Source organism: Coregonus clupeaformis, chromosome 22, assembly GCF_020615455.1.
Source record: "Coregonus clupeaformis isolate EN_2021a chromosome 22, ASM2061545v1, whole genome shotgun sequence".
Lineage (NCBI taxonomy): Eukaryota > Metazoa > Chordata > Actinopteri > Salmoniformes > Salmonidae > Coregonus > Coregonus clupeaformis.
Genome location: NC_059213.1, coordinates 1,727,588 through 1,856,984, shown reverse-complemented (window position 1 = coordinate 1,856,984; position 129,397 = coordinate 1,727,588). Strand labels below are relative to the sequence as shown.

At 44.3% G+C, this 129,397-nt stretch overlaps 10 protein-coding genes and 2 non-coding genes across 19 annotated transcripts in view; 5 read left to right on the top strand and 7 right to left on the bottom strand.

The window, feature by feature from the left end:
- Nucleotides 1-8,036: 8,036 nt before the first annotated feature.
- Nucleotides 8,037-19,424, bottom strand: LOC121534226 (NACHT, LRR and PYD domains-containing protein 3-like). The gene is given in 9 exon segments (XM_045206361.1): nucleotides 8,037-8,826; nucleotides 9,758-9,804; nucleotides 10,017-10,190; nucleotides 10,622-10,789; nucleotides 10,962-11,326; nucleotides 11,328-12,703; nucleotides 17,872-17,904; nucleotides 18,122-18,422; nucleotides 18,754-19,424. Coding segments are annotated over 8 exon segments (2,991 nt in total). The 5' UTR covers nucleotides 18,414-18,422; nucleotides 18,754-19,424; the 3' UTR covers nucleotides 8,037-8,290.
- An 849-nt stretch (nucleotides 19,425-20,273) lies between these two features.
- On the top strand, nucleotides 20,274-36,550 carry mrps9 (mitochondrial ribosomal protein S9). Its single transcript, XM_041840819.2, has 11 exons — nucleotides 20,274-20,411; nucleotides 21,027-21,209; nucleotides 26,759-26,821; nucleotides 26,933-26,963; nucleotides 27,195-27,274; nucleotides 30,075-30,160; nucleotides 30,247-30,322; nucleotides 33,901-34,069; nucleotides 34,347-34,455; nucleotides 35,676-35,845; nucleotides 36,039-36,550. Exons 1-11 carry the CDS (start codon nucleotides 20,313-20,315, stop codon nucleotides 36,128-36,130), a joined length of 1,158 nt encoding a protein of 385 aa, XP_041696753.1. The 5' UTR covers nucleotides 20,274-20,312; the 3' UTR covers nucleotides 36,131-36,550.
- An 867-nt stretch (nucleotides 36,551-37,417) lies between these two features.
- Nucleotides 37,418-48,589, top strand: LOC121534228 (SLAIN motif-containing protein 1). The gene is given in 9 exon segments (XM_041840823.2): nucleotides 37,418-37,924; nucleotides 38,802-38,935; nucleotides 43,277-43,408; nucleotides 44,742-44,891; nucleotides 45,413-45,781; nucleotides 46,646-46,764; nucleotides 46,766-46,808; nucleotides 47,007-47,304; nucleotides 47,420-48,589. Coding segments are annotated over 9 exon segments (1,743 nt in total). The 5' UTR covers nucleotides 37,418-37,502; the 3' UTR covers nucleotides 47,496-48,589.
- A 465-nt stretch (nucleotides 48,590-49,054) lies between these two features.
- trnae-uuc lies at nucleotides 49,055-49,126 on the bottom strand. Its single transcript has one exon. It is a non-coding gene; the product is annotated as a tRNA-Glu (tRNA).
- Nucleotides 49,127-49,336: 210 nt separating this feature from the next.
- On the bottom strand, nucleotides 49,337-49,408 carry trnae-uuc. The gene has a single exon. It is a non-coding gene; the product is annotated as a tRNA-Glu (tRNA).
- A 235-nt stretch (nucleotides 49,409-49,643) lies between these two features.
- On the top strand, nucleotides 49,644-55,684 carry wbp4 (WW domain binding protein 4). The gene is made up of 10 exons (XM_045206360.1): nucleotides 49,644-49,758; nucleotides 50,830-50,902; nucleotides 51,179-51,241; nucleotides 51,624-51,750; nucleotides 52,075-52,272; nucleotides 53,536-53,606; nucleotides 53,765-53,840; nucleotides 53,917-54,107; nucleotides 54,229-54,428; nucleotides 54,635-55,684. Coding segments are annotated over exons 1-10 (1,224 nt in total). The 5' UTR covers nucleotides 49,644-49,756; the 3' UTR covers nucleotides 54,858-55,684.
- Nucleotides 55,685-55,735: 51 nt separating this feature from the next.
- Nucleotides 55,736-58,796, bottom strand: mtrf1 (mitochondrial translational release factor 1). Of its 2 annotated transcripts, XM_041840825.2 has the most exons (9): nucleotides 58,322-58,796; nucleotides 58,011-58,108; nucleotides 57,838-57,919; nucleotides 57,601-57,708; nucleotides 57,292-57,464; nucleotides 57,085-57,202; nucleotides 56,775-56,911; nucleotides 56,590-56,688; nucleotides 55,736-56,460 (listed from the first exon to the last, which is right to left on the bottom strand). In XM_041840825.2, exons 1-9 carry the CDS (start codon nucleotides 58,674-58,676, stop codon nucleotides 56,356-56,358), a joined length of 1,275 nt encoding a protein of 424 aa, XP_041696759.2. In that variant the 5' UTR covers nucleotides 58,677-58,796; the 3' UTR covers nucleotides 55,736-56,355. The 2 variants fall into 2 exon arrangements, with proteins under 2 accessions (XP_041696759.2, XP_041696760.1); XM_041840826.2 differs by lacking the exons at nucleotides 58,011-58,108; nucleotides 58,322-58,796 and having other exon boundaries at nucleotides 57,815-57,903.
- Nucleotides 58,797-58,972: 176 nt separating this feature from the next.
- On the top strand, nucleotides 58,973-67,235 carry LOC121532870 (tumor necrosis factor ligand superfamily member 11-like). The gene is made up of 2 exons (XM_041838662.2): nucleotides 58,973-59,222; nucleotides 65,499-67,235. The coding sequence occupies exons 1-2, from the start codon at nucleotides 59,073-59,075 to the stop codon at nucleotides 66,159-66,161; spliced, it is 813 nt and encodes a 270-aa protein (XP_041694596.2). The 5' UTR covers nucleotides 58,973-59,072; the 3' UTR covers nucleotides 66,162-67,235.
- Nucleotides 67,236-69,930: 2,695 nt separating this feature from the next.
- On the top strand, nucleotides 69,931-72,166 carry LOC121534231 (coiled-coil domain-containing protein 122). Of its 3 annotated transcripts, none has more exons than XM_041840828.2 (5): nucleotides 69,931-70,019; nucleotides 70,260-70,375; nucleotides 70,460-70,858; nucleotides 71,023-71,139; nucleotides 71,375-72,166. In XM_041840828.2, the coding sequence occupies exons 1-5, from the start codon at nucleotides 69,986-69,988 to the stop codon at nucleotides 71,519-71,521; spliced, it is 813 nt and encodes a 270-aa protein (XP_041696762.1). In that variant the 5' UTR covers nucleotides 69,931-69,985; the 3' UTR covers nucleotides 71,522-72,166. The 3 variants fall into 3 exon arrangements, with proteins under 3 accessions (XP_041696762.1, XP_041696761.1, XP_041696763.1); XM_041840827.2 differs by having other exon boundaries at nucleotides 70,227-70,375; XM_041840829.2 differs by lacking the exon at nucleotides 71,023-71,139 and having other exon boundaries at nucleotides 70,227-70,375.
- A 94-nt stretch (nucleotides 72,167-72,260) lies between these two features.
- LOC121534233 (ephrin-A2) lies at nucleotides 72,261-104,530 on the bottom strand. The gene is made up of 4 exons (XM_041840830.2): nucleotides 102,772-104,530; nucleotides 74,777-75,069; nucleotides 74,086-74,151; nucleotides 72,261-73,093 (listed from the first exon to the last, which is right to left on the bottom strand). Exons 1-4 carry the CDS (start codon nucleotides 102,960-102,962, stop codon nucleotides 72,960-72,962), a joined length of 684 nt encoding a protein of 227 aa, XP_041696764.2. The 5' UTR covers nucleotides 102,963-104,530; the 3' UTR covers nucleotides 72,261-72,959.
- Nucleotides 104,531-109,498: 4,968 nt separating this feature from the next.
- LOC121534234 (polypyrimidine tract-binding protein 1) lies at nucleotides 109,499-118,457 on the bottom strand. 5 transcript variants are annotated; one of them, XM_041840832.2, is made up of 17 exons: nucleotides 118,371-118,457; nucleotides 117,653-117,709; nucleotides 117,472-117,556; nucleotides 116,861-116,903; nucleotides 116,407-116,579; nucleotides 115,031-115,177; nucleotides 114,612-114,821; nucleotides 114,386-114,496; nucleotides 114,040-114,226; nucleotides 113,811-113,885; nucleotides 113,484-113,620; nucleotides 112,773-112,806; nucleotides 112,066-112,158; nucleotides 111,884-111,973; nucleotides 111,636-111,762; nucleotides 111,466-111,543; nucleotides 109,499-111,249 (listed from the first exon to the last, which is right to left on the bottom strand). In XM_041840832.2, exons 1-17 carry the CDS (start codon nucleotides 118,376-118,378, stop codon nucleotides 111,117-111,119), a joined length of 1,788 nt encoding a protein of 595 aa, XP_041696766.2. In that variant the 5' UTR covers nucleotides 118,379-118,457; the 3' UTR covers nucleotides 109,499-111,116. The 5 variants fall into 5 exon arrangements, with proteins under 5 accessions (XP_041696766.2, XP_041696769.1, XP_041696765.2 ...); XM_041840835.2 differs by having other exon boundaries at nucleotides 117,472-117,490; XM_041840831.2 differs by having other exon boundaries at nucleotides 117,653-117,712; nucleotides 118,371-118,432.
- A 1,336-nt stretch (nucleotides 118,458-119,793) lies between these two features.
- LOC121533041 (paralemmin-1) overlaps nucleotides 119,794-129,397 on the bottom strand; it is a 13,710-nt gene continuing 4,106 nt past the window's right edge. The window contains exons 2-7 of the mRNA XM_041838808.2: nucleotides 125,422-125,464; nucleotides 124,246-124,326; nucleotides 122,111-122,226; nucleotides 121,859-121,917; nucleotides 121,347-121,504; nucleotides 119,794-119,802 (exon numbers count right to left, since the gene is read on the bottom strand). Coding sequence (XP_041694742.1) covers nucleotides 119,794-119,802; nucleotides 121,347-121,504; nucleotides 121,859-121,917; nucleotides 122,111-122,226; nucleotides 124,246-124,326; nucleotides 125,422-125,463 — 465 coding nt within the window. The 5' untranslated portion in view covers nucleotide 125,464. The remainder of the gene's footprint in view (nucleotides 119,803-121,346; nucleotides 121,505-121,858; nucleotides 121,918-122,110; nucleotides 122,227-124,245; nucleotides 124,327-125,421; nucleotides 125,465-129,397) is intronic.

Here is a 129,397-nt window from a genome sequence, read left to right as displayed (position 1 = left end):
ACCGAAAGTGGCGGCAGTCAAAATGTTACAATCAACCCCGTAGGCGGGGTTAATTGTAACAGGCTGCAGGGTTAAATGTAACACTGTCTTCAATGGTAAAAATGAGGGGTAATTGAAAAATGTTTGATTCATCTTTTAGGCATATCATATTGACCAAAAACAGAGTAGCAAAAATGTATATATTTTATATAAGATACTTTTAGCATTCAAAAGTATGAATATGTATATATTTTAAGGTATTATCTTAGTTGTACTGGGAAACATGATGTAAAGAAGTGAAATGTTATATCATTATGTGAATGTATCTAAATACCATATAAAATACCATCACATTTTAGCTAAGGGGTTTAATAGTAACACATGTTACAATTTGCTCCCACTACAAATCTGAGTCTAATCTGAGTCTTGTGAGAAAATACAAGAATAATTGTCATCAACTACACCAATGAAAATACCTCTTCTTACTGATAAAAATGATATATGATTAGAAACATAGAGGATGTTCCACATATCAATAATCAAAAAAAGACCCCCAAAAATTGTCAATACAATCAAAAACAATAACTTCATAGACATGTAGATACACTAACCAATCATTAGCACATTGAATAACAGCTTTCTAACTGGTTTCTAATTTGAGTTATTTAGTTGTTACTTTGTGCCCCAGTCTCCCCTACATACATGTAGTACATCCACATATAGACCTACTCCTGGTCCACATGTCTTTGTTTCCAGTCCTTAGGCTCAATACCCATCCTCCACCATAGGTGTTAATGCCAGCCAGATTGGGAAACAGTAATTTAAGACCCCTCTTCTACCACAAAGGGCACCGATACTGATTAACAGGACTTTCAGTGAAGTGTGGTCCCATTTAAAAGTGTCAGGAGCTAAACGTACCTGCTGGGCTGATGGGAGGAGGAGGGGGGGGCAACTCAGGCCCTTGAACATGAGAACAGGGTTTAATAAGTAAACAGAGACCGGGGAGAAAAGGAGAACAGTGCTTCTGATCAGGGCTTATTTGCCCAGCCCAGCCCCCCTGTACGCTGCAGTAGCTGATTAGCCCTGCCGATTGTACCTTGTAATTGCACTGCCTTGACCCCCTCTAGGCAAATATTACATTTTAGTGGTTTAACCTTTGCAGGCTACAGTGTGGTGAAATTGCCAGAGCAGATGTCTATGGAGCACAGCAGTAGTTCCCAGGTCCCTCTGATCAACAGGGAAAATGCCTCCCAGATTGGACCCTTGACTATAGTCTCAATTTGCAGCCAAAGCCTTTCAGTCAGACAGCTGATTTTTTACAGTGATTTCCCCAAAACGATTTCACTAGGACTACCTACCCTGGCTGTGATTTGAGGTTGTAAGTGTGGCGTGTCATTTTGTGTCTGTGCAATCACTGTAATTATAGAGGGAGAGAGGGGGAGGGGGATCGATCAAAGGAAAGATTGTCAATCAACTCATCAATCAAACTAGTCTAGCCATCAATCTATCTATTTAATTCAAATATCAATCCTAAGACTCTATTCGACATAGGCCTACAATATTGTTAACTCTAGTCCTTCTTATTGTGTTAATGGCAACCATTTCCCCTAATGAAAAAAGGAATACTTGTAATGGTTCAACCAAGGACAACTCAAAGGTTTCTCTCTCTAACTGAAAGCTCTAGTCTACATGAAAGACTTGGCGATGTACAATTTTAGTTATTGACAATAAAACAACCAAATCCATTATGTGGTGAAAGACTGGTAACCAACTGGTCGCATCGTGTTGAAAGATCCATGAAGACTGAAGAAAACAACTAATTCTCACTGACTGTCATTGCTGAAAAATTCCATCCATCCACAGATGACTTGAGGAGAATGTGGAGTCCAACTCCTGCCACCCAGTCGGACAAAAGCATTATTTTCAGACAAATCCTTTTTTTGTAATAAACCATGATTGATTTGCGACTACATGCTAGGTTTCTCTCCAAACCTCCATCCAACTGCAGGCAAAATGAAAACAATATGACTATAGTCGCAAAACGCTCACACAACCACATTGCACACAGACTGGAATTTCCCTGACTTTCAACTTCCATGTTCATAGATCTGAATATTTCTTTGCCCAGATAGGTCTTCATTCCAACTAGCACCAGTCTGATTCACCTCAGCCATAAAGTAGGCATGCTTTTGATTTGTTGGTGAAATCCTGCAGGTGTTACAATAAGAACACCACAGTAAGTAAGATGAGCTCTCTATGAAAACAAGTTGTTCCAACTTGAAAAAGAAAAGTTGTCCCACTGCTTTAAAAGTTGACCAAATGTCATATTAGTGATATTTGTGTATACGTATGTGTGTATGTGTATGAATCCTATCTCTCTAAGTGCCTCTGGTGTAGGGTAGGGGGAAACCTGTGGGGAGACCCCTATTCATCCTATTTGCAGGCTGAGACCATTATGGGAAATGTTGATGGGACGAGGCGGCCGGAAGTTTTTTTTGGGGCATTCTCAGTTATTTCCAGGGGCTCAGGTTTCTCCCCGTCCCGTCTGGGGTCCCCCACTCCCGCGCACCTCTTCCTCCCAAACCGCCGCCAGCTGGCTCCCAGGGCCCCTCTCCACACAGCGCTGTAATGACTTCCTTCCTGCTGCTCCCTCTCTCCGGTGCAGGGACTCCCTGCCTCTGCCTCCTCCGCCTCTACACTCACCTGAAATAAATAAAAACTGTCCTGTGGAAGAGGGAGCAGGAAAAAAAGAGACTAGGCTTCTTTTTTTCATCCTGGGAAAGGACTGAAGTAACCCCTTCAGTTTGTTTCAGGGGGGAAACCTAATACAGAGAGAGAGAGAAAGCGAAAGTGAAAGAGAGAGAAAGAGAGAGAGAACGAGAGCGGGGGGGGTCTCCAAAGTGGTTCCATGTGACAGACGGAAACCAATCTTGGTCTGGGAGCCACTGGGCAACACTAGTCCACTCCAGGGACCTATATAGACACCTGATGGCCACACCCAGACCCATACAGACAGACACATCCAATAACTAAGACAGAAAGACCAACAAAAAAAGAGAAGCAGAACGACAGCATAGGAGCTAAAAGGACAAATATCATGTGTTATCTTAGAGAATGGTAAACCGTGTGATGTTATACTGTTTTATATAGTAGCTTATTTTATTACATTATATCAAATCAAATCAAATTGTATACAACAGGTGTAGACCTTACAGTGAAATGCTTACTTACAAGCCCTTAACCAACAATGCAGTTTTAAGAAAGAATACCTAAAAAAAGAAAAAAAAAGAAAGAAAAAAAAAGTAACAAATAATTAAAGAGCAGCAGTAAAATAACAATAGCGAGGCTATATACAGGGGGTACCGGTACCGAGTCAATGTGCGGGGGCACCGGTCATATCTTGTCATACTATATCATGTTTACTATTTCATTGTCAAGATCTCTAGAAAAACCTCCAGGGCTGAAGCCCCAATAAGACATTAGATGTGAATTCCTGTGTTCAGTCTGAAGGTAGCTAGCCTAGCTCACCCAGCCAGCTCTCCTCTCCTCAGCAGGCCAGCCAGGCTCCCCATCTCCGAATAGGCCCTTGCTAAAAAGACTAATATCTGTGGACATCTATAGCCGCCGCGGTCCAATCTGTCGCAGTGGTCGATTCGTTTCACGGCCTGCCAGGAGTGTTTTGTAATTAGCCTGATATTGATGAAGGCTGATTCCAGCAGGTAATCGCTGACAGTTCAGCTTTGTGTCTCCGCTCCGCAGAATGTCTCTATTCATTAAAAGGTTTCACGAGTGTGAATTAATTTCCACTTCATGCTTTTGCTCTTTGACCATCTGTGAGGGGGGATTTCATGGCCATCAGAGATAGGATATCTAGCTAAACAGTCTTCACGGTAGAAGACTGTGTGGCTCAGCGGGTGGGGTGGGAAAATGGCCGTAGCCACAGCAGAGTGATCGGGGATATCTGATCTCATACTAGAATCACTGTGGGAATCAGTGATCACTGATGATCAGTTTGTGGGATTAGTCAAAGACCACAGGCACACTGATAGTAATACCAATACTGTTGATGGAAGGTCTAATAATAGACCAGAGGTTTACTGCAGAGTAGTCTGGATGCTTAATAATATCCACTATAGCAGGGGTATTCAACTCTTACCCTACGAGGTCGGGAGCCTGCTGGTTTTCTGCTGGTTTAATTGCACACACCTGGTGTCCCAGTTCTAAATCAGTCCCTGATTAGAGGGGAACAATGAAAAAAGGCAGTGGAACTGGCTTCGAGGTCTACAGTTGAGTTTGATGGTACTGTAGCACAGGAGGTTGGTGGCACCTTAATTGGGGAGGATGGGCTTGTGGTAAATGCTGGAGCGGAATCAGTGGAATGGTATCAAATACATCAAACATGGTTTCCATGTGTTTGATGCCATTCCATTTGCTCCGTTCCGCCCATTATTATGAGCCGTCCTCCCCTCACCAGCCTCCACTGTACTATAGGGTTGATAGAAAACCATTTTGCCATGAGAGAATGAATAAAGTGACAAAGGGATGAAGATAAGTGTTGGTTAGGAGTGGAATAGACATCCATTATTATAACCACTACTCCCTCTGGCCACCCACCACCACCCTCCTCATCTTGGCACTGCTGCCTATATCCTGAGGCTGGCTAAGGTGGTGGTGGGCGAAATAGGCTTTTTAACCCCAGGCATTATAGAATGACAACAATTACCTCAGCTCGTCTATTTACCGTTTTGGTCAAGACAACCGGGCTGCAGTCTGACTGGCCCCAGGCCTAGCTAGGCTATTAGTGCCTGGCCACATTAGAGATGCATTAGGTCAGAGCCTAAACTGTCCTGCACCCCAGCTGCTAACTGAGGCCCTCAGTGAGGGGGCATGGCGGAGCCAGGACCGGGATGGCTGCTCTCTGGGCTCAGATTGTACTATGGGGTTTTACACACAAACACACACACACATGCACACACACACGCGCACACACACATACTACTGCCTCTTTATCACAGCAAGGTAACTCCATGCTGGCTTATGTGTTAATATTGTATGAAAACTTATATTGGACAAAATGGTCAACAGCCCAAATAAAGAAAATCTCCTATACACAGTCCTTTTTACCTTTCAGTATGTGTGTAATAATACACTAGTTGTTCAGGTGTGGCACAGTGTGTGCATCTGTGTGTGTGTGTTGTTCTGAATGTGTGTGTGTGTGTTGTTCTGAATGTGTGTGTGTGTGTGTGTGTGTGTGTTGCAGGCTGCTCGCTGGGCCGGCTCCCTCTGGGTTACAGTGCCCCTGGACCCTCTGTACTGGGCTCTGGTGCTGTGAAACCATGTGGTCGCGTCATATCCCTAGGCTGCCTTTTCCAATCACTGCCTGACTCTCTCCCTCCCTCCCTCCGCTCACAACAGATAAGAGGCCAATCAGTGTTGGCTTGGGTACACATGCTTGTTCCTGAATGAGGGAGAAGGGGGTGGGGGTTGTTGAAGAAGGCCTGGGGATATGTATGGTGCGCTGGCATCCATGACAAAAGCATACGCCTGTTTCCACAAGGGGGGGGGCAACTCTCTCTCTCTCTCTACTCACCTCACGTCTGCCTCTCCTCTGAGATTAGTTATTAACCAGTTTAGGTTGATACACACACACACACACACCCTCACACACATATACACACACACTAAGAGGAGACAAGCTGTTTACACTATGCAAAGCATTCTCTATGAAGGATGAATTGGGGGAACTCTTGACACAGAATCGCAGGGTCTTGAATAAATATTCAGATCTATGAACATGGAAGTTGAACGAGGAACGAGAGAGCCAAGGAGAGGAATAGGAAACACTATTAATAAATACAGTAGGCAGGCAGGCAGGCAGGTAGGCAGGCAGGCAGGCAGGCAGGCAGGCAGGCAGGCAGGTAGGTAGGTATTTAAGTACACATGTAGAGGGGGAGATCATGTCTTTGATGTATTGACGCTGTCTGCTGCTGCAGCGTGTTAGGCTTTGGTTAGAGAGGAGAGGAGAGGAGAGGGGCATCACCCAGCTTATCTTAGAGGACATCAGTACAGGCTGGGGGAGGATGTCCTTGGACACGTTTCTTATTCCCACAACACTGTATGACTACCTCTCTAACGGTCTATGTCTAACTTGGTGGAATCTTTACTAATATACATACTGTAGATACATATAGATTCTAGGTAATAATATAGTTACTACAAGGTATACTCCAAGGGAACCCATTGATAATTTACCGGCCATACACCAATGTGTTGCAACAGCCCCTGTAGTCCATTGTGATGTATAGGAGGTTCTCTGTTACATATCAGTGGGGTAAATACCAGGGAAAATGAGCTTGTGCAGACTGGCCCTCTGAGTCCATGTTTGTGGATGGACCATAATGGATTCTTAAAGCGATGAATCGCTTATAAGCATGACAGCCATGTTTCAGCGGGATGGGCTTATCCACGGCACAAGGCGCTAAGGATATTAGGGAATCAGCGTAAAGCGCAGAGGAGACGACGACGGGAATAAAGCCTTGGCTCGCTAGTAAGCCCTCTCCCTCCTCCCTCCCTCGCCAGCCAGACCAGCCTGGAAACGTACGTGGTGGAGATGATGAAGCAAGAAGAGTTGGCACACAGCCATATTGTGTGTGCATATCCCCATTACTTGTGTCTTTCATTTTGTGGGCCATAGCCTCCAATTAATCAGTGTCACTCAATCTGCTGCCATAGTGACTGGAGGCCATCGTTGTCTGTGGTGTCTTTCAGGATGAATGTCTGCTGGAATGCCTTGGTAGTCCATATGGAACAATGACTGGATTGGATGGAAGCCAATTTCCTAATGACTGAGTGAGGTAGCCTATCATAGATGTGCCACACGGTAAATGCCAACAAGCAACCAGGCATCCATAATATAGGCCCAATATATTAATTTACTTCTCCTTATACAGTATATCTCTTTCAGTCTAATAGTTGGGAAGGTATTTGTTATCTATTTATATATATTTTTAACTAAGCGCAGAAATCCTGATTAATAAATGGTGTCACTTGATAACACACATTACAAATACGAAACACTAACATTGTCTTGTTTGAAGTAATTTAATTACAACCTAGTGTCATGTTTCACAGTTTACACATGAAGAACTCTCTCCTCGGCACACACACACACACACACACACACACACACACACACACACACACACAATAATATCTTCACAACCCAATCTGCTGAGGCTCCCCTGTTCTGTCAGAGTGGGACTGAGGCAGAGGTATGATTTATGTGCCACCTCTCACCCCCCACTGTGAATTAGAGACCACGGGTCGAAACTATTTTTCTTTGCGAGCAGGAGCATGCTCGTGGCTAAAACCAGGGCAAACACCGTTTATCATTAGCTTGACGACAGCATTCCTTAGGCGAATTAACCACGCGACCATATCGACTGGCACGAGCCGGGAGTCTGCGCCCCTTCACTTTGATTAATCTCCCAGAATTCCCATTCCAACTCTATCAAAGTAATCTCAGTGAAGACACAGCATTGATCTCTAAACACTACACACACGCACACCACACAACAAGTCAAACCAGGTCTGCAGTGTACTTCTTTCCTCTTCTTCTAGATGCAGAAATTATCAGGACTTGCATACTACTTAATTAGCCTATGAAGTGATGTTTACCCTTGCCCATTCATGTACTGTAATGCTAGCACCTTACGGTCCATTCACAAACCTATTGCTGCTCACTGCCTTGTGCCTCAGTCTCTCAATAATATAAAATAAGTGTATGTACCAGTGGAGGCTGCTGAGGGGAGGACGGCTGATAATAATGGCTGGAACGGAGTAAATGGAATGGCATCAAACACATGGAAACAATGTGTTTAAGTTATTTGATACCATTCCACTGATTCCGCTCCAGTCATTACCACGAGCCTGTTCTCCCCAATTAATGTGCCACCAGCCTCCTGTGGTATGTACTACGTATCCTACTTTAGTAAAATATTGAAAGACGTCAACAGCACTTATGCTTATTGTATCTAAAAGTAGAAAGTAAAAAAACGAACATTCAAGAGACATTTTATTACAAACAATAAGGAAAAGCAATAACTAGATTAATGATTATAAATTAGAGGTTTTTACAGCAGTGTGGAGATTCTAGTTACAAGGTCAGTCAACTTTAGAGATGTACATATATGGTTACTTACTCATTCATGTCATGATTAGAGTGAAACACATCCCATCAAGTCACCCAGTTGTGATTGAACAGGAGTATGACTTCCTTGAAGACTCGGGTGTTCCTCCAGGACACAGGAGGCTATTCTACCTGACACAGGGTCACAGTCCCTGTGTCACCCCTTACATAAAACCCTGGGTAGAGGGGCTCAGTGAATGTAGAGTGGAATGTGTACAAGTGGGTCAGTGTGTCAGATGAGACGCTGTAGAAGGACAGAGTGCCGGCCGGCCAGTCCAGATACACTCCTACTCTGTTGGAGCGTGATGAGGGGACAGGTATGTCAGTTCTCTTATAATTGTGCCTGGCAGAGTAATTGTCATAAAAGCTGTTCAGATTCCAGGACTTGTCATTGGCTCCAAGCCGACTGTCAGGACCCTTTCCTCTCCTGCTGATTCCTTTATATGTCACTGCTATACAAGCCCTCCCACTGAACTTTACCTCCCAGTAACAGCACCCAGTCAGACCCTCTCTACACAGCACCTGTTCATAGTCCTCAAATCTCTCTGGGTGATTAGGATACGGTTGTGCCATCCAGGTCCATGCCACCTTCCTGTTCTCCTCAGACAGAGAGAGGCTTGTGTGTGCTGTGTTTGGGTCCAGCGTGAGATCACAGGCATCTAATGGGGAGACCAGATTGGAATATATTTGGGGGAAAAAACACTGGGAAAGCATGTATTTGAAAATACTCAAATACAAAGTATTTACAGTGGCTTGCGAAAGTATTCACCCCCCTTGGCATTTTTCCTATTTTGTTGCCTTACAACCTGGAATTAAAATTGATTTTTTGGGGGTTTGTATCATTTGGTGTTTGCCAAAACCCATGTGGGAGACTCCCCAAACATATGGAAGAAGGTACTCTGGTCAGATGAGACTAAAATTGAGCTTTTTGGCCATCAAGGAAAACGCTATGTCTGGCGCAAACCCAACACCTCTCATCACCCCGAGAACACCATCCCCACAGTGAAGCATGGTGGTGGCAGCATCATGCTGTGGGGATGTTTTTCATCGGCAGGGACTGGGAAACTGGTCAGAATTGAAGGAATGATGGATGGCGCTAAATACAGGGAAATTCTTGAGGGAAACCTGTTTCAGTCTTCCAGAGATTTGAGACTGGGATGGAGGTTCACCTTCCAGCAGGACAATGACCCTAAGCATACTGCTAAAGCAACACTTTAGTGGTTTAAGGGGAAACATTTAAATGTCTTGGAATGGCCTAGTCAAAGCCCAGACCTCAATCCAATTGAGAATCTGTGGTTTGACTTAAAGATTGCTGTACACCAGCGGAACCCATCCAACTTGAAGGAGCTGGAGCAGTTTTGCCTTGAAGAATGGGCAAAAATCTCAGTGGCTAGATGTGCCAAGCTTATAGAGACATACCCCAAGAGACCTGCAGCTGTAATTGCTGCAAAAGGTGGCTCCAGGTTGTAAGGCAACAAAATAGGAAGAATGCCAAGGGGGGTGAATACTTTCGCAAGCCACTGTATGTCCATGTCCATTCCAACCCAGGTCCGACACACACACACAGTCTATGTCCATAAAATAACTCACATTTTTGGGGCCCTGATTTCAACCTGCACCCTCTACCATGGGCCACACTGTAGGAAAAGCAGAGGAGCAGACAGTCATTTAGTCTCTCTCACACACACACACTTTACTGTAGACACACTAAGAGGAAGAATAAATACTGGGGAATCAGTGATTAGTCTGTTATACCAGATCAAATAGTATTTGGTTACCAAAACAAACACAAGAACTACAGTATATATATGTTACACTGATTACTGATTGATCCGAAACCTCTACATACTTGAGTTTCTCCAGTTTACAGTGTGGATCCTCCAGCCCAGCATAGAGCAGCTTCACTCCTGACTCTCCTGGGTCATTGTAGCTCAGGTCCAGCTCTCTCAGGTGGGAGGGGTTTGACCTCAGAGCTGAAGCCAGAGCAGCACATCCTTCCTCTGTCACCTGACAGCCTGACAGCCTGCATCATGATTTCACATGAATATCAAAAATGACAGATGCATTTTGCTTCTTCTCTCAAACTTGATATGGATTAAACTAGTGTCTAAAAGGTGATGTTCACATTGACTTTTGGATTATGATATGGTACTGTACATAGTACTAAACTATTTCAGACACTTCTAAACCATGTTGCTCACAAACAATGAGGAAAACAAAAGTATTGCTAAATAGTTATATTCCTATCAGCATGGCTACAATATTGCTAAAAAATAATAGCTAAATTAATTATTGGATACAAAAATTATGTAGATTTAAAATGTTTGTTTTACATTACTTTTGTTTTGTTTTGCAGTATTGAAACTGAAAGTTAACTAAACTGAAATTGGCCTCTAAACACATGTGGATCTAATGAACAATTATTACTTGTTGAACAAGTACAAGAATATTCACTTCAGTGTCTCCAGTTTACATTGTGGACTCTGCAGTCCAGCAGAGAGCAGCTTCACTCCTAAATCCTGCAGGTCATTGCCACTCAGGTCCAGCTCTTTCAAGTGTGAGGAGATGAGGGCTGTGCCCAGCGCTTTGCAGCATCGTTTTGAGAGGTTACATTGATTCAGCCTACATTTTAAATGAGATGTTTAAAATAGACAATTTGAGGTTATCCAGCATGTTATTTGAGAAGTAGAATAGCAGTATACAAAAAAAAAATATTAATTGAAATATTTCTTCCTGATGATCAGTATTTAAAATGTCCTAACATTTACATGTTCTGTCTCTTCAATGTACTCACAGAGCTGTTCTGGAGGCTTTGACTACTGGCAGCATCCTCAGAAGACACTCCTCTGATCTAAAGTATTTCTTCAGGTCAAACACATCCAGCTCCTCTTCTGAAGACAGCAACACAAACACCAGAGCTGAAAACAGTGCAGGTGACAGTTTGGCTCCTGAGAGACTTCCTGAGCTCAGGTAGCTTTGGATCTCCTTCACTAGAGAATGGTCATTCAGCTCACTCAAACAGTGAAACAGATTGATGCATCTCTCCGGAGAGGGATTCTTCCTGATCTTCATCTTGATGTACTCGACTATTTCCTCATTGGTCTGTGAGCTGCTTCCTGTCTGTGTCAGTAGGCCTTGTAGGAGAGTCTGATTGGACTCCAGTTGAGAGGCCCAGAAGGAAACGGAGGAACAGGTCCAGGTGTCCATTCTTACTCTTTAGGGCCTTGTCCACTGCACTCTTGTGTAAGTTCATCATAGGTTGGTGTTTCCGCAATATCCACAAAAATGAGTTCTGTTGGACCAGTGGGTTTTTACTGCGGTTTATGAATGTGAGAAACACATAAACAGCAGCAAGACATTCCTGGATGCTCAGATGCACAAAGCTGAACACTGTCTTCTGACTTGTCCTCCCCTCCACCTTAAAGATCTCGGTGCACAAACCTGAGTACACGGATGCTTTTCTGACACCAATGCCACACTCTATCAGGTCTTTCGCATAGAAGATCAGATATCCCTTCTCCAGCTGACGGAATGCCAGCTCTCCAAGTTTGAGGACTATGTTGTCACTTCCTACGAAATTCGCTTTTGCTCTCATCCTGTCTGTCTGAAAGATCAGGAAGTGTAAGTACGTCTCAGTCAGGGTTTTGGGCAACTCTCCACTCCCTGTTTCACCCAACAGTTTCTCTAGAACAGTGGCTAAAATCCAACAGAACACTGGTATGTGGCACATGATGTGGAGGCTCCTTGATGCCTTGACATGGTTGATGATTCTGCTGGCCAGGTTCTCATCACTAATTTTCTTCCTGAAGTACTCCTCTTTCTGTGGGTCATTGAAGCCTTGTACCTCTGTCCACTGGTGGATGTGTTGACGAGGGATCTGATTGGCTGCAGCAGGTCGGGAGGTTATCCAGATGAGAGCAGAGGGGAGGAGCTCTCCTGTGATGAGGTTTGTGATAAGTTTGTCCAGCGAGGCTGGCTTTGTGTCGTCTGTCAGAACCTTATTGTTGAAGTTCAGAGGAAATCGACTCTCATCCAGACCATCAAAGATGAATAGAACTTTAGAACCTTCCCCCAGTGTCTTTACTGGTTCCATGAAAGTGAAGAATTGATGAAGCAGTTCAATCAGACTGCAGTCCTTTTCCCCTATATTAGAATTAATTTGGCGAAAAGGAAGTGGAAAGATGAAATCAATGTCTTGGTTCTCCTTTCCTTCTGCCCAGTCGTGAATAAACTTCTGAACAGAGACAGTCTTTCCCACGCCAGCGATGCCCAGTGTAAGCCCTGTTCTGATTGGCTTCTTTTGATCAGGTCGGGGTTTGAAAATGTTGTTGGCTTCAATAGTGGTCTCTCCTGTGGCTGGTGTTCTGGATTCCAGATGTATGACCTCGTGCTCATCTCTGACCCCACCCCAGGCCCCCTCGATCACATGGAGCTCAGTGTAGATCTGGTCTAGGTAGATGAAATCACCTTCTCTTGACGTCCCCTCATATATACAGCCGTACTTCTTCTTAAGGTAGGATTTCAGTTTGTCTTGGACTGCAAGAAAAAACAAGGATCCAGTGAGTTTACTCTTTATATTACTGCCATGATAACTGTATGTGTTTGTGTGTGTACTGACGTCATTATGACGTGTTTTGGTCAGGTTCTTTTGTCAAACGTCTTTTTAGCAACGATAAATGATCTGGTTAACTCACCAGATAACAACCAAAATATGACGTATTTCACACGATGTCTCGATGTCGTCATGAAAGAAAACGTCTTTACCTGGTTGTTATCTGGTTGTTACCTGGTTATATCTGGTATACAGTGCATTCGAAAGTATTCAGACCCCTTCCCTTTTTCCACATTTTGTTACGTTACAGCCTTATTATAAAATTGATTAAATAAAAAATGTTCCTCATCAATCTACACACAATACCCCATAATGACAAAGTGAAAACAGGTTTTTAGAAATCTTTGCAAATTTATAAAAAATAAAACACATAACAACCTTACTTACATAAGTATTCAGGCCCTTTGCTATGAGACTCAAAATTGAGCAAGGCACACATCTGTCTATATAAGGTCCCACAGTTGACAGTGCATGTCAGAGCAAAAACCAAGCCATGAGGACAAAGGAATTGTCCGTAGAGCTCCGAGACAGGATTGTGTCGAGGCACAGATCTGGGGAAGGGTACTGAAACATTTCTGCAGCTTTGAAGGTCCCCAAGAACACAGTGGCCTCCATCATTCTTAAATGGAAGAAGTTTGGAACCACCAAGACTCTTCCTAGAGCTGGATGCCCGGCCAAACTGAGCAATCGGGGGAAAAGGGCCTTGTTCAGGGCGGTGACCAAGAACCCGATGGTCACTCTGACGGAGCTCCAGAGTTCCTCTGTGGAGATGGGAGGACCTTCCAGAAGGACAACCATATCTGCAGCATTCCACCAATCAGGCCTTTATGGTAAAGTGGCCAGGCGGAAGCCACTCCTCAGTAAAAGGCATATGACAGCCCGCTTGGAGTTTGCCAAAAGGCACCAAAAGGACTCTCAGACCATGAGAAACAAGATTTTCTGGGTCTGATGAAACCAAGATTGAACTCTATGGCCTGAATGCCAAGCGTCACGTCTGGAGGAAACCTGGCACCATCCCTACGGTGAAGCATGGTGGTTGCAGCATCATGCTGTGGGGATGTTTTTCAGCAGCAGCGACTGGGAGACTAGTCAGGATATAGGGAAAGATGAACGGAGCAAAGTACAGAGAGATCCTTGATGAAAACCTGCTCCAGAGCGCTCAGGACCCTAGACTGGGGGCGAAGGTTCACCTTCCAACAGGACAACGACCCTAAGCACACAGCCAAGACAATGCAGGAGTGGCTTCGGGACAAGTCTCTGAATGTCCTTGAGGGGCCCAGCCAGAACCTGGACTAGAACCCGATCTAACATCTCTGGAGAGACCTGAAAATATCTGTGCAGCGAGGCTCCCCATCCAACCTCACAGAGCTTGAGAGGATCTGCAGAGAAGAATGGGAGAAACTCCCCAAATACAGGTGTGCCAAGCTTGTAGCGTCATACCCAAGAAGAGTCGAGGCAGTAATCGCTGCCAAAGGTGCTTGAACAAAAGTACTGAGTAAAGGGTCTGAATACTTACAGTACCAGTCAAAAGTTTGGACACACCTACTCATTCAAGGGTTTTTCTTTATTTGTACTATTTTCTACATTGTAGAATAATAGTGTAGACATCAAAACTATGAAATAACACATATGGAATCATGTAGTAACCAAAAAAGTGTTAAACAAATCAAAATATATTTTATATTTGAGATTCTTCAAATAGCCACCCTTTGCCTTTATGACAGCTTTGCACACTCTTGGCATTCTCTCAACCAGCTTCACCTGGAATGCTTCCAACAGTCTTGAAGGAGTTCCTACATATGCGGCAGGTAGCTTAGTGGTTAAGAGCGTTGTGCCAGTAACCGAAAGGTCGCTGGTTCTAATCCCCCACTATATCTTCATGTGCCCTTGAGCAACATTAACCCTAATTGCTCCTGTAATGCTCTGGATAAGAGCGTCTCTAATACAAAAAATAAAAATATGTGAGCACTTGTTGGCTGCTTTTCCTTCACTCTGCCAGCCGACTCATCCCAAACCATCTCAATTGGGTTGAGGTCAGGGGATTGTGGAGGCCAGGTCATCTGATAAAGCACTCCATCACTCTCTTCTTGGTAAAATAGCCCTTACACAGCCTGGAGGTTTGTTGGGTCATTGTCCTGTTGAAAAACAAATGATAGTCCCACTAAGCCCAAACCAGATGGGATGGCGTATCACTGCAGATTGCTGTGGTAGCCATGCTGGTTAACTGTGCCTTGAAATCTAAATAAATCACAGACAGTGTCACCAGCAAAGCACCCCCACACCATAACACCACCTCCTCCACGCTTTTACGGTTGGGAACTACACATGCGGAGATCATCTGTTCACCCACACTGCGTCTCACAAAGACACGGCAGTTGGAACCAAAAATCTCAAATTTAGACTCCAGACCAAAGGACAAATTTCCACCGGTCTAATGTCCATTGCTCGTGTTTCTTGGCCAAAGCAGGTCTCTTCTTATTATTGGTGTCCTTTATTAGTGGTTTCTTTGCAGCAATTTGACCATGAAGTCCTGATTCACACAGTCCCCTCTGAACAGTTGATGTTGAGATGTGTCTGTGACTTGAACTCTGTGAAGCATTTATTTGGGCTGCAATTTCTGAGGCTGGTAACTCTAATGAACATCCTCTGCAGCAGAGTTAACTCTGTGTCTTCCATTCCTGTGGCGGTCCTCATGAGAGCCAGTTTCATCATAGCGCTTGATGGTTTTTGCGACTGCACTTGAAGAAACTTTCAAAGTTCTTGACATTTTCCGGATTGACTGACCTTCATGTCTTAAAAGTAATGATGGACTGTCATTTCTCTTTGCTTATTTGAGCTGTTCTTGCCATAATATGGACTTGGTCTTTTACCAAATAGGGCTATCTTCTGTATACCCCCCCTACCTTGTCACAACACAACTGATTGGCTCAAACGCATTAGGAAGGAAAGCAATTCAACAAATTAACTTTTAAGAAGGCACACCTGTTAATTGAAATACATTCCAGGTGACTACCTCATGAAGCTGGTTGAGAGAATGCCAAGAGTGTGCAAAGCTGTCATAAAGGCAAAGGGTGGCTATTTAAAGAATCTCAAATATAAAATATAATATAATCATAATTATGATGTCTTCACTATTATTCTACAATGTACAAAATAATAAAAATAAAGAAAAACCCTTGAATGAGTAGGTGTGTCCAAACTTTTGACTGGTAGTGTATGTAAATGTGATATCAGCTTTTTATTTTTAATACATTTGCAAACAGTTCTAAAAACCTGTTTTTGCTTTATCATTACGGGGTGTTGTGTGTAAATCGATGAGGGGAAAAAACTATTTAATCCTATTTAGAATAAGGCTGTAGCGTAACAAAATGTGGACAAGGTCAAGGGGTCTGAATACTTTCCGAAAGCACTGTATCTTCTCTGGCCTTCTCAACCAGAACCATTTTACTACCAGAATATGACACCATAATGAAGTCACCTGTCCATAGCCATGGGAATTAGGGGTGCTGGAGGTGCTGCAGCTAATACATTTAAATACATTTGGCAAATGTATATAATTATGCCTGTACAGAAATAAATCAACAAAATACTAGGCTACACGAGAGAGCATAATCTAGCCACCAAGGAGCAATAGCTTCTTTTTTTAAATGTGGCTATTGGTTGCAATCAAGAAAAGGCCATTGTTATTGATCTCAGTTTGTCAGTGTCAGAGTGTAGCCTGTGATTTCATGTATAGTCATGTAAAACGATGTAGAATTGCATGAATTGCATTTATTAAAGCTCCCCCCACCCCTCGGTCAGCACCTCCAACTCAAAACATTATCCTACTGCTATTACCGCGTTCACGTGCTCGTCGGAACTTCCTTTTCCTAGTTGTGACGTCGGAAATACGACTGTTTCATTCATGTACTTTTTGGTCGGAACAATTCTTCAACCAATACGATTTTAGCTAGCTTGATAAGCTAGCTAACATTGCTAATAATAAAGTTAGTAAGCTTGCTTAACCTCTAACGGGATCGGTGTCCCTATATCGGGACGGTTGCTACTCAATATGCGATTTGTAAACAACGCCAACTTTCCAGGACATAGACATGTCTTATATGGGCAGAAAGCTTAAATTCTTGTTCATCTAACTGCAGTGTCTAATTTACAGTCGCTATTACAGCAACAACAACAAAAAAACATGCTATTGTTTGAGGATAGTGCACAACAACAAAACACTTTTGTCATGGCAACTGGTTTGATACATTCACCTCTGAAGGTAAATAATGTACTTACATTCAGTAATCTTGCTCTGATTTGTCATCCTGAGGATCCCAGAGAGAAAATGTAGCATAGTTTTGTTTGATAAAATCAATTTTTATATTCAAATGTAGGAACTGGGTTCTACAGTTTGACCCCCTGCTGTCACCAATTCGGGAAATTTGGGAAAATTCCTGGCAGACTTGATACAAAGTATTGTGTAGTAATGTAATTCTTCACTGGATCAGTCTGAAACTTTGCACACACAATGCTGCCATCTTCTGGACAAAATCTAAATGACACCTAGATTCCTACATCACTGTCTGGCATTTCTCTTGCATTTCAAAGATGATGCAAAACAAAATATCTAACGTGTTATATTCTCCTACATTAATTTCTCATTTCCACAAACTTCAAAATGTTTCCTTTCAAATGGTACCAAGAATATGCAAATCCTTGCTTCAGGTCCTCAGCTACAGGCAGTTAGATTTGGGTATGTCATTTTAGGCAAAACATTGAAAAAAAGGGTAGGATCCTTAAGAGGTTTAACATTGACAATATGGTCAAACATTCTCCATTTGATAAGGTTGTAATTGTCAAAAACAGATTTGTTGTCATCTTTTGTCTGAAAAGGTCAAAGGTCAGTGGTGAAACGTCACAACCCGGCAACTCAAGCAACGACCTTTTCTCTGAGTTTCCCACTTGTAATACCGACTGGGAGGGTCGTTCAAGTGAAACTTCCCAGTCGGGAACTAGGAATTTCCGATAACTCCGATACTATGTGAACGCGGCATATGCACGATTCAAATTCTGCCCGCTGGGTGCTGTTGCGTTGATTCATACGGCTTACCTCTGACTTCTAAAACCACTGGAGCACTCTGGGCTGAGAGGGAGAGAACGAGAGAGACAGACAGACAGCGAGAGAGAGAAAGCGAAAGAGAGAGCGAGAGAGTGAGAGAAAGAGAGAGAAAGAGAGGGAGATAGAAACAGAAAGCTATTTTAGTACATCAACTTTGTCTGGGATTTTCTGCAGCTTGCCATGTATCACTCCTTGTTATGCAAAAATAACAATAATCTTAAACGTTGTATAATTGTCTAACCTGCTGGTTCTGTTGTCTCACCCTCATTGTACTCGTTCTTTAACGTTTCAGCCAGTTGGTTCTGCTTCATCTTCCTCAGGATTTTCAGTGAGATCTTCACAGCTCCCTCAGGACCGTAGGTCTCCACCATCTTCTTTATAGTGTCCAGTCTGTCAGCATTCTCCAGTTGGCTCACTGGGATGTGAGGAAAGCCTTCCAGCACGTCCTTGGTCAGGCGCCATTTAAACATCCTCAGATCTGCTTCGAGCAGGTCCTCCAGAGTGGCCAGCAGTAGCTCAGGAACAGGAGCCATTTTGGATCACTGAGGATAAGACATGAGGAAATGATCTGTAATAGACTTTAGATACACATGACTCATCTGCCATGGTAGTCACGTAGCATTCTTAAAAGTCGAATGCATCCAAGCCAAGCTCTCTACTGGGGAAAAACATTACAGTCTCACTGTTGTAGCTGGTCAGGTGTATTAGTACTGGGCTGGAACTAAAGCCTGCACACCTAGCTTTCCAGGACCAGGATTGGTATTTTGTTGCGACTCAAGCTATAAAGTGTCTATAACCGGCATTCCTGGCTAAGTGAAAAACAACACTTTGAATATATCACTATCATATTACACACACGACCCAGCAACTTACAGTAGTGATCAGTAGTAATCGATTTCTCCCCTCTGTGTTGAGCTCTGCTCTCCATCCTGCTGTCTGGTGAACTGAAGGGAGAGTCGAGGTACAAAGTGCTTCACTGATCCACCTCCTCCCTGTAGGAACCAGTTGGTCCCCAACATTGTATCACCACTGTAAGCCTAAACATGTTCTAACAGAGAGAAGAATGTTGGTGGAATATGTTTGTACATCAAACAGAATTCAAGTGTACACATACCCAAATATACTCACAGTTCACAACCCATTTCCTCATCATGTCCATCCATAAACCCTTCCTCTCTGCCAAGTACAAGTTAATTAACTACACAAACACTTCATATAGAGCTAATAAACTTGTTAGATAAAAAGTCAATTTAAAGAAAAACAATGTGAGAAGCACTACCTCCTTTTAACAGAGTCTGTACTGATCCACTTCCTCTTTGAAGACGTTAGACTGACACAAATAACATTAAGTCAATGTTCTCTTACTCAGTCCAGGCGTTACTACTCTCACTTACACTATATAACCCTTTCTCCATCCACTCACTCTGCCCTGTCGTGTGGATTCCTTTCTGAAATATTTACTTTATGTACTCATCTCCGTATTGAAGATGATATTATATTCTGTGGTCTCATAATAGATCCTGTGCAACAAATCGTTTTTTACTCTGTTTACTTCCTTCCCATTTCGGAGGAACTTACACAATACCAGGATGCTGCAGTGGAGGGAAGAGTTTCTTAAAGGAAAAGTTCAGTATTTTAACATTTGGAAACTACCAATGGTGGAAACTCTCTCCAGCCAATGCCTACAACAATCCTATATGGTTTTAAATCAATGACGGGGAGTGTGCAAGTGTCCAACACTTCTGTTACAGCTAAAGCATAGTGAAGATTTGTATTATAGTATACTTCTGTATAGTTGTACAGTTGTTTGTATAGTTTTATAGTTGTTTAGTTGTATGGTTGTAAAGTTGTATGGTGGTTTGCATAGTTTTACAGTTGTACAGTTTTATAGTTGTAGAGCTGTATGCTATTTAACAACAAAAAAATCCCTCACCATGTCAACAAATCGTTCTACAGTCTATGTGGTTAGATAGCTCAGAGTGTCTGCTCTTTACTATAGCTTTCAGCTTGGATTAATTGTTGTGGCTCATCTGAACAGATGTAGTAGGGTTGGGTGATTTCATACCATTTTAAATGTTCCCTACTAATTAGGGTCCCACAGGAAACGTTGACCAAAATTATGATTCCTTCCCGCATATTGCTTAATTATGAATAATAATAAAATCACATATTTGGTATAATACCTATCCTTTCAACTAATTGTAGAATACAACAAAGGGACTGAACAACCTATACATTTTTTACAGTTATTCTATGGATTTATCAAATGTGGTTATTGTTTTGTATAATCAAATACTTTGTATCCGAATCTGGACAGATATACTGTCAGAAATGAAATGTAGTGACATTGTAACAGTTACATTGTAACACAAACGCAAATACATTTGCAATCGACGTACTTCCTGTTTTCACGAGAGCGTCGTTCAGCAAACATGGCGGCCTCCAATGGGAGAACCGTGGGATCTTTTCTCTGGAAATGCGGCAATTGCTGCTACAATTTTAACACAGTCTCGTCAAATTTAACACGCCAGGTAAAGCCAAGAGTTTCATTCGGCATGTTTTCACTTTTTCACGTTAATGACAACGGGGCTGCACGAGTTGCACTGCAGAGAAGGGCTGAGTCGTCCTTGAATTAGCTAAGCGCTAGCAGCAATGCACTGCCTTGTCAGCTGGCTCACATGTAAACTGTCATTGAAGTTAGACAGTCAGCTAGTTGACGTTCTAGATATTGTTCTTCTTGTCTCAACATGCATGCATAATGGACATAGCTAGCTACATGAACATAGTGGTCATACAAGTCGCAATATTTTGGTTTAGTAGAACGTTAGTTAGCTAAGCCTCCAGAACTTGTTTATATAGCTAGCTCGCTAGCTATACTATGTTAGCCCAATGTGAGTCCCATTTACTAGTGGATACCTTGCTGTCAAATGCACATCAGTTGGTCTATTTGTCAATGCCAAATCTCACCCTTTCAGACTAATTTAATGCACCTAAAATACCAGAGCCACCTGCAGAGATTGTCTATTAGCCAAGATAACTGACATTAGTCTATCCCTGTCAAAACCAAGGCCCAGGGTTATAAAAGCACCAGTTCTATACTACAGTATGTATCCTAACATAAGAACCTCCTCTCTCCCCCACCCCAGGTGCTGTCCAGACAGCTATGTGTGAGCTCTGTGCTCCACAGGAAGAACCTGGCTGCAGCAGGCCCAGAGAAGTTCTCAGAGGAGTTCATCAAGAAGCAGGTGGAGGAGTTCAACATCGGGAAGAGACATCTAGCCAACATGATGGGAGAGGACCCTGAGACCTTCACTCAGGGGGACATTGATGTAAGAAAGACTGCACTGATGTGTAACGAGGGGTGTACAACTCCTATCTTTTGCTGGAGGGATGCAGTGTAAACGCTAGAGGAATGCAGTGTAATGCTGTTTTTTGTCCTTACCCTACAATCAGAGACTGATTCATACCTCAATAAGTCTATGGTGTCCACCCTCAAAACTCAATTGAGATATGCTTGGCACCTTATTTAGAGTAGATAAATTATGCTTTCTTTCACAGAGGAGATGTCGCATGCATTTAAGGTGGTTTTCCAGCTATATTAGCCTAATTCCCCAACAGTAGTTGAGAACCCACTCTGGTCTGTCTCCACATGCCATCAGCAGCATCTGGTGGAGCCGATCACACAGACAGACACTCTAACAGTCACCAGCAGGGGCCAGCACTGTGTAATGTGGTGTGTCCACTCTATTAGCAACGCCTAATACACACACACACACACAGACATCTCATGTTTTATTCATTATGAAGGGAGAATGCATTAGCTTCATTTGCCCCACTCATTTAGTTTGATTTCCATGATTCTTCACTTCCTGGCGGTCTCTAAACCTCATTCTATGTAATGAACAGAACTGTTAGCACTTAGCTGTGTAAAACAGTTTGTGGTCATACGCACATCCTTAAAACACCTAGGTGCTGGGCTAAGGAAGTATAATTGAAATGAACAGAAAGTCCCTCACACTGAATTTTCCCCCAATTACTACCTTTAATGACAACGTTTCGATCCAACACGGATCTTCGTCAGGTCAAGCAGACTGCGTGATCCCATCCCCAAATATATCCACATTTCACCCCACATAGTCATTCGTGGGTTTGTACGCTATACAAAACATGGCTGTACAAAAAGCAACACTTTATGCATATTCAATAATCAGTGAGGTAGGTACATCAATAATTAAATTAATATGTCCAATCAGGCCGGGTTTGAACCTAGACAGCAGTAAGGGAAGATTACGTTAAAAACTCAAACACCCACCCACTTTACCATTATGTGTGGGACGCACCGTGGTCGTGCATATAATTAGAGTGACCTACAGTACCAGTCAAAAGTTTGGACATACCTACTCATTCCAGGGTTTTTATTTATTTTTACTATTTTGTACATTGTAGAATAATAGTGAAGACATCAAAACTATGAAAAAACACAAATGGAATCATGTAGTAACCAAAAAAGTGTTAAACAAATCAAAATATATTTTATATTTGAGATTCTTCAAATAGCCACCCTTTGCCTTGATGACAGCTTTGCACATTCTTGGCATTCTCCCAAACAGCTTCATGAGGTAGTCACCTGGAATGCATTTCAATTAACAGGTGTGCCTTCTTAAAAGTTAATTTGTGGAATTTCTTTCCTTCTGAATGCATTTGAGCCAATCAGTTTTGTTGTGACAAGGTATGGGGGTATACAGAAGATAGCCCTATTTGGTAAAAGACCAAGTCCATATTATGGCAAGAATAGCTCAAATAAGCAAAGAGAAACGACAGTCCATTATTACTTTAAAACATGAAGGTCAGTCAATCCGTAACATTTCAAGGATGTCATACGCACATCCTTAAAACACCTAGGTGCTGGGCTAAGGAAGTATAATTGAAATGAACAGAAAGTCCCTCACACTGAATTTTCCCCCAATTACTACCTTTAATGACAACGTTTCGATCCAACACGGATCTTCGTCAGGTCAAGCAGACTGCGTGATCCCATCCCCAAATATATCCACATTTCACCCCACATAGTCATTCGTGGGTTTGTATGCTATACAACACATGGCTGTACAAAAAGCAACACTTTATGCATATTAAATAATCAGTGAGGTAGGTACATCAATAATTAAATTAATATGTACAATCAGGCCGGGTTTGAACCTAGACAGCAGTAAGGGAAGATTACGTTAAAAACTCAAACACCCACCCACTTTACCATTATGCGTGGGACGCACCGTGGTCGTGCATATAATTAGAGTGACCTACAGTACCAGTCAAAAGTTTGGACATACCTACTCATTCCAGGGTTTTTCTTTATTTTTACTATTTTGTACATTGTAGAATAATAGTGAAGACATCAAAACTATGAAAAAACACAAATGGAATCATGTAGTAACCAAAAAAGTGTTAAACAAATCAAAATATATTTTATATTTGAGATTCTTCAAATAGCCACCCTTTGCCTTGATGACAGCTTTGCACATTCTTGGCATTCTCTCAAACAGCTTCATGAGGTAGTCACCTGGAATGCATTTCAATTAACAGGTGTGCCTTCTTAAAAGTTAATTTGTGGAATTTCTTTCCTTCTGAATGCATTTGAGCCAATCAGTTTTGTTGTGACAAGGTATGGGGGTATACAGAAGATAGCCCTATTTGGTAAAAGACCAAGTCCATATTATGGCAAGAATAGCTCAAATAAGCAAAGAGAAACGACAGTCCATTATTACTTTAAAACATGAAGGTCAGTCAATCCGTAACATTTCAAGAACATTGAAAGTTTCTTCAAGTGCAGTCACAAAAACCATCAAGCGCTATGATGAAACTGGCTCTCATGAGGACCTCCACAGGAATGGAAGACCCAGAGTTAACTCTGCTGCAGAGGATAAGTTAATTAGAGTTGCCACCCTCAGAAATTGCAGCCCAAATAAATGCTTCACAGAGTTTAAGTAACAGACACATCTCAACATCAACTGTTCAGAGGGGACTGTGTGAATCAGGCCTTCATGGTCGAATTGCTGCAAAGAAACCACTACTAAAGGACACCAATAAGAAGAAGAGACCTGCTTGGGCCAAGAAACACGAGCAATATACATTAGACCAGTGGAAATTGGTCCTTTGGTCTGGAGTCAAAATTTGAGATTTTTGGTTCCAACCGCCGTGTCTTTGTGAGATGCGGTGTGGGTGAACGGATGATCTCCGCATGTGTATTTCCCACTGTAAAGCATGGAGGAGGAGGTGTTATGGTGTGGGGGTGCTTTGCTGGTGACACTGTCTGATTTATTTAGAATTCAAGGCACAGTTAACCAACATGGCTACCACAGCATTCTACAGCGATACGCCATCCCATCTGGTTTGGGCTTAGTGGGACGATTATTTGTTTTTCAACAGGACAATGACCCAACACACCTCCAGGCTGTGTACAGGCTATTTTACCAAGAAGGAGAGTGATGGAGTGCTGCATCAGATTACCTGGCCTCCACAATCCCCCGACCTCAACCCAATGGAGATGGTTTGGGATGAGTCAGACCGCAGAGTGAAAGAAAAGCAGCCAAGAAGTGCTCAGCATATGTGGGAACTCCTTCAAGACTGTTGGAAAAGCATTCCAGGTGAAGCTGGTTGAGAGAATGCCAAGAGTGTGCAAAGCTGTCATCAAGGCAATGGGTGGCTATTTGAAGATTCTCAAATATAAAATATACTTTGATTTGTTTAACACTTTTTTTGGTTACTACATGATTCCATATGTGTTAATTCATAATTTTGATGTCTTCACTATTATTCTACAATGTAAAAAATAGTAAAGATAAAGAAAAACCCTTGAATGAGTAGGTGTGTCCAAACTTTTGACTGGTCGTGCACTTCAAAACAACTTGTGTACCTCTAATATTCTGGTATACATAAGATGTGCACATATAGTCATTATGAAAATATACAATAACACCTGGATCTGATCACACAGACAGACTCTAAGTCACCAGCAGGGCCCAGCACTGTGTAATGTGGTGTGTCCACTGTATTAGCAACGCCTAACACACATCCCATGTTTTATTCATTACAAAGAGGGAATGAATTAGCTTCGTTTGCCCCACTCATTTAGTTTGATTTCCCATGATTCTTCACTTCCTGGCGGTCTCTAACCCTCATCCTATCTAATGAATAGAGCTGTTAGCAGTGGGCTGTCTAACAGGAAGGGACATGGAGCATTCCGTCCTCAGATGAGTGGAGGAGAGGGAGAGAGGTGGAGACTGGAGGGGGAATGGGGGAGACTGGAGAGGGTATGGGGGAGACTGGAGAGGGAATGGATAAGACTTGAGGGGGAGGGGGGAGACTGGAGGGGGAATGGGGAAACTGGAGGGGGGGAATGGGGGAGACTGTAGGGGGAATTAGGGGAGACTCGAGGGGAAATGGGGAGACTTGCACCTGTGTGTTGTTGTTGACTCTGGTTCAGTTGACTCTGGTTCAGTTGACTGTGGTTCAGTTGACTGTGGTTCAGTTGACTCTGATTCAGTTGACGTGACATCCCTATTAGTGCAAACAATGGAGGTGTTAGCAGTTGAGATAAGAAAAGTGAAACTTAGTTTCTAAAGTAACCACTGTGCAGAAACTATTGTGTACCAGTACTCTCTTTCCGCTCTCGCTCTCTCTCTCTCTCTCTCTCTCTCTCTCTCTCTCTCTCTCTCTCGTTTATTGACATCGATGGAGTTTAGACAGAGTGGAGGAATCTAGAGTACTGTGAACAACACTGTGAAATGTGTGGCAGGGAGAAGGTCTCTCCTTTCCCCCCTCTCTGTCTCTCCCTAGGGGACTCTGCCATATTGCAGCCTAGGGTATGAAATGAACAGGTGCTGCCTTCATCTGGCATAGTGTTCCACTCTCCTCCTCCCCTGTCTTCTTTTTTTATACCTCCCACTCACCTGGCTCTCTCTCTTCCACCTCTCACTCTCCTTCCCGCCCCCCCTCTCTCTCTCTTTGATTCCCCTCGTGTTGACAGCCCAAAAGGCTGCAGCATGATTTCTCCTTCTAGCAGCTGTTCCCTCTCTTAATTGAGCAGACAGAGTGAAGGAGGAAAATAAGTTAAAGATGAGGGAGAGGAAGGATGAACAGCCTGGCTGGAGAAGAGTGGCAGGGTGGACACTACCTGTCTGTCCCCCTCTCCTGCCACACAGAAACGCACACATACACCTTCAGACTCACTCTCCCACACACACCCTTCCCTGTCAAGAGTAGGACCATCTGTAGCAGCACTAATGACCTGGCTCCACTCTGCTGCCTTCACAAGGAGACTGGCTGTGAGTGTGTGAACTTAGGGTGAACTGGTGACTCTAGTCTGTCCTCTGGTTCCTGTCACCTAGCTGTTAGTTTGTTCTCTCTCTCTCCCCTCTAACCTTCACTGCCTCTCTCTAGGAACTTCCCTCTAGCCTTTATCTGAACTCTTACAAGACTTGAGCGACTCCTCTCTAACCTGTTAGCTAGCCTGCTACTGTCATTTCTCCCTGTTCAGATCTAGCTGTTTAAACTAAAGGTTTCTCCCTGTTCAGATCTAGCTGTTTAAACTAAAGGTTTCTCCCTGTTCAGATCTAGCTGTTTAAACTAAAGGTTTCTCCCTGTTCAGATCTAGCTGTTTAAACTAAAGGTTTCTCCCTGTTCAGATCTAGCTGTTTAAACTAAAGGTTTCTCCCTGTTCAGATCTAGCTGTTTAAACTAAAGGTTTCTCCCTGTTCAGATCTAGCTGTTTAAACTAAAGGTTTCTCCCTGTTCAGATCTAGCTGTTTAAACTAAAGGTTCTCCCTCAATCTTTGGGATATGTTAATGACATTTGACTTCTCTCCTCTTTCTGTCCCAGAGAAGCATTGCATACCTGTTCCCCTCCGGCCTGTTTGACAACAAAGCCAAACCACTAATGAAGGTAAGACTAGACTTCCTCCAAATCTCCTGTTCTGTCTCATGTAGAAGTGGATTAACTCATCAACTTCAAATTCATTAGTGATTCAAAATCTTCATCCATCTTTTCTTCCAGCATCCGGATGAAGTGTTTCCAAAACAGAGAGGTAGGTCCTTCTTAAATAGATTTACAACTGAGACTGATTGTTCTACTCCTATGGTCATTTTCACTGTGTGTGATAGCTGCACTTATACAACATCACCAGCAGGGGGACCACTCTTGAGTTTTTGCTCAATCTCTAATAGTGATTGGGCCTGATAGAGTAAAGCAGTTTACACCAATGGCCTAAATATCTCTCTCTCTCTCTCTCTCTCTCTCTCTCTCTCTCATCCTCTAGCTGTCCAATGGGGTGCAGATGGACGACCATTCCACTTTCTGTTCTACACAGGAAAGCAGTCCTACTACTCTCTAATGCACGTGAGTACTGGATGTGTGTGTGTGTGTGTGTGTGTGTGTGTGTGTGTGTGTGTGTGTGTGTGTGTGTGAGAGAAAGAGACAGGGAGGAGAAAGACTGATGGTGGATGTTTTTCTGGAGGTAGAATGCCCCCAGCCTTAGCCTCCAGGGCCCTATTTATGGGAGAGAGAGGCTTCTGATCCCCAGGGAAAGGTGCTCCTGTCACATCCCATTTCACACACACAGCCAGAGCTATAGCAGCAGGAGGGCTGGGGTGGGGTAGGTGGGAGGAGGGAGAGAGAGAGGGTGGGGGATGGAGAGAGATGTGGATAGAGGTAAGGAGGGATGGAGAGAGGAGGAGCAGTGGAGAGGAAGGGGGGGAGAGTATTTGGGAGAGGTGGGTTGAGGAAGGTAGGGAGGGGTGCAGACAGGGAGGGGGGGTGACTGTGTCTGTGACGGGCCCCTCTGTCCCTGTCCTAAATCGTGTTTCAGGCCTGGCTCGGTGACTACCATGGCTGATAGTCAGGCTTTGTGCCTGGATGAGAGCTGCTCTGCCCTGGGGATTTACCCAGAGAGGTAGAGGGTCCCTGGAGACTGGTGCTGTAGACTAGCTACCTACCCACCCAGCTTACCCTCCATCTTTTGTCTTTTTCCTTCACTCTCCCTCTTTACCTTCCTCTTGTTTATATGGTTGATTTGACCTTGGACAGAGGTGTGTTTCACCGGTAGATAAGAGGTGTGTTTCTCCAGTAGATAAGAGGTGTGTTTCTCCGGTAGATAAGAGGTGTGTTTCTCCGGTAGATAAGAGGTGTGTTTCTCCGGTAGATAAGAGGTGTGTTTCTCCGGTAGATAAGAGGTGTGTTTCTCCGGTAGATAAGAGGTGTGTTTCTCCGGTAGATAAGAGGTGTGTTTCTCCGGTAGATCAGAGGTGTGTTTCTCCGGTAGATAAGAGGTGTGTGTATCCTGGCAGTATTTTGTCCTCTTGTCAAACCCCCCCCACCCCTTGCCCTGCAGCAAACCCTGGCTCCCTGCTGTTAGTTTAAATAAGGATGTCAGACCAGACGTGTCTGAGAGGGAGGGAGGGAGGGCTGTCTGTCTCTCTGAGGGAAAACTCTCTCTTTTTCTCTCTATTGCTCTCTCTCTTCCCCCCCAGTCCTTTTGATTTTCTCCCTCTTTCTCTCTGTTCTCTCTCTCCATCTCTCCCCTCCCCCTCTCAGCCCAGACCCCTGCAGAGCAGCCCGACCATGTACAACAAACACCCCAGTGTGCCTTGCAGGGGAGAATTGAGTCTGGGATGAAAAGGGGGACGGGTCACTACTCTCTCTGTTTCCCCTCTTTCTATCCGTCTCTCTCACTACACAGCATATTGTTTGATACCTTTGGAATAATCACAATCCCAAGATTTTAGTGCTAATTAACTCCGTAAACACACATCTACTTACATGTGCACAGTACTTTATTTACAGCCACAACACCTCCTCTCACCCCCATAATACATCACACACACACACAGCTCTGCCAAGTCAGTGGAGTGTAAAGCTGACTGTGTGAATGAGGAAGAGGCTTCCAGGTTGAGTGCTCTGTGGCTCTGGTGGGTTTAGCCAGCGTGGCACATTAGCCCCCTCACTGCTCCACTGCCCTCTCTATCTTATCTACCCCCTACCCTACCCACTGCTGAGGGGAACCAGGGGTACCCCCCCTTCATATCTAAACCCCCTCTTACTACCTCAACGTGATCATGTTAGAGCGGGGTCTGTAGCCTCTGAAGCCAGAGGAGTTCATTCTCATATTCCTCAGAGCTTTGCTATATAAGGACACACCGGTGAAGCCATGCCAAAACCATGCTAACAGGGTGCTTCACACTGCTTATTGAATTTGAAGAACTAGGAGTGAGTCAAGAGAGAGTTGAGTATAAAATATTCAAGTATAGGAGGCATTCATTTCTCTTCCATATTGCTTTCTCTCTATGATCGGCTTCTCGCAAATGTGTAGATCATTGCGCCCACTATCCTCCTCTCTTTCATCCAGGCCTCTATATTTATACCTGAATCATTTTCCAGCCATTGTAGGGCCCAGTATTCACAAATGTGTAACGCAAAACCCCCTCACACCAACCCCTACCCTCCCTTTTTATAAAGATTTTTGTATTACTTATTTTTTTGTGACACAAATTGGTTTTTGCTTGATGTTTGCTTCCCCCCCTCTGTCTGTCTGTCTCGCTCTCTGTGGCGGAGTGTTGGCGGATTAGACTCCACTCTATCAAGAAGGAATTAAACAAACATCTGCTGAATAATGGACAGGGAAAGGAGTTCTCGCCCAGTCGCGTGGAGGAGGGGGGTGCAAGGGGGGTTGAGGCTGCTTCGGGACGTGACCAGAATACCAGCCTGCCTGCCCGGCTCGGGTCTGGGCCCGCTACCGCCAGCCCCAACGTACCGTACCGCTTGATGGGCTAACGCCAAGCTTGTGGGCGCGATGCCAATTTAGACAAGCGTGCCCGCGGACGGCGACTAGCTAGGGCTCTCGCTTCTCGGGGAGAAAGGAGGAGTCGGCTATAGCCCAAGTGCTCCCCAATTCAATTTCCCCACCCAATTAAATCCAGCCAAGGATGGGGAGAGAGATGGGATCTGCTTTCATAATGGAGAATTCTCTCTCTTTCTCTATCTCAAGGGTTTGTGTGTGTGTGTGTGTGTGTGTCAGAATATACAATGCACTCCATACTGGTCTTTTCTTGATACAATGCAAATACAGATTGTTAATATTGAGTGAAAGGTTCATAGACCATATGGAGTTAGATGTTGTTTTGTGTCCTCCTGGCCCATTCAGGACACCTCCACTAAAGCCCTGGCAGTAGAGAAGCAACAGGACCGTCTGAGAGGAAAGGGTCTCTTCACCCAGGACACCAAGCAGATGTGAGGGTGTTGTTTTCACTGAGCAGTGAAATACTTTCACCAGTTAATGTTGATGCGTGTGTGTATCTAACTGTGTCTGTCTTCAGTTCTCTGGTGGGTAGTCGGTGGTTGCTGAAAGAAGAGCTGGAGGAGTTGTTGGTGGAGACCATCTCAGATCACGATGTAAGAAGGTGCTCTTTTAATGTCATCACATCCAGATATCTGCTGCTTTCCCTCATTCCTCCTCCTTCCCAGTTCTGCTGTGATAGTATTTACTGAGAAAAAATACCTTAGATATCACTAGCTAGGTTTCCATCCAATTGGCGACAGATTTTACATTTACATTACATTTACATTTTAGTCATTTAGCAGACGCTCTTATCCAGAGCGACTTACAGGAACAATTAGGGTTAAGTGCCTTGCTCAAGGGCACATTTACGTCATTTAGCAGACAGGGGGGTAGAAGGATTACTTCATCCTATCCCAGGTATTCCTTAAAGAGGTGGGGTTTCAAATGTCTCCGGAAGGTGGTGAGTGACTCCGCTGTCCTGGCGTCGTGAGGGAGCTTGTTCCACCATTGGGGTGCCAGAGCAGCGAACAGTTTTGACTGGGCTGAGCGGGAACTATGCTTCCGCAGAGGAAGGGAGCCAGCAGGCCAGAGGTGGATGAACGCAATGCCCTCGTTTGGGTGTAGGGACTGATCAGAGCCCGAAGGTACAGAGGTGCCGTTCCCCTCACTGCTCCATAGGCAAGCACCATGGTCTTGTAACGGATGCGAGCTTCAACTGGAAGCCAGTGGAGTGTGCGGAGGAGGGGGGTGACGTGAGAGAACTTGGGAAGGTTGAACACCAGACGGGCTGCGGCATTCTGGATGAGTTGTAGGGGTTTAATGGCACAGGCAGGGAGGCCAGCCAACAGCGAGTTGCAGTAATCCAGACGGGAGATGACAAGTGCCTGGATTAGGACCTGTGCCGCTTCCTGTGTAAGGCAGGGTCGTACTCTCCGAATGTTGTAGAGCATGAACCTGCAGGAGCGGGTCACCGCCTTGATGTTAGCGGAGAACGACAGGGTGTTGTCCAGGGTCACGCCAAGGCTCTTCGCACTCTGGGAGGAGGACACAACGGAGTTGTCAACCGTGATGGCGAGATCATGGAACGGGCAGTCCTTCCCCGGGAGGAAGAGCAGCTCCGTCTTGCCAGGGTTCAGCTTGAGGTGGTGATCCGTCATCCATACTGATATGTCTGCCAGACATGCAGAGATGCGATTCGCCACCTGGTTATCAGAAGGGGGAAAGGAGAAGATTAGTTGTGTATCGTCAGCGTAGCAATGATAGGAGAGGCCATGTGAGGATATGACAGAGCCAAGTGACTTGGTGTATAGGGAGAAAAGGAGAGGGCCTAGAACTGAGCCCTGGGGACACCAGTGGTGAGAGCACGTGGTGCGGGAGACAGCTTCTCGCCACGCCACTTGGTAGGAGCGACCGGTCAGGTAGGACGCAATCCAGGAGTGAGCCGCGCCGGAGATGCCCAGCTCGGAGAGGGTGGAGAGGAGGATCTGATGGTTCACAGTATCAAAGGCAGCAGACAGGTCTAGAAGGACAAGAGCAGAGGAGAGAGAGTTAGCTTTAGCAGTGCGGAGAGCCTCCGTGACACAGAGAAGAGCAGTCTCAGTTGAATGACCAGTCCTGAAACCTGACTGGTTTGGATCAAGAAGGTCATTCTGAGAGAGATAGCAAGAGAGTTGGCTAAAGACGGCACGCTCAATAGTTTTGGAAAGAAAAGAAAGAAGGGATACTGGTCTGTAGTTGTTGACATCAGTGGGATCGAGTGTTGGTTTTTTGAGAAGGGGAGCAACTCTCGCTCTCTTGAAGACGGAAGGGACATGGCCAGCGGTCAAGGATGAGTTGATCAGCGAGGTGAGGTAGGGGAGAAGGTCACCGGAGATGGTCTGGAGAAGAGAGGAGGGGATGGGGTCAAGCGGGCAGGTTGTTGGGCGGCCTGCAGTCACAAGTCGCAGGATTTTATCTGGAGAGAGAGGGGAGAAAGAAGTCAAAGCATAGGGTAGGGCAGTGTGAGTAGGACCAGCAGTGTCATTAGACTTAACAAACGAGGATCGGATGTCGTCAACCTTCTTTTTCAAAGTGGTTGACGAAGTCATCCACAGAGAGAGAGGGGGGGGATTCAGGAGGGAGGAAAATGTGGCAAAGAGCTTCCTAGGGTTAGAGGCAGATGCTTGGAATTTAGAGTGGTAGAAAGTGGCCTTAGCAGCAGAAACAGATGAAGAAAATGTAGAGAGGAGGGAGTGAAAAGATGCCAGGTTGGCAGGGAGTTTAGTTTTCTTCCATTTCCGCTGCCCGAATGAGTCATCAAGCCACGGAGCTGGAGGGGAGGACCGAGCCGGCCGGGAGGATAGGGGACACAGAGAGTCAAAGGATGCAGAAAGGGAGGAGAGGAGGGTTGAGGAGGCAGAATCAGGAGATTGGAGGGAGAAGGATTGAGCAGAGGGAAGAGATGATAGGATGGAAGAGGAGAGAGTAGTGGGAGAGAGAGAGCGACGGTTGCGGCGGCGCATTACCATCTGTGTAGGGGCAGAGTGAGTAGTGTTGGAGGAGAGCGAGAGAGAAAAGGAAACAAAGTAGTGGTTGGAGACATGGAGGGGAGTTGCAGTGAGATTAGTAGAAGAGCAGCATCTAGTAAAGATGAGGTCAAGCGTATTGCCTGCCTTGTGAGTAGGGGGGGACGGTGAGAGAAATTTTCATGTGAATATTAAAAAATCAGCATAAATAAAATATGCACATGTCCCACCAGAGAAGAATTGAATTGTTCCAGATAAAAGTATGTGGGTGATGAGGTAGTGCACATAAAAATAAAGTTTGAATAAAAAATACAAGTTAAATGGATTTCTCGCATTTTCAACTCTGATAGTTTTGTCACAAATGTTGCGTTATATAGCGAATGTGCCCACTGGTATTGGTACGTGCGCTCTAGCCAACAGCTAGCAGATATATTATGGACAAAAGAGCGTATTCTTTTAATTTGTCAAATGGCAGCCAAGCATCGATCATCATGTCACCAGAATAAGACCCTCGATATTTATTGGAAAGGAGCATCAAGCTCATCACCTTGCACTTTCACCACCCTGTGAAGTTCATAACTTATTTAATCTGCTGCCTAATAAATTCCATGCTTTCCCGAGTCGAAGTGGGAGGACCACGCAACATATCATCGCCTGACTCCAGATTTACTTCGATATGGTTATTATATCAATATTTGCGCATAAAAACGTTTCCACCGCCATTTCTCGACATCATTAATTTTACCGACACAAACAGATCCCGACTTGTCTAGCGTATTTTGTTTGTCAACATTTGGAAAGTTTACCGATAAATTTACTGTTTCCATCATGCCTTCCAATATTTTAAATGTATTTGTAATTTTTATGTACTTTACTCACATAAAATGTTGGATGGAAACCTGGTTATTGGCATCCTAGATACTGTATCACTGGTATGATGCAGTTCTCCTAGTCACCACAAGAGGCTGTTGTTTAGACACTGAACAGAGCCATACAACGCCAATAGAAAGAATGCCTGTGTGCTTATGTTCTTACGCTCTGGGGTGAGGTTTCCCCTACAGATCCAGGATCAGCTTCCCCTCCCCCAATCCTAACCTTTGCCATTAGTGGGGGAAATGCTAAACTGACCCAAGATGAGCGTCTAAGGGAAACTCCTATTCTTACATGTTGTGTGTTTCACTCCTCAGTATGCACGGTTCATCCAGCTGATGGAGAGGTTGCTGTCTCTGCCCTACTGCTCTGTGGAGGAGGACTTTGTCCAGCGGTACCGCAGACAGCTGGAGATCCAGTCCTCCAAGCAGCAGGTCCAGCCACTACAGAACGACCAGCACGGAGTGGCATACAGCACCGGAGATGGTAAAACAGCAATCAATCAATTAATACGATTGGGCTTTTATCAATCAATTAATCAATAACATAGCATTTATTTACATTTGTCTCAAAGCAGTTGACAGCAACCCGGGTCTAAATTTCACGACAGTTTCAGTAATCTCTTCCTTTCAAAGAATCAACTACAGTCATTGGTTGGCCAGGGCTTCATGGTAAAAGAGAGAGATCTATCTCAATGGGACTCACCTGGAGAAATAAAGGATAATTCGTTTTGTGTCTGTGTGTGTGAATGTGTGGTTCCCAGGCAGGAGGAAGACTGCTACAGCTACTGTCCTGCTGAGAGATAGTGGCTCAGGATCCATCAGCATCAACGGAACAAACTATGTCCACTACTTCCCTGTCCTGCAAGACCGGTCTGTATTCCTTCCCATTAGACATCCATCTTATTGTATAAAATAGCCTGTGCTTTCAGACCAGTACTGATGAAGTAGGAGACCGATCGGAGAGGAACCTTTAGAGGATTTACATGCCCCCCTTAGTGTTGCCTCACCCCCCAAATACATCAAAAGTCCCTGCTGCTTTCCACACGACACTCCTCTCCCAATCCCTCCTTCACGTGCACGCCGTGCCACGTGCACTCTCAAACAAAACGCTGTTGAACAGTAGCTTTATGTTGCACTTCACTGTGTTATAGCTTCTTATTTATCTGGGATATAGCAGAGATAATTACACAACTGTGTGTGTGTGTGTTGGGGTGTTATCTCCTGGGCTGAGGACAGACTGAGACAGGAATAATAGGACCTGAAGGATGACGGTGGTTTGACTGTGTCAGCAATACGCCTTTCATTTAGCCTGTTGGGACGTGGGCCAGAACACTCAGATACACACACCCCTCATCTGTCTTTTTCATGCTGAGTCAGAAGAGTGACTGCTGTAGTGTCTAAATATGACCGTGTGGTTCTAGCAGAGGTTAACAGGACTCTATACACACAACACTGCTCTTTACAATCATCTGGTATCTCACTGTCCAGTGTCCACTCCATTGACTGGCTTACCCTTTTTGCTCTCTCTCGCTCTCTCTCCCTCCCTCTATCCTGTTCTCCCTCCCTCTCTCTCTCTCTCTCTCTCTCTCTCTCCCTCCCTCTCTCTCTCTCTCTCTTGTGCTCTCTCTCTCTCTCTCTCTCTCTCTCTCTCTCTCTCTCTCTCTCTCTCTCTCTCTCTCTCTCTCTATATCCTGTTCTCTCTCCCTCCCTCTCTCTCTCCCTCTCTCTCTCCCTCTCTTTCTCTCTCTCTCTCGTGCTCTCTCTCTTTATCCTGTTCTCTCTCTCTCTCTCACTTTATCCTGTTCTCTCTCCCTCTCTCTCTCTCTCTTTATCCTGTTCTCTCTCTCTCCCTCCCCCCTCCTCTCTCTCTCTCTCTCTCTCTCTCTCTCTATCCTGTTCTCTCTCTCTCTTTTTTGTGCTCTCTCTCATTCTCTCCCTCGTAACCAACCCCTCTTTCTCCCTCCCTCCTTTCCACCTCTCTCCCTCCCTCACTCTCCCTCCCTCAATCATTTTATCCCTCCCCTCTCCTTCATTTCTCCTCCCTCCCCTCCCTTCTCTCCATCCCCATCCCTCCCCTCTCCCCCTGACAGGGAGCAGTTGATGTTCCCCCTCCACTTCATGGGGGTGCTGGGGAGGTTTGACATGCAGTGCAGTGTGAGTGGCGGGGGCCATTCCAGCCAGGCGGGGGCGCTACGCCTCGCCATCTCCCGCGCCATGCTCAGCTTCCTGTCTGAGGGACAGGTGGAGACCATGAGACAAGGTGGATAGTGGTACTACACACACACACACAACCAATGAGACACACACACACACACATCATTCAGAAAGCTTCATTATCTATTAAATGTACATCAAATTAACAACATTGGCTGCTGTTCCTCTGTTGCGTTGTCGTTGATGTATTGTACTGTTTTTGGTTTGACCTTTGACCTGCATCTCTGCCTCCCTCTCAGCTGGGCTGCTGACCCCTGACCCCAGAATAAAGGAGAGGAAGAAGCCGGGCCAGGAGGGAGCGAGGAGGAAGTTCACCTGGAAGAAACGCTGAGGTAGAGGAGAGAATGGAACTGGACAGTGAGAATGGTCCTGGCTCACAGAGCTCTGTCTATTTTAGGACAAGCTGTCAGACTGCCAGAACACAGGGAAATCACAGCAACATCTTAATCAACATTATCTTCCTCTGAGGGCAGAACTGTTATTAGTAAGTGGACAAATTGTTCATCCAACCCCTATTTTAGCTTTTTGTATGTCCCCTAAAGGTGTTTTAGATCTGGGAAATAGCCATCAAGTAGATGACTCAAATACCTGTACAAATGCAAAGGGGTTCTGTCCATGTGAGGGCGGAATTCCCAACTCCATATAGGCTGTAATGTGTTTTCTCAGCCACCAGAGGGCCATCTCTGACAACACACCTGTCCATTGACTGTCTTTGTCTGTATATTGGAAATAAAATGTTGTTTTTCATATACCTTGCTATAATATGCTGTTTTTATTCCTTATAAAATAAGTAAATGGCCAGTAACGTTGCAGCTGCGAAAAAACAGGCGCTGTCCACTGTCATGGAGTGCTGAAAGACCACTTTAGGGATTCCGCCTCAGTCGCTGTCCATGGTGCTGAAATCTGCGGTCGCAGATACTGTATTTATATTTCGTGCTTTCAGAACTTTCACTCCTGCGTTAAAAGGGAAAAAGTCACCACAGTTCCATCATGTGCCGTCTCAATTCACACCACAGGATGGCGATAAATGCACATAAAATGCCCTGGCAGAACCAGCGGAGTGTTCAAGATGCTTGGCGCTCTGAGCATGCGGTTGTAGAGTATGTCAGTACAGTGGCTGGTGAGATTATTATTCAATTCAATAGATCTTTATGTGTATATCAATGAAGTCAATAGTGTATGCTGGTATATAATCAAATATTGTGTTATCAAAAGGTAGGCTATTAAAAAATTATGTATTTTCACTTTGGAAGGAATCTCTCATTCTCATGTATTAATAAACATATTTGAAACAAAAATGTTGCACTTTCTTTACGGACAAAGGCAATGTGTTGTGCATTTTCTTTATGGTCAAAGAAATTGTTAGGCCTATACTGTAAAAATGGCACATGATTGTCACTAATGAATGTCACAACTGTTAAGTTTGAGGATTGCTTGCGCCTGTCCTGAAATCTCTAATTAGGCAACAGTTCCGGTGGTGGACTCACCACGCTGGGGGTGGAGACAATCTGTAGCACGCCACCATCCCTCATTTGGTGAAATGGGCGGCATCTGAATGCTCTAGTATTGATGGGCACTGGAGCAAGGAAGATACAACCAATACCCAAATCACAGTGAGGGCAACGGATGGGCTGAGACTGATTGTAGCTTACCCCGTCCACCATTTAATTAAAATATATCGGGTATTTGTACTTTTCCATCCAATGGATGCAGCGGTGATGAACCCCCAGATAATGACGGATGTCAACGGCAACAGCAATGCCGTGAACGCCGAACTGGAGGTGAAAAAGCTCCAAGAGCTGGTTCGGAAATTGGAGCGGCAAAATGAGCAACTGAGGACGCGGGCGAACGGCTGCACTGGCAGCCCCCACATTCTACCTCCCTCCCCGGCCTATATGGCCGGGAGCTACTGCACACCTAGTCCGTTACCGACACTACTGTGCCAGTCTTCCTTGGGGTCATTTTTCCCGTCGGACGAACCGTTCGAATATTTACATTCGCATTATGCCGCTGCTGATGCTGCTCTAGAGGCGGAGGTTGATTATACGGAACCCACGGTTCTGGATGAGGTGGACATTCTGGACCTAGATTCTATATTCTCTCATGAGGAATCTGAAGATACCTGGTAACTATTTCACATTGTCCAATGGTTTGTATAATGTGGTTGACAGGTGGCACATTTAATCTGACAGATTTCTTTGAAACTTGCAGTCCATATTTGCATATGACAGTTGATATGTCATATACGATGGTGATGCAGTGTTTTGTTTATGTTATAGGATATATGACTGTGTTACTCGAGTAGAAGTAGGCCTATGGAATATAATTCTGCACCTGCAAATGAGAACCAAATCGTAGTAGGAATGATATACGACAACAAAGCCACACCTTCGAAGCTAATTGGATAGAAAGATCGAGCGGACACTTGTTACAATGTCATTCGATTTTTCTTTAGCAAACACAAAATATCGATTTGTTGCAATGATCATCGTCAACGATTACGATTGAGCAGGCAGCCACTGTGCTCTATGAACATGTGCCTGTTGAAATGGAGGCTAGACTGCATCAGTCTGAGACATGTTGACTTGGGGGGAGGACTGGACACAAAGTGCTATTGTTTTCGTGGTAAAACGTATGCATAAGAATACCCGCAGATAAAAGGCGACATTCTACTTTTGACTCATTCTTTATTATCTCATATCCAGTATAGTGCCCAAAACCAATTTTGAACTGGAGTCAGAATTGGCTGCTCCACACTGTGCGCTCCACTATTTTAGCGCCACAGTTTGCACTTGTTGGCTACAATCAATATGATTCTATTCTCAGGTCCTAAGTGAGGTTTTGGCTTGATGTCAATTTTTGGGATCACAGTAAAACGGGTAAACGTATCTCTGAACCGAAACAAATGTCTTCCCTGTAGACGGTAGGGGTTGATATGGGACTATAGGGCAGTGAAATTCTCTTCTTTCTCCTCTGGCTCTCTCATCCTGTCTTCCCTGCAGGCTGTATGTGTCAGCCAAGGCCCGGCTGTGGGGGGAGAGCCCTGTTACCACCCTCCAGTGGAGCAGACAGGTCCTGGACAGTCCCAGAGCAGAGGTGGAGTCTGCCCGCTCACTGTGCCTCAGGTTGGACCAAGGTATGAGGAGGGGTGGAACCTAGGGACCAAAAAAGAATGGATGGATGGATGGCTATATAATGGACCATGGTTTTCTGTCAACCTGACAAAATGTCTGGTTTTCAAAGACTTTCTTTCAACAGATGGTTATGATTGTACTTTACTGTGTGGGTGGGTACGTGTGTGTATACGTGTGTGCGCGCTTGCATGTGTGTGTGTGCATTGGTCTCATCAAGTTTAATAATTATAAACAGATCATTATAATCCACGTGAGATCACACCTCTATCTCGTTACCATAATGAGGAAACTGCTGAGTGTGCAGAACAGATAAGATTAGTGCGTACAACAAATCTAACGTTGGGCCTTTTGCACAAACACAATAGCACATCAGTTTGACAACTGAGAAAAGCAGTAGTGATTGTTGTAAGTAAAGTGAGTTACTCAGCCTTCATGTTATGAGTTCAATAGTTATGAGACAATTCCTCTGCATGTGTGTGATTGAAGCATGTTGTTGAATTCACTGGAGGTGAGGGGGGAGGTTAGCACTCTGAGGCATAGAGCTCAGTATGAAACAGGTCCTCAAATCTCTCAGGATTAGGTAACCAGGCTACTCCAGACTATTTTGGACTCGGAGGTAAAAGTACATCACCTTGCCAGACAGTCACTAGTCACATACAGTACTGGCTACATTAAACTACACACAGTACTGGCTACATTAAACTATATACAGTACTGGCTACATTAAACTACACACAGTAATGGCTACATTAAACTATATACAGTACTGGCTACATTAAACTACACACAGTAATGGCTACATTAATCTACATACAGTGGTCACGCACAAGCAGAGTCACTCCTGAAAAGACAGCAGTATACAAACCTACAGACTCACACATTGGTACCATGGTTATGACAGTGCAGGGGCGCAACTTTCACGGGGGACAGGGGGGGGGACGGGACATGAAATTGCATTTTTGTCCGTCCCCCCAGTTTTATCATTGGAATGTGATACAAAACGAGGCAAAGGTGTGCTTTAGGACCATGCGGACGCCTCCGAGTGGTCGGGTAGGCTGTTTGGTGTGTTTATCCGACTGGATAAAAAAATATATACAGTTGAAGTCGGAAGTTTACATACACCTTAGCCAAATACATTTAAACTCATTTTTTCACAATTGCTGACATTTAATCCTAGTAAAAATTCCCTGTCTTAGGTCAGTTAGGATCACCACTTTATTTTAAGAATGTGAAATGTCAGAATAATTGTAGAGAGAGATTTATTTCAGCTTTTATTTCTTTCATCACATTCCCAGTGGGTCAGAAGTTTACATACACTCAATTAGTATTTGGTAGCATTGCCTTTAAATTGTTTCACTTGGGTCAAACGTTTCGTGTAGCCTTCCACAAGCTTCCCACAATAAGTTGGGTGAGTGAATTTTGGCCCATGTCTCCTGACAGAGTTGGTGTAACTGAGTCAGGATTGTAGGCCTTCTTGCTCGCACACGCTTTTTCAGTTCTGCCCACACATTTTCTATAGGATTGAGGTCAGGGCTTTGTGATGGCCACTCCAATACCTTGACTTTGTTGTCCTTAAGCCATTTTGCCACAACTTTGGAAGTATGCTTGGGGTCATTGTCCATTTGGAAGACCCATTTGCGACCAAGCTTTAACTTCCTGACTGATGTCTTGAGATGTTGCTTCAATATATCCACATAATTTTCCTTCCTCATGATGCCATCTATTTAGTGAAGGGCACCAATCCCTCCTGCAGCAAAGCACCCCCACAGCATGATGCTGCCACCCCCGTGCTTCACGGTTGGGATGGTGTTCTTCGGCTTGCAAGCCACCTCCTTTTTCCTCCAAACATAACGATGGTCATTATGGCCAAACAGTTCTATTTTTGTTTCATCAGACCAGAGGACATTTCTCCAAAAAGTACGATCTTTGTCCCTATGTGCAGTTGCAAACTGTAGTCTGGCTTTTTTATTGCGGTTTTGGAGCAGTGGCTTCTTCCTTGCTGAGCGGCCTTTCAGGTTATGTCGATATAGGACTCGTTTTACTGTGGATATAGATACTTTTGTACCTGTTTCCTCCAGCGTCTTCACAAGGTCCTTTGCTGTTATTCTGGGATTGATTTGCACTTTTCGCACCAAAGTACGTTCATCTCTAGGAGACAGAACGCGTCTCCTTCCTGAGCGGTATGACAGAGGCGTGGTCCCATGGTGTTTATACTTGCGTACTATTGTTTGTACAGATGAACGTGGTACCTTCAGGTGTTTGGAAATTGCTCCCAAGGATGAACCAGACTTGTGGAGGTCTACAATTGTTTTTCTGAGGTCTTGGCTGATTTCTTTTGATTTTCCCATGATGTCAAGGCACTGAGTTTGAAGGTAGGCCTTGAAATACATCCACAGGTACACCTCCAATTGACTCAAATTATGTCAGTTAGCCTATCAGAAGCTTCTAAAGCCATGTCTGGAATTTTCTAAGCTGTTTAAAGGCACAGTCAACTTAGTGTATGTAAACGTCTGACACACTGGAATTGTGATACAGTGAATTATAAGTGAAATAATCTGTCTGTAAACAAATGTTAGAAAAATGTCCTAACCGACTTGCCAAAACTATAGTTTGTTAAAAATAAATTTGTGGAGTGGTTGAAAAATGAGTTTTAATGACTCCAGCCTAAGTGTATGTAAACTTCCGACTTCAACTGTATATATTATGTCCCCCCCCACTTCTAAAACCAAAGTTGCGCCCCTGTGACAGTGAGTGCATTAATTTCACCTGGTTAGGTGATGGAGATCACATTCTAATTCACAGCATCTACCTGGAGAAGGGTTGCAGTGGAGAGGTGACAGGGTTGAATGGTAATGAATGGGTGGCCGTGAAGTGAAGGTATGCGTGGCCAACTGGGGGAATTTAGCCTTCACACCAGGGTTAAGGCCTCTACTCTTGTGAGACATTCCATGGTGTCTAATGACCACTGAGAGTGGTGAGTGGACCTTAGGTTAATGTCTGAGAAGAGGCTGTCGTGTGAAACAGGACAGTGGAAGAGTGAATGGATGTGATGTGACGGCTCCCACGGTCTTAGCTGAAGGTAATGTATTAATACAGCTTAAGACCACTAAGCTCTTAATGAGAGGTGAAGCACTGGCCGCAACTGTCTCCCAGTGTGTGTTGTGCCATGCGTCACTTTCAACAGCTGAGAATAAGCACACACGTCAGCTTAATTGTATTTCTTTTTACTATCATCTATTTGAAAAGTATCAAATGTATTATGTTTTTACACATTAGATCCAATTTGACTTGGCGTTCATATTATATACTTGTCATGCAACAGCTTATCGTTGCATCAGTGAAGCTGCCTTTGCATCAGTGTATTACAGGTAACTGACAAAATAAAGGGAACAACAACATAGTGTAATACTTAACAAATATACTTTGTATCCCTCAAATACTCAAGTGTTTCCTTTATTCTGGCAGTTACACGTATCTTAATACAATGTATTGCTGTAAGGATCTCTACTAGAAGCCCATGTATTAATTCCACAGTAGCTGTAACTGCAGGAAAAGCCTTCCACTGCTTTCACACTTGGCCTACTATCTGCCTGTTGCTACGTTCACAGGGCCTCCCTCGGCAACCAGAGGGGTAACCATGGTTACCGTGTTTACATGAAAGGCACCTTCCCTCGATGCTGCTAAGTGGTTTATATTCTCAGTGACCGGTATAGCATAACCCCATTCTATCTGTGGTGCAGGGATATATGCAGCGCTGCGTTGAGCAGCTCACAGTCGCACCCACCACACAGAGGGAAAGAGAGAGACACTTTTATTTCTCAGCTCTGCAACATTTACTATCATTCTTCTGTCTGTCTTTGTTCTTTGATCCACCATGTGTCCTCTAGATGGATTGCTGGGATATTTACTTAGCGAATGTTCATTCCTGTAGGTCTCCTCTCTATGAATATATATCAGATGGTGTGTATGTGTGCGTGCAGTGTGTGTGGTCGCTGCTCTGTCCCTGGTCCTGGCCTGTGCTGAATGGGTGTGTTGAGCAGTGTGTGTGTGTGTGTGTGAGGGTTGTGAATGCAGCTTTGTCTCCTGGGCATTGGACAGCAGATGTGTTCCCTGGCTGCTGCTGAATAGTGGTTCTGTGACAGTCACAGCAGTGTGACGCGCTGGCTATGAGGTAAACAACCGCTTCACACTGCTGACCTCTGTTCCTTGTGAGGGGCCCGGAAAGCACTGACAGCTGTGTGTGTGTTTGTGTGTGTTTGGGGGTGGTCTGATACAATACAGTATGACATTGCCTTACTTTATCCCTCCCTTATCCTCCTCCTCCTCCTCCCTCCCATGCGTAGTCCATAGGTGGCGGGGGGTCTTCTCCAGCCCCTCGTCCCCTGCCCTCCCCCTGAGACGTGTAGCTGGAGTGTCCCCCCTCAGTGCCTCGTTCTCCAGGTCCTGCTCCACCCCTCCGTCCGCTGACAGACCTGGTAAATACACACACAGATTACTATGTGATATGGGGACAGATTACCATAATATTACCATATGACATTAGTAGGACTAGGAGTTTTTCAACCTTGCAACCTGATCAGGAAAAACTCTTGTCCCTATTGAGGAGGAAACCTTTGGGCCCTATTGAGCAGAAAATCTCAGGGCCCTATTGAGCAGAACAATTCTGGGCCCTACTGAGCAGAAACTCAACTTTTCCTGATCAGTTCACCAGCCGAGGAAAAACCCTGGTCCTTAGACATGAGGGATACTCTATCCATGATTACTTCTCGAACATGGTATTTCACAATTGAAAAAATACCACAGTCTTGATTGGAATAGTTTAGTCTTTTTTTCTCCATTAAAACAACTCTCCATGATTCTCTCTTTCTCTCCCCGTTATCCTGTCTCCTTCCCCTCCCTTTCTTTCTCCCGCCGTCAGCCTCATTCTCCTCACCCCTCCATCCTCTCCTCCACCTGTCTCTGTCTCCTGTTGGGAAGGCTGAGAGAATTCCCACATTCCTCCCAGCCAATCACTCAGCCAATCGCAGTAAGCCTTGCTCGCTCCCCCGCTGGCCCATGTTGTCTCAGTCTCTCTCATAGTGTCATGTCAAGGTTTGCATCTCAATAGTCTGTCTGAAAGAGCTTCCTCTCCTTGTCTCCTCTCCTTCATTCTTGCTGATGTTAGAGATATGGACAGGTGAAAGCACTTACATTTCACCTACCTTGGCTATCTTGTCAGATCAGAACAGAGGCGGACACAAGTGGAGGAGAGGAAGCCACTATAGACTATTGAGAAGCCCCCACGGTCATCATTCATCATTTATCATGGCAAGATAAGGAGTGTTTCAGTGTGTGTTCAGTTTCTGCTGCTTCAGGTGTTTGCCATGTGAAGTTCAACATAGTGGGATGGTGAGGGGACAGACTTGAGTGGAATGGTCCCTTTGGTGATGGAAGCACTAAATATCACACAGCTAGGGCGAGCCTGTGGGACCTGTCTGGCGGCCATAATGGAAAATGGCCATGGGGGCTTGGTGTGGCCATAAACACAATATGGCCTATTCTAGCTTTGTCTGTGAGTTGTGGTGCTTCTATCACCAAAGGCACAATTCCATGACGTGGCCTCCCCACTAACAGTGACTCGGCAATGTTTCTTAAAGGGAGAGTGATGTTTTTGTGGCTTTTTTTGCTGCCAGTGTACCTCTATCTAAACAAATCTTGCTTTTCATCATGTCAGTGTTCTTTGTGTTCATTGTTAATGTAAAATCTCTGCAGTGTCATTTGTCTCTGATCTAACCTCTGACCCCCGAACTGTGTTGTTGTGTCCTGAAGGCCGCAGCCTCCGGCGATTCCTCCTCAGCCCCCAGTCTTCCGTAGACAGTGAGCTCAGTGCCTCGGAGCTGGAGGATGACTCCATCACCCAGGGATACAAGCTACAGGACCTTGTTGACGTCCAAGTCATGGCTCGTCTGCAGGAGGACAGTGAGTCCCTCACCCTTATAATAACTGCTTTGGTGTTGTCACATAGCTGTCACTATATGGTGTTTTACACAGTAAGAGGTGAATTCCCCTCCTTACTATGTAAAAGGGTTTGAGCATCTATAGGTGGAAAATGCTTTATAAATCAGAACTATTATTATTAACTATTGAGCAGGTGACCTGAAAGGGAATAACTCTGGGCCCCAAGGTTAAAAGTAGGACCCAGAGTTGTTCATGGTCAGGTCATGTGGTTTTGGATTCCTGGCCCTATTCTTGCCCTTTATTGTTCCTCTTTCTCAATGTCTCTCTTTGTCTCTCTTTGTGTCTCTCTCTCTCTCTCTCTGTCTCTCTTTACTTATCTTCTTCTGTCCTTCTCTCCCTTCTAACACTGTAACATGTGATACTAGACCTCAGACTTCATCCAGGCTTTATTAACCTTAACCTCAGGCACAGAAGGTGACGACTGATTGTGTGTGTGATTGTTTGTGTGTTTGTGCGCTTGTCCGTATTTCCCCCTCCTTCAGGTCTTCGTCAGGACTATGCCACCAACTCCATCAACCGCCGCAGCGCCAGCTTCTCCTTCCTCTCCCTTCAGCACAGCGGCGAGGCCGACCTGGACGAGGAAGAGGAGGAGGAAGAGTACGGGCAGCTACCTCCTCCCCAGCCCCGCTTGACCCGTGTGGGACCCACCCTGCAGCGAGGCCTCCCCCACTCCCACACCTTCTCCAGCATACGGGACTGGAGGAGGAGCACCACCAGTCTCTCCAGCCCTTCCACCCCTCAGTACCCCTCTGGAGGATTCTCCTATCAGCCACCACCCCAACCCCAGGCCCTGGCCAGCCCCACACTCAGCACCTACACACCCGACCAGCAGGGCTTCAGACCAGGATCAGGTGAGCAGGCCTGGCCCATGCAGGTACTTGGGTTGCGTTCATTAGGGAAAATCACAATGAAGACGTTTTTATTGGACAGCTTCAGGTTGTACTGGACTCCTCCATTTTGTTTCAAACGTTTTCTCCTGTTCGGTGTCTATTGCACGCAACCCTGGCCCTCTGCTTAAAGTTATGAAATCTCACACTTTCTAATAAGAATTATTGCTTTGCAAGACTCTCCTCTAATAATAATGTTTATGTTCGCTATGTATTTTGGGGATCACATTTGGAATGCAGATGAATATGAGAGTACGTTTTTCAAACAAGCCTTTTTGTGTTGTCTTGGTGGCACATTTGCATAACAACAAAGTACAATATTAGTAGGGCTACAAACGGAGCACTATGACAAGAATTATGACACACGGCATGATGGCCCTCTTATGAAATAATTATACTAATCTATTTATAGGTTTGTGTTCAACTTGTCATCGTTTATGTTAATGGAGAAACAGGTCATTTTAAGGTAACCCACTAATTAATCACTAGGTAGTTCCTTGCCTGTTGACCGTACTGGCAGACTACCAGTGACGTGCTAACTGTAAGCCTCTTGTGACACTGACTGTTCCCTAAGCTCTTGGAGGGTATTCTGTTTCTGTTCTGGGAGCTAAACAGGAGTGGGACACTGAGGTGGTGAGATTACAGGAGATGTTTATCTTTGGGGGCTTTTAAAGAGAGTAGTGAGAGTGACACTTATTCTTCTTAAAGAGAGAGGACTCTATGTAGAATGTGAGATGATACAATCTTAGTCATCTGGATCTGTGGCCTTGAATTCATAGAGGAATTGGTGTGTGCGTGTGTGTGTGTGCGTGTGTGCATTCTATTTAGATAAGCTGCGGAGGAGCATGCCCAACCTGTTCAGGGCTCCCAGCATGCCTAGCGTGCCTAGCCCACTGAGCCCAGCCAATCACATCAGCTCCCCTTCCACTCTTCGGAACAGTCTGAGTTTTCGACTCGTCCAATGGGCTGGCCAGCAGGCTACAGTCCTCCAGTGAGATACCCTCCTCTTCTTTGTTTTAGCTCTGACCACACACATACTATAAAACTGCAGGGCTTGATTGACTTGCCAGAATTCATCAAATTGAAAATGATAATTCTAAGTAGGTAGTCCATAGATTATACAGTAGATCTGAGGAAAACATGAATATTATATTAATCCATTAATAATCCATGTTCCTCTCCCCACTAGTCCCTTCACCCGGTCAGCTGCAGAACAGAGTCCAGAGTGTGGGGAACTTCCAGTCGTTGTCGCGGCAACCCCTCAAAGCCACAGCCTACGTCAGCCCCACTGTGAAAGGGCCAGTTACCATGCCGACCTCCACCAGTCTGCAGTCCCTCAGCGGCATCAGTGGGATCCCCCTCCCTAGTAAACCAGCCGGGGGGGTTGGGGGCACACCTACACCCCCCCGGAGTAGCCTGCCCCGCCCCGCCTCCTTTATCGGGACCAGCTCCACCCCTCGAAGCAAGATCGCCCAACCCGCACGCAGGTAGGCTACTGTTGGACACTAGGGGAGCACCAACAAGCTCAAAACTAGGTTCTTATTGTCTGGGATCGTCATTTATTCCTTATTTTTCATCTCAATCTGATCTTCTTTCCCCCAGTTTATTGACGCCTCCTAAGAGCTTGTCCACCCTGAGTGCCCTACAAGACAGGAGCTGGAGAGATGGCTGCTACTGAGAGATGGATGAATGGAGACATGAATGGAGAGATGGGATCCAGAGAAGAAGAAGAGCTGGCAATGTAGAAAGACCCTGCTGGTTGGGGTCACTCACTGCCACACAAAGTGTTCTTGGGGAATTGAGAAGGCAGGTCAACCAAACTATAGGGAATAACAACCTTGTGTAGAACACCCTCATGATTGGGTATGTGAGGTGTGCTCAGCGCTCAAAAAGTAAAACATGCATTCTCCACCTGTCCAATTTGGTCTGTGCCAAGGGGAATCCCCCCGTTGATATTATGCACTAACAAGTTTTAACCACAGGCTCTATGGTTACATTGATGTCCTAAAGAAAGAGCTGCCACTTTATGCTAATTAAGCCACAGAATTAGTTTTTTTTACTTTGGAACTGATAAATAAAAGGTGTATTTTCTCTTAATGGAGATACTGCTAAAACAAAATCAAAATCACTCCCTATTGTCTGGGTGTATTTGGTCTAATTTTTACATGGCAAGGTATATTAAAATAAATATATATGTAGTATTTATTATCTTATGATTAGTGTACAGACTAAAGTTAACTTTCAGTGTGCATTGTTGGGATGCTGATCGTATTGATGCAATATTCTTCTTGAATTTTTTTATGTGAAGCATATTAACCAAATTAAAGCTAATGTCTGAATTTGTTTACAAAATGTCTCACCACGACAGGGAAATGACTTCAAGTTGTGTTTTGGACACTTTTTAAACTATAAAGATTCACTGGTGTATCTATGAAATATTTGTAATTGTTGCACTGATTGTACAAGTGTGAATTGAAATCTAAGTGTTTTTGTTCATTTTATTTGTGATATTGCACTTTTATGGTTAATTATACTTTTGTTGATGAGGAGCACGGTAGATGTTTTGTCTTTTGGGATGAAGGATTTCTTTTAAAATATCATTTATGTAAAATTCTCTCACATTCTGTTTTTGTTTCAGTTTAAAAAAGCAGGTTAGTATTCACAGCACGTCTCACCAACTCTTTCTCCAAAACACTTTTTTTTACTGAATTTAATTGAATGAGTGTATTTGTTTTAAAAACCGAACTAAAATAAAAGATTTTTAAATTATTACATTTTTTGTTGATTATTTGAACCTCTTCTACTGTTATTCTGATATTCAACATTCTGTCTCTAGAGTTAGTAGGCTACTGGCTATTTCCACAGGTGAAGTTCTTACATTTTCGCTAGGTTTGTCAGATTGATTGTATTTAGGTTCATTATCAAAGGACATGTAATGCTTTCTGTTTTAAGCCTATCCCAAACATTAACCATTCACAGTTAATGCCTAACCTTAAAAATGTGGAGTTAATGCCTAAACATAACCTTAATCACTTTGAAATGTGAAGTTCGAGAAACCTGGATGAACGTCTAATTCTAATGTGAGACCGAGAGCTAGTTGCAGCATTACTAGAGTAGAGTAGCCTACATCTGATAGAGTATTCTATTTGGCAGTTCGCATTAGTGAACAGTCAAAGCCACAGGCATGTATATACGGTACCTGTAGGCCTACTGTTCAAGGTTTTAATAAAACAAGCGTTCCCATACCGGGAGTCGAACCCGGGCCGCCTGGGTGAAAACCAGGAATCCTAACCGCTAGACCATATGGGAGGTCTGCAAAGCTGTAGGTCGAAAGATCTAGCGGTAATACAAGTGAAATCCACAGCAGCGTTTCCAAACCCTCGAGTACCCCCAACAGTACACATTTTTGTTTTAGCCCTGGACAATAAAAAATATGTACGGAGGGGAGTATTCGAGAAGCAGGGTTGGGAAACTGCTGTAGAGAACATAATGTTCAATGATGTTTTAACAAAACAGTCGTTCCCATACCGGGAGTCGAACCCGGGCCGCCTGGGTGAAAACCAGGAATCCTAACCGCTAGACCATATGGGATGTCTTAAGCGTTAGTAGGACTATTGACTATTTGTTCCGTCTGCACACGACGGATGACATGTTTATACTTTCTTTCATCATTCAATCCATTCTTCTCATATTTTAATAATAAACAGCGATTAAAACAACACTTTTAAACGACTGTGTTGTCAAAATACAGCCAATAAAAGCGATAACAGTAGCGGCTACAACCAGTTTTGACCCTCAAAGACATCCGTATCTACGTCATCAGAAACGGACGTCGTGTTGTTGATGGGCGAGAAATGTTCAACATTTTCTGCTTTTGTGTGTAGCTAGCTAGGTTGTTTAACCTTCCCTTAATTATATTATATTGGATCAGAAGACATAATGTGAGTATTTTCTTTCACGTCACACCCATTGCAATTTCGTTTAAGATTTACTAAAGCGAACTATTTAACGTTAACGTTATTGGTATGAAAATGTATGCACTCACTAACTGTAAGTCGCTCTGGATAAGAGCGTCTGCTAAATGACTAAAATGTAAATGTACATTTGTACCGGAGAGCCAAGTCTGTCCCCAAGCCATAAGACTGCTGAACAGTTAATCAAATGGCTATCCAGACAATTTCCATTGACCCCCTTTATTATTTATTTATCTTAATTGTTTTGCACTGACTCCCTTGCACTGGCTCTATGCACACTCACTAGACTCTACCCACACACTCACAGATACTACACTGACTGACACTCCAGCACACACACACACAACACACACTTTCACACGTCACATACGCTGCTGCTACTCTGTTTATTATATATCCTGATTGCCAAGTCATTTTTAACCCTACCCACATATACATACTGTATTACCTCAACTACCTCGTACCCCAGCACATTGACTCGTTACTGGTAGCTACTCCTTGTATGTAGCCTCGTTACTGGTAGCTACTCCTTGTATATAGCCTCGTTACTGGTAGCTACTCCTTGTATATAGCCTCGTTACTGGTAGCTACTCCTTGTATATAGCCTCGTTACTGGTAGCTACTCCTTGTATGTAGCCTCGTTACTGGTAGCTACTCCTTGTATATAGCCTCGTTACTGGTAGCTACTCCTTGTATATAGCCTCGTTACTGGTAGCTACTCCTTGTATATAGCCTCGCTATGGTTTGTATTGTTATTATTTACTTTTTTAAATATAGGAAATATTTGTCTTACTTATTAACTCTGCACTGTTGGGAATGGGCTCGTAAACAAGCATTTCACTGTAAAGTCTACACCTGTTGTATAACATGACCAATAACATTTGATTTAATATTGTTGCATATATTCATAAGTTAACATTAGCTAGCTAGTTCAGTTTGTACGACCATGGTTGCTTTTTATTCACTGTCCAAATGTCTATTCTGATCAGCTTTCAAACACATGTTTATGAAGTTGTTTATTTTGTTTGTATTACTCAGGTCGGAATATTGGAAGTCCCAGCCAAAGAAATTCTGCCAGTACTGCAAGTGTTGGATAGCCGACAATAAACCTGTGAGTGTTGAGTAAATTGTCATGTAATTTGTACCAGTATGTGAAGTTAGTGTACTTAGCTGACTAGCTACCCATTCAGGCATGATCATCATGCTAGCTATTCAGTCTCTTTGACTAGGCCCTTCTCATGTTGCTAACATTGAATGAATGCTTACTTGTTCTTGGTGATGTGTGTCAAAGAGAGAGTAGTCTGTTATGTTATGACTGCAAGAGGTTGTGGCTGAGGACAAGATTGTATCGTGTATTAACCGCTGTGCTTGTTTGTTTCTCATGCAGAGTGTTGAGTTTCATGAAAGGGGGAAGAATCACAAAGAAAATGTTGCTGCCAAAATTGCTGAGGTGAGTTGTCATCATTGTGTTTTGCCTTCACTTGTGAAACATAGAATGATGGGTGCCTACCATGGGGTTGTAGCTACCATACTGCATAAGATGTGGCACAAATACAGATGCCATACATGTTGTCAATCACCCAAGACCTTACTCTTTTCTCTCTGGGCTCTATGTAGTCTGCTGATAACACGTTATTACACAGAGGTATCAACAGGGGTCACTGTTGCAAGGGAAACTATTGATGCGTTGTAAACGCAGCTTGGCATGCATAACCCTCCTGGCTGGCATAGTGGTGTATTTCAGCAGAGATAAGGTCCAGATATGGCACTCTCACCCCATGCTGTCATCTCATTGGTGACTTGGCTGATACTTCGGCCCCTCCTCTGTATAGATGCAAAAGAAGAGCATTGACAAGGCGAAGCAGGAGGATCGTCAGTCTAAAGAGTTTGCAACGATGGAGGCGGCTGCACTGAAAGCATATGAGGAGGATATGAAAAGGTTGGGGATAAAACCATCAGGTAACTACTTAATGAAATGTTTTATTGATTTACTAACTTAATAACTTGCCAGTCTGTTTTTATTTGTACTATCAAATAAGTGAATGTAACTTATTACCATTGTTTTTATAGTTTTTTGTATTCTTATATTTTATTATTTCTTATTGTTGTTGTATTGTCGAGAAGGAACCTGTCAAGCATTTTGTTCGACAATGTATACCATGCATATACCGTACATACGACTAATGAAACTTTAAGCATTTAAAAAGTTGTTAGAACACACTCTGGATAAGAGTGTCTGCTCAAATGGCTAATATATCAATGTGATTTTGTGTGTTTGCTTAGATTCCCCATCTCAAACCAAAGCCCAAACGCCAAGCCCAGTTCCATCTCATTCTCCATCTCAACCTTCACCTCAATCTCGAAAACAAGAAAAGAAGCAAAAGCCTGGAAAGGAGAGGATGCCCCGAAACGAATCAGAGAACTGGGTGGAGGGAAAGACAAGCGAAGGACTCTCATACTACTTCAACTCTATGACAGGAGGTAGGCAGGCAGGCTTCACACAAGGTGCTTGAGGTGCTTAAAGTACTTGTAATTCAAGTACCGGAATACCTTGAAAATCTGACATTTTCTCAAGTTGGTACTTGAAAAGTACTTGAATTAAAATGAGAGGAGAATAGAAAATGATCAAATATGTTAATGTTAAAAATATTAGAAAAATGTATTTCTCTTACGAATTCATTTCCAGGCAGACTACCGAGTTTTATTTCCTCATGTGTTTCGCGCTCTGGTTGCCAGGCGAGTTCTCTCATTCCACCCACACTGCCACTCAGCCAGGCAGGTACAGAACCGACAGATTAGGCTCCACCAAACGTCACATCGATAGCTAAAATGCTGGGCAAATATAGATTTAAACCTGCCTTTTGTGCGTATGGAAAATGTATGGGATCTTTTATTTCACCTCATGAAACATGGGACCAACACTTTACATGTTGCATTTTATATTTTTGTTCAGTACAGTTTACCCACCTTTTTTTACCACTACACCACTGGACCCAACCGACCTACACTGTAAGGTGCAAATAAATGGGTCAGACTTTGACATTGCGAGCATCAGCCCTGGAGGGGGAAAAACAAAATGCTGCATCCTGCGCTGGCGCAAGTTCTACATTGTGACTTTTTGCCTCATTCAAGGTGATATTCCACTTTATCAAGCGGCAGCCGTTCACGTGCCATTTTCCTCACACAGCCCACCCGCCCTTCTCCCGACCAGCGACTCTAAAGCTGCCAGTCAGAAGCAAGACGCTTTTTTGTAGCTATTAAGTAGTAGATTCCCAAATGCCCAATAAAAATACAAAACAGTCATAAAGCTGAAATTGTGTAGTAATGCGAATAGGAAATGCTCATCACTACTCAAATTACATCATCAGTCCTGACTTACCACTTAGTAAATAAGTGGTGAAACACATATCATTGAGTAGAACTTGTAAGGTAGTGATGAATAGTAAGTTAGTTGAGGTTTTGGCGATATACTGCCATCTGGTGGCGAATAGAAACAATTGCATAATAACAACTATTACAAATTGATGATCCTTGAAAATAAATATTAGAGCTTAAAAAAGTGTTTTAATTTGACTTACCACTGTCTGTACAAACCCTGGGTGGGCTGAAGACCACAACACCTCCCCAGGTATCAGAGGTGACGGGTTAAAAGTCACAGACTGTGACTTTAAGAAATGAGTTTGGAACATACACCTAGGACCATTCACCTTTCTCCTGAAGCATTGTGTTTTTATGTCTTTTCAGAATCTCGGTGGGACAAACCATATGGGTTGCAGGGAAAGAGCCCACCCTCTCCACAGCCTGGTCAAACTGAGGTACACAGAACTTTTTACTTAATTTTTCATAATACCTTTCATTTCACCAGGAAGTCTCTTGTATTTTGTTACCCATTTGATATGTTTACAGTCAGTGTACTGTACAGAGGTAAATCCTTCAAGTCCTGGAGTGAACACACTGTTTTTTTTTTCTGTAGATCTCCTTAGGTTGTGCCTGGATGGAGGCCGTCAGTCCTGATGGATTTACCTACTACTACAACACAGAGACTGGAGGTCAGTCTATAAAGACCACTGATGACAAGAATTATGTATGTTTGACATAGTTTTGATGTTTCCCCCTCTCTTACAGAGTCCAGCTGGGAAAGACCTGCAGATCTCCCTGCCGGTGGTGAGTCTGGGTCTGGGCCCAGTGGAGAGACAGTGGGCCCCCCAGGGGTAGATGACCCATCTGCCCCCCAGCCAGAACCCCTCTCTGGGGAGGACAGCTCAAACAGTGCCAAAGGAGCCGGGGAGGGAGAGGATTCCAAACAAGTCACCAAGGTTCAGTTCTCAATACAACAACCCCATTGGTAGTGAATGGGCACAGACAATACTAGGTATTAGTTTAGGATCTGAGTCATGGTGACTGACGATCATTTTATTGATCATTTGCTCTCCTCAGAAAAATAATACACCGCCTTCAGACAAGGAGGGAGAGGATGAAGATGGTGATGATGGTAATGATGATGGGGGGAAGGGAGAAGGGGCCAAAGACACACCGGCAGCTGTGCCTGAAGAGAAAGAGAGGCCTACTGTTAAGAAGACCAGGAAGACCAACCCTTACGGAGCCTGGGAGCAGATACAGGAAGAAGAAGAGCCTTAGTAAGAGACTGTTATACTGTCAATGTCTTCATTTGGATTTAACTATGCAATTGTTTAGATTTCCACAACATTTTGTTACGGTTCGCCTTGATGAACAGGACCCTGGTGCTAGTCTGTCTCTACTTTAGCCAACTTATTATTGTGTGCCTTACTGAATGCTAAGCTAATAACTCACCTGTCTGCTCTATAACCACCCCCCCCTCAAGTGAGAACGTGGACCTGCAGCTGCCCCAGGTGGAAGGTGCAGCAAGCGCCCCCGCCCCCACGGAGCTGCCGCCTGAGCCCAAACCCAAGTTTAGGGAGCGTATCATCACCTCTCTGGGGGACGAGGGCGGTCCCGCGTCGGGAGCCGGGGCCACGTTCAGGAAGAGGAAAGCAGAGAACGGGAAATCCTCCAGGAGCCTGAGGCAACGAGGAGATGATGACTAATACCCAGGCTAACTCAAATATTAACTCTCTGTTAAACAGACACAAGGCTTCAGAAACTGGGGGATGTTGTTGGAGACTGTTATTGTGTAAGGGGACAATTCTAGCAATGTCATATAAATACCTGGATACACAGGTCGGGTCCCTGAGGGCTACAGAGAACCCAATTTATCACCAAGATGCCATAATTTCATAAATAATTGTTCAGGTTGAATTTTACCCATCCAACTCACAGTATATAAGCAGCTTTTGGGGTGGAGCAATAGCCCCCACAGGACAAGCAGACGTCTGAAAGAAGCTTGATCAGTGGCTTTGGCTGTCCTAGCTTGAAGTGTTTTCAGCTTACTCTTTACAATTTCATTTTTCAATGCCTGAAGCCCCACCCCCCCTGCTTTTTTATTTTAGTTGAACAACATACAGCCGTGACAGACATGGACAATATCATTTCCAGAGATATTTTCTTATGCGTCTGTGATGTATTTTTAACTGGATAATTTATGGATGGCTCGTGAAGGACCGCTGTGATGTTCTTATATTGTGGTGGTGGTTGTCATTTTCCACATCATCACAAGTAAATGCTCAGGGCTGCGTTTCCCAAAAGGATCGTAGCACTAAAGTCATCTTTTGTCCATTTACTTTCAATGGAATGAACATGATCCTAGTGCTACGGTGCTTTGGGGAAACCCAGCCCGGAACCATACTTCAGCATTGTTGGAGTATTCGAGAAGGAGCATGCAGAGCAAGTTTTCTACATTATGATTGATGAAATATTGTACAAATTATGTACTTTTTTAATGCGAGCACTTGAATAAATATTCTGCTGGTGTGGACATTCTCTCTATGCTTCTTCCTTTAGTCCTCCATCAGCCTTTAGTCATCAATAGTCTACCACAGATTTATTTTGCAGACTTCCGTCAGAGCAACTCAAACATTTCACAATAAACGTTGCACAGGGGCTTGAGTAGCCTCGAAGGTAATTCTTAATTGGTGCCGATACACACACATTGCTATGGCTGTGTAGGAGAGATACTGATGCCATGACTGGCCAGCTGCCAGACAGCCTGGGTGCTAGAGATTAGAGCGTGTGTGTTGGGCTGAATCATAGCTCTGACACACCCAATAGGAGCAGGGATCATCAGCAACTATTTCCAGTAACGTTTTATGTCTTTATTAATTTTAATTTAATTTAAATTCTTTTCACATAAACTGAACCAGGATCAGTGTTCGCACCACTGCTTCCATATCTTTATTAAGATGCTAGGGTGTAATTCTGCATATGTTTGAGACTGGTCAAAGAGCTGGGTTGTCTGCAGCCAGGCTCTCTCTGCTCTCTATTTTCTCCACACACGCCATTCTTTTCACATAAACTGAACCAGGATCAGTGTTCGCACCACTGCTTCCATATCTGCTCTGACTCCACCAGTCTGACTGTTCTCCTGTCAGTGCTGCAGCGGTGGGTCACGTTAGCTAGCTCCCAGAACTAAGGCGTCACACTGTCGAGTCAGTGTCTCGGACTGAAGGTCAGTTCCAGCAGAGCCTCCTTCTCTCCGTGTTCCAACAGCTCTGAGATCAGATCATCCAGTGGCTCCCCGCCCCTCATGAACTCCTGCCAAGAGAATAGACAAGACACAAAGAACAAAACTGTTACCACTACATGTAAAGCATGACATGACACACATTACAGAAGAAATCAACTTCCATTATAGACTGCTTGTTTGCATAGTTAGGAGCCCACCTTGATATCTCTGGTCACATAGCCAGTCCGGTGGTCTGTCACGCGGTCCTGGCTGAAGTTGTAGGTGCGAATCCTCTCCGACTGGGAGCGAGTTCCCACCTGGAGAGGGAACAACATGAGTGGGGAAGGGGGAGAGAGGAGGGGGACAGTAAAGTGTTAGGATGGGACTGTGTGTCGCGGATCACCTGCTGTTTGCGTGCCGTAAGTCTCTGCTCCGTCTCTCTGCCCTTCATTCTCTGGTAGAGGCGGGCCTTCAGCACGTGCAGGGCCGTGTCACGATTCTGTAGCTGAGAGCGGCTCGTCTGACACTCTGCCACCGTACCTAGGGCCAGAGAGCATGGGTCAGTCAGTAATTCCATTTTAATTCAGTCAATATCAGGAGATCAATTGAAATTCCAAATCAAGAAGTGCCATTGGTTTTCAATAAAGATATAAACAAATTCTTAAAGTGAATTTTCAATACATTTCCTGTTTCCCCGAACTGTAAGCTCTTACCTGTTGGCAGGTGTACTATTCGGACAGCACTGTCTGTTGTGTTGACACTTTGACCTCCCGCCCCTCTCGATCTGAACGTATCAACCCGCAGGTCCTTAGGGTCAATGCTGATGTCCAGCTACAAAACAGAATGCCAATCTATTATCATTCTAACAGATAGACAGAAAGGCAGATAGACAGGGGGTTCAGACAGACAGACAGGTGTACCTCGTTGGGTTGTGGCAGGACGATGACGGTCATGGTTCCTGTGTGAATGCGTTGCATCCTGGAGGACAGGCCCACCTCGGGGATCCTCTGGACCCGGTGTGTCCCTCCCTCATGCTTCAGAAGCCGGTACACACTCTCCCCCGCTACCCTTACTGCCGCATGGTGCAGCCCACCTGAGTGATAATCAATCAGACAATAAATACACCAACCAATCATACATAAAAACAGACACTTTCATCCAGTGACCCACAATTCCACAAAACACAGACAGAAGGACGGTAGGACCGACAGACAGAATAGAAGCAATACCATATTCAGCAGGTGTGTAGTTGAAGACCTCAAAGTCCCAGTTCTTGTAGCTGGCAAGGCCTTGGTACATGTCAAACATCTCTCTGGTGAACTGTTGACAGATGTCACCTGGATGAAAACATGTGTACCAGAGAGGGGACATACATTATCATTAGGACCAGGAGTGTAATGGAGAGCCATTGTCCATGGCCTATGATGTTCATTGAGTAATTACCTTGAACTGATTCACTGACTCACCTCCTGTTGTCCGCCCTGTTACCACCTCCAGAAGGACATTACTGGTGTCGTGTGGGTCACTGGGTACTAGTGCCTGGATCAACTGGGGAAATATGAATTCAGATTTTCTCATTTAGTTCCAGACTGACTAAGGCAGACATTTAAAATGTTCTGTGTCTAATGTCTGTTCTTACATCTTTTCTCAGTGATTCGATTTTTTGGGTGATCTGTGCTTGTTCCTCTTTCAGTAACTGGACCATGTGTTGGTCTTCCTCTTTGGAACCGACTGTACCTGTAAAAATAGAATATGGATGTAAATGTATAACATTTTCAGATCCATGACACATATTGCACAGTTAGCACATTGTTATTGAAGCATGGGCGACCCCTTCTGGTCAGTTGCGGCACAGCAGGCATTACAGACACTTATGAATACAAGATACAGAAAAAACACTAACTAGTTAGCAATTAACAAAATACACAAAATAGAACACAGCTTACTTACTCTGAAGCAGAGTGTCGACCTCCTCAAGGTCTTTCACGGCATGTTCAACGCTCTGAAACGCATTGGCCACTGGTGAAAGTCCCACCTGTCTCTTGTTCAACTCTTTCCTGTCGGAGTCGTTGAGAAACACATGTTGTAATGTCTTGGTGACATCTCTGTACTCTTCCACAAGCTGCCGAAGATATCGTTGTACAGACTCATTCCGATATAAATCTCCCAAATTATTGTTACAATAACGTCTTGATGATACGAGTGATCGATTTGCTAGTTCCTTCCATATTCTGTTGTGCATGTGGCGGGGCGAGATGAGGCGTGCGCACGAGCCGCACACTCCAATACATTTATGCATAAGCATCTGGCTACAATGTATACGAAATAAGTGTCAACTGGTTACATGAGTTTATCATCTCATATTTAGTAACATCGTAGAGAAGAAGATAATCATGCTTCCAGCAAGGTCAAAGAGTGATGTTGAATGCTGGGATATGTAGTCATAAATAATGTTTTTTTGCCCCGTATTTTACAACAGCACCCCCTGGCGGTGTTAACAGCTATTTAAATTAATCTGTAATCTGATTGGTCCTCAAAGAGGGGGTACTAAACCAAGAAACCCACCTCCTAAAACTTATATTGGTAATGAGAGTACGCTGAAATACTAACACATTTTAGGGAAAACATAGCCTAACATTGGGTCTGTTTTTATGAAACACAGTGGATATTTAACGTACAGTAATAAACGGATCTTTATGAAATGGAAAGCACTCTGCCAAGATTTCAGCAGCTCAGGAGAACAGAGCCAACTTCAAACAGAACTCTTATTGGTACCGTCGTTATCATGGGTTTACTTCAAGTGGTATCAAGTGTTGCTGTTGTACTTCACATGACAGGGCATCTTCAACAGGTAAGGTAATCATAATAATACAAATCATAATGCATAAATCTATTAATCTTAGATTGGATTATACCAAAAGTATCCTCTAATGTAGACAATAGAAACACATTATCATAAAATCTATGTAAGTCTATAGCACAAAGTTGTATTTAGTAAGAAAAAATGTATTGTAGTAAAGTTATAGCAATCATAACAGTTTGCATGTGCTGCAAGAAAACATTGGACAAAAAATGAATTATACACAATGATCACCACAAATACATATTGCACTAAATGTAATCCATTTCAAGTGGTTGCTCCCTCACCACAACATTTATAACACATTAAACTTCAGACAGAGGCAAAGTGTTTCATATTGTCTGGACGGTTTTACTGGCTATTGCATCTTATGGCTTACAAAGTAGTCTTATTTATTACAAGACCGCAACAAATCAAATCAAAGTCTATTGGTTTACACAGATTTGCAGATGTTATCGCAGGTGCAGTGAAATGCTTGTGTTTCTAGCTCCAACAGTGCAGTAATACCTAGCAATACAAAACAATACACACATAATCCAAAAAGTAAAAAGTAAGAAATTAAGAAATATCAGAATGAGCAATGTCAGAGTCTGTAATATAAATATACATATATACAGTGCATTCGGAAAGTATTCAGACACCTTGACCTTTTCCACATTTTGTTACGTTACAGCCTCTAAAATGGATTAAATAAAACATCTTCCTCTACACACAATACCCCATAATGACAAAGCGAAAACAGGTTTTTAGAAATTGTTGCAAATTTATAAAAAATACAAAACAGAAATATCTTATCTACATAAGTATTCAGACCCTTTGCTATGAGACTTGAAATTGAGCTGAGGTGCATCCTGTTTCCATTGATCATCATTGAGATGTTTCTACAACATGATTGGAGTCCACCTGTGGTAAATTCAATTGATTGGACATGACTTGGAAAGGCACACACCTGTCTATATAAGGCCCCACAGTTGACAGTGCATGTCAGAGCAAAAACCAAGCCATGAGGTAGAAGGAATTGTCCATACAGCTCTGAGACAGGATTGTGTCGAGGCACAGATCTGGAGAAGGGTACCAAAACGTTTCTGCAGCATTGCAGGTCCCCAAAAACACAGTGGCCTCCATCATTCTTAAATGGAAGAAGTTTGGAACCACCAAGACTCTTCCTAGAGCTGGTCGCCCGGCCAAACTGAGCAATCGGGGGAGAAGGGCATTGGTCAGGGAGGTGACCAAGAACCCGATGGTCACTGACAGAGCTCCAGAGTTCTTCTGTGGAGATGGTAGAAACCTTCCAGAAGGACAACCATCTCTGCAGCACTCCACCAATCAGGCCTTTATGGTAGAGTGGCCAGACTGAAGCCACTCCTCATAAAAAGCACATGACAGCCCACTTGGTGTTTGCCAAAAGGTCACTAAAGACTCTCAGATTCTCTGGTCTGATGAAACCAAGATTGAACTCTTTGGCCTGAATGCCAAGCATCACGTCTGGAGGAAACCTGGCACCATCCCTACGGTGAAGCATGGTGGTGGCAGCATCATGCTGTGGGGATGTTTTTCAGCGGCAGGGACTGGGAGACTAGTCAGGATCAAGGGAAAGATGAACGGAGCAAAGTACAGAGAGCTCCTTGATGAAAACCTGCTCCAGAGCGCTCAGGATCTCAGACTGGGGCGAAGGTTCACCTTCCAACAGGACAACGACCCTAAGCACACAGCCAAGACAATGCAGGAGTGGCTTCGGGACAAATCTCTGAATGTCCTTGAGTGGCCCAGCCAGAGCCCGGACTTGAACCCGATCAAACATCTTGGGAGAGACCTGAAAATAGCTGTGCAGCGACGCTCCCCATCCAACCTGACAGAGCTTGAGAGGATCTGCAGAGAAGAATGGGAGAAACTCCCCAAGTACAGATGTGCCAAGCTTGTGGCATCATACCCAAGAAGACTCAAAGGCTGTAATCGCTGCCAAATGTGCTTCAACAAAGTACTGAGTAAAGGATCTGAATACTTATGTAAATGTATTATTCCAGTTTTTAATTTTTTATAAATTAGCAAAATTTAAAAAACATCTGTTTTTGCTTTGTCATTATGGGGTATTGTGTGTAGATTGATGAGGGGAAAAAACAATGTAATAACTTTTAGAATAAGGCTGCAAACGAACAAAATGTAGAAAAAGTCAAGGGGTCTGAATACTTTCCGAATGCACTGTATATGAATAGAAAATGTGTGTACAGAGGTAGTTATATAGGATGAGCCATGACTACAATATAGTATATACTGTACATATAAAGTAGTTATAACAGTATGTAAACATTAGTAGACCCCTTTCCTGCAGTCAAATGACCTAGTGGCCTAATGGGTGGAATGTTATTAATATTTTTTATAATTTCATAATTCATAAACATTATTTCAGAAACCCGCCGAAAATCCGGTGTTTCTATGTCAAACGGTTTTGTTATATTTCAGTCTTCTGTCATGTACAGTACCAGTCGAAAGTTTGGACACACCTACTCATTCAAGGGTTTTTCTTTATTTTTACTATTTTCTACATTGTAGAATAATAGTGAAGACATCAAAACTATGAAATAACACAAATGGAATCATGTAGTAACCAAAAAAGTGTTAAACAAATCAAAATATTTTACATTTTAGATTCTTCAAAGTAACCACCCTTTGCCTTGATGACAGCTTTGCACACTCTTGGCATTCTCTCAACCAGCTTCATGAGGTAGTCACCTGGAATGCATTTCAATTAACAGGTGTGCCTTCTTAAAAGTTCATTTGTGGAATTTGTTTCCTAAATGCGTTTGACCCAATCAGTTGTGTTGTGACAAGGTAGGGGTGGTATACAGAAGATATCCCTATTTGTTAAAAGACCAAGTCCATATTATGGCAAGAACAGCTCAAATAAGCAAAGAGAAACGACAGTCCATCATTACTTTAAGACATGAAGGTCAGTCAATCCGGAACATTTCAAGAACTTTGAAAGTTTCTTCAAGTGCTCGTCGGCTTGAAAACTATTACAGACTACAAAGGGAAGCACAGCCGCGAGCTGCCCAGTGACACAAGCCTACCAGACGAGCTAAACCACTTCTATGCTCGCTTCGAGGCAAGCAACACTGAAGCATGCATGAGAGCACCAGCTGTTCCGGATGACTATGTGATCACGCTCTCCGTAGCCGATGTGAGTAAGACTTTTAAGCAGGTCAACATTCACAAGGCCGCAGGGCCAGACGGATTACCAGGACGTGTACTCCGAGCATGTGCTGACCAACTGGCAAGTGTCTTCACTGACATTTTCAACATGTCCCTGACTGAGTCTGTAATACCAACATGTTTCAAGCAGACCACCATAGTCCCCGTGCCCAAGGACTCTAAGATAACCTGCCTAAATGACTACTGACCCGTAGCACTGACGTCTGTAGCCATGAAGTGCTTTGAAAGGCTGGTCATGGCTCACATCAACAGCATTATCCCAGAAACCCTAGACCCACTCCAATTTGCATACCGCCCCAACAGATCCACAGATGATGCAATCTCTATTGCACTCCACACTGCCCTTTCCCACCTGGACAAGAGGAACACCTACGTGAGAATGCTATTCATTGACTACAGCTCAGCATTCAACACCATAGTGCCCTCTAAGCTCATCACTAAGCTAAGGATCCTGGGACTAAACACCTCCCTCTGCAACTGGATCCTGGACTTCCTGACGGGCCGCCCCCAGGTGGTAAGGGTAGGTAAAAACACATCTGCCACACTGATCCTCAACACGGGGGCCCCTCAGGGGTGCGTGCTCAGTCCCCTCCTGTACTCTCTGTTCACCCATGACTGCATGGCCAGGCACGACTCCAACACCATCATTAAGTTTGCCGACGACACAACAGTGGTAGGCCTGATCACCGACAACGATGAGACAGCCTATAGGGAGGAGGTCAGAGATCTGGCCGTGTGGTGCCAGGACAACAACCTCTCCCTCAACGTGACCAAGACAAAGGAGATGATTGTGGACTACAGGAAAAAAAAGAGGACTGAGCACGCCCCCATTCTCATCGACGGGGCTGTAGTGGAACAGGTTGAGAGCTTCAAGTTCCTTGGTGTCCACATCACCAACGAACTATCATGGTCCAAACACACCAAGACAGTCGTGAAGAGGGCACGACAAAGCCTATTCCCCCTCAGGAGACTAAAAAGATTTGGCATGGGTCCTCAAAAAATTCTACAGCTGCACCATCGAGAGCATCCTGACTGGTTGCATCACCGCCTGGTATGGCAACTGCTTGGCCTCCGACCGCAAGGCACTACAGAGGGTAGTGCGTACGGCCCAGTACATCACTGGGGCAAAGCTTCCTGCCATCCAGGACCTCTATACCAGGCGGTGTCAGAGGAAGGCCCTCAAAATTGTCAAAGACTCCAGCCACCCTAGTCATAGACTGTTCTCTCTGCTACCGCACGGCAAGCAGTACCGGAGTGCCAAGTCTAGGTCCAAAAGACTTCTCAACAGCTTCTACCCCCAAGCCATAAGACTCCTGAACAGCTAATCATGGCTACCCGGACTATTTGCACTGCCCCCCCCACCCCATCCTTTTTACGCTGCTGCTACTCTGTTAAGTATTTATGCATAGTCACTTTAACTCTACCCGCATGTACATATTACCTCAACTACCTCAACTAGCCGGTGCCCCCGCACATTGACTCTGCAACGGTACCCCCCTGTATATATAGCCTCCCTACTGTCACTTTATTTTACTTCTGCTCTTTTTTTCTCAACACTTATTTTTGTTGTTGTTTTATTTTTACTTTTTTTTGTTTAAAATAAATGCACTGTTGGTTAAGGGCTGTAAGTAAGCATTTCACTGTAATGTCTGCACCTGTTGTATTCGGCGCATGTGACCAATACAATTTGATTTGATTTGATTTGATTTGAAAAACCATCAAGCGCTATGATGAAACTGGCTCTCATGAGGACCACCACAGGAATGGAAGACCCAGAGTTCCTCTGCTGCAGAGGATAAATTCATTAGAGTTAACTGCACCTCAGATTGCAGCACAAATAAATGCTTCACAGAGTTCAAGTCACAGACACATCTCAACATCAACTGTTCAGAGGGGACTGCGTGAATCAGGCCTTCATGGTCGAATTGCTGCAAAGAAACCACTACTGAAGGACACCAATAAGAAGAAGAGACTTGCTTGGGCCAAGAAACACAAGCAGTGGACATTAGACCGGTGGAAATCTGTCCTTTGGTCTGATGAATCCAAATTTGAGATTTTTGGTTCCAACCGCCGTGTCTTTGTGAGACGCAGAGTAGGTGAACGGATGATCTCCGCATGTGTAGTTCCCACCGTGAAGCATGGAGGAGGAGGTGTGATGGTGTGGGGGTGCTATGCTGGTGACACTGTATGTGATTTATTTAGAATTCAAGGCACACTTAACCAACATGGATACCACAGCATTCTGAAGCGATACGCCATCCCATCATTTGTTTTTCAACAGGACAATGACCCAACACACCTCCAGGCTATGTAAGGGCTATTTAACCAAGAAGGAGAGTGATGGCGTGCTGCATCAGATGACCTGGCCTCCCCAATCACCTGACCTCAACCCAATTGAGATGGTTTGGGATGAGTTGGACCGCAGAGTGAAGGAAAAGCAGCCAACAAGTGCTCAGCATATGTGGGAACTCCTTCAAGACTGTTGGAAAAGCATTCCAGGTGAAGCTGGTTGAGAGATTGCCAAGAGTGTGCAAAGCTATCATCAAGGCAAAGGGTGGCTACTTTGAAGAATTTAAAATGTAAAATATATTTTGATTTGTTTAACTCTTTTTTGGTTACTACATGATTCCATTTGTGTTATTTCATCGTTCTGATGTCTTCGCCATTATTCTACAATGTAGAAAATAGTAAAAATAAAGAAAAACCCTTGAATGAGTAGGTGTGTCCAAACATTTGACTGGTACTGTATATAAAGGGTAATATTGGGATGCAAACTCAAAATGTAATACATTTCAACTCTATATCTGACATGATGTGTCTTCTTTTTTTAAGCCCATAACCATGTGTGTGAGGTGTATACTTTTGTTTCAAAGTAGATTTGTTTACGACTACCAAGAAATACTCTGTGTGACCCTGATTTAGCCTACTGCAGTAAAAGGTTAAAGTGGTCAATAACTCAATAAATGCTTCTAACAGCAGTGTATCGATGCCCAATGAGGGATTTGGGCTTCTGTGACCTCTAACCTCTCTTGCCGCTGTCTCCATTGGCAACTTCAGGTCACCCAGGCCGGACCAGCTCTAGTTGAGACTTCGGACAACCTCCAGAGAGGGGAGTCACAGAGGTGCCCAAAAACACCCAGGGAGGTCACACCATCAGCCCACCTGCCCATTCAGCCACCCAGTGGGCACATCCAGAGAGACATCCAGACCACCACCATGATCCACTGGGACCACACCCAGGGACACCTGTCCAAGATCGGGTACCATGACGGCAGGATCCTGGTCCGCGAGGGAGGCCTGTACTACATCTACGCCAAAACCTGCTTCAGGTACTACGACCAGGTAGAGGAGTCACTGTTGGAGTCTGAGTCTCATGCTCCAGGGAGAAGAGGGGTTTCAGCAGAGTCTGGCATTCACAGAGAAGATGGAGCTGGGGCTGGGGCTGGTGCTGGGGCTGGGGCCGGGGCTGGTGCCCTTCTTATACAATACGTGTTCCACGAGCGTCACAGTCACAGTGCCCCCCTCAGGCCAGCTGTGTTGATGAAAAGCGGCAGCACCAGGCGCTGGCAGAGGGGCCACTACCACATGTGTTGCCAGCAGCAGGGAGGGGCTTTCCCCCTGAGGCCCGGCGACGGTATCTACGTCAGCGTGTCCAACTCCTGGCTGCTGGACCCAGAGGCTGAGGGAAGCTACTTCGGGGCCTTCAGAATCAGCAGCTGATGACTGAGGAAGGAGACCCAGGGCACTTCATTGACTAATTAGTAACTGATATCTCTTTAATCCCATTCCCAGCTTAGGGCTGTAGATGAGGTGGAATTCATATCTGTTAGATAGCTGGACTGTCTGCATGTGGAATTTATTTTTGTATTTTTATACTGCAAAAACAAACTGAATTTGGCTCACTTTTAATTTAGTTTTATGCAGTTTTCAATATTTATGTATTTTTTGTGATCATGTCTCAGTGACTGCTCATTAAGAAGCTTTTAGATGTCTCTCGTATTCAATTCTGTGTTCAGTTTTGTGTGTGTTTATAGAACATTACAATAAAGCCGTATACAATTGGAATAATACCGGAGAGAGATTCTAAATGCTCTGTTATTATCACCAATATCGTCATGCTTCAACCCATCTTATAGGAAAACAGGGATACCATTAGACCATTACGTTTCACCCTGAGACTGTTTACCTCAGCAGATCTCTGAAAACTTGACACTCTCTCAGGCATGCGAGCGCAGGGCGCCTCGATTTTATGTGCTGTCTGTGGTTAGGAGGGAATAACTCCAGTTATATTAGTGTTGCATGCTGGGAGTGCTGTGTCATGCACATTTAGAGGCCCCCTATGCTCCTTACTCATTCTCTGATTTCACTGATCCCTTCCCCCACCCCGTCTCATGTTTCTGATTTAAAATGAAATGAGATACTCTTTTGTTGACGTCTAACATCATTACTGTGCTCAGTTTGCCTTCTTCACATGAAAACCATTTGCAAAGTGAGGCATCGATCCGTCCATGCTTGGATTAGAGCACAATTCAACACACACACACCATGTTTCCCTTGAACTATTTCTTCAGTCCTATGTCATTTCCATGTCAAAACATGCATTAACGCCACATAACCACACCATCTCAGCTCTACAGTTGCACTGTTTAGAGAGCATTAAAGTCGTCTACTGAAACAAGACTGTTTCATTTGTTTTCAGTCTGGCATATACAGTAGCTGGCACCATTCTATAGCCTTTCAGAAAATGGGCAACAATAGCACACGAATCAGCTCGGCATTCAATAAAGGTTTAAATTGTAAAACTGCTGACGCAAGCACTCAAATTACTATACTTCAAATCAGTAGAGGCTGCCGAGTGGGAGGACGGCTCATAATAATGGCTGGAACGGAGCAAATGGAATGGCATCAAACACATGGAAACCATGTTTGATGTATTTGATACCATTCCACCTATTCCGCCCCAAGCCATTACCACAATCTTGTCCTCCCCAATTAAGGTGCCACCAACCTCCTGTGCTTCAAATCCAATTTTCAAGCCTCAGTATCAGTATTAGGTTCACCTCAAAACACAGGTAGCCCAAATAACAGCAGGTGAGATGAATAATAGGGTATTCATGTAGTTGACCACCCATAGCCAACTACCCCTGTTCTAGTTCATGGTATTTAAACATAGCTACGTTCTATCTCCATCCATCCCCTCTTCATTGTCTCTCTTCCTATTTTGAGGAAGGATGGAGTGGACAAAATAATAGCAACACATACTTTTAGTCCATGTTTTGTTGTTGTGTTGACACAATGCAGACTAGGGTGAAAACAGGAACACCTGGTCAAAACCGGTTCTTTGGCACACATGTTTTAGTGCTGATGAAACTCAGAGAATGAGAGACAATGTCAGGGAACCAGACAGGAAATAGTTGTGGTTATATTGAGTCACAGATGGAGGGAGGGAGGGAGAGCACCCTGTTGAGTCATACATACAGCTTATCCTGTTGTGTCTATGGGACTGAGACTGAGACTGACTCAAACACACATGAGAAATTCAAATGCATAAAAAGTCCATAGGATGTAATGGAACAATAGCCTATATGATCATGATGTTCACTGCCACACAGCTGTTTTGTTTTCGTAATAGGTTATGGGGCACCGGCGCACACCTGCACCTATTGTGTACACTGTAAACTTGTCTCAATAAAGCCACAAGACACAGAAACCACAGCAGCTAATTACTCAGAATTTCAGCATCTGGATGCAAACATGTTAATAATAATAGCCCAGTGTTTTCCCTATACCTAAGCATTCAACCACACCTGGGGAACTGCAACAGTCATTTACATTTTAGTCATTTAGCAGACGCTCTTATCCAGAGCAACTTACAGTTAGTGAGTGCATATATTTTCATACTGGCCCCCTGTGGGAAACAAACCCACAACCCTGGCATTGCAAGCGCCATGCTCTACCAACTGAGCTACAGGGGACATCACATTCAAACAATTTGCTATTTTCAGTGTGCAAACAAACCAAAACAACAAATCAAATATTTACATCCACCAGCAGAAATGACTATCAGGTCCTGTGCTAGTAATTAAAATCTATGGCTAATGTTTCCCAAATGGTGAGGCCCAGCCTTCAGCCCAGGCAGCCCATCACAGCCAAATCCTACTGGGTCATGGCTTTATAGGCTGCATATTAAGGAAGTCTCAAGGTTTTGCTTTCCTGAGGTTGAGAATCTCATGATAAGCTGTAGATCACATTATTTATTTTTCGTAGCTGTCTATTTACCACCACAAACCAATGCTGGCACTAAGACCACACTCAATGAGCTGTATAAGGCCATAAGCAAACAGGAAAACGCTCATCCAAAGGCGCCGCTCCTAGTGGACGGGGACTTTAATGCAGGGAAACTAAAATCCGTTTTACCTCATTTCTACCAGCATGTTAAATATGCAACCAGAGGGAAAAAAAACTCTAGACCACCTTTACTCCACACACAGAGACGTACAAAGCTCTCCCACGCCCTCCATTTGGCAAATCTGACCATTATTCATACAATTTGATTTTATTTGATTTTCATGGGCCTGGGAATGAAACATTGTTTTGTTCATCTGGGTGGTCGCAATACATTTCCAGTAGGCTACACAAAAACTGAAAGCACTTGACACACACATGCACACACACTTACAGGAAGTGTGCGTGGAAGCGTAATGGGGGTGTATCAGAACTGACTTATATCCTTCCTATATTCTGGTTTTAGTAAGGAAACGAAATGAGTGACTGAGTATATATCCTGGAGGGCTGCTGTGTGCAATCAAATAGCCTACAGACACATTCTCTCCATAACTGCCGTCTTTTCATATCATAAATTAGATGTATAATGGTAATACCCACCCATGGATAGAGAGAGAGAGAGAGAGAGAGAGAGAGAGAGAGAGCAAGAGAGAGAGAATGGTCCCTACTTTATTCGCTAAACATAAAACACCACTTGTGGCTATGGCCTCACCCAGGGATCAAAGAAACATGTAAATACACATAACTGACATTTATACTGTATCATAGCACCAGAAACCGTAGTAACCAGTCCCTGTCATTTATCACATAAAAATAATGAATAGAATCAAATCCAGACATCTGACAATCCATTGTAAAATAAATAAATTAATAAGAAAACTAGGCCTACATTTCCTTTAGTTTACTTCACTGACCATTGGATTTTTAATAACAATCACTATTTATTTTCCCTACATTTTGAGTGGAAAGGGCACAAATGAACGTTTCTCCAATATCTGGAAAAATGAAGATGAGCCTCTCAATTCAATACAACTCTTTGGGTGTGTCCGAACTTGTGGTTTCTTTAATTGTTTAATTCTTAACATAAGTATATTGTTTTACTCGACAAATGTTTTAGAGGTGATGTCAGTCAATATGGGGCGCATTGTGCGAATCACAACGGGAAACCCCCATGAGCGTCAGTCAGGCCAAGAGAGCGCACGTGCTGAGCTGAGCGCGAAAATCAACTATTTTTCGCGCACAACAACAAACGTGTCAACATGGCCAACTCTGCTGAGTTGACGATGGAATATGGTAAAAAATCATATAGCAAATTCCTTATAAAATGTTGGACTACCTGTATTCTCTCGGGATGCTTTGCTAAAACAGCAGCAAAGTAGGGCTAAAGTTGTTGGGGGTCGAGCTGCTAAAGAGCTAAAGTGTCTAGGAGGCTACAACAAGCTAATGTAGGTAGCTAGCTAGTTTAGCTAATAACAAACCACCTTATGTGTCTTTCTTCAGATGTGACAGCCCCCCTTCCATTTATTGCTGCAGAGACACACGGAGGGCCTGACTTCTCACTAACTCAAGCTTTAGAAGATGTCTCTCAACAAGGATATGCCCAGATTGTGGCCCTCCAGGAGAAACAACAAGTGCTCAGCTCTCTCCAGGTGAATCTCTCCTTACCTGCTAACACACTGACCAGTAAAATGTAAAAACTCCATAAACCATTTTTTGTTTTCATCTGCTACCAGGCCATACTATCAGACATTGAGAAGAAAGGCAAAGAAGCTGAAGTGGAGTTAAAATCCAAAGTGAGGCAGATTCTCATCCTGGAGGGTGAGATGGAACACCTGCAGCGACACATGCAAGACCTGGGCTTGCGTTCCATCACCGCCTACAACGAAAACACAGAGCTCCGACTGCTGATTGAGGAAGAGGAGGACAACTCCCGCTGCATGCTGGCCGGTTACAACACCTACCGGAACAAGATGGAGGGCCACCGGGCAGCCGTCTTGCAAGCGGAGAGCCAGACGAGGGCTCACAGGGAGCTAGTGGAGAAGAGGGCTCTGGTCAGAGTGCTCACAGAGAGGAGAGAAGAGCTGAGGGCGGACCTGGAGAACCCAGAGGGGAATGCTGTGAAGCAGGCACAGGTCAGAGCAGCTGAGGAACCAGGGTAGAAGTTGACAGATTACAGTCATATGGGATTTTTTATTTTTTTTACTTTAATTTGGTCCAGTGATCCCTGTCTTATCCACTTCAACCGTTCCGCAAGTCGTTGTCGTGAATCAATAATAAAACTGCGATCTCTTGACAGAAAGAGATGGATGACCTGAGGGGGCAGATCTCAGCCCGGAGGAAGATGGTGACTGAGAGAAGAGAGCTGATCCTGAAGGAGTTTGAGAGTCACACACTGATCAAGAAGCATATCGAGGTACGGTAGTGAATCCCTATTGTCTGACGCTCAGTCACCCCATTTTTCCCTCTCATCCAACAGAAAATAACTGACTCCAGACAGTTTATGTTAGGAGATAAAGACCCACCATGTACACTATTCATAATAAGAATAACTATTTATATGGCACCTTTCATACATGCAGCTCAAAGTGCTGTATATACAAAAAGGAAAGAAATATCTCTGTTTAAAACCCAAAGTGTGTTGTTCTCAGATCCAGAACAGACGGTACGATGCCATCGTGAAGCGTCTCCACTGCCAACTGATGAAGGCCCAGTCCGGCCACAGGCAGCTGTCTGATGATATCTACCACATGGAGAGAGAGATCCAGGACCTCAAGAGACACCTTGAGGTGCCATAAGGTTCATAAAACTGTATGTTTTGTAGTATGACCTAAGGCTAGGAGTTTTCCCAGACGAAGACATACTCCATGCCCTAGTAAACAGTGTAGGTCTGTGCATAACTGTTTTGTTGCTGTTCATTTTACATTTTTTATTCTTCTCTCTCTTTGTTTTTTTCAGTGAAAGTAATGAATTGGAAAGCCATTAAACAAAAACATGTTTTTACAGAAAACTCCCTTTCCCTCCCAATTACAAATAACTTGGGTTTCCCCCTGAATTTAGAAAACAACTGTGACACTCACTGGCCAGCAGAGGGCAATGGTGTCAACCAACTAAGAAATAGCAACTATTCCTGCCTCACTGTAGAAGACAATAATCACTGTCAGTCACTTTGTAGACAAAACAATCTTTATTGGTGTGTTTTTCTCCTGTCTCTCATCATCTTGACAAAAACAACAGAACAGAACAGGAGACAAACTGATGAGATTGAGACATGAAGGAAACCTTTTATACATTAAACCATGGCAGGGATTGCCTTAGCGTAAATGCTGTACATGATAGAACCAACTACCGGCAGATAATGCACACTAAAACACGCAAAATCAGAAGAACAGAATATCATCATCTCTCTCTCTCGCTCTCTCACTCTCTCGCTCTCTCTCTCTACTCTCTCTCTCTCTCTCTCACATATGAATAATTGATGGTGCTTTTAAACGGAACAAAAATAAGATGAAACAGAGTAGAAACATGTCAGTGTTCTTGTTTGTTTGTGTGTTGTGTGTGTGTGTGTGTGTGTGTGTGTGTGATCACAGTGCTTTCTCATTATGTTCCCTTCCCGACATTAAAGAAGTCTCGGTCACCAGACACTCTCTTTCTTTCTCTCTCCTTCTCTTTGTTTATTTCTCTCTCTCACACTGCATGTTTCCCTCTCCCCCTTCTCCTCTTCTCCTCTTCCCTCTGTGGGCTGGGGGTTGCAGCAGTAAATATAAATGGTTTCTCTGTCCATCAGAAGGCTTCTTAGTGTCAGATCTGCACTTTGGAAGTCTAATTAACTGCCATTTCAAATATAACCATGACATCATCTGTAGAACCATATTCAGTTAAATGACATGTGATCATGTAAGCATAACAGAAACACCATCAGTTTAGTCAGTTCAGTCCAGATTCACAGTGGTCATGCATATGTGTGTCCAGCCAACGACCCCCACCCCCCAGCCATGTCCCTTCAGACTCCCCAGGGGGGTTAGGGTTAAGTTTAGACCAGGGGCTCTTCATCCATGAATTAACCCAGGGGCTGTAAATGCTTGTCCTGGGGACCCACAGTGGTTTTTAATCCAGGACTGAAAGAGAGTTTCTCCCTGAGCGTGTGGGGGTTTGAGGGACAGTCAGCCAGGCAGTCCTACAGGCAGTCTTCTAGCAAAGACTCTGGTCTAGGTGTTGCTCTAGGGGAAGGGGGGGTCACAGCGATGAGAGGAAGCCCAGTAGCAGTGAGGCTAGGCTGGGTATTAGGGCTGGGGCTAGCAGGGACTCTGGGACCCAGTCTGGACCTCCATCAGTCAGAAAGGGCTCTGGAGATTCAAACCCTGAACTGCCTGGAACAGACAGAGAGAATGACAGCATGACTCAACAGAGAGCGAAAACATTGAAGTCTGAACCGACAGAGAGAAAGAAAACGACAGAACGGACAGGGAGAGAGAGGACAGAAAACATCTGAAAGGAGAGATAGGACAGAATAGAACAGAGAGAAAGTGGACAGAACGATCTGAAAGCAGAGAGAAAATGGTAGAAGCATTTGAAAGTAGAGAGAAAGGAAACTAAACAACCAACTGATTGGAGAGAGAGAACAACAGAATGGAGAGAAAATGACTAAAATAGACAGAAAATAACACAGGAATAACAAGAAGAAAGTGTTGGAGTTACAGACCCAGTAAGAGAGAAAGAGAATGGGAGAAAGAGTGTAAGATGAGAAAGAGAGAGAGGAGACGAATGTCGCCAAGACCTCAGCAGGGGGTTAAAGCAACCTAATTACAGTTTAATACAGTTACACACACACACACACACACACACACCCACACTCAGTCACAGTGCTAATTGTAGAAAGTCTTTAGAAGAAGATGAGGTTTCTATTTCAGAGTCAGAAAAAAATGGTAATTACAGAGGAGAGGAATCATGTCTCTATTAGGAACTACATTTAAAGAAGAGGAGTCATGTCTCTATTAGGAACTACATTTAAAGGAGAGGAGTCATGTCTCTATTAGGAACAAAATGTAAAGGAGAGTAGTCATGTCTCTATTAGGAACTTAACTTAAAGGAGATGATTTCTGTCTGTCTTTCTACTCTCCTCTGTCTTCTCTCTCTGTGTGTGTGTGTATATGTGTGTGTATATGTGTGTGTGTGTGTGTATGTGTGTGTGTGTGTGTGTGTGTGTGTGTGTGTGTGTGTGTGTGTGTGTGTGTGTGTGTGTGTGTGTGTGTGTGTGTGTGTGTGTGTGTGTGTGTGTGTGTGTGTGTGTGTGTGTGTGTGTGTGTGTGTGTGTGTGTGTGTGTGTGTGTGTGTGTGTGTGTGTAGTTAGAGCGTGACTTACCCGGGGGTCTGACATACACCTTCAGCCTCAGACACGGCCTCCCTACATGGTTGGGATGAGGAGAAGCTGACAAGGGAGAAAGAGGGAGGGAAATAAAATGAGATGGAGAGAGTTTGTAGTTTGCTATGTCTGTTACGCCACTGTGAATGGGGTCCAGGTTAGACCTGGGTGATCCCACTACATCTGGTGTCCATGAGATTGAAAGGGAGACACACACAAACGCATACACACACACACACACACACACAGTGAGAGGATAAGAAGAGCCAAGTCTGACCTCAGAGCAACATCATAAAAATCTGCTGCTCAGAGGAAATAACCATGACCCTTCATCTGCCCTCCCTCCCACTACATTTCTCTCATTCCTCCTCTTCTCTCTCTCCTCATGGCAGTAGTAATACATATACTAGTAGTTGTACTGTAGTAGTAGGAGGAGTAAATCCTAACTTATATTGAAGTCAAAAATTGTACTTAGTCATGCATTCATGTCAAATTCGACTTAAATGGAAGTTACGATTCACCCCATAATATGTTGTTGTTGTACTGCAGTAGTAAGACATATTTCTCACATTTATAGTGGTAGTACTGTAGTAGTACAAGATATTACTCACAATTATAGTGGTAGTACTGTAGTAGTACAATATTTTATTCACATATTAGTTATATTGTAGTGGTGTGAGATATTACTCACAGATATAGTAGTATTCGTGCCCCGGCCTGAACTCAAAGCCCAGGGAGAAAGGCGTAAACAGCTGGAACTTTTCTGAGAAGCGCAGGGGTCCGTCATGACCGGTAGGACGGTTGCACTCCCAGCGTTTGAACCCCCTCATCCTGTGTTGACAGGAAGTGTACCCCTCGTGGTTGACCATGAACAGGATATAGCGTTCCATTCGACCGTGAGCCGGGGGGCCGTTGGTGTAGAATGGACAGTAGATGTCCAGGTAGTCATTTATACTGACCGCAACCCTGTAGTCATGGTGGAACCTAGACCGCAACACAACAACATGGTTAAAACACTGCCAAAACACAACCACATTGTTAAAACACTGCCACAACACAACCTCATGGTTAAAACACTGCCACAACACAACCCCATGGTTAAAACACTGCCACAACACAACCACAGCATTATCACAGGGTTAGGATGGATTTACATTACTTTCTCTTTCCAGCTTTCTGTCTCTCTCTCTCTCTCTCTCTCTCTCTCTCGCTCTCTCTCTCTCTCTCTCTCTCTCTCTCTCTCTCTCTCTCTCTCTCTCTCTCTCTCTCTCTCTCTCTCTCTCTCTCTCTCTCTCTCTCTCTCTGTCTCTCTCTCTCTCTCTGTCTCGCTCTGATTCTGTTTCTCCCTCTCTCCCACTCCTCATATCTCTCTCCAACTCCCTGTCCTCCACCATCTATATCCTCTCTCCCCTCATATCTCCCCTCTCTCCCCCATCTGTTGTCTCTCTGTAAGCATTAATCAGAGTGCTCAACCACCGTGACCAAGCAGACACACACACACACTCACACATTACACAAAGAGGCACACGCATGCGCACAACTCTACTTTCTGTTGAAAATGTATGTGGGGCTTTCTATAAATAATGAGGCCAGTGTGACATTGGGATAAACATTTCTAAATGGTTTGAAACTAAAATATAAAAGATTTTTTTGCAATTCCAGATATGTACTTAGAGGAATAAAAGTGAATATATGCAAATTGGCCCATAACTCCACAGCATAGGCCTAGGACTATACATCCTTTAAGCAGGGTTCATACAGACATTGGCTAGTCAAATTCAGGGAGTTTCAAGGACTTTTGTCATTGTCAAGGACCTCAACAATGTTATACATTTGTATAATTTATATAATTGTACATACAGGGCCTAATATAGAATCCCCCTCCCCCCAAAAAGCATGCAAAAAGTGCAAATGGAAAAAGTAGGTCATTATCACTTTAAGAATAATTAATTATTTAGGCCTTGATATTCTAATTATTATTACATTCTAAAATATGTGAGAAAAATGTGGACGTTGCCTGACTAAATAGATTGGATGCATGCATGGCGATTTTTCTGTAGCATATGTGGTCGACGCAGGTACACATAATTAAGCCATGAATAGTGGTAGAATTAATCCCACCATAGCTGGTTTTCTAATGAGAAAGTCAACAAAAACAAGGTTCCTTTTTAATGTAAGGATTTGTATGGAAAGCCAAGTCGAAGCCAACATTAGATGTTGTCGTCCTCATAACAACCGCACGTGGTTTTACAGCACCATAGTTGCGCAACACCCTTCAATTGCAGCCGCGGGACTTTTCAAGCACCACATTTACGAAATGTCTGATTTACAACTCAAGGTAGGCATATTCTAGTACTTCAATTTCTGAGCTCCAAATTCATGTTCAAGTGGGCTACTTCAAGCCCCTTGTTGTTTAAAATTACAGGTGTAACATGGAAAACAACATGTATTTGTCATGTTATTTAGTTGACAGATCATATTGTGAATAAACCCACTAGGCTATGTAATTTGTTGTCATTATATCCAGAATAATTAAGAGCGTTGGGTGTTGCGCAATAGTCTATCCTACACCATTTCTCACAGCTAGACTCCGTGTCCAATCCGAGGCCCAAACACATATTAAAATATGAACTCATTACCTTGCTGCTTTCTCTGTTAAATCTAACGAGACCCTGCTGTAAATCAACCAGACAACAACATATTATCAACGTCATGTCGCTAGTGATATCAGATCCAACGGGGATCCAGGCACAACTGTCTCCACCAGCCTAAGGAATGAGACGCCAAAGTATTCTGGACATTCATCGCAAACACCTTTTTTCCAGTACTTGGGCTGTTGTTGCATTGCATGCGCTATCAGAACAGCTGTTCATCACTTGGCAGTCATTCGAAAATTCCTTTCTGTATCAGATGGTGATGTGTGAATTTATCACAACGTAATTAAACAGCTCGACACCAAATCCGAATCCAACAAGTATTATGCATAATTATTGAAGAACCACGTTAACGACAGTATCAATTTAGGTTTTAAGTATGCAAGTAAGGTGACTCGGTTAGAAGCATTCGATTTTTCAATGGCATTTATTATTTTGGATTTGTGTGCCCATTAAAACTGTTTTCACCATGTAACAAAAGGAGACACAAAATGTTACATAGTTACACTGCATTTCTGAGATATCTATTCAAAAAACGGTCTGCTAGCTAGACCCAGGATTCTTACATGGTTCAAGTTCAATGTCTAATTTAACAGAGTAATGCTTAATATATGATATAATGACAACGTACACTGCCATAAATGTAAGGACAGAAAAGTAATGTTTTATGTAACACGATTTTGGACAAATCAGTCAAGAGACCAACCATGATAAAGGGTTAAACATAGGTTTTAAATCAACTCGTGAATTGTATTGAATATAAAGTGCATTCGGAAAGTATTCAGACCCCTTCACTTTTTCCACATTTTGTTACATTACAGCCTTATTCTAAAATATATATATATTTTTTATAATCTCATCAATCTACACACAATAGCCCATAATGTCAAAGTGAAAACAGGTTTTTAGAAATGTTTGCAAATGTATTAAAAATAAAAAACAGAAATACCTTGTTTACATACCTATTCAGACCCTTTGTTATAAGACTCGAAATTGAGCTCAGGTGCATCCTGTTTCCACTGATAATCCTTGAGATGTTTCGACAACTTGATTGGATTCCACCTGAGGTAAATTCAATTAATTGGACATGATTTGGAAAGGCACACACCTGTCTATATAAGGTCCCACAGTTGTCAGAGCATGTCAGAGCAAAAACCAAGCCATGAGGTTGAAGGAATTGTCCGTAGAGCTCCGAAACAGGATTGTGTCGAGGCCCAGATCTGGGGAAGGGTACCAAAAAATGTCTGCTGCATTGAAGGTCCCCAAAAACACAGTGGCCTCCATCATTCTTAAACAGAAGAAGTTTGGAACCACCAAGACTCTTCCTAGAGCTGGACGCCCGGCCAAACTGAGCAATCGGGGGAGAAGGGCCTTGGTCAGGGAGGTGACCAAGAACCCGATGGTCACTCTGACAGCGCTCCAGAGTTCCTCTGTGGAGATGGGAGAACCTTCCTGAAGGACAACCATCTCTACAGCACTCCACCAATCAGGCCTTTATGGTAGAGTGGCCAGACTGAAGCCACTTCTCAATAAAAGGCACATGACAGCCCGCTTGGAGTTTGCCAAAAGGCACCCAAAGGACTCTCAGACCATGAGAAACAAGATTCTCTGGTGTGATTAAACCAAGATTGAACTCTTTGGCCTGAATGCCAAGCGTCACGTCTGGAGGAAACCAGTTACCACTCATCACCAGAGCACTCAGGACCTCAGACTGGGGCGGAGGTTCACCTTCCAACAGGACAACGACCCTAAGCACACAGCCAAGACAACGCAGTTCAAGGTTCAAGTCCAGCCAGAGCCCAGACTTGAACCCGAACGAACATCTCTGGAGAGACCTGAAAATAGCTGTGCAGCAGCGCTCCCCATCCAACCTGACAGAGCTTGAGAGGATCTGCAGAGAAGAATGGGAGAAACTCCCCAAATACAGGTGTGTCAAGCTTGTAGCGTCATACCCAAGAAGACTAGAGGCTGTAATCGCTGCCAAAGGTGCTTCAACAAAATACTGAGTAAAGGGTCTGAATACTTATGTAATGTGATATTTCAGTTTTTTATTTTTTATAAATTTGCGAAAATGTATAATAACCTGTTTTTGCTTTGTCATTATGGGGTATTATTGTGTAGATTGATGAGGAAAAAGTACAATTTAATCAATTTTAGAATAAGGCTGTAACGTAAATGTGGAAAATGTGAAGGGGTCTGAATACTTTCAGATTGCACTGTAGATATACTACATGGCTACAAGTATGTGGACACCCCTTCAAATTAGTGGATTCGGCTATTTCAGCCACACCTGTTGCTGACAGGTGTATAAAATGAAGCACACAGTCATGCAATCTCCATAGACAAACATTGTCAGTAGAATGGCCCGTACTGAAGAGCTCAGTGACTTTCAACGTGGCACTGTCATAGGATGCCACCTTTCCAACAAGTCAGTTTGTAAAATGTCTGCCCTGCTAGAGCTGCCTGGGTCAACTGTAAGTGCTGTTATTGTGAAGTGGAAACGTCTAGGAGCAACAACGGCTCAGCCGCAAAGTGGTAGGCCACACAAGTTTACAGAATGGCGCCGGCGCGTAGCGCGTAAAAATCATCTGTCCCCGGTTGCAACACTCACTACCGAGTTCCAAACTGCCTCTGGAAGCAATATCAGTACAATAACTGTTCGTTGGGAGCTTCATTAAATGGTTTTCCATGGCCGAGCAGCCGCACACAAGCCTAAAATCACCATGCGCAATGCCAAGCTATGTCTGGAGTGGTGTAAAGCTCACTGCCATTGGACTCTGGAGCAGTGGAAATTCACTCTCTGGAGTGATCAATCACGCTTCACCATCTGGCAGTCCGACAGACGAATCTGGGTTTGACGGATGCCTGGAGGACGCTACCTGCCCATATGCTTAGTGCTAACTGTAAAGTTGAGTGGAGGAGGAATAATGGTCTGGGGCTGTTTCTCATGGTTCGGGCTAGGCCCCTTAGTTCCAGTGAATGGAAATCTTAACGCTACAGGATACAATGACATTCTAGACGATTCTGTGCTTCCAACTTTGTGGCAACAGTTTGGGGGAGGCCCTTTCCTGTTTCAGCTTGACAATGCCCCCGTGCACAAAGTGAGGGCCATACAGAAATGGTTTGTCAAGATCGGTGTGGATGAACTTGACTGGCCTGCACAGAACTCTGATCTCAACCCCATCGAAACACCTTTAGGATGAATTGGAACGCTGACTGCGAGCCAGGCCTAATCGCCCAACATCAATGCCCGACCTCACTAATGCTCTTCTGGCTGAATGGAAGCAAGTCCCCACAGCAATGTTCCAACATCTAGTGGAAAGCCTTCCCAGAAGAGTGGAGGCTGTTATAGCAGCAAAGGGGGGACCAACTCCATATTAATGCCCATGATTTTGGAATGAGATGTTCGACGAGCATGGCCATGTAGTGCATGACCCCCTCCCCCTTATATCTTCATGTAATGACATGAAAAAAATTGGCAGATTATTATCAATGACTTATCAACATCTGTAACAAGTTGTCCAGTATAGGAAATCCTCGCTGGTACCATAGTTTATATAAAGACGTGTGTGTTTGTGTGCTTCTTTGTGTGTGTGAAGGGTTTAGGTTGTGAGGATTTCTTCTCTAAAACAGAAATGCAGCTTTTCTCCTCCAGTGGCCAAACCTTGCCCCCCACCGATCTAGAAATAGGCATCCGCTCAGGGGGAAACACACACAGACATCAAGCGACGCCCATAGTGTAGCAGCTCTGTTCTACTCTTTCCGTTTTCAACCTTGAGAATGAAAACCAATAGTGAAATGGGAAGATGTACACACATAGCTGGCCGGTAAAACAAATGCAACACTCGAGCCACAAGGGGCATTAAAATAATAATATTTTTTATTTTGTTAATTTACCACCATTTATGTTGTTGACATTGCGGCCTATTCACAGGTGAAGATGTAAAAGTACTGATTGAGATAGTAACAGGACTGACTGAGATAGTAACAGGACTGACTGAGATAGTAGCAGGACTGATTGAGATAGTAACAGGACTGCCTGAGATAGTAGCAGGACTGATTGAGATAGTAACAGGACTGACTGAGATAGTAACAGGACTGATTGAGATAGTAACAGGACTGACTGAGATAGTAACAGGACTGACTGAGATAGTAGCAGGACTGATTGAGATAGTAACAGGACTGACTGAGATAGTAACATGACTGCCTGAGATAGTAACAGGACTGACTGAGATAGTAACAGGGCTGACTGAAATAGTAACATGACTGATAGTAACAGGACTCATTGAGATAGTAACAGGACTGATTGAGATAGGAACAGAACTGACTGAGATAGGAACAGAACTGATAGAGATAGGAACAGAACTGATAGAGATAGTAACAGGACTGACTGAGATATAACAGGGCTGATAGAGATAGTAACAGGACTGACTGAGATAGTAACAGGACTGACTGAGATGGTAACAGGACTGATAGAGATAGTAACAGGACTGACTGAGCTATACCAGGGATGATGTCACGTCTACTCCCGCTCCCCCTCTCCGGTGCTCGAGGTCGCCAGTTTACGGTTCATTACGCACACCTGCCACCATCGTTACGTGCACCAGCGCGGTATTATGAGACTAACCTGGACTCCATCACCTTCCTGATTACCTCCTCCTCTATATCTGACATTCCCTTTGGTTCCTTCCCCAGGCGTTATTGACTCTGTTCCTGTGTCTCATGTCTGTACGCTACTCGTGTTTCTTGTTTTGTTCCATGTTTCATTTATTATTAAATTCACTCCTTGTACTTGCTTCCGGACTCCCAGCGTACACGTTACAGATGATTGGATAAGTAACATGATTGATAGAGATATTGACAGCACTAATAGAGATAGTAACATGATTGATAGAGATATTGACAGCACTAATAGAGATAGTAACATGATTGATAGAGATATTGACAGCACTAATAGAGATAGCAACATGATTGATAGAGATATTGACAGCACTAATAGAGTTAGTAACATGATTGATAGAGATATTGACAGCACTAATAGAGATAGTAACACGATTGATAGAGATATTGACAGCACTAATAGTGTTAGTAACATAATTGATAGAGATATTGACAGCACAATAGAGATAGTAATATGATTAATATAGATATTGACAGCACTAATAGAGATAGTAGCTTTATCTTGGCCAGGTCGCAGTTGTAAATGAGAACTTGTTCTCAACTGGCTTACCTGGTTAAATAAAGGTGAAATAAAAAATAAAATAAAAAGATAGTAACATGATTGATAGAGATATTGACAGCACTAATAGAGTTAGTAACATGATTGATAGAGATATTGACAGCACTAATAGAGATAGTAACATGATTGATAGAGATATTGACAGCACTAATAGAGATAGTAACATGATTGATAGAGATATTGACAGCACTAATAGAGATAGTAACATGATTGATAGAGATATTGACAGCACAAATAGAGAAAGTAACATGATTGATAGAGATATTGACAGCACTAATAGAGATAGTAACATGATTGATAGAGATATTGACAGCACTAATAGAGTTAGTAACATGATTGATAGAGATATTGACAGCACTAATAGAGATAGTAACATGATTGATAGAGATATTGACAGCACTAATAGAGATAGTAATATGATTGATAGAGATATTGACAGCACTAATAGAGATAGTAACATGATTGATAGAGATATTGACAGCACTAATAGAGATAGTAACATGATTGATAGAGATATTGACAGCACTAATAGAGATAGTAATATGATTGATAGAGATATTGACAGCACTAATAGAGATAGTAACATGATTGATAGAGATATTGACAGCACTAATAGAGATAGTAACATGATTGATAGAGATATTGACAGCACTAATAGAGATAGTAACATGATTGATAGAGATATTGACAGCACTAATAGAGATAGAGATATAAAGGTAAAGAGTAAAAGAGGTCAGAGTATAAATACATATTTTTCTTGTTAACAAAGTAGAGTGTTGGGCAGAAGCGTAAGCAATATTCTGAATAATTCACACTAAACACACACACACACACGCAAACACGCACACACACACACACACACATACACATACACACACACACACACACACACACACACACACACACACACACACACACACACAGGGTAAGCTCTTGTGTGAATTATTCAGGTCAGCCAAACTGTTGCTGCTGTTGGCTATGCTGTGTAGCTGTTTCATATTTAATGGTCCTTTTGATGTGTATTAATTACCTACTGCTAGCTCTGCTGTTTCTCTTCCTTTAAACACACACACACACACACACACACACACAAAGACACACACACACACACCTCCTTAGCCTGGGGGCCTAATGGCGAGATGAAAGAGAGGAAAGAGGAGGAAGAGAGATACCCCTCAACTAACTGATGCAGGAGTAGCTAGGAGAGGCTGTGTCGTTACGAAGCGATGTGTGTGTGTTCCTCTGGCGCTCTCCTTTTAATCCTTGTATAGGGGTTGTGGTGGGAATCTGCACACCATGCTAAATCGATACACACCCTTTCGCTTTAAAGAGAGTGTGTGTCTGTGTGTGTGTGTGTGTCTGTGTCCGCCTTAGTATGCAGCTCAGACACAGACATAGCGGGGGGAATGTTTGGACTGGAGGGGGTGGGGGAGTTACGTAAAACAGACACTTAAGTGGTTTTGACCTTGGGTACAACCCACTCATACACACACACACACAGTCAGGCACACACACACACACACAGCCACACACACTCGCACACACACACACCCAGAAACACACAGTCACACACAGTCACGCACTCGCACACACAGTCACACACACACACTCGCACACCCACACACTAAACTCTATTTTAGGCACTGAGTGTGGACATGAAGGCAGTATGTGTGTTGATGTAGATTAAGGACATATTGAACTGAGGGGAACAGGGGACTCCATATCCTTTATCCCCCCCCTTTCACTCTATTATTGCCTTCCCCCCCTTTTCCTCTAGGTCTTACCATTCCCTTTCTCTTTCCATTACCCTCTCCACTTTCCCTCCATCTCCTTCTCTTCCCTCATCTCCTTCTCTTCTCTTCCCTCCATCTCCTTCTCTTCCCTCCATCTCCATCTCCGTCTCTTCCCTCCATCTCCTTCTCTTCCCTCCATCTCCTTCTCTTCCCTCCATCTCCTTCTCTTCTCTTCCCTCCATCTCCTTCTCTTCCCTCCATCTCCTTCTCCTTCTCTTCCAACCATCTCCTTCTCCTTCTCTTCCCTCCATTTCCTTCTCTTCTCTTCCCTCCAACTCCTTCTCTTCTCTTCCTTCCATCTCCTTATCTTCTCTTCCCTCATCTCCTTCTCTTCCCTCCATCTCCTTCTCTTCTCTTCCCTCCATCTCCTTCTCTTCTCTTCCTTCCATCTCCTTATCTTCTCTCCCTCATCTCATTCTCTTCCTTCCATCTCCTTCTCTTCCCTCATCTCCTTCTCTTCCTTCCTTCCATCTCCTTCTCTTCCCTCCATCTCCTTCTCTTCCCTCCATCTCGTTCTCTTCCTTCCTTCATCTCCTTCTCTTCCTTCCTTAATCTCCTTCTCTTCCTTCCTTCATCTCCTTCTCTTCCCTCCATCTTCTTCTCTTCCTTCCATCTCCTTCTCTTCCCTCCATCTCCTTCTCTTCCCCTCCATCTCCTCTTCCCTTCTCTTCCCTTCATCTCCTTCTCTTCCCTCCATCTCCTCCTCTTCCCTCCATCTCCTCCTCTTCCCCTCCATCTCCTTCTCTTCTCCTCTCTTCCCTTCATCTCCTTCTCCACCTTCCATCTCCTTCTCTTCCCTCCATCTCCATCTCCTTCTCTTCTCTTCCCTCCATCTCCTTCTCTTCCTTCCATCTCCTTCTCTTCCCTCCATCTCCTTCTCTTCTCTCCATCTCCTCCTCTTCCCTCCATCTCCTTTTCTTCCCTCCATCTCCTCCTCTTCCCTCCAACTTCTCCTCTTCCCTCCATTTCCTTCTCTTCCTCCCTTCTCCATCTTCTGTTTTCTTTTTCTTACCAGTTGTCCTTCCTCTTCTGTCTAAACAGTTCCTTCTCACCATCTCTCACTCCATCCATCCCTCAGTAAAAAGATCAGACATGCTGTTTGCTCTCTCTCTCCCTCTCACTCCCGCTCTCTCGCTCTCTCTCTCTCTCTCTCTCTCTCTCTCTCTCTCTCTCTCTCTCTCTCTCTCTCTCTCTCTCTCTCTCTCTCTCTCTCTCTCTCTCTCTCTCTCTCTCTCTCTCTCTCTCTCTCTCTCTCTCTCTCTCTCTCTCTCTCTCTCTCTCTCTCTCTCTCTCTCTCTCTCTCTCTCTCTCTCTCTCTCTCTCTCTCTCTCTCTCTGGCAGGATGACAGCTCTCACTCGTCCCAGGGCAGACCCTTATGTAAACAGCCCCATCGCACTCAGGCTGTGTGTGTGTATGTGTGTGTATAAACCCCCTCATTACCATATCAAAGCCTGTGATCGCTCCTCTCCTCCCAGTGTTAGAGTGGCATATTAATAGTTGTGTAGGTTAAACTTTCAGATAAAGCAGACTGATGAAGGTTAGTTCTCTCTGTTTGAAAGAGTTCACTTACTCGCATTTCCCTGCGGTGTGTGTGTGTGTGTGTTTGTCGATTGAAGAAAATGATACAGGACTGGGCTTTGATTGGCTGACAGATTTGATTGGCTGACAGATTTGTCTTTTGATTGGTCCTACCCCGAGGCTCTCAGATGACCTTCAGCAACTTTCTCAACTTTCTTCCCTCATCCACAACTTCTCTCCTCTCATATCCCTCTATACTCTCCTCCTTTATCCCCCTCTCCTCTCCTCTACTAGTTTCGTACGGTACTACGCCTCCCGGGTATGAGAGGGTTGGGGAAGCTTATTTAAGTAAATTGACTAAAAGTATGTAACTGCTCCAGTGATTTTGATGAAATTGAATAATTTAATCTCACAGTAGATGCTTCACATTTGTCTGACCGACTAACTAACTAACTAACTAACTAACTAACTAACTGATTAACCAACTGACATAAATATAACAGTTTTCCCCTCATTCCTGCCCCACCCCTCTCTCTCCCTCCCTCCATCCCTCTCTCCACCCACCCATCCTTCTGTGTGTCTACTGTAGTAGGCAGACTTAATCACTCAAAGCTGGAAAACACTTAGAGGCTCTTCACTAAATCCATATCGAACACACTCACTCTCTCTCTCACACACACACACACACACACACACACACACACACACACACACACACACACACACACACACTCTCACACACACACACACACACATACGGTGTCACTAAATCCAAATCAAAATGAGGTAATATCTGCGGGCAGTTTGCCACATCTTAGATCAATAATAAGATTTCTGTTTTATTAATAACTCCGAACACTGACATGCCCCATAAGCACTTTACCAGAAAACAATCAACCATAACCCCCTTCTGCCCCCAACCGTTTACCAGACAACCACCAACCCAACCCTTTACCAGACAACCACCAACCCAACCATTTACCAGACAACCACCACCCCAACCCTTTACCAGACAACCACCAACCCTTTACCAGACAACCACCACCCCGTTACCAGACAACCACCAACCCAACCCTTTACCAGACAACCACCAACCCAACCATTTACCAGACAACCACCACCCCAACCCTTTACCAGACAACCACCAACCCTTTACCAGACAACCACCACCCCATTACCAGACAACCACCAACCCTTTACCAGACAACCACCACCCCAACCCTTTACCAGACAACCACCATGTCATGGGGTGCTGAAGGTGGGTGTGGTGCAGGAATCAAGCGCAGGACGCAGAAGCTAAGTCCAAAAGACTTTAGTGAATATTCACGTAGTACACAAGAACAATAAGCCCGGAGGCGAAATAAAGGCGCACACAGGCGTCAAACAAAAGGCGCACTAACATGTGCGAAAACCTCTCCAAACAACGGAGGGAAGATACGTAGCTCAGAACACCAAACAGAAGAGCAATCACACACAACACCATACACACACAACGAGAACTAAATAGGACACTAATGAGGACTAACTAGACACAGGTGTACAACAACAAGACAAAACCAAACGAACATGAAACATAGATCGGTGGCAGCTAGTACTCCGGGGACGACGACCGCCGAAACCTGCCCGAACAAGGAGGAGGAGCAGCCTCGGCCGAAACCGTGACAGTACCCCCCCCTTGACGCGCGGTTCCAGCCGTGCGCCGACCCCGGCCTCGGGGACGACCAGGAGGGCGCGGAGCAGGGCGCGCGGGATGGTCCCGGTGGAACTCCGACAGGAGAGATGGGTCTAGGATGTCCCTCCGCGGCACCCAGCACCGCTCCTCCGGGCCGTACCCCTCCCACTCCACGAGATACTGGAGACCCCCCATCCGGCGTCTTGAGTCCAAGATGGACCGAACGGTGTACGCCGGAGCCCCCTCGATGTCCAGTGGGGGCGGAGGAGTCTCTCCTATTTCACCCTCCTGGAGTGGACCAGCTACCACCGGCCTGAGAAGAGACACATGGAACGAGGGGTTAATATTCTTATATTCAACAGGCAGATGTAACCTATAACACACCTCGTTCAATCTTCTCAGGACTTTAAAAGGCCCCACAAACCGCCGACCCAGCTTGCGGCAGGGCAGGCGGAGGGGCAGGTTTCTGGTAGAGAGCCAGACTCGATCTCCGGGTGCGTACACCGGCCCCTCACTGCGGTGGAGATCGGCGCTCGCCTTGTGACGACGGATGGCCCGCTGCAGGTGGACGTGTGCAGCGTTCCACGTCTCCTCCGAGCGCCTCATCCAATCATCCACCGCAGGGGCCTCGATCTGGCTCTGCTGCCAAGGTGCCAGAACCGGCTGGTAACCTAACACACATTGGAAGGGGGTTAGGTTGGTAGAGGAGTGGCGGAGAGAGTTCTGGGCCATCTCGGCCCAGGGAATGTACCGAGCCCACTCCTCAGGCCGGTCCTGGCAATACGACCTCAGAAACCTACCCACATCCTGGTTGACTCGTTCTACCTGCCCGTTACTCTCCGGGTGGTACCCTGAGGTAAGGCTCACCGAGACCCCCAAACGCTCCATGAATGCTCTCCATACTCGGGAGGTAAACTGGGGGCCTCGATCAGACACTATATCCTCAGGTACCCCGTAATGCCGGAAGACGTGGGTAAATAGTGCCTCTGCGGTTTGTAGGGCAGTAGGAAGACCCGACATAGGGAGAAGACGACAGGCCTTAGAGAACTGGTCCACAACGACCAGGATGGTGGTATTCCCCTGAGAGAGGGGAAGGTCTGTCACAAAATCCACCGAGAGGTGGGACCATGGTTGTTGTGGAACGGGCAGGGGTTGTAACTTACCCCTGGGCAGGTGTCTGGGCGCCTTACACTGGGCGCACACCGAGCAGGAGGAGACATAAACCCTCACATCCCTGGCTAACGTGGGCCACCAGTATTTAGTGCTAAGACAATGCACTGTCCGGCCAATACCCGGATGTCCAGAGGAGGGTGACGTGTGAGCCCAGTAAATGAGTCGATCCCGAATCTCGAGCGGAACGTACTTCCGACCCTCAGGACACTGTGGAGGGCTGGGGTCGGTACGCAACGCTCGCTCGATTTCAGCATCGACCTCCCACACCACCGGTGCCACAAGACAAGACTCCGGTAGTATGGGAGTAGGCTCAACGGACCTCTCCTCCGTGTCATACCGCCGGGACAGCGCATCTGCCTTACCATTCTGGGACCCAGGGATGTACGTGATTTTAAATACGAACCTGGCGAGAAACATACTCCATCGAGCCTGGCGAGGGTTCAGTCTCCTCGCTGCCCGGATGTACTCCAGGTTCCGATGGTCAGTCAAAATGAGGAAAGGGTGTTGAGCCCCCTCAAGCCAATGCCTCCACACCTTAAGGGCCTGAACTACAGCTAACAGCTCCCTGTCCCCGACGTCATAATTTCGCTCCGCCGGGCTGAGCTTTTTAGAGTAAAAAGCACAGGGGCAGAGTTTAGGTGGCGTGCCGGACCGTTGAGAGAGTACGGCTCCTATACCGGCCTCAGACGCGTCCACCTCGACCTGAAAGGGTAATGCGGGGTCCGGATGCCCCAGCACCGGAGCCGACGTAAACAGGTCCTTCAGTCTCCTAAAGGCCCTGTCCGCATCAGCTGACCACTGCAGGCGCACCGGACCCCCTTTCAGAAGGGACGTGATGGGAGCTGCCACCTGTCCAAAACCCCGGATAAACCTCCGGTAGTAATTCGCAAAGGCCAAGAACTGCTGCACCTCTTTGACAGTGGTTGGGGTTTGCCAATTACGCACAGCTGACACACGATCCACCTCCATTCTCACCCCTGACGCGGACAACCGATAACCCAAAAAGGAGACCGACTCCTGGAAAAACAGACATTTCTCTGCCTTGACATATAGGTCGTGCTCCAACAGCCTCCTCAATACACGACGCACCAGGGCTATATGCTCGGCTCGGGTAGACGAGTACACTAGAATGTCATCAATGTACACGACCACCCCTTGCCCCTGCATATCCCGGAAAATGTCATCTACGAAGGATTGGAAGACTGATGGAGCATTCATCAACCCATATGGCATGACGAGATACTCGAAATGACCTGACGTGGTACTAAACGCTGTTTTCCATTTGTCGCCCTCCCTAATGCGCACCAAGTTATACGCGCTCCTGAGATCCAGTTTTGTGAAAAACCGCGCTCCATGCAATGACTCCGTCATGGTCGCAATCAGAGGGAGTGGATAACTGTATTCCACAGTAATCTGATTGAGACCACGGTAATCGATGCACGGGTGCAACCCTCCATCTTTTTTCTTCACAAAAAAGAAGCTCGAGGAGGCGGGAGAAGTGGAGGGCCGTATGTATCCCTGTCTCAAAGATTCGGCTATGTAAGTTTCCATAGCTTTTCTCTCCTCTTGAGACAAAGGATACACGTGGCTCCGTGGGAGCGCTGCTCCTGCCTGGAGATCAATCGCACAATCCCCCTGTCTATGAGGAGGCAACTGCGTCGCCCTAGCTTTACTAAACATGAGAGCTAAATCCCCATATTCAGGCGGAATGTGCAGTGCGGGCACTTGGTTTGGACTTTCCACCGAAGTCGCCCCTACGGAAACACCCAGACATCGCCCCTCACACTGAGCAGACCACCCATTGAGAGCCCTCTGTTGCCACGAAATAGCAGGGTTATTGGTGCTTAACCAGGGAATTCCCAGCACCACCGGGTACGCAGGAGAGTCGATCAGATACAACTGTATAGTCTCTTCATGACCCCCCTGCGCACACATCCTAAGTGGCGCTGTGACTTCCCTAATCAACCCCGACCCCAACGGGCGGCCATCTAAAGCATGAACGGGAAAAGGCTTGTCAACAGGCAGGAGAGGGATCCCTAAATCTAAACAAAACTTCCGATCAACAAAATTCCCAGCTGCGCCTGAATCTACTAGCGCCTTATGCTGGGAATGAGGTGCAACCTGTGGAAAACAAACAGGTATACAAAAGTGCGCAACAGAGAGCTCTGGGTAAGTGGGGCGTCTACTCACCTGGGAAGGCTCCCCAGTGCGTGGCCTGTTGTCTCCTCCCTCGGGGAACCCTCCCCAGCACCTGGCCGCAGTGTGCCCTCCACGACCGCACTTGGTGCAGGGGACAGGCCCCCTCGGGCTCCTCCTCCTCCTTTCTCTAGCGCCAGCACCCCCGAGCTCCATAGGGCTCGGCTCGGAGGTGCCGGAGGGTGGAATGGACGGACCCCACTCGGGACGTCCACGGGTGGCCAGCAGGGTGTCCAGACGGATGGACATATCGACCAACTGGTCGAAGGTGAAATTGGTGTCCCTGCAGGCCAACTCACGTTGAACGTCCTCCCGTAGGCTACATCGAAAATGGTTGATGAGGGCCCGTTCATTCCACCCTGCGTCTGCCGCTAGAGTCCGGAACTCCAGCGCGAACGCCTGTGCGCTCCTCCTCCCCTTTCTCAGGTGGAATAGACGCTCCCCCGCCGCTTTGCCCTCAGGTGGATGGTCGAACACGGCCTTGAAGCGACGGGAGATCTCGGTGTAGGAGATGGTGGTGGCGTCCATCCTCCTCCACTCGGCGTTGGCCCATTCCAACGCCTTGCCCGTGAGACAGGAGATGAGGGCGGAAACGCTCTCGTGTCCCGAGGGCACCGGGTGTACAGTGGCCAGGTAGAGCTCCACCTGCAGGAGGAACCCCTGACACCCGGCAGCTGTTCCGTCATACGCCCTCGGGAGCGAGAGCCGAATCCCACTGGGTTCCGGACCTGGGACTGGTGGACCGGCCGATGGGGGTGGCAGGGTAGGTGGAGGTGTGGGTACCCCTCTGGTCTCCCATCGGTGCAGGGTGTTGATGACGTCCTGTAGAGCGGTCCCCAGTTGTCTGATCTGGTCATCCTGGCCGCGGACATGCTCCTCCAGCGACTCAGGCGTGACTGTTGCTCCTGCTGATTCCATTCATAAAGGTGCACACAGGCGTCAAACAAAAGGCGCACTAACATGTGCGAAAACCTCTCCAAACAACGGAGGGAAGATACGTAGCTCAGAACACCAAACAGAAGAGCAATCACACACAACACCATACACACACAACGAGAACTAAATAGGACACTAATGAGGACTAACTAGACACAGGTGTACAACAACAAGACAAAACCAAACGAACATGAAACATAGATCGGTGGCAGCTAGTACTCCGGGGACGACGACCGCCGAAACCTGCCCGAACAAGGAGGAGGAGCAGCCTCGGCCGAAACCGTGACACACCAACCCTTTACCAGACAACCACCACCCCGTTACCAGACCAGGCAACCACCAACCCAACCCTTTACCAGACAACCACCAACCCAACCGTTTACCAGACAACCACCGCCCCATTACCCGTCAACCACCAACCCAACCGTTTACCAGACAACCACCACCCCAACCCTTTACCAGACAACCACCACCCCAACCCTTTACCAGACAACCCCCTACCCTTTACCTGACAACCACCAACCCAACCCTTTACCAGACAACCACCAACCCATTACCAGACAACCACCAACCCAACCATTTACCAGACAACCCCCAACCCTTTACCAGACAACCACCAACACAACCCATTACCAGACAACCACCAACCCAACCGTTTACCAGACAACCACCAATGCATCCTTTCCTTTCTAAACCATTTTTCTGTCTCACTGTATAAACTTCCTCTTTTCTCTTAAAATGATTTAACACATTTCTACTTTTAACCCTCTTATGTCTCTCAGCTTTCTCTACTGAAATCTCCCCTTGAGGATTAATAAAGTATTAACCTATCAGCCTATACATTTGAAAGTCTAAGTGATTTGACTGTAGTTTAGAGAAAGCATTAGGCTAATAACACTTTTATCAATGTCTATGTACAAAACATATAAATTGTCTAAATCATTTGACACTCTTGTAGTAGATGGATCAATAATACATTATTTATCCATCTGACTGTGTATAAAAATATAACGTATAAATCATTTGTAGAGCACAGGGTTATGGCTGAGGTTAGAGTGTGTGTGTGTGTGTGTGGGGGATGTGGAAGCATTACAGGAGATGTTCTTCTTCACAGCTGAAACATGTTAAAGCTGAATAGTACATTAGCGAAATAGCACAGTGCACGCATGCACGCACACACACACCTGAATGAGAATGGCACAGAGAACATGAATTATACATCCAGGCAGTCTCTCCGAATTAGTGAGAAAGAAGAAGGGAGAGAGAGAGAGAGAGATGGTGCGTTTTGGTGTGCCTCATCACCTCCTCAAGAATAATAAAGACAGTTAATTCCCTCTCTCCCCAACCAGAGAGAAAACAGTATTTGAACTGTGAACCAATGAGGAGATGTTGCTGGGAGCATTTCCTCACCAGCTGTGGCAAACACACACACACATCTCTGAATACCTCTCTCAGATAGACAAGTATTTTCTCTCCAGCTATGTTTCTCTCACAGATGTAGACAGCAAGAAAAACTTCAGAATACTAAGCTATCACAATCCCTTTCCAAAACACACACACACACACTAATGCTTAAAGTTAGTGGTTGGTCACAGTGAGTAAACACACCCAAAGCATGGATTACAATCTGTTCTTGTCCATAGGACTGCTTTCAGGGTAAAAAAACTAATTAGGCATTTAATAATTTGAGTGAACTATCTCTTTAAGAAGCCCAACGTAAGCTATTAGTACTGTTAGAAGGTAGCTGCACCGCCACTTTTGCAGCAGTTTGGTTTTTAGGATTGACCCAGTTTAGAACAGTGCACCATCTCTAACACACACGTACACTCTCTGTTCTGAGATCTGGAAGGAAGTCAGAAGTGTGTGTTTGAAGTGTGTGTGATCAAACAGTGAGTATGCAGCTCCACAGCCATACGCCACAACTCATACCTCACACACACTTCTCCTGTCATCCCTCGCTATCTCTTTATCTCCCTCTGTCTCTGTCCCCCTCTTTCTAATAGTCTATATCGCTACTTCTTTCCTTTCTCACTCCTACTGTCATTTCATTGTCGTGTGTGTGGGCGTGCGTCTGCATCGAATACCTTCTTTCCATCTATTATCTGTTTCTATGTAATATCGAATGTTTCCATCTAATATCTCTAGTATATTGTGTTTCTAATACAGTACACCATACAGTGGCTTGCCAAAGTAGTCACCCCCCTTGGCATTTTTCCAATTTTGTTGCCTTACATCCTGGAATTAAAATGGATTTTTGGGGGGGTTTGTATCATTTCATTTATACAACATGCCTACCACTTCGAAGATGCAAAATATATTTGATTGTGAAACAAACAAGAAATAAGACAAAGAAACAGAACACTTGAGCGTGCAGAACTATTCACCCCTCCAAAGTCACTACTTTGTAGCGCCACCTTTTGCAGCTATTACTGCAAGTATCTTGGGGTATGTCTCTATAAGCTTGGCACATCTAGCCACTGGGATTTTTTCCCATTCTTCAAGGCAAAACTGCTCCAGCTCCTTCAAGTTGGATGGGTTCCGCTGGTGTACAGCAATCTTTAAGTCATACCACAGATTCTCAATTGGATTGAGGTCTGGGCTTTGACTAGGCCATTCCAAGACATTTAAATGTTTCCCCTTAAACCACTCAAGTGTTGCTTTAGCAGTATGCTGAGGGTCATTGTCCTGCTGGAAGGTGAACCTCCGTCCCAGTCTCAAATCTCTGGAAGTCTGAAACAGGTTTCCCTCAAGAATTTCCCTGTATTTAGCACCATCCATCATTCCTTCAATTCTGACCAGTTTCCCAGTCCCTGCCGATGAAAAACATCCACACATCCATCGGAGTGATGAGAGGTGTTGGGTTTGCTCCAGACATAGCGTTTTCCTTGATGGCCAAAAAGCTCAATTTTAGTCTCGTCTGACCAGAGTACCTTTTCCATATGTTTGGGGAGTCTCCCACATGCCTTTTGGCGAACACCAAACGTGTTTGCTTATTCTTTTCTTTAAGCAATGGCTTTTTTCTGGCCACTCTTCCGTAAAGCCCAGCTCTGTGGAGTTTACGGCTTAAAGTGGTCCTATGGACAGACTCCAATCTCCACTGTGGAGCTTTGCAGCTCCTTCAGGGTTATCTTTGGTCTGATTAATGCCCTCCTTGCCTGGTCCGTGTGTTTTGGTGGGCGGCCCTTTCTTGGCAGGTTTGTTGTGGTGCCATATTCTTTCCATTTTTTAATAATGGATTTTTTTATAATGGATTTAATGGTGCTCCGTGGGATTTTCTAAGTTTCTGATATTTTTTTATAACCCAACCCTGATCTGTACTTCTCCACAACTTTGTCCCTGACCTGTTTGGAAAGCTCCTTGGTCTTCATGGTGCCGCTTGCTTGGTGGTGCCCCTTGCTTAGTGGTGTTGCAGACTCTGGGGCCTTTCAGAACAGGTGTATATATACTGAGATCATGTGACAGATCATGTGACACTGAGATTGCACACAGGTGGACTTTATTTAACTAATTATGTGACTTCTGAAGGTAATTGGTTGCAGCAGATCTTATTTAGGGGCTTCATAGCAAAGGGGGTGAATAAATATGCACGCACCACTTTTCCGTTATTTATTTTTTATAATTTTTTTGAAACAAGTAATATTTTTTCATTTCACTTCACCAATTTGGACTATTTTGTATATGTCCATTACATGAAATCCAAATAAAAATCCATTTAAATTACAGGTTGTAATGCAACAAAATAGGAAATACACCAAGGGGATGAATACTTTTGCAAGGCACTGTACAGTGAGGGAAAAATGTATTTGATCCCCTGCTGATTTTGTATGTTTGCCCACTGACAAAGACATGATCAGTCTATAGAGAGCTCTCCAAGGATGTCAGGGACAAGATTGTAGACCTACACAAGGCTGGAATGGGCTACAAGACCATCGCCAAGCAGCTTGGTGAGAAGGTGACAACAGTTGGTGTGATTATTCGCAAATGGAAGAAACACAAAAGAACTGTCAATCTCCCTCGGCCTGGGGCTCCATGCAAGATCTCACCTCGTGGAGTTGTAATGATCATGAGAACGGTGAGGAATCAGCCCAGAACTATACGGGAGGATCTTGTCAATGATCTCAAGGCAGCTGGGACCATAGTCACCAAGAAAACAATTGGTAACACACTACGCCGTGAAGGACCTACTGGTTGGTAGGTGATCAAATACTTATGTCATGCAATAAAATGCAAATTAATTACTTAAAAATCATACAATGTGATTTTCTGGATTTTTGTTTTAGATTCCGTCGCTCACAGTTGAAGTGTACCTATGATAAAAATTACAGACCTCTACATGCTTTGTAAGTAGGAAAACCTGTAAAATCAGCAGTGTATCAAATACTTGTTCTCCCCACTGTACATGCCCGTCTGAAGTTTGCCAATTAACATCTGAATGATTCAGAGGAGAACTGGGTGAATGTGTTGTGGTCAGATGAGACCAAAATGGAGCTCTTTGGCATCAACTCAACTCGCCGTGTTTGGAGGAGGAGGAATGCTGCCTATGACCCCAAGAACACCATCCCCACCGTCAAACATGGAGGTGGAAACATTATGCTTTGGGGATGTTTTTCTGCTAAGGGGACAGGACAACTTCACTGCATCAAAGGGACGATGGACGGGGCCATGTATCGTCAAATCTTGGGTGAGAACCTCCTTCCCTCAGCCAGGGCATTGAAAATGGGTCGTGGATGGGTATTCCAGCATGTCAATGACCCAAAACACACGGCCAAGGCAACAAAGGAGTGGCTCAAGAAGAAGCACATTAAGGTCCTGGAGTGGCCTAGCCAGTCTCCAGACCTTAATCCCATAGAAAATATGTGGAGGGAGCTGAAGGTTCGAGTTGCCAAACGTCAGCCTCGAAACCTTAATGACTTGGAGAAGATCTGCAAAGAGGAGTGGGACAAAATCCCTCCTGAGATGTGTGCAAACCTGGTGGCCAACTACAAGAAACGTCTGACCTCTGTGATCGCCAACAAGGGTTTTGCCACCAAGTACTAAGTCATGTTTTGCAGAGGGGTAAAATACTTATTTCCCTCATTAAAATGCAAATCAATTTATAACATTTTTGACATTAGTTTTTCTGGATTTTTTGTTTGTTATTCTGTCTCTCACTGTTCAAATAAACCTACCATTAAAATTATAGACTGATCATCTCTTTGTCAGTGGGCAAACGTACAAAATCAGCAGGGGATCAAATACTTTTTTCCCTCACTGTATATCTTGTATCTATCTCCTATCTCTGACATCTATCTTTATAATCTTCTATCTCAAATATATCTCTAAAGGTTTCTATCCTCTGATATCTTCTTTCTCTCTAATATCTTGTTTCTTTCTAATATCTTGTTTCTTTCTAATATCTTGTTTCTATCTCTAATATCTTGTTTCTATCTCTAATATCTTGTTTCTCTCTAATATCTTGTTTCTCTCTAATATCTAGATTCTGTCTCTGATATCTTGTTTCTGTCTCTGATATCTTGTTTCTCTCTAATATCTTGTTTCTCTCTAATATCTTGTTTCTATCTCTAATATCTTGTTTCTCTCTAATATCTTGTTTCTCTCTAATATCTAGATTATGTCTCTGATATCTTGTTTCTGTCTCTGATATCTTGTTTCTCTCTAATATCTTGTTTCTATCTCTAATATTTTGTTTCTCTCTAATATCTTGTTTCTATCTCTAATAACTTGTTTCTCTCTAATATCTTGTTTCTCTCTAATATCTAGATTCTGTCTCTGATGTCTTGTTTCTGTCTCTGATATCTTGTTTCTCTCTAATATCTTGTTTCTCTCTAATATCTTGTTTCTATCTCTAATATCTTGTTTCTCTCTAATATATTGTTTCTTTCTAATATCTAGATTCTGTCTCTGATATCTTGTTTCTGTCTCTGATATCTTGTTTCTCTCTAATATCTTGTTTCTCTCTAATATCTTGTTTCTCTCTAATATTTTGTTTCTATCTCTAATATCTTGTTTCTCTCTAATATCTTGTTTCTCTCTAATATCTAGTTTCTGTCTCTAATATCTTGTTTCTCTCTAATATCTTGTTTCTCTCTAATATCTTGTTTCTATCTCTGATATCTTGTTTCTCTCTAATATCTTGTTTCTATCTCTAATACCAGAGTCAGGGTAGGTCTTGAATTGTGGTGGTAAATGCTGTCTCTTGACTTTGGCACCACGGAAAAACACTTTCAAATGACAAAAACATGACATATAATCAATTTTCCATTTTATTTAACTAATAGTTAATAAGAAAACAAATGTAAGTCCTTTATACTGCAAAACATCTATTTGTATGAATTGTAGAAACTACTGGGGGCTAGCAGGTTAGCTTTTCCCACTGGTGATGTGTAGAGCTGTAGTGGCATGTTTTGGGGATTTAGAGACATCTGTATATTAGCTAGACAGTGAACAAAAGTATTAAATAGGTATTGTATAGATTAATAAAAACAAGGAAGGCTATTAAAATACCTATTTTTTTACTAGTATAATGTGTCCCCCTCAGTGTTATGACATTGGTGTTACCGCCTTGGAAATCACTGGTTACAAAGATATTCAAGGACCTTGAGCATTCTCTCCAGTGGCAAACTGTTATTGGGGGAGGGGTCTATATTAAATACAATTATTAGCTAATCACACCCTTTTAGTATGTCATAAATCTGAGGATTCCATTGATCATGTGGTGTGTCTAAATCCAAAGTGTCGCTTGGTGTTAGTCAATTTAAATGAAGGGAAATAACATTGTGAGCAAAATGATTAATCATATCACTTCAGTAAATTATTTTTAAAGGGTTGATGACCTTAGATTTTAGCATTTGTGGCCTCCATTTCAGAAAAACCTCAACCTAAATTGTCTCATTGGTGTTACCATCATATGTGTTACTACTCCTACTGGTGGCACAATGTTATCATAATAGTAAACGTAATTTAAAGTCATTAAGCTACAATATTAGTTGATTTAGAATGGGAAGACATAACTAAATACATTTAAATAAATACAAATCTAGAAGAATGAGGTAAATTTTTTCCAAAATGCCATGCCCAAATGCCACCGTAATTCAAGAACAACCCGTCAGTGAAGCGAGATCAGATTAAGAATAAGGGGATATTTCAGAGAAGTGCCTCCATCTTTTAAAATGTATCATGAGTGGTGATGTGATTGCAGTATCACACCACTAAAAACAGAGATTTCCTAACAAAGTTTGCTGACATTATAGACATTTAACATCACCTGTGAAGGTAAACCTAGTGGAAAACAGATCATGTACACCAGCAAAACATCTCTTCCTGTCTCTCTCCCACACAATTTCTCTCATCCAGCTCTCGCTTCACAACTCTACTTCTTCTCTCCTTACAACCTCTCTCTTCCGCCCTCTCTCTCTCTCCTCGTCTCTCTCTCTGTAAAACGGTGTACTGAGAGCTTACACGCAGGCACACACACACACACACACACACACACACAGAAGCTTTGATTATTGTATTGTAATCAGGTCAGAGACATTAAAAGGCTTTTGTCGTCTTGTCTCCTGTTTATTTTCTGTTGTTTAGAAGTGTTTGTCATAACTGGTGTACATCAGTCACAGTGGGAATAAAAGGAAGACAGACAGACACAGACAGACAGACAGACAGACAGACAGACAGACAGACAGAGGCTGTTTCATGTAGAACAGAGAAGACAGTAAGATAGAGAAACAAATAGACACACACACAGACACACATAGGTTCACTGTTACATGTAAGTGTATAGTAAAGATGTGTGTGTCAGAACAAACTGAAATATATCTGTGTATGCCACAGGGGACAGTAGAGAAAGTGTGTGTGTGTGTGTCTTGGGGTAAAGGGAGGAACAGATACATGGATGTGAATGTGCCGCAGGGGACAGGTGAGACTGCACATGGCTAAGTCTGTGTCTGACAGTTGAGAAGAGAGTAGGCCTTCCGCACACACACACACACACACACACTAGCTACTGTCTTTCGCTCTCAGTCTCTCTCTGAGGACATCCATCCCATAGCATGAAACCCTCGGCAACCATCATTAGGGACCTCTGGAGGAGGATGAAGAGAACCGCAAAGCCTCCCAGAAGAGAGAAGAGAAAACGGGGTGGGGAGGAAAAAGGGAGTAGAAGAAAAGTATTAATTTGAAGGATAAACCCTGGGATTAGATTTGTGTGTGTCTGTGTGTGTTTCACGAAAACAAAGCTGTGTGTCACGATCGTCAGGGTAAGGAGTAGACCAAGGCGCAGCGTTGCAGGCAAACATACTCATTTATTAGCGAAACGTGATCAAAACAACAAAAGACGGTAACGTGACAGTACACGGTAAAACACAACCAACTCGAAACAAGAACCCACAAAACACAAAGGAAAACCGACAGTTTAAATATGGCTCCCAATCAGAGACAACCAGCAAACAGCTGACACTCGTTGCCTCTGATTGGGAGTCACTCAGGCCAACATAGAAAATGACAAACTAGAACCCCCAACATAGAAATATAACACATAGAATAAACACACCCTGGCTCAACAAATAGAGTCCCAGAGCCAGGGTGTGACAGGACTGCGACCGCGCCTCCATAAGAGCTAAACAGGGGAGGGCTGGGTGGGCATACCTCCTCGGCGGCGGTTCTGGCTCCGGCCTTGCCCACCACCCTCCAATCAACCCCCCATAGCGCCCCTGATCCGGTCTAGCCCCGCTGGCCGGAGCCGGACTGACGACACGCACCCCTGGCTTGGTGCGTGGAGCAGGAACGGACCGGACCGGGCTGACGATGCGCACCCCTGGCTTGGTGCGTGGAGTAGCACCTGGCCGAACCGGGCTGACGATACACACCCCTGGCTTGGTGCGTGGAGCAGGAATGGACCGGACCGGGCTGACGATGCGCACCCCTGGCTTGGTGCGTGGAGTAGCAACTGGCCGGACCGGGCTGACGACTCGCACCCCTGGCTTTGTGCGTGGAGCCGGAACGGGCCTCACCGGACTGACGACTCGCACCCCTGGCTTGGTGCGTGGAGCCGGAACGGGCCTCACCGAACTGACGACTCGCACCCCTGGCTTGGTGCGTGGAGCCGGAACGGGCCTCACCGGACTGACGACTCGCACCCCTGGCTTGGTGCGTGGAGCCGGAACGGGCCTCACCGGACTGACGACTCGCACCCCTGGCTTGGTGCGTGGAGCCGGAACGGGCCTCACCGGACTGACGACTCGCTCCCCTGGCTTGGTGCGAGTAGCAGGAACGGGCTGGACCAGGCTGACGACTCGCACCCCTGGCTTGGTGCGAGTAGCAGGAACGTTCTGGACCAGGCTGACGACTCGCACCCCTGGCTTGGTGCGAGTGGCAGGAACAGGCTGGACCAGGCTGACGACTCGCACCCCTGGCTTGGTGCGAGTGGCAGGAACAGGCCGGGCCGGGCTGGCGACTCGCACCCCTGGCTTGGTGCGAGTGGCAGGAACAGGCCGGGCCGGGCTGGCGACTCGCACCCCTGGCTGGCGACGCACACCGTAGGCTTGGTGCGAGTGGCAGGAACAGGCCGGGCCGGGCTGGCGACGCGCACCGTAGGTTTGGTGCGAGTGGCAGGAACAGGCCGGGCCGGGCTGGCGACGCACACCGTAGGTTTGGTGCGTGGAGCAGGGACAGGCCGGGCTGGGCTGGCGACGCACCCCGTAGGCTTGGTGCGTGGAGCAGGGACAGGCCGGGCTGGCCGGCACACCGTAGGCTTGGTGCGTGGAGCAGGGACAGGCCGGACCGGGCTGCCGACGCACACCATAGGCTTGGTGCGTGAAGCAGGAACAGGCCGGACCGGGCTGGCAACGCATACCGTAGGTTTGGTGCGAGGAGCAGGAACAGGCCGGACCGGGCTGGCGACGCGCACCGTACACTTGGTGCGAGGGGCTGGAACAGGCCGGACCGTACTGGGGACACACACCACTGGCTCTACCTCGGGATCTGGAACGGGCCGGACCGGACTGGTAACACACCCCAGTACCTCTCGCCGTGCCTCTACACCTTCCCTCCCTGCTTTGACCAGTGGCCCCCGTAACCTGGTGGCCTTCTGAATCCGCCCCTTTTCTGCCTCCATCAGCCCCGTCGTCCATGCCGTGTGCCCCCCCCCCCTAAACATTTTTTGGGGTTGCCTCTCGACCGTCCAACGCTGACACTGCTTACGCCGTTGCTCCTCTCTCCGTCGCCTCTCAATTGTCTCACTCCATGTCCGGCGATCCATCCCGGCCAGGATCTCCTCCCAGGTCCAGGACCCCTGCCCGTCCAAAATCTGTTCCCACGTCCAGGCTGCCGATTCCTGGACACGCTGCTTGGTCCTGGTAGGGTGGGTTCTTCTGTCACGATCGTCAGGGTAAGGAGTAGACCAAGGCGCAGCGTTGCAGGCAAACATACTCATTTATTAGCGAAACGTGATCAAAACAACAAAAGACGGTAACGTGACAGTACACGGTAAAACACAACCAACTCGAAACAAGAACCCACAAAACACAAAGGAAAACCGACAGTTTAAATATGGCTCCCAATCAGAGACAACCAGCAAACAGCTGACACTCGTTGCCTCTGATTGGGAGTCACTCAGGCCAACATAGAAAATGACAAACTAGAACCCCCAACATAGAAATATAACACATAGAATAAACACACCCTGGCTCAACAAATAGAGTCCCAGAGCCAGGGTGTGACACTGTGTCTGTGTGTGGTTTGAAGCTCATCTTCTGTTCATTTGTTCCTGTGTAAACAAACTTTTCCATCAACCTCCCATCACACATTAATTCAGCGATATAACAATTGCCTTGCACAAACAAAGCGTGTTGTCTGATGTAGCACGTTGACAGAGGGAGTAGGGGAAGAGAAGAGTGAGAAAGGAAAAAAAGAAAGAAAGAAAGAGAGAGAGGACAGAGAGAGAGAGGACAGAGAGAGAGAGAGAGGAAATAGAGAGAGAGAGGGGGGGAGAGAGGGAGAGAGAGGAGAGAGAGAGAGAGGGAAGAGAGAGAGAGAGAATCTTCCTCCTTGCCTGTTAAATATTTGAGCACTTGTAGAGAGACAGAGCTGTTAGCTGGACTAAATCAGAAGCGTCGGTGTGTGTGTGTGTGTGTGTTGCAGGGGGAGACAGGGCTGTTAGCCGGTTAGTGGTAATTCAACCATGATAGAGAGGGAGCACTTTCACTGTTTATATATGTACCTGAGAGAGAGAGAGAGAGAGAGAGGAAGGGAGGGAGAGGGAGGGAGAGGGAGGGAGGCTGTCCAGTCTGTCAGAATTCATTAGACTGACAGAGCGAGGCTGCTTCGCACCATGTCAATGAGACCCAGCTAACCACAGCAGTGTCTCTCTCCCCTATACTCAGTAACTAGAGAGGGAGGCAGAATGAAAGAGGGAGGCATGATGCCCTCATTGTCTATCAGACAAAAGGAGCTTTCAGCTCAATTATAGCATCCACACAAACAGACACACACAGACTGTAGCATCCTACCTGGGGTTAGTGCTGTTCCAGTAGACAGCATGGTGGTCAAAGGTGATTTGGTCTTCAGCCCAGACGGACAGACAGGACGACAGGACGGTCAGACACATCAGAACCATCTGCGTCACACACGTACACACACTCCTCTGACCAGGCCGAGCCATCCATCTCACACTGCTCAAACCAGTTACACACAACATCATAGTGTCCACTTGAAGTCTACTTGTTAGATCCACCTCCACTGTAGTGTTTGCTGGTTATGTTAGCTTACAGTTGAGTTGGAATATCCAGTGCATGGACAGTCTCAATCAGTGTCTGGGCATTCAAAGATCCCAGTACATTCCGATCATTCCATCCTGTTAGTGGAAACAGGGTGGCAGAGGGAGTAATGTGATGGGCTTTGAATCCAGGACTGTAATGCGGTTTGAATCCCAGTGTGTTGTTGTTTTGGTGTGTTTTTGTTTACAAACCTTATCCTGAACCTTGACCACTTTGCTAGCATGCCTAAATCTAACCTTACCCTAACCAATCGCTAGCATTCCTAAACCTAACCTGTTGCACTTGCATGTTGCGCAAATCACTCAATATCAATCAATACAGGAAGAGTGTCTATGTTCTTGCCAGGGTCTGAAACTTGTCCTCCCATCGTACAACTTGTGCTCTCCTGAATATGACATCCAAACTAGTGACTTTCACTCTCCTGAATATGACATCCAAACTAGTGACTTTCACTCTCCTGAATATGACATCCAAACTAGTGACTTTCACTCTCCTGAATCCATGCTTTTATCTTAAGTCAACTGTCTTTTCATTGATGATTGATTATGGTGATTAGAAACATTGTTATTATTTGACATATTTCTGTATTTCTATAAAGACTGAAGTTTATGAATTATCAGCCGTCTCACGATGTCGTCCTCTCTCTTTCGATCACACACTATCAGCACAAATAGAAACCTCTTCTCTTCTCTCCACTCCCTTTCTCCTCTTCTCCACTCCACGAAGAGACGCAACGCCAAATCCAATCTGGGTTTAATGTCGTCTGGGGACCGAACATCCTGACTCCGCTCGGCTCGCTGGGACTGAACTGTCTTCAGTAAGATATATATGGGTTCGTAACAGTTTCCTCAGGGAGTTGTTTTGGTACTGAACAGTTTCTTCAATGAGACATGTTCCATACTGAACAGTAAGAAATTATGTTTTGGTGCTGAAGGTTCCTCTGTAAGATGTTTCGGTACTGACCAGTTTCCCCAGTAACAGATTCTGTTTTGGTGCTGAAGGTAAGATGTTTCGGTACTGACCAGTTCCCCCAGTAAAATATTCTGTTGCGGTACTGACCAGTTTCTATCTGGTCCTAAACACCTCCCTTCATTAAGGGTGGTCCGTTTTAATATTCCTCAGATGTTCGTTGGCGTCAGTAAACCACGACAGGTTCATCGTTTCCTCAGTGAGAGTGGTTGGTTGTTATTGCTGCTCATTTTTATCAGAGATCACCAGCTATCACTCTTCCTGTCCCAAGTTCCTCTTCTGTCTGTTTCCGCTGATTTGGAGGCAAATCCGATTCAGCTTCATGGTCCACACTCCACAATGTTCTTTACGGATCAACGCACAGAAACACAAACACACAGAGACTGGCAGAGACACACACACACAGACTGGCAGAGAGACAGACCGACAGACTGAATAACGTGGCGATCCTTCCAACAGTCTCTCACGGTGACAATACTCCTCGTGGTGAATCTGATTCTCAGCTCCCGCTGCTGCCAGAATCTCCTCGCTGTTCGTTTTCACCTCCCCCCCCCCTCCCTCCCTCCCCTCCCCTCCTCCCTCCCTCCCTCTAAGCTGGCGGAGTCTCTCAGTCTCTTACCTCTGGGGACAGTGTCTGACTCACTGCTCTTGCGGCTCTGAAGCCGCTTAGTTCAGCTGTATTAAACTGTATGCATCCACATATACATAACATGACCATGGGTTAGGATAATACTGACAGTGTTAGGTTAGAATATCACTGTCAATCCAGTTACTACATCTTTATAAAACGTGTAATCAAGTTATTACTACACCTATATTACTACACCTATATTGTACAATATAGGTATTACTACATTTGTACTGTTCCATAATAATGTTATCATTGTAGCGCATCTGTGCTGCAAGAATGTATATAATCTAAGTATTAGAGTATTGTAAGAATAAGTACTTGTCTGTATGAACAGACCTATATATACCCCCATCATAACCAATATAGCCCAAATACAGCTGTATAATAGTACATCTACTGGCATACTGGATCTGCTCTGTGTAATAAACCATTCTAGCCATCATAACCTAAATTAATTAATAATAAACTAACCATCCTAACCCTAACAACCCAGACCCAGCTTCATGTTGTCTGACTGTCAGACTGAATTATTCATAAGGTGGCTGTCTGGAGCACGCATGTTTAAACACACACCTCTCAGCCCTCCTCTACCCCTGCTTCTCCCCCCTAGTCTCCTGTCTCACTCCTCTCCATCTCTCTGCCGGTCTGGAGAGTGCATGTTTAAACAAACATGCAGGAGGATGAAGTAGCTTGTAGATGCTCTACCCAACCCAACAAATGAGCAGAACAGGGTTGAGCACCCCTGGAGCTGTGTGAGCTTAAGTGCCTTGCTCAAGGGCGCAACGGCAGTATGTAGCACATGGGATAGAGGCCACTGCCAGCAGCCCTCCGGCTGTCTGCTCACTCCCGCCAGATATTCCCCATGAGCCCTGGGATCTGAATTGGCAACCCTCCGGTTACTGGCCCGCCTCATATCCAGGATGCAGACAGATTTGTTTTAACAAGAGTAGTTGAAAAAATATATACAGTACCAGTCAAGAGTTTGGACACACCTACTCATTCCAGGGTTTTTCTTTATTTTTACTATTTTCTACATTGTAGAATAATAGTGAATACATCAAAACTATGAAATAACACATATGGAATCATGTAGTAACCAAAAAAGTGTTAAACAAATATATACAGTGAGCTCCATAATTCATTGGACAGTGACAATTTTTTTGTTATTTTGGTTCTGTACTCTAGCACTTTGAGTTTGAAAGGATACAATGACAATGAGGGTGAAGTGCAGACTGTCAGCTTTAATTTGAGGGTATTTTCATATATATCGGATGAACCGTTTAGAAATGATAGCACCTTTTATACATGGTCCCCCCATTTTAAGGTACTACAAGTATTTGTTAAATTGGCTTCACAGATGTGTGTCGTTAGGCAGGTGTATTCATTTGTGTCGTTAGTGAATGCAGGAGAGCTGTTGATGAATAGCATTGACTCTAGACTTTGCTATTGCCTTTGGAGGTTGTTGTTGGGGTGTGACAACATGAGGAAGACAGCAGTGTCGATGCAAATGAAGCTGGCCGTCATAAGGCTCAGAAATGAAAATCAATCAATCAGGAACATTGCAAAAACCCTGGCCATGCCCAAGTCAACAGTTTGGTTCATCATTAACAAGAAAAAAACAACCGGTGAACTCAATTATGTCAAAAGACCCGGTAGACCACTGTAGTGGATGACCGGAGAATACTCTCTATGGTGAAGAAAACCCCCCTGACAACAGCCCAACAGATCAAAAAACACTCTCCTGGATGCAGGTGTAGATGTGTCAAAGTCTACCATACGTAGAAGACTACACCAGCAGGACTACAGAGGGTACACTACAAGATAAAAACCACTGATAAGCCTGAAGAACAGAAAGGCGAGATTACAGTTTGCAAAAAATCACCTAAAAGAGCCCCAAGAGTTCTGGAAAAAAGTATTGTGGACAGATGAGACAAAGATTAACATGTACCAGAGTGATGGAAAGAGGAAAGTGTGGAGAAAAAAAAGAAATGCCCATGATCCAAAGCATACCACCTCATCCGTGAAACATGGTGGAGGGGTGTTATGGCTTGGGCCTGTATGGCTGCCAGTGGAACAGGCTCACTTGTCTTCATCGATGATGTGACTGCAGACAGAAGTAGAACAATGAATTCTGAAGTCTATAGAAATATTTTATCTGCGCAGATAAAACCAAATGCCTCCAAACTCAATGGACTGCACTTCATCATGCAACAAGACAATGACCCTAAACATACTGCTAGAGCAACAAAGGGGTTTTTGATGGCCAAAAAGTGGAAAATCCTTGACTGGCCGAGTCAATCACCGGATCTGAATCCAATTGAACATGCATTTGACATGCTGAAGAGGAGACTGCAGGCAATAAGTCCCCGAAACAAGCAGGAACTGAAGATGGCTGCAGTACAGGCCTGGCAGAGCATCACCAGGGAAGATATCCACCGTCTGGTGATGTCGATGCATCGCAGACTTCAAGCAGTCATTGCATGCAAAGGATATGCGACCAAATATTAACAATGATTACTTTATTCTACATTATGTTAAACTGTCCAATGTTTTTTGATGCCGAAAATAGGGGGGACCATGTACAAAAGTTTCTATAATTTATAAACGGTTCATCCGATATGTATGAATATACCCTCAAATTAAAGCTGACAGTCTGCACTTCACCCTCATTGTCATTGTATCCTTTCAAACTCAAAGTGCTAGAGTACAGAACCAAAATAACAAAAAAAATGTCACTGTCCAAATAATTATGGAGCTCACTGTATATATATATATATATATATATATATATACATTTCAGATTCTTCAAAGTAGCCACCCTTTGCCTTGTTGACAGCTTTGCACACTCTTGGCATTCTCTCGACCAGCTTCACCTGGAATGCTTTTCCAACAGTCTTGAAGGATTTCCCACATATGCTGAGCAGTTGTTGGCTGCTTTTCCTTCACTCTGCGGGTCCAACTCATCCCAAACCATCTCAATTGGGTTGAGGTCGGGTGATTGTGGAGGCCAGGTCATCTGATGCAGTACTCCATCACTCTCCTTGTTCAAATAGCCCTTACACAGCCTGGAGGTGTGTTGGGTCATTGTCCTGTTGAAAAACAAATGATAGTCCCACTAAGCGCAAACTAGCCGGGATGGCGTATCGCTGCAGAATGCTGTGGTAGCCATGTTGGTTAAGTGTGCCTTGAATTCTAAATAAATCACAGACAGTGTCACCAGCAAAGCACCCCCACAACATCACACCTCCTCCTCCATGCTTCACAGTGGGAACCACACATGCGGAGATCATTGGTTCACCTACTCTGCGTCTCACAAAGACAAAGGACAGATTTCCACCGGTCTAATGTCCATTGCCTGTGTTTCTTGGCCCAAGCAAGTCTCTTCTTCTTATTGGTGTCCTTTAGTAGTGGTCTCTTTGCAGCAATTCGACCATGAAGACCTGATTCACGCAGTCTCCTCTGAACAGTTGATGTTGAGATGTGTCTGTTACTTGAACTCTGTGAAGCATTTATTTGGGCTGCAATCTGAGGTGCAGTTAACTCTAATGAATTTATCCTCTGCAGCGGAGGTAACACTGGGTCTTCCTTTCCTGTGGCAGTCCTCATGAGAGCCAGTTTCATCATTGCGCTTGATGGTTTTTGCGACTGCACTTGAAGAAACTTTCAAAGTTCTTGAAATTCTCGGGATTGACTGACACTCATGTCTTAAAGTAATGATGGCCTGTCATTTCTCTTTCCTTATTTAAGCTGTTCTTGCCATAATATGGAATTGGTCTTTTACCAAATAGGACTATCTTCTGTATAGCACCCCTACCTTTTCACAACACAACTGTTTGGCTCAAACGCATTAAGGAAATAAATTCCACAAATTAACTTTTAACAAGGCACACCTGTTAATTGAAATGCATTCCAGGTGACTACCTCATGAAGCTGGTTGAGAGAATGCCAGAGCGTGTGCAAAGCCATCATCAAGGCAAAGGGTGGCTACTTTGAAGAATCTCAAATATATTTTGATGTTTAACACTTTTTTGGCTACTACATGATTCCATATGTGGTATTTCATAGTTTTGATGTCTTCACTATTATTCTACAATGTAGAAAATAGTAAAAAATTAAGAAAAACCCTTGAATAAGTAGGTGTGTCCAAACGTTTGAGAGAGAGAAATCCAACAGTGTGCGGGCGGGAAATTACTTATATTTAATCACCACCACCAGACCCCTAAGATTATTAGGGGACATGAGGACTTAACAGAAGGCACTGTCACAAAAGCAAAGTCATAGAAGTAAAATCACAAGAACATGTCACAAAGGTGATGTCACCAGAGATAATCATCAGGGCCCAGTTTTTCTCAAGTTATCTGGATTTCGGCTGTCAGACAGGATTAAATGCATAGAAATAGAATGATAAGAACGAGTCCTCATTCAAATCAATGATTTGTCTGTTCTATTCATTTTATTTCTATGCATTTATCCCTATGTATAATATGAAAAAAAAAGTCAACTCTGTAGCAGTGGGGACAGTCAGCGAGATAATCACCAGGTAAAGTCACCTCTGTAGCAGTGGGGACAGTCAGAGAGATAATCACCAGGTAAAGTCACCTCTGTAGCAGTGGGGACAGTCAGAGCGAGAGATGGCTCCACCCAGTGCCATATTATTTTCCTGTATACAGTGATGTATACTGTATCCCTTTACATGGCTCTGGCTCCCCCAGGTGGCCAAACAGGAATTGACCAGTGAGAGAGTCATTCCCAAGCCTATCAGATCTACAAGTGTGCCTATAGGGAGTAGGGGCCGGGGGTAGTGCCTTGGGACTAGGGGGCCATTTGGAACTCAAAAAGATCAAATACACAGACACATAGCCGTGTTCCATTAAGTTTAATTTCTTTGTGATACAAAACTCATCTTTACAGCCCTCCAGAGAAAGCTGGCATTACCTTTATATCAAAATATACATGTTGGAATCCACGTTTGTTACCTATATATCAAAATATACATGTTGGAATGAAATTGGATATATAATCCAAATCACTGTGGTACAAAAACACTAAATATAGACAGACAAAAACCCTCCCACTGCTTCATGACATCACATCCTGTTGACCCCTGACCACAATAAACCCCAAAATGGAAAATAAAAGCAACAACCGTTACCAGGACAGGAATACAGCACTACCTCACAGCTATATCATCAACTAGGTCAACATACAGTATATACTCATGCTTAAGTACTCTACCAACATGGAGGAATTAAACTGTAATTAAACAAAAATGGGACAAGAAACCAAATATCACAAATTCAATTTATAACTCGTTCAAAGTTACTATTTTTAAATCTAGTGGCTGACTGATTAGGTATAAAATGAAAACATAAAATCAAATCCCTAGAGGCGGTCTTTCAATTTGAACCATATAATCAAAACAATGTGAGAAAATAGAATTTAGAACATCAGTGTCTTTTAAACTGATAAGGATTATTTAAGTAGCAGGGGTGGTAGGTACTTTGGTCCTCAATAACATCAACCATCAATAGCTACATGAAACCCTTTAATCTACAGAACAATCTATAGCAAAAGCAATATAAAGACAGGCAGCGCCAGAACAAAGGTAATACATTTGTGTTGTAGGCACTAAATATCTATGGCTGTATGAAATAAACTGGAGTATTGCGCATGTGTGTGTGTATTATATTAGGGGTGAAAAAGGCACTAAAAACTAAATGCTGCATGATTTTAACTGGCACCTCTGGAGCAAGAATTAAGACTTGAGGCACAGTGACTGGTAGATATCAAACGGTACACGGTATAGAAAATGATGAGTATAGAACTAGAACGACTAATGTTACAAAAATACAATTGAATGCATAGTGTACATCTAGAAATCAAAAGGGAAGACCACAGCCATATATTTAAAATCAAAACGTTGATATTCAAACAAAAAAAGGCCAATCGTATCAAATCAATGTAATAGCATGGAAAGGCTAGCCGGCTGGTCTGGGTAAGGCACTAGACTGTTGTGGAAAGGCATTTTGTTAGATCAATATGACTAGTGGTGAAGATCCCAAGGACAGACTGTAGAAACAGAAAACATTAATCAATTGAATATATCATAAACAAATCAATGGATTTTCTTTTTTTTGTATATCAAATGGAAACAAGAAAACAATCTAGAAACAAAGACTCGATGTGCATTCTGAAGAGTATAGAAACAGAAATACTAGATGTGCATCTTGGAGAGTTCTGTGAGTTTCCCTCCATAGAAGTCAAACTACTAGAATAAAATATGAACCGATTACATCCATAGTATACGTAAATAATTGTGTAAAAATAATGATAAAACAAAAAAAATGTAAGATAATAACGAAGGAATGATTAAGTGTGTCTTGTGTGGAATAAGACTTGCCATACAGACGACGTGGAAGGCATTCTGATAAACAGGTTTGGTCTATACTCTGAAGTTACAGTCGTGTGTGTGTGTGTGTTAGATGGTAGATTTGGAGAAAGACACTCTGAGGTGGTGGTTATCTCCCAGGTCATGGTTGTGGAACTCAATAAGACTCTCAACAGCCTCCTCCACTGAGCTCATCTGGATCAGAGCCATCTTACGGTCCTTCCTATACACACACGAGGAAAGAGGATTCACTCTATTTCATCAGGTAGTGATGCCATATAGACCATTATTACAACATTGGGTAGTGATGCCACAAAGACTATTACATCATTTGGTAAAGATGTCATAAAGACAAGCACATCATTAGGTAGTGATGTCAAAGGCTAGTACATCATGAGATAGTGATGTCATAAAAGTGTAGTTGGATGTTGAGACTTACTGGAAGAACTTGAAGGCTGTAACTGAAGCTCCTGAACTGCTGAACAGTGCCTTCAGATCATCCTCTCCTACTGCAGGACTAGAGAGAGAGAAAAAGAGAAATCATTACCAGAGAAAGCAAAAGGACACTTTCAAACTGAAAGGGGATGGGGTGTGTGTGTGTGTTCGTACGGTATGTTGGAGAGGTGCAGTGTGCCAGAGGGAGGGTAGATGTTGTTGTAGTTTTTGGAGCCAGGCTTCTTAAAGCGGTGGAGAGGAGAGGTGGCATAGTCCTTAGTCAACCCCTGGTCCTCATGGCCTTGAATAGGATAGAGTACAACATGAAATAACAACGTCATGACATAACAGTAGTTCATGTTAGACGGCCCATACCTGCTCTGGGCAGCTGTGTCTTTAGGTATGGTAGTGTGTGTACATACCTTCTCTGGGCAGCTGTACGGTGGTGTGTTTAGACATGGAGACACGTAGAGACCTGCCATGGAGACGAACCCCGTTCAGGTGGCTCATCGCTGAGGAGAAGACAAGACAGTCAAACACCAGAACACACACGTGCTATTAATTACTTGAACACACACAATAAACACAGGAACACACACAGTACCTAGCTGAGCCTGTGTGCCGTCAGCCATCTGGACCAGAGCGTTGTCCTTCTTATTGAACAGAATCTTCACTCTCATCACGTCGCCATACACACCTGGAGAACACACACAGGTTAAACACAGCACACACTCCAAATCAGAAGAATTTTTCATGAATAAAGACTTAGTTGTGATGTCAGTGCTGTAATGTGATTGTCTTGATCAACAGCAGACAGACTACTGTAATGCCTAGACAACTGGTTCTATAGTACGACACTACTCAGTTTCTGGCCATTGAAATGAAAGGACTGATTCAGACTGCTAACATGTAAAGGAGAGCTTGGATTTCTGATTCAGAGACAGACAGACCAACCAACAGGCAGACACAGGCCAACAGGCAGACACAGACCAACAGGCAGAGACAGGCCAACAGGCAGACCACAACATGAAAACCAGCCCAGGTAACAGACAGTTACTATAGAGTAAGATAGGGTACCGACCACAGTAGATTCAGTACCAGTTGGTAATTAAATAAATATTTAAAGTGAAACAGATTAAAGAATGATAAATAATAATAAACATAAATACTTTAGGTCAATATAAGGGTAAATGAAGAACTGACTGAATGAGGTAGGTATAGTCAAAGGTACAGTGATGATATAATATTATTGGTAACAGTAGGTAAATATAAAATATGAAGTCAAAGGGAAACGAAAGGCTGATAACATACCAAAGAGAATAAAGAGGCAGTTTGGTGTAACGCTCTTTATAAACAGCAGGGGGGGTAGAGGAACCAGGGACGGGGAGAGAGAAAGAGGGAGGGGAAAGGGGTAAAGTGGAGGAGGAGGAGAGTGGAGTCAGGGATGGAGGGATGGAGTCCAGCAGTCAGCAGCCAAGAGGTCCACGGGAGGATCACATGGAGAAGAGAGAGATAGATAGAGGGAGAGAGAGATCGAGAGAGAGAGATAGATAGATAGGAGATGGAGAGATAGATAGGAGAGAGATCGAGAGAGAGAGAATGATGAGAAGAAAGTAAGATGGCAGAGGAGTGAGTTTTTATAAAGGGCAAAGAGAAGGATGAGATGGAGGGAGAAAGAGAATAAAAGAAAAGGAGGTAAAGAAGAAAAAAAACAAGGTCAGTAAACACAGAGAGAATAGTGTCTAAATGAAAACACTGTCACTATGGCAACACTAGGAGGAGAAAAGAAAGACAGATTAACAATGAAACAGTACAGGCCTGATAATACAGTACAATAACAGAAAAGTATTATTGTGTCTCCAGCAACTCAAGAATAGACAAAAATGAAGCCATGAAATGAAAGATAACAGAAGACTGTTAGTTATAAACTCATTTAAAGGACTCAGATGAGAAGTCTACTACGGTGTGTCTGTGAGAGAGAAAGAGATAGAGAAAGTGTGCGTGGGTAGTAACAGTCCTGACCTCTGGGTTGAGGTTGCTGACCAACAGGACGCCAGCTTGTCCTCCTCCACCGCCGAGGACTTGTAGGCCGAGACGACTAGCGGCCATGCCCCCTGGACCCATACCCAATGACGCCAAGGCACCGGGCATAGACAGACCTAGACACACACACACATTATCTCTAGCACCGGGGCCAACCCGTGCAGCTGGAGTATACCGACCGACGATTTGACAATATAGGACTTCTACTAAGTAGTAATAGCTTTCTAATAAATGGAGTAAGAATAGATTTCTAGTGGGCTGTAGGTAGAGTAAACCAGCTAACTGTGTGTTAATGTGAGGATATACCTGCAGCCTGCTGTAGAGTAAAGGCCTGGGGGAATCCGTGTCCATAAGGAGACGCTGAGATCAGACCTGGAGACCCTGGAAAGAGACAGACGGTGGGAGAGAAAGAGAGAGAGGGTGGGAAGGGAAATTTCAGAGTCAGTTTGACCGTCTCCAGAAGAGCACCTTGATAGAAATGTGCTAGCTCCAGGTACAAAAAAGGTTGCGAAACCGCTGGTCTAAAGTGTGTTACCAAAGGCAGCAGCCATAGCGTGCTGGTCCATTCCAGGCTGAGGGTTGTGTTGCTCTCCACTAGAGAGGTCAGGTCTGGTGTAGTCACGGCTCTTATCGTTGTTAAACTTCACGTTGAGGCTGGTCAGCTTAGAGAAACTCACCCTCAGAGTACAGCAGCCGTTATAGATGTTCTGACCGTCTAGAGACTGCAGAGACACAGAGGGATTAGGGGTGTGTGTTGTGTAGAGGTGTGTGTGTGTTCAGGCAAGTCCATTTACAGTATCCATTATTGATGTTCTGACCATCTGGAGACTGCAGCGACAGAGAGATTGAGAAATCAGAGGTTTATTGCGGTGTGTATGTACCATTTTGGTGTGCTGTGCAGTCATTGGGTCAGCGTATTGGACCAGAGCCTGGAACTGGTTGTTCTTAGTGAAGGTGATGATCTTCAGAACAGACCCATACTTGGAGAAGATCTACAGGGGAGAACACACACAGGTTACATCCCTGCTACAGACATTTTGACTTACACCAACGAGAAAAGGTAACAATTTGAACACATTCATGACTAAGAAACACTGGTGTGTGTACCTGGTGCAGGACTTCCAGTGTGACGGGGTAGAAGAGGTTTTCTACTATGACTCTAAGGACAGGGCTCTGGGTGGCCATTCCTCTGGCTCCCATCTCTCCCCCTCCGACTGACATGGTAGCGCCCATCCCACCCCCCATACCGGACATGGTAGAGCCCAACATGGTGCCACCCTGGACAGCATTCACCGCCTGCAGTGCTGCCTGGACTCTCTGGGGAGGGGGGGGGGTGCAAATATACACTGTTATTCCAACATTTTCCCAACGTCACAAGCTTGCCAGTAAGAATGTCAGTGTACTCTGTGCACTTTACTGGAACCTCTACATATGACAAATAAAAGTTGATTTGACGCTTTACAAATGTGCTACGGACATACAAGTTAGTGAGTCTCATATTAGCATGGGTCAATGTGTCCTCTTACGACTTGGTTAGGCGAGTTGTCAGTCTTGAGTTCCTTGTGGTTGCTGTACTGCATGAAGACAGGCTGCTGTCTGATGAGAGGGGTGACCGTAGCATAGTAGTTCACCATGGTCTGAGCCTGGTCCACACTGTTCATCTCCAGGAACGCCTACACAAAAAAAAAAAGATCAGCCGGGGAAGGTGTGTGGGGACACCGTGTGTGTGTGTGTGCGTGTGAACAGCTTTATGGTAGAGGATCTTTAGTGTGTGTGTGAATGCATTTATGGTAGAGGGTCTTTAGTGTGTGTGTGAATGCATTTATGGTAGAGGACCTTTAGTGTGTGTGTGAATGCATTTATGGTAGAGGACCTTTAGTGTGTGTGTGAGAATGCATTTATAGTAGAGGGTCTTTAGTATGCGTGTGTGAATGCATTTATGGTAGAGGATCTTTAGTGTGTGTGTGAATGCATTTATGGTAGAGGTCCTTTAGAGAGAGAGTGTGTGTGTGAGAGAGTGAATGCATTTATGGTAGAGGATCTTTAGTGTGTGTGTGAATGCATTTATGGTAGAGGATCTTTAGTGTGTGTGTGAATGCATTTATGGTAGAGGACCTTTAGTGTGTGTGTGAATGCATTTATGGTAGAGGATCTTTAGTGTGTGTGTGAATGCATTTATGGTAGAGGTCCTTTAGAGAGAGAGTGTGTGTGTGAGAGAGTGAATGCATTTATGGTAGAGGATCTTTAGTGTGTGTGTGAATGCATTTATGGTAGAGGATCTTTAGTGTGTGTGTGAATGCATTTATGGTAGAGGACCTTTAGTGTGTGTGTGAATGCATTTATGGTAGAGGACCTTTAGTGTGTGTGTGAGAATGCATTTATAGTAGAGGGTCTTTAGTATGCGTGTGTGAATGCATTTATGGTAGGGGATCTTTAGTGTGTGTGTGAATGCATTTATGGTAGAGGACCTTTAGTGTGTGTGTGAGAATGCATTTATAGTAGAGGGTCTTTAGTATGTGTGTGTGAATGCATTTATGGTAGGGGATCTTTAGTGTGTGTGTGAATGCATTTATGGTAGGGGATATTTAGTGTGTGTGTGTGTGAATGCATTTATGGTAGAGGATCTTTAGTGTGTGTGAATGCATTTATGGTAGGGGATCTTTAGTGTGTGTGTGAATGCATTTATGGTAGGGGATCTTTAGTGTGTGTGTGAATGCATTTATGGTAGGGGATCTTTAGTGTGTGTGTGTGAATGCATTTATGGTAGGGGATCTTTAGTGTGTGTGTGAATGCATTTATGGTAGGGGATCTTTAGTGTGTGTGTGAATGCATTTATGGTAGGGGATCTTTAGTGTGTGTGTGAATGCATTTATGGTAGGGGATCTTTAGTGTGTGTGCGTACCTGGTTCTTTCCCTTCATCATCAAAAGGTTGGTGACCTTCCCGAAGGGCATTCCCATGCTGATGACCTCAGAATCCTGGATGTCCCCGGGCAGCTGGCGCAGGTGGATGACACGCGATGGAGCACTGGGGCTCCGCATCTCACCTTTGAACTTCTTACTGTCGTTACCGTTGGCTACAAACACACACAAACACCTTTTTATTTAACTTATTACTCTTAGCACCATTAGCTACTAGAGAAAACAGCACAGAACATTCTGATTAACAGACACATATTACCATTAACTACTAGAGAACAGCACAGAACATTCTGATTAACACACATTACCATTAGCTACTAGAGAAAAGCACAGAACACTGATTAACACACATATTACCATTAGCTACTAGAGAACAGCACAGAACATTCTGATTAACAGACACATTACCATTAGCTACACACACACACACACATACCTGGGGTCATGATGTAGGGGGAGAAGAGTTCATCTGATCCCCTCTGGAAAAGAAAGGAACATTCACAATGATCATAACCACATACACCATGGAGACAGAGAGAGACAGGCCTAACTGCTTCATAGAGTTGGTGAATGTTACAGAGATAGCTGGGTTGTATTTACTAAGCACCAACCAGAAGAAAACCCTGAACATGCTCAACAAACTCGTTTTCCATTTTCTGTTGCAAAAACTTTCGCTACGTGCACTAATGTGCACCAACGAATACGACCCTGGTAAATGTATTAAGAGTTATGGCTGGAGAGGAGCAGTCAGTCACACAGATGGTCTTGCTCAGCCAGACTACAGTTAATGAAGCTGCTCTGTGTCAGTCAGTCAATGGTGCTCATGTCTGGAGTGGCCCAGCAGCCTCTCTACAATACAGCTACTGTTACAGCCAGGCTAGACTGACTGGGACATCAGAAAGACAAAGAGAAGACACTCATGCTAACAGCACTCAGACACACAGCCAGAGAGGAGAGAGAGACTAACCAGAGTTTTAGCACAGAAGACAGGGGTAAAGACATAGAGAGAAAACAAAGATATTAAATTGTGAATGAAAAGACGCCTACCTTGGTACCCACTGAGACACTGGGGAGAGAGAGAAAAGGAGGGTTACTCGTTTGAGTTACTCCAAAGAAGGCAGGATGCATTTTCCTAGAAGATCAACCATCAGTAAATCAGTACATCAATCAACATTTTGCGTTAGATTTTTAGATTGATTGTAAATATAAAATCTATCAGGAGACTTACTCTATGTCTGTGACGTAGCCAGGTCCCATAGGATACAGATCAGCATCTAACTTGTGTCTGCTGAGACAAAGGGGGGAAAAAGAGAGACGGGGAAATGGAGGAGGAAAGAGGAAATTCAGTTACTAACTTTATGGAAGTTCATAGCTAGCTAGAAACTGAATTGACTCAATAAAGTTGCGTTAGTTCATTTCCTTGAATTGAAATGTCCCCAGAGCAGCTAATATCCATAGAGTTGGAAGAATTTACCCTAATCCTGAACACACAACATTCGCCTTCCACAAACACGAGCGCAAATATGGAATGCGGAAACTAGCTACAAAGACACGTTGATTCAAGATGGGCGTTTTTTTAAAAACTAAGTTTGGCAATACATTTTAAGGTGGTTACTTTCGTCTACCTGAAAAACTGCAACTAGCGTTTTTTCTGTTATTTGTAGTATAATAAGTTAAATACAACCGTTAATAAAAGTCTTAACTTCAACTAGTTCGCATCTCTTCCGGACACGCTCACGCGCAAACAATGCTAACTAGCTAACGTTAGCTAGCCTTGTTGAAAGTCTCAAGCATCATCTCGTCTCAAACTAAACGTTAAACTACTAGAAAACACACAAATATGGTAAACAGATTGCATAACAACATGGCTGGATATATAAAAAATCAAACTACGGTTAGATTATTTCAGTTTCTTTTCGACATAAAACTACATATTTTTCACTCACCCTTCCATCGTTCGATATAATCCACAGGTCTCTGGAGCGGCGGCAGATTTCCTTGATTTTCATACAAAATGGCTGAATACACCGAGGCGTTTGTTGATTGGTCCAGGTACTTGGAAGAACCCGAAATAGGCGGGCACTTACACCTAGCATCGCGATTTGATTGGTTCGTAAAAGGGTGGGGATAAAGTTCTCGGCCGAAACTTGACCAAAATCACTGTGAAACCATACCCTTGCTTTGCATTTGTTTACCTGGAAAAATAACGAGGAATGGTTTTCATTGACACACATTGATTTATTATGTTCTAGTATTAGATAGCTGACTCGTAAACCGTTGCAACTAAACAATGAATGCTGCTTCCTTCCTGTTTCACAATCAGTTCATGTAGTTCAGAAAATACAAATTCCATACAGGGTTGTAGATCATGCATTGGCCAACAGATGGCATAATTTGTCTATAACAGGGCTGACTGAGGAGGAGCAGCTGTGTGATTTGGTTTACTATGGGACTCTGGACCAGACCTGCAGGGTCAAAATGTCAACATTCTTCATACTTCAGCAGCAGATTAGCATGCTGGATACAATGGAAACCAATGGAATAGTCATTTAGGTACAAACTCCACGCTGGGTAAACAAAATCAACCACACATCAATCCTTCAAAAGTATATCACATACTTGACCCAGGTGATTTTTTGCATGTTTTTTTTTTAGTATTAAGTGGTTTAAAACAGTTGTTACTATTTTCAATGCATTAAAAAAAGCAGAGGTAATCTATGGTGTGTGGATCTGACCCATAAACGACCCCAGCTAACCCAAGACCATCACACTCCCTGGTTCCAGCGAGAGATCTGTAATTTCTCTCTCTCTTGCTCCTCTCTCTCTCTCTCCCCCTAACCCGACCTTCTCTCTCCATCTCCCTCTCCCCCCTATCTTCTCTCTATTTCCCTTCTTTCAACATATCCTCTCCAGTCTCCCTTCTCTCTCTCTCCCTCCTCCCTCTCTCATCCCAGACACTACCCTTTCTCTTTCCCCTAGTGTACACTGTAGAGCAGGGTAATGGAACACACAGACACCAGAAAGACTGGGAATGGAAGGTTTATTCTGTTGATGGCAGGTTTCCCCTTCCCTTCAATCCCAATAGAACCCATTATTACATTCATGTTAAGCAATATGTCGTGATGATGAATATAGTTATCAATGATACTGATCAGACCTGATGAGGAGTATTACAATCAATAACAACACTAATCAGAGTTAGTTTTAATGCTACATCAGAAGATTCAACATCACTGACTCAACAAAATTCATAACCATCAGCATTAAAACAATGGCTGGGTTTGACTCAAACAGTGAACAGTGAACCAGCCATCCTTTTTTGAAAATAAAAAGGAAATAGCGAAATGTGTTTATGAGTTGCACAGTGTCCTAGTGAGTCTAATGAGGAGATTAGTAGAGATCAATAGAGATCAATAGATGACTAGACGTGAGTAGAATATAAAATACTTGAGATGATGAGTTAGAGACAGAGATGATGAGTTAGAGATAGAGATGATGAGTTAGAGACAGAGATGATGAGTTAGAGATAGAGACGATGAGTTAGAGACAGAGATGATGAGTTAGAGACAGAGATGATGAGTTAGAGACAGAGATGATGAGTTAGAGACAGAGATGATGAGTTAGAGATAGAGATGTTGACATGGGATGGACAGTTTAAAACAGAGATAATGATGTTATCTGAGATGTACCAGCTGACATGATGTGATTGATTGGTTGCTTGATTCCTTGATTAATTGGTTTACATATTGATTTGTGATGATGGTACAAGCTTGCATGCAGTGTGGCTGGGTACGATTTGGCAGCAACCAAACAAATAAATACATTGTATAAAACTTGATATCAATATATTTGAATACTGTTCACACTGTAAAATTATATTACAGAGACAATATAATATGAAACTGATTGATAAATATTTGATGCACAGAGAAATATACAAAATGTATGTCTTCTTCATATTCTGGACTAAAATACAATGATATAAATTTTCCAGATGGCCCCGATAGCAGAAACATTACAATACAAAGACCTGCTACATTTTCTTTACAACAATAACGTGACGGCACATCCAGTTCAACAATAAAGACAATATGAATAGAATAGAATACAGATATACACACAGAATACATTATAAATGTCAAGACAGAAAAATATAAAAATAGCAATCAAAATAACAGAATAATCCATATCAGAAGAAATACATCGTAGTAAATAGTAGTACTATAGCAGTACACAGTGAGGGAGTTTTTGTTTGATCAGTCTGGAGGTACTAGCTGCATCTGAAATAGCACCCTTTCCCATATAATACTACACTGTGGTAGCATTTTGGCCCAAAGTAGTCTAGGGAATAGGGTTCAATTTCAGATTTCCCCATTGTTATTGTAGTACTAGAGTAGTACATAGTCTAGTGTATATTGTCCTGGCTGTAGGTTGTTGTTGTAGCACTACTACAGTAATATACAGTAGTCCTGATTTTGTAGTATCTGTTGGCTGTATATGGTTGGTGTTGGCTGTAGTTTTTGCTGCTTGGCAGGAGGTGTCGGACTGTTTGGTTTTGTAGTCCTGACAAGTGTGTGATCAGACACGCATACACACGTACACACTCAAGTCTCTTGCTCTGACACACTCACACACACACACAAACTCTCACACACGTCTCTCTCTCTCTCTCTATGACACACACACACAAACACTCACATGACCGTGCAGCACTTGCAACTCTGTTTCTTTTCCGTCTCCCCCTCCTCCCCTCCTCCACCATTTGCCCCCCCTGCCTCCCCCTTCTCACCTGTACTCCCATTGGCTGCTGCCTGGGTCTCCGTCTCCCCCTCTCCTACCCCCTTCCCCTCCCCGTCTGGTAGCATCACAAACTCCGCCTTGACCGAGCCGTCTCCCCTCTCTGTCCCCCCTACCTCCCCCACCTCCCCCCCTGTCTCCCCCTCCAGAGCCTTATAGCCCATGAAGACCAGTGTAACAGGGTTCTCAGCGCTGGCCTGGTCTGGACTGGGACCCAACAGCTTGGCTTCTACTCCTGTTAGTTCTCTTCTAGGACTCTGGTTCTGTGATACTCCATTTACAGCTGGGGAGAGGAGGGAGACGGGGAGAGGAGGGAGAGGAGAGAGGGGGGCGATAGAGAGGTGGAGAGGAGAGAGAAAGAGGGAGAGTGAGGGGAGCTGGTTAGGCTCTACATTAACATAAATCTAGAAGACATTAGCCAGGTTTCCATCCAACTGTTTTTATGTGAATAAAGTCCTGTCATACAAAAATAGTTCACATCAGGCATCATAGAATCAGCAATTGTTGGTAAACTTTTGATATTTTTTTTGTCTAATAATTATTTTGTCCTATTTAACAAAACTGCAATGGAAAAAATGCAATACCACATGGAAAATAATGATCAGACTGTTAACAGTTTATTAACAGTAGAACTGACCTCCTCTGTTCTCTTTGGCCACGACCGGATTCTCCAGCTCCTCTATCTCCTGCTCCAGGCTGACACACACACACACACACACACATTAATTACACATGAATGGAGAGTGTGGAGAAATAGTATTAATGAGAAATTAATGAGTTACTTTGCTTTATCAACAACGATGACCGGCAACGGCGTGTGTGTGTGTGTCTGTGTGTGTATGTGTGTGTTTATGTGTGTGTATGTGTGTGTGTCTGTGTGTGTACTAACCAGAGGATGCTCTTCTCTAGTGCCTTAGTCCTCTCTTCATCCTCCTGAAGTCGTCTCTGAGTCTCATCTTCCTCTGGAGCCCCATCCAACAACCAGCGCTCTCTCAGAGCCTTCGACTATACACACACACACACACACACACACACACACACACACACACACACACACACACACACACACACACACACACACACACACACACACACACACACACACACAGGTAGAATAGGATGAGCAAGGGCATAGAAAGAGGGTAGACAGACAGTAGGAAATGGAGGTTCAATCCCATGCTCACAGAGGAAGGTGTTTAAAGCTATGTACTGTACACTCTTTAAAGAAAAGGTGCTATCTTGAACCAGTTCTTCGGCCGTCCCCATAGGAGAACACTTTGAAGAACCCTTTTTGGTTCTAGGTAGAACCCTTTCGGTTCCATGTAGAACCCTTTTGGGTTCCATGTAGAACCCTTTCCACAGAGGGTTCCATGTAGAACCCTTTCCACAGAGGATTCTACAATGAACCCAAAAGAGTTCTACCTGGAACCAAAAAGGGTTCTCCGATGGGGACAGCTGAAGAAACCTTTTGGAACACTTTTTTCTAAGAATATTTTTCAGCCAGTGACACTGTCAGCTAGACCAGCTCCAGGAAAAAGGAGTAGGCCTTCTCTCCCCAGCATTCTTCTGTCAGCTTTATGTCCATTCCAACCATATAATGAAGAAGAATTTACAAACAAAACTCCCCTTTTCCTCATCCATCCATCCACCTCTCTCTCTCTCTCTCTCTCCCTCTCTTCTTCACTGTCTCTCATCCATCACTCTCTCTTTCTATCTCTCTCTCCATTAAGCAAATATGTATATACATTTCCCATAACGCCCCACTTAATACACAAACTGTAACCCAACACTCCTCCCATATTTCTCTCTCTCTCTCCCTCCATTTTACATTTACATTTTAGTCATTTAGCAGACTCTCTTATCCAGAGTGACCTACAGTTAAGTGCATTCATCTTAGATAGCTAGGTGGGACAACCACACATGTAGCTATCAACAATGTGTCTCCCCTTTCTCTCTCCCCCTACACCCCCCCAATAATCTGACATCATTGGATATACACACCCACACACACACCCGCCTCCCTCCACACACACAGTCTGAAACTAGCACACCCCTCCCCAGCTCAGCTCGCTGTTCATTGTTCTGGTGTAAAAACTACTGACAATGGAAGGAACACACACACTCACACACACACACACACACACACACACACACACACACACACACACACGCACGCACGCACACACACACACACACACACACACACACACACACACACACACACACACACACACACACCACAAACACTCACACTCACACACACACACTCACACACATACTCACACACACTCATACTCACACACACACACACACACACACACACACACACACACACACACACACACACACACTCACATACCTTACTCTACTCTCAAACTTTTACTTCTCTAACATACATGTGCACGTCTCCATGGTTACATCACAAAATCTCCAGGCTGCATTACATCATCACAAGACACCTAATTAGAAACAGCCGCTGTAGAACTCATTGTGTGTGTGTGTGTGTCTAGAGACAATCCACAGAAGATTGGTCAGAGGAAACAGATTTGTGTCCCACTCCCCTCTGAGCAGGAAACCACTCTCACACACATACCGTACCCCGTTTTAGCCACACACAGAAAAGACAGGGATAGTAGCACACAAGGTCATTGGTGCCGTTCTCACATACACTACTTTATCACAGGCTGGTGCTTGAGCCAGTGTGTGAAGGGTTATCAAAGGGCTATTTTAGCTTAGGCCAAGTCAGCTAGAGGACAGATAACAGGGAAACTATGTAGCGTGTGTGTGTGTGTTGTGTGTGTGTTGTGTGTGGGTGTGTGTGGTGTGAGTGTGTGTGTTGTGTGTGTGTGGGTGTGTATGTGTGTGTATGTGTGTGGTGTGTGTGTGTGTGTGTGTGTGTACGTGCATCGAAGCAGGCTTTATCTCCTAGCTCGTGTTAGTGAACAGTCTGTGACAGCCAAGTGTTTTTCTATCTGGTACTAAACAGAGATACAAAGGCCTGTGTGTGTTAGTGTGTGTGTGTACCTTGAGGTGTTGAAGCTGTCTTCTGTCATCTTCCAGGTGTCTCCTCTTGCTCTCAATCTCTGTCTGCCTCTTCCTCTTCTCCTGTAAAGACATACACACACACACAAACACACACACACACACAGTAAGTGGCCATGCTAAACATTTTAACCAATGTGATGTGTGCTGTGTCTGCATGTTCATGCGGGATATGAGTCCATTACTGCTTCTAGCATTAGCCTAATGCTTCTGGATGTTCAGCTACAGATATTCATCTACAGGCTTTATGTGGCTAAGGGGTCTGGAGGGGCTAAAAGGGCTAAATGGGCTGAAAGGGCTAAATGGGCTGAAAGGGCTAAATGGGATAATAGGTCTGAGGTGTGTGTGTGTGTGTGTGTGTGTGTGTGTGTGTGTGTGTGTGTGTGTGTGTGTGTGTGAGTGAGGGGGGAGGAGGAAGTTTGACAGTAACAGGATGTTTCAGGATGGTAGAACAGATCTAACATACAAATGGTTGGTTGTCTAACACAGGGTTTCCCAAACTCTGTCCTGGGGCATCTCCCTGGGGCACGTTTTGGTTTTTCCCCTAGCTCTACACAGGTGATTCAAATAACCAACTCATCATCAAGCCTGGATTATTTTAATCAGATGTGTAGTGCTATGGCAAAAACCAAAATGTGCACCCGGGGGGAGTTTGGGAAACCCTGATCTAACACAAGATCTCATAGTTTCCATTTGAAAATCGACATACAGTATTATGGATGAACGTCTATTTTTGATGCATGCATTCCACATGGTTACAGGGTTAAAACAGAAACAACTAAAAGGTTAACAGTTTAGGCATTTATTCCGAGTGGTTAAGGTTAGGGCTATGGTTTGGGGAAGGCTCTGCAAACCAACCGACCTCATAAGATCAAGTATCATAAAATATTCTCACGGCTTGCTAGAGCATTGTGAACTGCCGTAGCGCAGTGATCTAAGCAGGGCACTTGAAATCTGAGCATCATAAGTTTACGCCCAGTGCTGGGCAATTGTTTTTCTTGTTGTTTTTTTGTGAGCGCGACGTTCTCAGGAACTTTTCAAACGTCCGAAATCAAAGTCTATTTCTAGTGATCAGGCTGGTCTAACATGAGTCTATCATTGTGAGTGGTTGTATGAAACCATGCACGCTGTGTGTGTGTGTGTGTGTGTGTCACTTACAGCGATGGCCTGAATTCTCTCCTGTTGCAAAACCTCAGCCATCCTGAGAGAGAGAAATAAAGTTAGTGAGATAGAAGAATAACTGAGTGATGTCAACATTCCTGCTTTAATAGATTCCAGAGCTCTGGCAGGGAATACCGCTCTGCCTCATTGGGAAGACTTGGGAAGATAGTGTAGAGCTGCTCTGCTCCTGCATGTGGTTGATGTGGATGGTCTGATCAGTGTGTGTGTGCGTGTGCTGTACATGGTCAGTGTTAATCTGAGATTATAATCTCATATTAAGTTAAATAAACACCAAGATACCTGGATTAGGAGAGACAGCAGCATACTGACATCATACAACACACACTGCAGGTACCCAGACACATTGCATAACATTACATAACACAACACGTAAATTACAGTTTTTCTCAATTGCTAAAACACTAAAATCCATTGGCTGAACAAAGTTCTCAGTTGCCTGGACTCATTTAGCTAATTATGCAGTCTGTTGTCAATACCTTAAACCATTTCACATGGTAAAACAATATTTGCAGATCTCACTTAGACTTTTCAGCAAAACTCTAAACACATTCTCATTCTCAAAACATATTCTGCACTCTAATGCACATGTCATCCACACTGGTAAACACAAGTGGCAACAATCAAATACAAATAGAGAACACATGTCATTGATTGAACACAACCACTCAAAATTGATTTAACCTGTTCCAATGATGCGACACAACCAATATAAGGCAGTTCAGAGAGCAAACAGGTTGTTGAAGGTGGGAAGGAGAACGTCTGAGAATGGATAGAAGAAACAATGTGAGAGGACGAGGACGAGTGCGTATGCGAGGTGGGCGACGAGGAGGAAAAGGAGGAGGAGGGCAAGAAAGAGGAAGAGGAGGACGAAGAGGAAGAGGAAGACAAAGAGTGGAAATATCTGATGAAATTCGAGCAACTGTCATAGACCATGTTCTTGTCCATGGACTGACAATGAGGGAAGCAGTACTTAGAGTGCAACCCAATTTGAGCCGATTTTCTGTGTCCACCATAGTAAGGACATTCAGAGAAGAGAACAGGTACAGTATACTACTGTATTTTTGTAATTGCACATTTACTGTACTACACTATATGCAGCTGTTTCAATAGACATTGTCACACCCTGGCTCTGGGGACTCTATATGTTGAGCCAGGGTGTGTAGATTATATGTGTTTTGTGTTCTATGTTTATTATTCTAGTTGTTCTATTTCTATGTTGGCCAGAGTGGTTCTCAATCAGAGGCAACGAGTGTCAGCTGTTGCTGGTTGTCTCTGATTGGGAACCACATTTAAACAGGCTGTTTTCCCACAGTAGTTGTGGGATCTTGTTCCTTTTGGTTTGTTCCGTGTTGGTTTATTTTGTAGCCAAGGACTTCACGTGTCGTTATCGTTTGTTGTTTTGTTATTGTTATCACTATTGATAATAAAGTATGTTCGCTCATCACGCCGCGCCTTGGTCCACTCCGTTCAACGATCGTGACAGACATTTGTAAAGTTAATCACTGTATGTATTGTACTGCATGAATATGTTTTGTAACTGCACAACTACTTTTTGTAGAATTGCAAGGCTGCCACATGCAGGTGGAAGGACAGCTATATTCACTCGGGAGCAAGAGGCCGTTATAGTTGGCATGGTCCTTCAAGATAATGCAATACGACTCAGAGAAATCCAGGAACGAGTGATACAAAACAACACACACTTCCAGGGAATCGACAGTGTGAGCGTTTCCACAATTGACCGTGTCCTCCATCGTAACAGGATGCGAATGAAACAAGTATACAGAGTACCTTTTGAAGAACAAGAATTACAGTATCACAGAGACAAAGGACAAGTTTGTGAGATGCAGGGTACAGTACTGTAAAAATAGGGGTACAAGGAGGAGGAAGAACAAAAAACTAAATTGCAAAGAGCAAAGCAGAGTAGTAATTTCTGATCAATTTTGAGCTACTATGATAGAACATGTTTTCGTTCATAAAAAGACAATGACGGAAAAACATGAAATTTGTTTTGAGATTAAAAATGTACTTCTCCCTGAGAACTGTATGTTTTGAACAATGTGTTTTCTATTTTTCGGTGTATCGTTTACTGACTGCTTGAGAGTGTATATCATTTTGATCACTTTGTTTATGATTTGAGAGCAGTGTTTGATTTTGAACACAGGTAAAACTGTTTTGAGGCGAATGTTTCATTTTGCGAGAGGAGTCAGAGGTTTTGTAAATAGTGCTTGAAGATGAGGTTTTGTGTTTAATGTTTTCAGGAAATGGAGCAAGGTTTCAGAAATTGTGTTTTAGCAATTGAGAAAAACTGTAATACTGATCATAACCGTATAACATAAACCCTGACCCTGGAGGGATTCTCCTAATAGAATTGAATAACTCTCCCCATCTACTCAGAAACATCCAGAGACAGTCTTGGCGTCTGGCCTTGGGTTAGACAGGAGACTGAACAATCAATGAATGCTAATGGTAGAGCAGCGCCATGAGGCCTAGTTGATTGACCAGTCTGTAATGTACAGTCAACTCCTGATACAACATGTGAGTGTGTGTGTGTGTGTGTTTATGTGATTGTAGCCTGAGGAAGAGGGAGAACAGGTAACAAAAATATACTGGACTCCTTTGTTCTCTTATGAATAGTGCGTTTGATTGTATATATCTGTGCAGGACTGCTGATGATCATGAGTGAGCGTGTGAAAGAGAGATTGAGAGAGAGAGAGAGAGGGGGAGACAGAGAGAGAGAGAGAGCGAGAGAGCGAAAGAGAGATTGAGAGAGAGAGAGAGAGAGAGAGAGAGAGAGAGATTAAATTGGATTAGAGGCTAAAAATGACACAGTTTATCAGAAAACGACACAGAGAAAAAAATATATATATATATTTTATCTGGTATGATGGAGAGGAGGGGTATAGGGTGGGAGGGAAAGAGAGACAGTATAGTCTGCAGGAGCAGGTAGGTGGTAAAGTGCTTGTCTTGATGAAAGAGTGATCTGTCTCAAACATGTCACCTGCATGCCACAAGACTGTGTGAGCCTGCTGGGCTAAAGGCTCAGGGAGCAAACACAGGTCTTACAAGTCTCTGACTCCCTCTTCTCTTTCTCTCTCTCTCTCTCTCTCTCTCTCTCTCTCTCTACTCTCTCTCTCTCTCTACTCTCTCTCTGGTCTCTCTCTGTGGTGAGTGTGGTGAAAGGAGTCAGGCGCAGGAAGGTAATCACCGAATACAGAGTTTATTCCTTCATTGACACACAAATGGGCTCCAATAGCGATCAACGAAACAGGCACAGGGGAAACAAACATCCCTGGCAATTACACTGTAACGGAATACAATAATACATAGGCACAGGGGGAAAATCTACCCTGGCAACACAATGTTATGAGTAGCTCCAACGAGCTACATACTCTCAAAATTAACAATCACCCACAAGGACAAGGGGGCAGAGGGAACACTTATACACGGACTAATTAGGGGATTAGAACCAGGTGTGTGTGATTGAGAAGAAAATTGTGATGATGATTGGGGCGGCAGTGGTTAGTACTCCGGTGACGACGAACGCCGAAGCCTGCCCGAACAAGGAGGGGAGGCAGCCTCGGCCGAAGTCGTGACACTCTCTATCTCTCCTGCCTGGTTGCCTGGTGCCAGGGTAAAGTACCATGCAGATGCTAAAAGCCAGACACCCCAAAATAGAAACACAACAGATCTATATTGTGTGTCAAAGAAATAGATCAACATGAAAGGTAGGTCTACATCATAAATGATTACACAAACATATTGGAATTGTTTAGTGTCGTCTATGGTTATTATTAGTGTTAGCCTAGTCCACCTGACCGTTTGAGAACATAAGGCCTAGAATAGGCTATTCGACATACAGGGGCAAAGCAAACTGTTTGTTTTCATATTTTCTGCAAGAGAGGAGACGGTCTAAGTGTCCTCCCTGTACTCAGGGCCGGGTTAATGCAGGGGC

What these genes read in the sequence shown, in the direction of transcription:
- LOC121534231 (XM_041840827.2), top strand. Translation starts at nt 69,986, where the DNA reads ATGGCCAACTCTGCTGAGTTGACGATGGAATATG. An exon ending in AAGTGCTCAGCTCTCTCCAG is followed by an intron (nt 70,376 to 70,459) that starts GTGAATCTCTCC and finishes ATCTGCTACCAG; the next exon opens with GCCATACTATCAGACATTGA. An exon ending in ATGCTGTGAAGCAGGCACAG is followed by an intron (nt 70,859 to 71,022) that starts GTCAGAGCAGCT and finishes ATCTCTTGACAG; the next exon opens with AAAGAGATGGATGACCTGAG.
- LOC121532870 (XM_041838662.2), top strand. Translation starts at nt 59,073, where the DNA reads ATGGAAAGCACTCTGCCAAGATTTCAGCAGCTCAGGAGAACAGAGCCA. An exon ending in TGACAGGGCATCTTCAACAG is followed by an intron (nt 59,223 to 65,498) that starts GTAAGGTAATCA and finishes TGGCAACTTCAG; the next exon opens with GTCACCCAGGCCGGACCAGC.
- LOC121534233 (XM_041840830.2), bottom strand. Translation starts at nt 102,962, where the DNA reads ATGATGTTGTGTGTAACTGGTTTGAGCAGTGTGAGATGGATGGCTCGG. An exon ending in TGGAACAGCACTAACCCCAG is followed by an intron (nt 75,070 to 102,771) that starts GTAGGATGCTAC and finishes GTTGCGGTCTAG; the next exon opens with GTTCCACCATGACTACAGGG. An exon ending in GGTGTATGTCAGACCCCCGG is followed by an intron (nt 73,094 to 74,085) that starts GTAAGTCACGCT and finishes TGTCTGTTCCAG; the next exon opens with GCAGTTCAGGGTTTGAATCT.
- mrps9 (XM_041840819.2), top strand. Translation starts at nt 20,313, where the DNA reads ATGGCGGCCTCCAATGGGAGAACCGTGGGATCTTTTCTCTGGAAATGC. An exon ending in AGTGTTTCCAAAACAGAGAG is followed by an intron (nt 26,964 to 27,194) that starts GTAGGTCCTTCT and finishes CTCATCCTCTAG; the next exon opens with CTGTCCAATGGGGTGCAGAT. An exon ending in GGCATACAGCACCGGAGATG is followed by an intron (nt 34,070 to 34,346) that starts GTAAAACAGCAA and finishes TGTGGTTCCCAG; the next exon opens with GCAGGAGGAAGACTGCTACA.
- wbp4 (XM_045206360.1), top strand. An exon ending in CTACAACACAGAGACTGGAG is followed by an intron (nt 53,841 to 53,916) that starts GTCAGTCTATAA and finishes CCTCTCTTACAG; the next exon opens with AGTCCAGCTGGGAAAGACCT. An exon ending in CAGGAAGAAGAAGAGCCTTA is followed by an intron (nt 54,429 to 54,634) that starts GTAAGAGACTGT and finishes CCCCCCCTCAAG; the next exon opens with TGAGAACGTGGACCTGCAGC.
- mtrf1 (XM_041840825.2), bottom strand. Translation starts at nt 58,676, where the DNA reads ATGCTTATGCATAAATGTATTGGAGTGTGCGGCTCGTGCGCACGCCTC. An exon ending in GGTCGACACTCTGCTTCAGA is followed by an intron (nt 58,109 to 58,321) that starts GTAAGTAAGCTG and finishes CTATTTTTACAG; the next exon opens with GTACAGTCGGTTCCAAAGAG. An exon ending in TCGAATCACTGAGAAAAGAT is followed by an intron (nt 57,920 to 58,010) that starts GTAAGAACAGAC and finishes ATATTTCCCCAG; the next exon opens with TTGATCCAGGCACTAGTACC.
- LOC121534234 (XM_041840831.2), bottom strand. An exon ending in GTGTCTCAGTGGGTACCAAG is followed by an intron (nt 116,904 to 117,471) that starts GTAGGCGTCTTT and finishes TTTCTTTTCCAG; the next exon opens with AGGGGATCAGATGAACTCTT. An exon ending in CTGCACAGCACACCAAAATG is followed by an intron (nt 114,227 to 114,385) that starts GTACATACACAC and finishes GTGTCTCTGCAG; the next exon opens with TCTCTAGACGGTCAGAACAT.